General features: G+C 41.4%; 1 protein-coding gene across 1 annotated transcript; it reads right to left on the reverse strand.

The window, feature by feature from the left end:
- Positions 1-34350: 34350 nt before the first annotated feature.
- Positions 34351-116170, reverse strand: PIGG (phosphatidylinositol glycan anchor biosynthesis class G (EMM blood group)). Its single transcript, XM_081319388.1, has 13 exons — positions 115932-116170; positions 104317-104519; positions 103202-103411; positions 100338-100526; positions 99401-99545; positions 97802-98014; positions 93769-93986; positions 90711-90989; positions 80392-80849; positions 76098-76289; positions 67805-68114; positions 47759-47922; positions 34351-34925 (listed from the first exon to the last, which is right to left on the reverse strand). Exons 1-13 carry the CDS (start codon positions 116083-116085, stop codon positions 34709-34711), a joined length of 2952 nt encoding a protein of 983 aa, XP_081175514.1. The 5' UTR covers positions 116086-116170; the 3' UTR covers positions 34351-34708.
- Positions 116171-121896: the final 5726 nt, after the last annotated feature.

Genomic DNA, 121896 nt, shown 5'->3' on the forward strand with positions numbered 1-121896 from the left:
AGCAACCCACGTGTCCTTACAGGCATGGTCAAAAATACAGACAGCCTCACTGTTTAACATATGGAGCCCCCTTTGCTGGATTAATTCAGGGACGGGAAGCCATTGCCTCTTGCAATTTTGTTCCATCTTGTTTTCTGTGACTTTCTGGAGTATTAGATATGTTCGCCATCTTGAGTTGTTTGGCACAATATAAATAAAATAAATACATGAAACTCAACAATTCAAATTGAGTGACTGGTTAGCCATTAGGCAGAGGAACAAACACAGGAACTTGACCACACTAGGTTCTACATAGAATCTCTAATATCAACCCCCGATGCCTCACTGATTTATTAGGATCCAAATCCTTATTGCACACTGACTGGCATTTGCTATCAAGAACTTGGAGCCAAGGTCTGCAATTATTCTCCAGGATCCAAGAATGAGGACACTAGGCAGGAAGTAGGGACCAATAACATATGTTTGATCTCGCTTCTTTTGGAATAGTCAACTTGGTGGTTCCTGAAACTAGGTTCTGCAAGTCTCTTTCAACCCACTACAAATGTCTTCTCCCCATATCAAAATCCCCTGATTGCACTCCGACTTCCAATGTAATCTTAACATCCACAGAATGCCACTCGGATACCTAACTATTCAATCAATCAATCCAGCATATTAACTTTTCCACTACCTTCATACATCCACCCACAACTCTAGAGGGGGGGCCTTTCTATCAGGGCACACCCAAAGGTGCTTTCCCCCCCCCTCACGAGGCAACTGGACTTTCTTGTTTTTCTTTGAAGACGTTTCGCTTCTCATCCAAGAAGTTTCTTCAGCTATTACTAGAGGGTGGGGAATGGCAGGATTTATACTCCTTGCAGATAGCTGATCATTTGCATTCTTTTAGTGAGTCATTGAAGCCCCTGGAGGCTTATCTGTGTTTTCAGCCTCCAGGGGCTTCAACAACTCGCTAAAAGAATGCAAATGACCAGCTGACTAATTGGCTCCCATAGTAGCCACGATACAAAACCATCTTAGCAGCAGCAGCAGCAATAGTGGGCAAAGCACATTGCAAAGAGTATCCAGGTTTTCTCTCTGTTAAAAATGTTATTTGCACAGTCAGATACACTAAGTAGAGTCAACTTCTTTGCCTATTGATTTCCTGTAAGACTATTTGCACAAGATAAGAAGCAGGCAGCCCTGACTTTCCAACCAATTTTCTACTTTAGCAGCTTGAAAGCCATCAGCGACTGCTCCCTTCTGTATTTCTGGAGTAGAAGGTCAAATGTGAAGCTTAAGAGTTCTGCTCTGCTCTGCTTATTGTTTTATTATTTTAATATGTTCTGCTCTGCCTTGTAATTCTCACCCTCAGATGAAGGACAAGGGACTCGAGGAATTGCTTTGAAACCTTGCTCTTGATTTCAGCTTGGTCTTGTTCCTTTAGCTTATAATCATTAACTTGGTCTCAGCCTAACTGGGAAATATACCCTTAAAAAGTATGTTTCTGGCTTTTCCACTTTGATTTTTTTTAAAAAAAACTTTTTTCCCAGACTTCTCATGGGGAGATTTTCCTCAGATTCCCTAATGCAGGAACTTTAAGCCAAGATGTATAAATATTGTCAGATATGCTTACTACTTTTGTTTTCATATGGGCTCTGGAGCACTTGCTGAGAGGTGGAGGGAAGTGACAAACACCAGCCCTGTCATATTTGCCCTGTACAATCACTCTAGAATCCTTGCATCTGAAATCCAGAATGACAGAAACATTCTAGCTTTTGCTCTGGCCAACCATGGCCAACCTGGAATGGTCTGGCAAATTATCCAGAATGTACTGTATTTCTTCAGGTTTGAACAAAGCCACCTTTCCTTCCCTATGCACTTCTCTTAATAACAGCCTATTTATTAATTCCAGCCATTGACTTCTGCCACTTGCCAAGTGCAGAGTCGGCAAAGGGACAAGGCTGCTTTGTGTTCCAAAAGATTTGTTTAGACATATGCAAATGAGTGCAGGTTTTATCAATTAATTATACGCACATGATTAATCAGTTCCAACTTCTCTAATTGGATGGGAACTCCAATATTTAGCATTGTTTTCCCATTTCCCACTATGCAGGTTTGGGGAGGAGACTTCTAGAGGCACAGGTTGTCCTGAATCAATGTCCTTCTGCAGAGGACTTGTTTTGATTTGATTTCTTATGCTTTGTATTGCCTCCACTTGAACAAGAAAGACCAAGCAGATACCTGGGGAGGCTCTGCTAGGCTTTTGAAAGTATCAGCCTCTGGGCACAGCTGCAAAATTCATCCAGGAATCATCTTTCCCAGCTGTGGTCATGCTAGAAGACATTGACTGAGCCACAGGGGCAGATGCCATGTGCTGTAAGCATCTTAAAATGTCTCCGTGGAATGGAATAACACCTCTTTTTATTTATTTGTTTGAAGATTTATGATGCCTCTCAACTCAGACAGTGTGACTCTGAGCAGCATACAGCCTAAACACACAATAATAGTCATAAAAAATGAAGAAGCCAAAGTGCTCTGGAACTTTAGAATTCACACCGACAGGCATCTGCCACATAACACTCCAGACTTAACAATTCTTGACAACAAAGACAAAAAAAGTCTGGATAATAGACGTGGAAGTACCTGGAGACAGCAGACTAAAAGAGAAAGAACTGGACAAAATCTAAAGACTTGGACATAGAAATAGAACAACTGTGGCAAAATAAGGCAAAGGTAGTATGAATAGTCATAAGCCCTTGGGTCCAATCCCAAAACAACTGGAGCACCATCAGCATTGAGAAATTCACCATGAGTCAATTACAGAAGGCAGCTTTACTAGGAACAGCTTACATATTGCGACAATATCTGTAACGCCATCAAACATCCACCTCTGCCAGGCTTCCTTTCGATCGCAGCACTGGCAGACGTTTGGAGAGATCATTCCCTCCACCATCTGGTTTTCTCCCGTCAGGGGACCCTGAAAAGGGTCAAAAGTCGCCCTGTAGGGGCGTTGAGCATGAAGAGGACCCCTGAGTGATCAGGGAAGGGCAGCAGCCCTCCTGTTTGATCCCAGGCAGCTCTTCGAACTGACAGGGAAAAGATCAGCCATTTATGGCCCATCATTAAGCTGCTGACAGCCGAGGCCAAACTTACTAACAAGCACTTGAAAGCAACGTGAAGAAATTGGGTGAGATTTTATCTTCTCTACATCCCAAGTATTTTTCCTATTAAAAGCTTCTTGAAAATTTATTCCCTGCTGAGAAGAGAGGGAAGGGAATTTTTTTCCCCCACCCTCTAAAATGGCGGCGTTTGATTACTTAGAGGAAACAAAGGTTTGAAAAAAACAACTTAAGACAACTGGATATTTATTTTCTGTCTGGAACTTGGCAACCCAAAAAAATCCTATTCTTATTGGAATCTGTCATTTTGTTTTATTTGCAAAAAAGAACTTAAAATGGATAAGATTTTAGTCCGGGATTTGAAAAAGACTCTAAATTCTATTGGGGATATTTTGTGGCAAGCTTGGCACAACAGTTCTATTACTTCTGACAAAGAGACTTGTTTACAGCCCAGGTCTGACCTTGGTTTTATCTACAACAAACCTAGCTTTGATACAGCAGTTGGGCAGTGAAACTGGCTTCTAGGAACGGTGGAGGTGAACATTTACTGACTCTTCCTTAATAAATAGCCTCCACCAGAAAGATCATTTTTAACTACGTCAGAAATGGAGGACGATTTCCAGATTCGGGATATGTTTAAACCTATACTTGAAGCTATTCTTGCAAATATTGAGAAACTTAAAGCTAATTAGAAAGATAAAGGTGCCAGCTTACCTCCAGAAGTCGAAACCCTGATTGTAGCTAGAAAACTACTAACCCAAAAAACAACAGAAGTGGAACAAGTGAACACCAACGCAGAGGGCTCTACAGAACAACAAGCACAGTCTACTGAAAATCCAGATAATGACACAATAATTTCAAAACTGGAAATAACCTTTGACAAAAACCAGAAGAAGAAACCTGAGAAAGAAAAAGACCAGATCGAATTGAAGACAACTATACCAGAACAAACATGGGGATCTGGGAGATCAAGGTGATTTAATGATTATAAATGGGCCAGACGTCTTAGAAAATTAGCAACTAGATGGTCTCCTTTAATCCACATAATATACACAAGAATGAAGAGAGACCTATCTGATGATTTAAAAGCATTGATATGGAAACCTGGCTGGCAAAAGAAGAAAGCTAGAATTAGGTTGAAAAACTGGGGGCCCCTGATTTATTAGAGAGGAGCCTAAACTGTCAGTTAGTAGGATAAAGGGAGATTTTGAAATAAAAGGATATTCGAGTACTAGATTTAAAATAGTCAGAAAATAGTAAAAAACGGGATTAATTGGTTAAATATTGAAGTTTTAGATTAACAAGGGAAATTTAAATTAACTATAAGAAAATAGGTTTGAATTATTGATTAGTCCAGTGTATATACTGTAGATGATGGATCTGACCTAATAAAAGTTACTCTATTATTAAGGCGGTGATCTATTAGGATGGGAAGTAGAAAATGTTTATGGAATAGAATAAGAACATATTTAAGTTTTAATAGGTGTATTTTAGATATTATAATTTTTATGAAATGAGATAAAAGAAACTTGGGTTACCTGAAAGTTAAATACTATGGATATTAAAGGTTAAATTGGAATACTGTAATTAAAAATTAAAATTGGTAAAATTTTATGGCAGGACATTGATTGTCTATCGAGAACTATTAAGATATGTATAAGCAAAAAGAAAAAATGTATTTATAAATGTGATAATGAAATTTTTACTGAATTTTGATATAATTAGAAATTTATTAGCATAAATATGAAATAGCAAATGTTAAGGGAAACTGAGAAGAAATATTTGATGGTGTAACCTGAGATATTGACCAATGATTGAATTACTGATGTATTGTTTAACCCAATTACCACATTGCCTTCTAAAATGTTATTCTTAATCCTATAAAATCTAATAAAATCTTTTTTAAAAAACCATCCACCTCCGCCTATCCTGATTAGGTGAATAAAAATGCTAACTCCAATTTGAACATCTGGCTGACTATGCAGCGAACCAGAATAATAACAGCAACAACAAAGAACCAACATATAAATAGAAAAGCTAAAATGTAAAATGGCAATCAAGTACAGAACAGAGCAAACCACAGACTCCCACTGAAGTGATCCCTTAAGGCCTGGGGAAAGAGATAGGCCTTAAGGCTTTCCTAAAAGCAAAGAGAGTTGGGACTTTTGTAGATCGGGGGTGGGGGAATTGTTTAAGAAAGAAGGGGCAGGCACACACACAAAAAGTCACCCTTCCTAGTCTCATAAGATGACAAGAGCTAAAACAAGGAATCTGGAGCATGCTTTCTCTGTGAGAGAATGTGGAGTAGGCAGATGTCCATAGGAGAAGGCAGTCCCTCAAATAACTTGGTCCTACATTGGCATCTTCATTTGCACCCAGAAGCTTATCAGAAGCCAGCTCAGCTTGCAGAATACCGGTGTTATGTAAACCTAACAAAATGCACCCATAATTATCTGCACTGCTGCATTCTGGATCAACTGACATTTCTAGTTTCAGGGGCAGCCCCATGTAGAGCATGTTGCAATAGTCCAATTGGGAGGTGACCAAGGCAGGAGTACCCATGAACAGGACCAGGAATGGGCATAATTGGTGCATAATACACAGTGATATAAAGGTTTCTCTGGCCATATCTGCCACCTACTGATTGCATACCGAGTTTGAGCAGGAGAGTACCATCCCATCCAGAATCAAAGATGGACACTTTGCAACTCCCAGATCTGGAGGACCCAAAACCCAGAAGCACTTAATTTTACCAAGATTGAGCCGCAACCTGTTGATTGCAATTTCCAAATCTACAGGTTCCTTCGTGTGTGTGTGCACATGTATAAAAAGGCTGCATAGGTTCTTTGAGGCTGAAGGCCATTTTTTTAACTTCTAAAGGCCTGGTGGGGCAAGACAAAGAAGTGGGTAGGGGGGGTCCCAAAACCATGTTAGAATTAATTTAAGCTTGAGTTTATTATTAAGTGAATGAAATTCAGTTAATAGGAATTATTGTCAGTATGTACTATCAAGTTGTTGTCTCTTAGCAACCACATAGATATTCTTCGTGAATAAGATTACTTTCCAGGTATTTAATAATTTTCCCTTCCTGATACTTTACAAATGATGATTTGTTGATAATTTCTGAAAGTGAGGCTGGGAGGTATTACATGCACTCCCAGGTGTGATTTATGATCACTCACTTAAACACTCATAGCCCTGGTCAACATCTGGGGAATAATTAGGGACAGACTGAAATCACTTTCAATCAAACATTGAGGCATGACAGATTTTTTTTTGGAATACATAAAGTTACAGCAGAACTTTACTGGTTACAGTATATCAATCAAACCTTTATTATGGTCATAAAAAAAGAAAGGTGAGGTGCAAACAATTAATAATTTTAAATAATTTTATATTTTAAAAAATATAAAATGCACCAGGTTACAAACATTTGAAAAAGACTTATCTGTTTATAACATACACACACAAATCTAAAAAAAACCTATGAAAAGTGGAAAAACATTAATTAGCAAAGTACCGCTAAAAAATAATTGAAAGAAACCTCAGCTCAGATGCCTCAGTTCAAAGTGTCACTTAAACACAATGGGCTGCAAGATTAGAGTTAGTATACGATTTATATAAGGGAAATATAAAAGTTGGTATAAGATTAACTAAATCTGTTGTGTATTAATGTTTAAAGAAACACCTAAGCATTGTATACATTCACTACCAGTATGCATTTAAATTGTAACCGTTTTGGCGGGAGTCAATTATGGCGGGAGATTTAGGTTCAATCTGATTGGTTGGCTGTTTACTCAGAAAAGTATATAAAGAGTGCAAGTACCCCTAACCTGCCAGTACAGTCACTTCCCCCAATAAAGATCTGCCATGCTGTACTCATTGTCTCGGCGTCCTTCCTACTTCCCAGAACCCAATATATAATAGTGGCGACGAAGGTGGGGTCCTGCTTTACCATAAGAGCTGAAAGTCACTAGGGGACAGCAACACTTGCTGGTGGAAAGAGGCATCTTTCCCCCCCCCCCCACGACGATCAACTAGCCACCACACTAGCGGCCACATCGGTTGAGCAGGATTCACAGAAGCCGGATGCAGAGATGACACAGATTGGTCATCTCCGAGAATTCGACGTCCGTCACCCCGAACGGTGGGACTCTCACCTGGGAAAGGTCGAAAATTTCCTCCGGGCAAACCGGATCACAGAAGATGGCCTGAAAGCGGCGACCCTGCTCTGCATAAGTGGGCCCGCCATTTACGACTTGGCCGTAAGCCTGTGCTTGCCGACGCCGATCGGAACCGTCTCATTCCAAGACCTCTCTGAGAAGCTGAACGGGCATTTCAAGCCACAAATGGCTGAGCTGGCCTGGTGGTTCCAGTTCGTCCAGAGGGTCCAACTGCCGGGCGAATCGGCATCAGAGTTCATCGCGGCCTTGTGACAGGCCGCCCACCTCTGCAAGTTCACCAATCTGGACGAGAGGCTACGCGACCGGTTCGTTTTTGGCCTACGCAACAAGCACCTGCAACAGAAGTTGTTCACAAGGCCCAACGTAACCCTCCAAGATGCTCATGACGAGATCTTGGCCCACAAGGCGGCCGGCAGCATGGGGCAAGCAGTCCAGACACCTCAACCCAGCAGTCCAGGAGGATCCATCCACCTCGAAGACACTGCGTACGGTGGGAGTGGAGAAACAGAGGAGACCGGCATCAACCAGGTTCGGAGGAGGCCGGGGCAACGAGGAAGCCAGGAGAACCAGCAGAAGGCAATTCCCTTCCCGAAATGCGCAAGCTGCGGCGGAGATCACGGATAGACAAACTGCAAGTTCTGATCGGCCATGTGTAGGGCTTGCAGAAAATCAGGCCACATCGCAGCGGTCTGCCGTAGCCGTTTCCGAGAGGGCCTCCACGAGCTACAGCTGGAGGACGCATCGCAGAAGCCGACCAGCATTGGATTTTTTCAAAAGCCGGAGGGCCATCTGCCAAACCGGGGGCCAATGGCCACTTAAACCCAAAATTAAATTGGACATCCATTTACAGGGCATTCCTTGTAAGATGGAGCTTGACTTCGGCTCTGCAGTCATATCGTATGAGACTTTTAAACTTATTTGTGGCCAGAGCAAGCAGTGGGTCAAATTGAGCCCTCAAATATTATCCTCACCAATTTCCAAAATGCCTCAGTAAAAATCAAGGGGGAGGCCACCTTTTCAGTGTGTTTTAAAAAGTTCCAAGGGCACTTGGATATTATCGTGGTTGAGGACCGGAGAACCAGTCTAGTCAGGCTAGACTGGTTTGAGGCACTAGGCATAGGGATCTCAAGTATCTATAGGACCCAGGGTAGCAGCATCGAATCCGTCTGCAAAGAATTTGCAGATGTATTTGATAACAAGCTGGACAGGTACACTGGGCCCCCTATCTCTTTTAAACTAAACCCCAGCGTCCTCCCCATTAGGATTAAACCCCGGCGAGTCCCCTTCGCGCTTAAACACAAGATAGAAAGGGAGTTAGACAAACTAGTCAAACAGGGAGTCCTACAGCCAGTAGAAGGGGAGAGTGGGAGACCCCTATAGTCACCCCTCTCAAACCTAACGGGGAGGTCAGAATCTGCGCTGACTATAAATGTACACTAAATCGGGCCCTTAACCAGCACGCTTACCCGGTTCCAACGGTCAGCCATGTTCTCGCTTCCCTCCAAGGCGGCACCATCTTTGTGAAGCTGGATCTCGCGCAGGCGTACCAGCAGCTGCTGGTTACCAGGGAGACAGAAGAAGCGCAAACAATAGTAATACACAAGGGAGCCTTCAAGGTTAACCGTCTGCAGTTTGGTGTCAGTGTAGCACCAGGCATCTTCCAGGAGGTAATGGAGCGGACTCTCAAGGGCATTCAAGGGGTATGTCCTTATTTTGATGATGTCCTCATTGCAGGGGACATAGAGGAAGTATTGGCTGAAAGACTGGGGGCAGTGTTAAGCAGATTACGTGCTGCAGGTCTCAAATTAAAAAAGAACAAATGCAGCATTGGGGTGGCATCCACTGAGTTTTTGGGATTTAAAATAGATGCCAGTGGGATTCACCCTGCAGAATCCAAAGTGAGGGCAATTAAGATGGCCCCCACTCCCAAGAATAAGGCTGAACTGCAAGCCTTCCTTGGGCTGCTCAACTTCTACCATTCCTTCTTACCCCACAAGGCAGCAATAGCTGAGCCTTTGCACAGGCTCCTGGATAAGAAAGCTGCATGGAGCTGGACAAATGTCCATGAAAAAAGCTTCCAATCCTTAAAGGCCCTACTTTCAAGCAGGTCTACAGTCACCCACTTCATAGAAGCAAAGCCCATCTACATTGCTTGCGATGCTTCACCCTATGGAGTGGGCGCAGTACTGAGCCACCTGGAGGAAAACGGGAAACAGGTGCCCATTGCATACTACTCCAGAACCTTGTCAGGGGCAGAGAGGAACTACGCCCAGATAGAAGGAGGCCCTGGCAATAGTGGCTGGGGTCAAGAAATTCCACGACTACCTTTATGGTAGGGAATTTACTATATTCACAGATCATAAGCCTCTATTGGGGTTATTCACCACGGACAAACAAACCCCCCAAATTCTCTCCCCAAGGATGCTCAGGTGGTCCATATTCTTATCAGCATACACCTTTAAGCTGGTTCACAAACCAGGAAAAGAAATGGGCCATGTGGATGGATTAAATAGGCTATCCCTGACTAACACAGAACCTGATCTGGTGCCTGCTGCACAGATACTGACAATCCAAGAGCTACCGGAATGCCCTCTCCATGCTAGGGACATAGCAACTGAGACTGCATCAGATAAAATCCTGAGCAGGGTCCAGTCTTGGGTATTCACAGGGTGGCAAGATAAGAGTCCAGGTCCGGAATTCCAGCCTTATTTCATAAGAAGACATGAATTGTCTGCCCATAAGGGATGCCTGTTGTGGGGTGGTAGGGTCATCATACCAGACACACTGAGGGATAGAGTCCTGAAATCCTTACACAAGGGGCACCCTGGTATAGTGCGAATGAAGGCATTAGCTAGGAGTTACCTTTGGTGGCCAGGGCTAGATAAGGCAATAGAAGAGCAGGTACATGGGTGTTACATTTGTCAAAGGTCCAGACCTGAGATCCCCAAGCGCCTGTCCACAAATGGGAAGCCACACACACACACCCTGGTCCAGGGTCCACATAGACTACATGGGCCCATTCCAGGGACAGCTCTTCCTATTAGTGGTAGATAGCCATTCCAAATTGTTGGAAGTAGTGCCAGTCCCCAATATGACCACGGCCAGAACAATCCAAGTGCTCAGGGGGCTTTTTGCCACGCATGGTCTGCCTGATGTTTTGGTATCGGATAATGGGGCTCAATTTACCGCTGCTGAATTTCAGGCCTTAATGACAGCGAATTTGATTAGACACGTCACATCCGCACCCTTCCACCCGTCAACTAATGGACAAGCTGAACACATGGTGAGAACGACCAAGGATGCACTCAGGTGCATCATCGTCAGTGACTGGCATCACAGGTTGGCGGACTTCCTATTATCCCAACACACCACACCATGCACAGCAATGGGGAAGAGCCCGGCGGAACTCCGTTGGGGCAGACGCCTTATCACCAAACTGGACAGACTCCACCCCAACAGAGTGGCTTCTGAAGCTGCTGAACCCAAACCCCCAAGGGGACTACAACCTGGTGACTTGGTTTGGGCCAGGAACTACGGTCCGGGACATTTATGGATTCCAGGGGTGGTGGTTGACAAAACCGGGCCCCTATCTTACATAGTAGGGGTGGAGGGGGGTCGACAGTTTAGACAGCATATAGACCAGTTACGGAAAAAAGTCCCAGAATGGTCACTAAGTGACCTAGGGAAAAAATGCCCCTCGCTGAGTGCTCAGGCTGGCACGCAAGCTAGCTCACATCCCCCCTACCAGAGCCACCAACAAACAAATGAGTTCGAGCCTGAGGAGGACCACAATGGCAAAGAACTGCATCAGAAGATGCCTGATCATTCAGATCAGCAATCCTTCAGTGACCGCTGTGCTGACTCTCCCACAGGGTCTGACTCTGGGGTGGGCCTACCAGAGGCAGTCAGCCAGAGCCTCCCTACTGACTCTCCAGTTCAGGAGAACTTGGACTTCCAGGGTATGCCTAGCAAAACGTTAGATCAACAGGGGAGAGAACCCCTAAGGCGTTCATCACGGCCCCATAGGCCACCCACTTACCTCGCTGATTATATAGTTAATTAAGTGGAAGTGTAAATATGTTTGCATAAGTTATATTGTTTAATCCTTAAAAGGGGAAGGGGTGTTGTGTATTAACGTTTAAAGAAACACCTAAGCATTGTATACATTCACTACCAGTATGCATTTAAATTGTAACCGTTTTGGCAGGAGTCAATTATGGTGGGAGATTTAGGTTCAATCTGATTGGTTGGCTGTTTGCTCAGAAAAGTATATAAAGAGTGCAAGTACCCCTAACCTGCCAGTACAGTCACTTCCCCCAATAAAGATCTGCCACGCTGTACTCATTGTCTTGGCGTCCTTCCTGCTTCCCAGAACCCAATATATAATAAAATCTATCACAATATATTAGATATTTAGATTTAACTAAATTTATCACAAATGTATCACTCTTAACTGACAAGTTAAATATTCATCAAGGCTGGTTTGAGGTCATTATCTGCATATGTACATTTGTTCTTTCTCACATCCACAGATCCACACATCCACACTTAACACTGTCCATCTCAACTAGGCTGCCAATCATTAGCTAGAGGGATGGAAGCTGGCAAGGACCAAAAGCCCTTGCTTTGTTGATTCATAAGATTGGCAGCTATTCTTGCCTTGTTGTTTCACAATTCAGTTAGCTGTTGACGGGACTCAAGGACAAGAGAGAGTTTAATGTGTCCAGGCCCAACTTCCTTTCTCTGCTTTAGGTGACATTTGTTTCCTCAGCAACATGGTTCCTTCTTAACTACCTCCCCGAAGGGATGTTTTAGACAAGATTGCTGGCTTTTGTCCATTCTGCTTATGTGTCTGCTTCATCTTTAGCCATGGCAATTGCAGTCTAGTCTTGACAGAGCTGAAGCTCACATAGCCGTAGGGACTCTGGTTGTGCAGCCTGGTACATTGCATTTAAGAGATACTTTGAAAACAGGCATCTGAGCTGGGGTTTCTTTCCATTATTTTTTAGCGGTATTTTGCTAAAAGGGCTTATACAGACACATGAATATTCAGCTATTACTAATACTCGGCCACTTTCTCTGGAAGACTAGAATGGCCAGTTCAAGGGCATCAATTTAGCCTCTTTGTTCATCCAAGGGTGTCTGTGGAGAAGGAAGTGGCATAAACTCAAGATGGCAGCCATGACAGCAAGACCAAAGTCCTACCCACTTTTTTACATGTAACTGCTATCTTCCTTGCTACTTTACTCCTCACCGTTCACTTGCATCCCGGGAAACTCAGGATCCAAGTACAGATAGTCCTCAACTTACAACAGTTCATTTAGTGACCATTCAAAGTTACAACATCACTAAAAAAAAGGAACTTATCACCATTTTTTACCCTTATCACTGTTGCAGCATCCCCCATGGTCACATGATCAAAATTTAGATGCTTGGCAGCTGGTTCATATTTAGGATGGTTGCAGTGCCCTCCGGCAATGTGAAAAAAGTCATGATATGTTGTGACATGTCACGTGATACAACAAGTTTGACACCTGTGTTTTAAAGTTACTACTACTAAAGTTTTAGCATTGTAACAAAATAATATTGATACTGTATAGGGCTAAAACGTTAGTCTCTATTTTTGATACCAGCTGGGTTGAAACTCTGCATTATATAGCAAAACATTGTCAACATAGATACCTCGGATGGGCTAACGTACAGAATGCCAGGATCAATACACTTGAGGGAAATAAATTGGGGAAAATTGTGCCTGCTTCAGCTGCCCTGCTGTGGTCAAATGATTCTAATTTTCCTTGTTTCTTGACAGTTTCTTTGCCCCTTGTGCAATTCCTTGCTCCCAAGGAAGGAGGGGAGGCATTTATCTTTAGCTGGGAAGGGAAGGGAAGGGAAGGGAAGGGAAGGGAAGGGAAGGGAAGGGAAGGGAAGGGAAGGGAGGAAGGAAGGAAGGAAGGAAGGAAGGAAGGAAGGAAAGGAAGGAAGGAAGGAAGGAAGGAAGGAAGGAAGGAAGGAAGGAAGGAAGGAAGGAAGGAAGGAAGGAAGGAAGGAAGGAAGATTCTTGACACACGTTTCCAGCTTCTCAGAAGGAGATTCAATGGGAAAGTGATCAGGAAGTCATAAGTTGCTCCCACACTTCCACTGATTTTTTGCCCACCTGTGGTCATTCTCTTTCTATAGGTAAGGAAATATCTCTGAAACAATCTCAACAAATCACAGGTTGTCTAGCATTCTATTAAAACTGAGAAACTGGAACAATAGATGGTCCACACGTCTAGATTTAATTTGTTTTGTTTGGTGTTTCTAGATCACCCATCTCCCTCAAGGAGATATGTTAAAGGATTGAGCTAGTTTGATATTAACATCTTTGGATGTACTATTTTGGTTGTACTTTATCTTATCTTCTTGTTGTGTGTGTGTGATACAAATGAACATTGCTAAACATTCCTTCACCCTAGATGTATTTTTAACTATGTTCATTCTGGTTAGTTTGATCTACATTTTTCTTTATTTTCCTGCTTACATAGGTACACAGGTAAATAAAGAGGTTAGTTGTTTGAACCTTTTTTTTAAGAAAAAGCTCTCAGGGATTTGAAACATTGCAAACATGTCTCCAGTGTTCTCAGTCCATCCAAGCTGAGTTTCTAGGAGCAAATACCCATTTGACTTCAAATGGCGCCTAGGAAGAAGTATTTATGTAATCCGCTAATAAATTCATTACCAAAGTGTCATATTTCTCCTCTCATGGAGTGGGAGGGGAGCATTCAGGAGTAGAAGTAGGAGGCAAAGTCTCTAGACAGCACAAAAAGCCAACAAAATCCATTAAACAAGATTCTTCTTGCCATCATTGTTCCCTGATTAAACAACTTTAGACATCAACTGAGCAACTCGATTTGCATATTGCACTCTTTTTGCACTGTGGAAAAAAAAATTAAATTTTACATGATGAGCGTCTTTGGTAGTAGGCAGGTCAATTATTTCCAAAAATATGTATTACATTTCACACGTTGAGACAGAAAACAATTAAAAATGTAGCTTAAGCTCCTGTCTCATATCACTGTTACTGTCATCATCACCTATTCCCAAGCTCTTTTTCAAATCCTTGAGGAAGGCAAGGGAAAAAAAATCCTTTTGCTGCCTTTGTTGTGTGACTGTTCCAGCTGTTGGGGTGCTCTTTCCCCATATGTTAAGGGCATCCCTCAGCTACCCAAAGGTTGCCCAGGCTTATGTAAATAAGATATTGTGGCATTGCCCTTTAATTGGCAATTTATGGAACATATTGTTGTGCAGACAACGTTCATTATTTTTATTGAGGATATTCATGACATGCCATATCAACTGATATAAACAAGGAAATATCTACTTTTCTGCATCTGTGTTTCTACCATAATAATTCTATTTGACATTGAGAAAGCAGAATGAGATTTCTACTGCATGGCCAAACCACAAATTTATGATCCATATCAAGTCTGCCTCCACGCCTCCATTCATGTCAACAGGGACAATAAAATTGTAATGTTGCCATGTGATGGCACAGACTTTGAATTACTCTGGCACCACTAGATTGATTGATTTTATTAGTCTTTAGTGTTCTATTATGGTGAAATACCCAAAGTTAAACACTATTAACAATCAGAAGGGAATGTTTTCAAACACTTCGGCCATCTGGTAGCTCTGATTACATAGAGCAGTTTAAAACTTGGTCTTACCCATTTCTAGTGTGGGTTGATAATTTCAGAATTAATCAGAAATTTGTCATGCAGAATATATGACTGAGAAGTCATTTCAGTTCTTACAAAAAAAACCACCATTTTTTTTAAAAAAGCTATGTATCTTACCTTGAAGTATGTGGGAAAGAAGCTTATTAAAATGTCAGTCAGTAGAGACACAATTAACGAGAGGTTAAGTGGTTAGAAGTGGAACTTCAGCCTCATCTGTAGCTCATGTTGTTCTCATAAACAATATTGATTTGCACAAAGTATGACAGCATTCAAACATGCTCAATTTGCACACTGTGTATCAGTCCCAGCATATTGCCTTTCCTGGTGCACAATTTGCTTTTGAGGCATAATTTTAATTTATTTACATACAGCTGAGCAATAAGGACCAAATAGTTTCAAAAAAAATGTGCAAACTTTTGAATTCTCCAGAACTTTGCGTCAGGCTGGGGTTCTGGAGAATCTGAGCGCGCTGCTGTACATTTTGTTGTTTTACTTAGGCTCTCAAAAAAGATACCAACCAGCCGTGGACACTGAGGTATTTTATTCTTATGAACAGATACGTGTTTGTGTTCTTATTATGCACAAGAAGATGCACATATTTCTGATTAAGCACATGTTCTGTGCAGACTTAAAATCCGATGTTCATTCAACTCAGCTTTATAAAAAGACAGTTACAGTAATGGGCAGATTAATGGTGTTTGTCCTAAACATACAGCTTCCTAGGATTCCCATAAGCCTAGGAATATTCTTTTCTAAAGAAAGACTTCCCATTCTCAGTTGCTTATCTATTGGTATTCATGCTGCTGGAAACTGTATTGAGATGGTGGGTGGGTGGTGGATGCAGAAGCAAGCCAGCTCTTGTATTGTTGGCTATTGGTTACCTTTCCTTGCAAGGGATTACTTGGACGGCTAAAATAAGCAGTGGAAAAGCCAAGTGGATGCAGCTGGAACTTGCTAAACAAAGTCCTCTGTGTTTGTTTTCTTACTCAATTAGCTGAAAGAGAACTTGCCACAATAAGTTATTTCAAACATGGATCAATTCTTTAGTGGTGAGGTGGCCAAGGAATGAATGTGACTATTCCGTCGTTTGTTGTAACATGCTGTACAAATTCCCTATATTTCAAATCAATCCTAAGGGAAGGTATCAACAAGGAACTTTTCTGATAGGGGTTTTTTGGTCCCATATGAAGTGGGTGGAGAGGATTTTGTCTTTGAGCCAGCTAAATCTCTCTCTCACGCATCCAAATTCTTTACCCACAAATATGGGTGAACCATCTCAAAAAGCCATTTTTGCTCAATCTCAGAGAGACTTATATTCATGCTGGTGCGAAACAGAAGGCTCTCTCCTGCAAGCAGTCTACATTAATTCCCTGCTACGGATTAGGAGTAGGTGGCATACAAACAAATATATTAAAAAAAATAGGCTTGAGGTAGATTTTATAATCCTTTACAATTTTAAAATCAAGAACGACATAAAATCAGATTGAAGGTAGGTTATGGTCCAGCTTTGCTTTGCAGAAGAGAAACTTTTGAACTTCCAAAAAACTTCAAGAACAAAGCAGGGGAAGAGGAGGAAGCAAGGGAGAAAATGTTTAAGTGATATCTACATCAGATCTTGGAGTAATTTGCATCCATATACATTGATTCCTGCTGGGTGCAGAAGTACTGTATCATAGTGTCCAATATGGACTTTCCCAAATCTTATAGAGAATCAGCAACAAACCAAAAATTGTTGGTATGTCCCACCTCTCTATTTCTGAGTTACCGTACGTGTGCACTGCTTGCACTGCAGCTACAGAGGAGCAAGTTGGGATGACTCATCTAGCATCCTTTAGTAAAGGTTCCCCCGCACATGCGTGCTAGTCGTTTCCAACTCTAGGGGCCGGTGCTCATCTCCGTTTCAAAGCCCAAGAGCCAGCACTTGTCCGAGGACGTCTTCGTGGTCATGTGGCCGGCATGACTAGACGCCAAAGGCGCACGGAACGCTGTTACCTTCCCACTGGAGTGGTTCCTATTTTTCTACATGCATTTTTACGTGCTTTTGAACTGCTAGGTTGGCAGAAGCTGGGACGAGAAACAGGCACTCACTCTGTTACGTGGCACTCGGGATTCAACCCGCCAAACTGCCAACCTTCTGATCGACAAGCTCAGCATCCTAACCCACGGATACCCCTAGAGCAGGGATGTCAAACTGCTGGCCTGCAGGCTGGACCCGTCACGAGGAAACTGCGCCCACACCATTGCCAGCAATGGGGGAAAAGTTCCAATACGTCACGAATTTGACATGTCTAGAGTCATAGAAGATAGAATAATAGAATTGGAAGGGGCCTTGGGAGGTCTTCTAGTCCAAACCCCTGCCCTAGCAGGAGACTCTATACCATTTCATATAAATGGTTGTCTAGTCTCTTTTTGAAAGCATCCAGTGATGGAACACTCACAACCTCTGAAGGCAAGCTGTTCCATTGGTTGACTGTTCTCACCAGTAGGAAATTTCTCCTTAGTTCTAGGTTCTTTCTCTTCTTGGTTAGTTTCTGCCCATTGTTTCTCATCTTGTCTTTTGGTGCTTTGGAAAATAGTTTGACCACCTCATCTTTGTAGGATCCCCTCAAATATTGGAACACTGATACCATGTCTCCCCTAGTTCTTCTTTTCATTAGACTAAATATACTTGGTTCCTGTAACCATTCTTCGTAAGTTTTAACCTCCACCTCCCCAATTGTTCTTGTTCTTCTTCTCTGCACTCTTTCCAGAGTCTCAACATCTTTTTTATATTGTGGTGACCAGAAGTGGATGCAGTATTCTAAATGTGGCCCAAGTCAGGGGCCACATTGTTTTAACACTCACGTGGTTTCTTCCAACCCATGTCTTCAGAACAACCAGGACTAGGCCACAGAGTGTTTTCTCCCAGGCTTTTTTCCAACAGATATTGCAGCAAAAATCAACACCCTGTGTGTGCTTGTGTATTTTAATTCTTAAAATGTTTGGCTATTTACAGAAGCCTTAAAAGAAGATTAAAGACATCCTGCACACTGAAAGTTCAGGCACTGCCAGTTGGTGTGTAGAATACACCACATGGTCTTTCCAAGCTGCATAAAATAGAATGAAGAATGAAGAAAGAGAGAAGGGAGAAGCAATTGAGCTTCCAGCAAAGCAGCAGGGCCTTTGCTTATGAGACTACACATCTAAAAATAGCCAATCCCAGCAATGGACTTCTGATGAGGAGTGACTTAGATCTGGGTCAAAGGAAGTGACTGGCAGCCTCAGCACAGTCACAAAGAATGCAGTGTGGATGGCACCCCCTTTCTCGATGAAGTTCGTTCTTGCATTCACCTCTTGCTCCCTTTTTTTTTTGCTCATTCTGCGCCCCATTCAAGTCCCTCCTTATTCTCATCCAATCCTTGCTTTCAGAGACATCATGCAAAGGTCTAGCTCTCCAGAAAAGGTCTTGATGCTAGGAGGCATGGAAGAGAAGATGAGGATGGCCTGCAGCAAGGTGGTTGGATCCAGTTACGATGGCAAGAGATGGACCATTGGAAGACTTGAAGGACCAGGTTAGGGACAGATTGTGTGATCACTAAGAGCCAACACTGAATTGATGGCATTGGTCAATCTTTCAACACCGAACAGACCTCCCTCGTGCCACTTCAGAAGTCCAGCAGTTTGATTCCCATCTGTGAATATGTGTCTATGTGAGCGTGCGTGCATGTGTATGTATGTTATATATAAATCTAGGATCCCTTTATGATTTTTTTTGCTGACATTAGGACTGAAATGTTAATGATGGATGGATTGGCATATGGATAAGAGATTGGAAAGAAATAGATTCCTTCCCAGAAACCAGCTCTTTTGAAAGGGAGAGAAACTCCTCTGTCGGGCTGCAGAGAGAGGTCAAATTCTGAAAATCAAGAGTTGTATTCCTGCAGCCTGCTAGAAGAGTTCCCCTCCATGCCTACAAGGGAGGAAGACTCCTCCAGCAAGCTGCAGAAACAGAGGTCAGATCCTGAAGATTCCTGCAGCCCTTCGGAGGAGTTCCTTCCACACAAAGAGGGGAGCTGAACTCAGCAGGCAGCTCTTTCACTCAGTCCAGTTAATGACCTGGGAGACTGCTTAACAATGAACTTAGCAACGGAGCAGGGGGATTGCAATGGTTGAGCAAAGCAATCATGTTCCTGTTCCGGTCTCAGTTGTGGTCATAAGTCAAGGACTTCCTGTAGTTTGTGTTTTCTTTTACTACTATTATTAAAACTTTCAAAAAAAAATATTTTAAAGCAAAAGAAGAGGGCTTTGATTATAAAAAAAAGACGACTGATTGATGGAGTGAATGAACGAGTGAGTGAGTGAGTGAATGAATGAATGAATGGAATTGGGCCTGGCCTCCTCTATCACTACAACGGCATATCCCTAGAGATGCAGATAGACCTCAGGCTGCTAGGATTTCAGAAAAACATTAAGAATGGCCTATTCCTGGCCTTTGAGTAAATGATATACAGTAAATTCTGCTAGGAAAGAGTGGCTACAATAATTCCTGCTGTTGGCTGAATGCTCTCTCTCTCTCTCTCTCTCTCTCTCTCTCTCTCTCTCTCTCTCTCTCTCTCTCTCTCTCTCTCTCTCTCTCTCTGTGTGTGTGTGTGTGTGTGTGTGTGTGTGTGTGTGTGTGTTCATCTTTTTTATCCTTTTATTTTTTTATAAATAACTCAAGGGGGTGAACGTATGTAATATTCCTTCCTCCTCCTATTTTCCCCACTCTAAGTTGAGTTGGGCTGAAAAAAAGAGAGACTGGATTTTATGCCCATCTGGCTTTTATGCTAAGCCTGAACTAGAACTCAAAATGTTTCCTGGTTTCTAGCCTAAACCATTAGACCTAACTAGTTTTCCGTCTTAAAGAAAAACCAACAAAATATTTTCTATTTTAAAAAATGCATTAAAGATATAGAATTTTAAGTTGCTCAAGGTCCTTTTTAACTGAACTGGCATATTCCTCGGCAAACAATGATTAGGGGCAGGAAACTGTGCTTTGTAACCCTCCTGCCTTTAAAGACTTTATAGATTTGTGATGAAACTGGTGGGACCTCCATCAAGAGCAATCATGTTTGGAGAGTTGGCCCTTTTCTTGAGGGCTGCTAACAAACAGAAATGATTTTCTATTATCAAAATCCTTCTGGTGGAAAAATATACCAAGCTGTCAAGATTTCTCTATATATCAGGGGTGGGGAACTATGGCTCAGGAATTCTGGGAGTTGAAGTTCACAGATTGTAAAAGGGCCATTGTTCCCCATCCCTGTTCTACATGAAGGGGCTGTTTAATCCTTACATCCAGTAAAATATCTGCCCTGAAAACAGGGTTCAAACATGGGATTCTGGGTAATGAACCTCAGTGGCATCGACTGAGCATATTGAAGTAGGATAAATGATGAGGTGGATTTTTAATTGACAGAGCAATCCATTTCTAGGTATAATCCTAAAAGCATGACTCAGTATTAATTTGAAAGATATCCACACCCATCTTTGAGAGATGTGAAAGGAAATGAAATATGGGTTAAAGTCTAGGTATTTGCACTGCGAGTATTTCAAAACAAGCAAGTTGTATTTTTCCCCCTCCCTTTCAGAGGCAGAACAGGCCAGGAAAACACATGCACATAAAGGCCTCCTGATTGCACAACACAGAGAAGAAAATTAGCAATTAAAAGCAATTACATTATAGTGTGAAGCTAAAGGAGGTTTCAGTAAGAGCAATTTGGCAATTTCCATATCAGTTCATGGCATTCATTAAGACTTTAAAAATGCCTTTTCAGAAAAGCTCAAGAGACCCTAATGATTCAGCCTCATTCTAACAATCACCATCAAGAAGGTGTGACTGTACCATTATTAGCAAACTAAAATTAACACAGAGGTCCCGAGGTCTACCGTGGCATTAGAAAGATGGTTCATTATCATATTCCAGTAACCCATCAATGATACAGGGGAAGGTTCTAGATCTGCTGGTTGTAAAGACATTTTTGATTTTGTACTTCCATGCATACACTTAATGGTGGCTACCAACAACAAAGTTAGGGGCCAAGCAGTGGTATTTGCAGGGACTGAACTACATGTCAGTTATTCGCCATCTGCCATTTATCATACTATGAAATGATGACTTGAATGTGGGAATGACCTGGCATAGATTTTAACATCATGGAGGGAATGTTCCTATCACCCAACATCATGTCAATTGTAATACTGATCAATACACTCAGATGTAACTTACCAATAATGAGGACTCAAACAGTCTATGTCTATGGAGTTTCTGAATCATCCAGGTCATGGTTGTCCCAAAGGTGCTTTTTCAAGAGGCAACTGGACTCTCTTGTTGTTGTTTTTTTGAAGACATTTCACTTCTCTATAGCTGAAGAAGCTTCTTGGATAAGGAGCAAAATATCTTCAAGGAAAAAACAAGAAAGTCCAGTTGCCTCTTGAAAAAGCACCTTCAGGAGGACTTGAACAGTGTAAATACAATTTTGGCTGGCAAGTAATAACTTCAACTTGCAAGACAAATTCAGCTTCATTTAGTGAATTATTGTATGCTATGCCTGTGGTTATTATAGCATTACATTTATCTAGTATACATTGCCATTATGTACCATTATAATCACCATAACGGCAGTCTGGACAAGAAATTGTGAAACAACAGAAACAGAGATTTTGAAAGCTGCCTATGTGGGAATGTAGTACACAGGGAAAAGAGATAGCAGAGTTTGGAATATCTGGTAGGCAGGAAGAGAGCAAAGGTGGATCCCCTCCTAGCTATTCAGATTATTTATATCTTGTAGTTCTCCAGACAGTTGCTTTAGTCCAGCAATAAAGTGCTGCTAGAAGTAACTGCACATGTTCTTGGTTCTATGGGCCTCACATTACTTTCTGGAAAACTTTTCTGAGGTAAATGCTACCTTGGAGAAGTGAAACTGGCTGTTCCAGAACCGCTTAAGATGTGTATTAATTTCACACATTTTCATGCACGTGCGGATATATACACAAACAAACTACTTTGGGTTTCTTTATTGTATTGAAATAAAGGGCAAAATATAAATCTAATCAATAATAAACAATAAATCTTCTTTAATGTACAGGGATCTTGCAGGCTAGCAAATCGAACAAACAAATTTTCTTTTTACCCTACCTTTGTTTCTTGATGTTAGAATGTATAGCTAATTGAAAGTAGGCTTAAGTGATTTTTTTTTACAGAGTACATAATAAATTGGTGGACTTTCAAGCAATCACATGATGGGTGACAGGCATTAAGAGAGAGGTGCAGACAACAATCAAGAGATGCCACTGGGGATAGGAAGGAATATAACCAGTCATAACAACAGACTAGAAATAGAAATAAGGCACTCCCAATTAATTGAATTTATATTGATACAGTACAGAGAGGAAAAAGACTTCAATAACCCGCATATATATATAACATGCATAAATATGAAAATGCTAAATATAATTTGGCACAGTATTAGAACTACCAAGCTTTCAATCCAATATGGATATCAACTTACATAAGGTAAGCCCGTCACTATGGAGATACGTCAATGGTGAAAATCCTAATGTTCACCAATTAGTATCAAGTAATACTCACAAGACAGCAGAGAAAAATAAATACAGGAAGTTCTCAACTTACAATTCGTTTATTGACTGTTTGGAGTGACAACAGCACTGAAAAAAGTGACTTATGACCATTTTTCAGACTTACGACACTTCCAGCACCCCTATGGTCATGTGATCAAAATTCAGACATTTGGCAACTGACTCATATTTATGACGGCTGCAGTGTCCCAGGGTCATGTGATCACCTTTTGTGACCTTCTGACAAGCAAGGTCAATGGGGAAGCCAGATTCACTTAGCAATCATGTGATTCACTGCAGTTGTTCAACTGTGGCAAGATGATGGGGCAAAGCTCACCAACTGTCTTGCTTAGCAACATAAATTTTGCTAATCAATCATGGTCGTAAGTTAAGGATTATCTGTATTCCTCATAACAAATCAGGAGGTAATGAATACTGTAAAGCTGAAAAATTTTGTTGGTGGTGACACTAGAATCTAAGTCTTTAAGATTATAAAGCAGGGGTGTCAAACTCGATTTCATTGAGGGCCACATCAGCATTGCGGTTGCCCTCAGGGGGCCGGGTGGGTATGGCCAGGGTGGGCGTGGCCTACTGGGTGGGCATGGCTAGAGTGCATATGGCCTACTGGGTGGGCATGGCCAGCTCTACATCGTTCGCATCAAGGGTGCCTATGGGGGCCTGGGCAGAAGTGGGACAGATCTGAGGGTCTCTGGCAGGAGGAGGGTCTCTGGGCCAGGGCCAAGGCAGTGGGGGCCGTTCCCTCACTCTTTCCAGGATGGCTTCATGGGCCGCATGAAACCACTTCGCGGGCCGCATCCGGCCCCCGCGCCTTGTGTTTGACATGTCTGTTATAAAGACTCAGTAAAAAACATTGGCCAACCTGATACTGTATTGAGAAAGAGACCTTTACACAAACTCACAGCCAGCGCAAGATTTAACTCTGAAGGGAAAAAAGTAATTGTCAGACAGCATGGATGATCTTGGTGCACATATAAAAATACTGTATGTACAACATTTATACATTAGGTGGATTCTTTTTTTTCTAAACTTGAGGTACAGTGAGTGAAGTCATCCATGAGATAACTTTAAAATTAATCATACATTGTACTCACAACTATTTTTTTGTATGAATATTAGTAATCCACAGCACATTAGTACACCAGGGTTTTATCAGAACTTACCCAGTATGCCATCTGCACTGTTGTTATTGAGCAACAGTATACAGTATTCGCACCGAGTTGGGCTTAGTTTCTATTAATCTTGTGTATGTAATATAGTATTTGAGAATTTGTGTTCACATTTTTCAATCCAGCCTTCTGTAGCTGTTCATCAGCACAGTAGCCTGTTCTTTCAGATAATTTCTATCCCTTTTTTTAATAGTCTAGGAGAATTTCTACTCCCTGGTTTATATTGTAGGATGGATTTTATGTGCATCACTTAGAAGAACTGCAGATGAAGGGCCAAATAAGGTTCTTCCACATCCCGTTAACTGCCTTTCTTCTTCTTTACTTAAATCCTCCACTCCATTTATTCCACAAATTCTCTTCTGCTTGATTAAGTCTGAGCTATGACTGCAGAATTTCTGTTGGCGTACATCTCCTTGGCTACCTCCTTCGTTGTGAATGGTCTCCAGCTCTTGAGATCTCATCACTTCAGTCCTTTCATGAGATTAACCAATATTGGAAAAAGTATATGTTCCAATAAGCTTGGTTTTTTTATTTGGCCCTTGTCAGTCTAAACAAGTAACAACCACCTGGCCAACCATTTTGGCCTCAGAAACTAAGCAGGGTCAGAGCTGGTAAATATTTACATGAGAAGCCTTCAAGAAATAACAGGATGGTGGACTACATTTAGAAACTGAAAAGACATCCTGGAAGGAGGCAAGGCAAGCCAGGTCTGTATTGTTGCCAAGGAAAATATTTGGCTATCTTCTTTAAGTGCCCAGGGACTGTGAATGATTGAAAGGAGATTTTTTCCCCCTTTTAGATCCTGGAAAAATGAGAGGCTTCCAGATTTTCTGTGACTAAAAAGCAAGATACATTTCTGTGAAATGAGAGGTGACCAAGATCCAAGTTAATAAGAAATTTTATTTAAACAGAACAAATTTTCCCAAGAAACCATAAAATTGCCCAGCAAAAGAAAATATAAATTAGAGAGAACTAAGTTGGGGAAATCTTTGTAGCAGTCCCCTTCCTTCCAAAATGAAAGACAAAACTCTAAGGAAAGCTCACTCTCAGCGATGACAGCACAGACATCCACAACCCCTCCGCTGAATCACAATTTAGGACAGGCAGGAGAAAGGGACGGTTCACACAATTTATTTTCTCCAGCTCCAGCCATGGCGGCAGCAGCAAGCCAGAGGCCCAGAAGCATCTCACCCAAACTATTTCTTCTGCTCTCCTACTTGAGTTTAAATTTAGAAAGCAGGGTTCATTTCTCTCCCCCCCCCCCCACTTCTTTTCAGAAGACACCCCACCTCCCACCTCCCAACTTTAAAATCTTTCTCTGGCACACCCGTTCCAGACTGCAAAAATCCTGAAGACCACTGACTTAACTTGTTCATGTGACAAGCTGGCATGGGAATGGAGGTACAGCAGTGCCAGTGGCTTCATTATGACACAGCTGGGAAAGGTCCAAGCCAAAAAAGCTTGCAGAATTTGAATGGAAAAACAAAAACTTATGCAGACTTCATTCCTGCTTGCGTTTCTTAGTTATGGCTCAGCTGTATCAAAATCACTTACTGGTTAAAAACTTCCTGTAGATCAAAATAGGAAACCATGGATTGATGTTGTGAGTTTGCAGTCATTAAAATAATGCATCTACTCTGGGGTCCCCAACCCCCAGTCTATGGCCCATTCGGAACCAGGCCACACAAACAGTGGGCGAGTGTTTGCAGCTCCACTTGTATGAGTGGTGGGTGCACACGCTCTTGTGCAAAACTCTATTTGTGCAAGTAGCAGGCACCTGCTGCTTGAGTGGAACCATTCCCTCTGTCCCCCTCCCCACTGCTGCCACCACCAGGCCACAAAGCCAGAAAGCTGACTGAGGAATTCTGGGAGTTGAAGTCCACAAGTCTTAAAGCAGTCAAGTTTGGAGACCCCGATCTACACTATGCAGATTGTGATAAAAGCCATTTGTCTGCTTTTCCAACCTCCATAACAGAACAGACCAAACCATTTCTGCACCTCTAGGCTAACTTTGGTAACTAAACTATAGTTTTATTTTAGGTCATTTTACGATTTTTAATAGGATCAAGACAAAAAAAACCTCCACAATTAGTAAGGGAGGTCTTTGTCTGTGCTGAAATAAAATTGTTAGGCATATGATGATAGCCTACATATTGGGTTGGAAATATATAAGCCATGATGATGTTGTAACTTTAAGAAGGTAATTGATCCATGGACGTGTGAGGTTGCTCATGGCCATAAGAGGGAGCTAGAAACATAGATTCTCTCTCTCACTGGATCTCTCTGAATATCTGAATTTGCTGATCGCTCTATTATTGATTTTTTGCTCTGTATCTGCATAACTGTGTTTTTGACCTCTGGACTGGTAAGAAGACTTTGTATTAGGATTTGTACTTGGACTGTTATTTTTGTGTATGACCTGGACTGATTATTTTGACTGTGCATTTTTGATTTTACACCACCTTAAAGTAAACTACTTTCTATTTTCACAACTCAGCGTATCTTGTGGTTACTGTGATCTTTTACTGCTCTCAATACCCTTCCTTGTCTGTGCAACTCCTTGGTAGCACAAGGAGACCTCTGCACAACAATACCTAACACTGGTTATGGGACCAGGCCTGTACTGAGAGTAAGTACACACAGTAACATAGCTGAATTTGTGTTAGCTATTTGGTGTAAAATGGCACAAGAACAGTTGTCAGGCATCTCCTGGATAACCCGGTTGGATGGGACAAACTATGTTTCCTGGTCCACAAAATGTTGCTTGCTTTTGCGCAAGGAAGGACTATGGACTGTAGTTAACAACCCACCAGATACTACTGCTTGGGATCCAGATGACGAGGACGATGCAAAGAAGATAGACAACTTTTTAAAGGAAACAATGAGAAAGCTCTTTGCATTATTGGACTAACACTGAATGACCAGCAGCTTGTCCATATTCGTGGTGAGGAGTCTGCTGCTAAGTGTTGGAACATTTTGCGAAGGCTTTATGTTTGAGACAGTGTGGGTGCACATATACACCTTACACGCAAGCTGTTTAGAATTTGTCTGCAAAAGAATGGAGATATGTTGACCCATTTGAACTACATGAAGGCAACTTTTCAAGAGCTTCATGAAAAGGAGCTGATTTTTTTGGAGTTGCATCAGGTCTACATTATTTTGTCCTCTTTGGATGAAAGTTATGACGAGTATGTTTCTTCTTTGGAAGTCCTAACCAGAGAGGAACTGACTTTGACTAAGAAAAACTAAAATGAATAGAAGCTGTTTCAGTGAAGAGTCATGATTATTATAGTACTTAACGTTTGTCTTCTATAGGAAAAAAAATTCTTCTCCTGGCCAAAGAGAAATACAGTTATGGTTACTTTTAATATAACCAAAAGAAATTTTTTAAATTTTTAAATTTTAATCCCATTTATATCCCGCCCTTCTCCGAAGACTCAGGGCGGCTTACAATTTAAGCACAAACCAATGTGCTTAGCAATAGCCTTCATTCTATGTATATGCCTGCTTATTAGGGCTTTTGGGGCCCCCCAAGCGGCATTATTACAAAGTCAGCTTATTGCCCCCAACAATCTGGGTCCTTCAGGATGGTTTTGTCAGCACCGCTTCAGGATGGTTTTGTCATGCCCATAGCCAAGACATGAAATGAGCTTGCCAAGGAAAACAGGGGGGGAAAAATCAAAGACTAATTTCTGGAGTTCATTGGGAGTCTAGCAGCAAGAATATTCATTCCACTGTAAAACCTCAGTCCCTGATTAGAAATTAAGTACGGCAAAATTCTTCCTGGCCAGTAATTTCAGTCTCTGCGCCGCTGGTGATCCACCACTGTAAAGAAAGCACACACGGCTGCTGTGATGAAAGTGTGTATTCCCTCATAGAGAGGTTTTGGTGAAAAGACGCTCCAGATAAAGAGATGGTATCGGAGTCCCGTGATCAGAATAATATATACTGCAACTGGGATGGAACGCAACAGGGCATAACAGAAACAGCCATGCCCAATCGCTGCAGGATTACTGTAGTATTTAAGAAAAAAAGAGCACAAAACACAATTTGTTTACATTTTAGTCCTGTGGTAAATTTTATATTCCATTTAAAAAGTATGGTTGAAAACAAAATATGAAACCACATCTTAGATTACTGCAATGCGTTATACGTAGGGCTGCCCTTGAAGAGTAGTCGGAAACCATTGACAGCCTTAATGTCCATGGATATGGCTACTTAAATTTTTAAATTTAAATTGCAAAGCTTTTATCTATTTGGCAAAACTGTTTATGTTTATTTCCCAGGTAATATAAAAAAATGTCTCATTCCAGCCATATTTGTGTGTGCAAATATTATTGATTTCTACAATCTCAAATGCAGGGGATTATTGTTAATATTCAAAACAAGTAGCTGGCTACTTTCCTTCATTCAAATTACCTGCAATACTGCAAGGTGTGGCAAGCATCTCAAAAATATTAAGTTTCCAGATCCAACTGGAAACTTATGCAACTGTTGCCACTTAGTAAAATTATGTTAACAAGATAGGAGTTGCTTAGCCGAAAGCTTCAGATTAGGTGGGATCTCCTAGGTTTTCTGGCCTAGTATTACTTTAAAAAGGTAAAGGTAAAGGCTCCCCTGCACATGCGTGCTAGTCGTTTCCAACTCTAGGGTCCGGTGCTCATCTCCATTTCAAAGCCGAAGAGCCAGCGCTTGTCTGAGAACGTTTCCGTGGTCATGTGGCCGGCATGACTAGATGCCAAACGCGCACAGAACGCTGTTACCGTCCCTATTTTTCTACTTGCATTTTTACATGCTTTCGAACTGCTAGGTTGACAGAAGCTGGGACGAGTAACAGGTGCTCACTCTGTTACGCAGCACTCAGGATTGGACCTGCCAAACTGCCGATCTTCTGATCGAGAAGCTCAGCGTCCTAACCCACTGAACCACCGCGTCCCTAAAGTATTACTTTAGCCTTGGGTAATTTTGTTGTGTTTCTGCACCACGGTATTTTGACTCTTCTGTCACTGTTAAAGCAGAATTTCATATCTTCAGAGGCTCATTGTAACCCTGCGTGAGTCAGTGTTCTAGGCTTACTTCCCTCCTATCAGGAATCATACATGAATAAAAATCTGCTGGAGGCACACAGTCTTTAAAATGTAGTGTTGTTTTTTTTTTTTAAAAAGGGGGGAGTAGGGGAAAATAACCCAACTGTATTTGCCAGAGACACATTATTTGTTTGTCACTGCTTACCGTTCCAATCATTTTCAATAACACGTAAACAATCAAATGCTTTCGGAGCAGTTTTAAACAATGAAACATACAGCTGCAAATACACAGATGCTTCGAAAATCATTGTTAGCCCTTTTGTATAGCTTTTAATTCTATCTTTGGAGAAAGGCATAAAAAGATTCTCTAAATCATAACTGCTTAGAGCATTTACTTTCCAAAGCACACCCCAAGCATTAAGTCTTATACATTTCTCTTGAACATGAAAGAATCCCAAATAAATAGTGTGTTAATTTGGACATGATTTGAGAGTGCAATCAGTATGCTATTTAAACTTAGCCTTCCTCTCACATACACATAAAATCAAGCATGAACCGGGATGATTCTAACTATAAGTGCGGGATGGATGTCCTTGTGATGTCTCACTCCCTGCAACTAGGATCACAATATCAGTACTGAGCAAACTGCGCAGTTCAACCCTTAAGCAAAAAATTCAAGCTTGGTTCGGATCAGCTTGTATCACTGGCATTGCTGAAGAAATTAGCATTTAGAGAGGCTTAAAAAACATCCTTGAATCAAGCTTGACTTCTGTGAGTATATCTATGAGGTTTTCTTGGCAAAATTACAGAAGTGTCTTTCCATCTTTTCCCTGGATGTTCTTATTTTATACTTTCCGCTGTTCCAACAGCCCTGGAATTCTCAAGTAGTTCTCCATCCAAAACTAACCAGGTTTGAGCCTGCTTAACTTCCCAAATCAGCCATATTCATCTATACATAAATTTGTAAACATGAAGAATACCAATATCAAGAATACTCTGGAGATAACAAGTTACCATAAACTGCATATAAATATAATTCTTTAAAAAAAAACAAAAAAAACCCTGGACATTGTAATTCTTATTTTACACAAAGCTTGTTATCAGCTACAGGTGTACTGACATTTTTTGACAGGAAGGCAATAACATATAATAATATAACATTTTCATTCCAAGTTTCAACTATAAAAATAATGAAATTAGGTGCTTTTTCCTACAAAACTTTCCATTAATGCTCATAAGAAATTTCATACACAATTTTATATATGACAGCAGTCATGCCTTGATAGACCTCTTTCAGATTCTTGGACTGCTGTTTTTGAGGAAAAATATAATCAAAGCAAATTACAGGCAACTATTTAAGTTACATTCATACAACTGCTATGGGTATATTACATATATATAATCACTAGTTCTGAACAGCTTGTAAAACTGTGGGCTGAGAGAGAGAGAAAGAGAGAGGAGACACACATGCAGGCACCTGGTTTGGGGAAAATAATATTTTAAGATGCATTGCACAACTTCCACCCCCCTCAAGTCTGGGATCTGCTCTTAGGGTTGGAAACATGATTCTGCATAGCCCTCAGCCTGAAACAGGGATCTGGCTTTGGAACACACAGCTTCCTTCCCTCAAGCCAGATCCCGGCTTTGAATATCAAACATTATCATTTCCACCATCTTTCCTATGCTAAATCCTGGATTATGGGGAGACATTATAGGTATGATTTCAAAATGAGTGTCGGAAAGCAAAAGTTAAAGGAGGAAGCGTATAAAACACCACCTCCAATCCCACTGCAAATGTCTTCATATATGAATACTTTGTTGAAACAAATACAGGTTGATTTACAATCATTTGTTCAGCAATTACGATGGAGCTGGGGGAAAAAATGGACTTATGACTAGTGCCCAAAGTTACAGCCCTTGAAAAGCTCCACAGTAAACGTGATAAAAATTCAGGTACTTGGCAGCCTGCCTGCACTTACAATCACTGGGGCAATGCAACTTCACCCTCATATCTCCCCCTTCCTCCACAGGAGCATTCATGGGTGCCAGCACCCCAGGCCACTACTTGAGCCCCAGCACCATCACTGAGAGATGTTGCCTCAAGCCCCACACGGTGGTCACCCCAATGTCATTGCACAAAGCCTGTATTCCGAAGGGTCTGCCACACCCAATGGACGTGTGGTGTGTGTGTGTGTGTGTGTGTGTGTGTGTGTGTGTGTGTGTGTGTGTCCAGCAAGTGAATGGAGATGACGGGACCCTCTTTCTCCTCCCGCCCCCTTTTCCTAAGAAACTGACCTCGTTCCTCTGCTTTTTTGGATGCATTCTCAGAGGGGGAGGGAAAAGAGACTCAATAAAAGTTGTTCACACCCCCATTTTCATGATTTTTCAGAAAGCCTCTGGAATAGCCATTCTGGAAACTGAGTGCCCGTTCTCATGAGATATGGGGTACATCCGGTGGCAGCTGCCTGAAACAGCTGAAGGCCCCAGGATTCGACTTGTTCCAGGGGCTCCTCTGATTTTCAACTGCACTGTAGCAAGCTCCCCAACTTGCACTGTAGCCCACAGAGGGCCTCCAGCATCCCCTACACTCCTTACCTGGGACTCCCTGCACTTAATGACCCATGATCCTGAGTTAACAATGGCAACCTGGAGTGCTGGGATTATGGTCATTAAGAGAAGCAGCCATGTGAGCTCTCACTTTATGACCACATCGGTCAATCTCAATTGTGGCTGTAAATGGAGGACTACCTGCACAGAGGTAGTCCTTGACTTACTGCCATGCATTTAGTGACTATGAAGAGGTTACAATGGCACTGGAAAAAGTGATTCACAACTGGTTTTCACACTTATGACCGTAGCAACATCCCCATGGTCAGGTCGTCAACATTTGGGGGATTGGCAAGTGGCCTGGATTTATTTTTATTTATTTATTTTATTTTTATTACATTTATATCCCGCCCTTCTCCGAAGACTCAGGGCGGCTTACAAGCTTAGCAGTAGCCTTCATTCTATGTATATGCCTGCTTGTTAGGGCTTTCACACACACCCCAAGCGGCATTATTACAAAGTCAGCTTATTGCCCCCAACAATCTGGGTCCTCATTTTACCTACCTCAGAAGGATGGAAGGCTGAGTCAACCTTGAGCCTGGTGGGATGCGAACCTGCACTAATTGCAGGCAGCTGGTGTTACTTAAGGAGGCATTAGCCCACTGCTCCACCAAGGCTTTAATTTATGACTGTCCTGCCATCATGTGATCACCATTTGCAACCTTCCCAGCCGACAAGCAAAGTCAATAGAAGCCAAATTCACTTAACAATTGCATGATTTGCTTAACAACTGCAGAGATTCACTTAACAACTGTGACAAAGTCGCAAAATGAGACACAACTCACTTAACAGTTGACTTGCTTAGCAGTGGAAACCTTGGGCTCAATTCATGGTTATAAGTCAAAAACTCCCTCTGATCCCCAAAGGTGCGAATCAATTTCGGAATCTTTTTCGCTTTGAGTTTTGGGCTCCCACTTAACCAAAAGGAAAGCAATCAGAATACGCTCTTTCATAGGTTTTGAAAGCTTCGCTGCTCAGCTTTGGGGGGGAAATAATGAATAAGGATATGAATACTTACAAAAGAAAGGATTAATATTTAGGAAATGAGAAATCAGGAAGGCTAGTAAATAAAATGACAACATGCCACTCTGGCAAAAGATAAAAATTTCACCTTTAAAATCATAAAGGTTTGAAAGGCTTCCATTCAGCAAGAACAAGAGCAGTACCAAGAACTGAACACAAGAGCGAGAGCTTCAGAGACATTCCTGTTCTAACATTCATAGCCACATTGATCTGGGTGATGCAAGGGCCCGTCTCCACTCCAGTTATTTATTTTATTTATTTTTATTTTTATTACATTTATATCCCGCCCTTCTCCGAAGACTCAGGGCGGCTTACAAGCTTAGCAGTAGCCTTCATTCTCTGTATATGCCTGCTTGTTAGGGCTTTCACACACCCCCAAGCGGCATTAGGAGTTAGGAGTGAGCTGTGATCTTGTCCCTCTCTACTGACTATTTTAACCGTGCTGAACTAAGTGTCAGCACGGAGTGATACAGGTAGTCCTCAACCTACGATCACAAGCGGCTCCAAAATTTACGTTTTTGTTAAGAGAGACATTTGTTGAGTGAATTTTGCCCCATTTTATGACCTTTCTTGCCACAATTGTTAATTGAATCAAAGCAGTTGTGAAGTTAGTAACACGGTTGTTAAGTGAAGCTGGTTTACCCATTGACTTTGCTTGCCAGAAGGTTGCAAAAGCAGATCATTATGATCCCGGGAAATTGGAATCACCATAAATATGACTCAGTTGCCAACTGTCTGAATTTTGATCATGTAATAACAACAACAATAATGATAATAATGATGATGATGTTAGAAGGGACCTTGGAGGTCATCTAGTCCAACCCCCTGCTCAGGCAGGAAACCCTATACCATTTCAGACAAGTGGCTTTTCAGTCTCTTCTTAAAAACTTCCAGTGTTGGAGCATTTACCACTTCTGGAGGCAGGTTGTTCCACTGGTTAGTTGGTTCTGTCAGGAAATTTCTCCTTAGTTCTAGGTTGCTTCTCTCCTTGACTAGTTTCCATCCGTTGCTTCTTGTCCTGCCTCCAGGTGCTTTGGAGAATAGCTTGACTCCCTCTTCTTTGTGGCAGCCCCTGAGATATTGGAAGACTGCTATCATGTCCCCCCTCGCTCTTCTCTTCCTTCTCTTCATGTGACCACGAGGAGGCTGCCAATGGTCGTAAGTGTGAGAAATGGTCATAAGTCACTTCTTTCAGTGATGCTGTACCTTGTAACAGTCACTAAAATAACTGTTGTAAGTCGAGTTGAGTGGTGCACTAGGAGCAGGAAGACCCAGGTTTAGTTCTTGCTTAGACATGAAAGCTTGCTGGTTGATTTTGAACCTAATCCTAACCCTCCTGGTCCTAAGCATGGCCCGGCTCTACAACAACCTGGAGTGATAAACAGCAGCTCTTACTGCAGGGGTGTCAAACTCAATTTCATTGAGGGCCGCATCAGCATTGCGGTTGCCCTCAGGGGGCCGGGTGGGTATGGCCAGGGTGGGCGTGGCCTACTGGGTGGGCGTGGCTAGAGTGCGTATGGCCTACTGGGTGGGCGTGGCCAGCTCTACATCGTTCGCATCAAGGGTGCCTATGGGGACCTGGGCTGGAGTGGGACAGATCTGAGGGTCTCTGGCAGGAGGAGGGTCTCTGGGCCAGGGCCAAGGCAGTGGGGGCCATTCCCTCACTCTTTCCAGGATGGCTTCACGGGCCGCATGAAACCACTTCGCGGGCCGCATCCGGCCCCTGCGCCTTGTGTTTGACATGTCTGTCTTACTGCATTGATAGCTTCGCTGGAACTAGGCAAAGCACAATGCAAACACAAGCGGACCCTGTAATTATGTAGGATTAACACTAAGAACCACAAGACATTTATTCATACTGAAGAGGTCAGTATAGGTTTTTAATTGTAGTTAAACCTAATTACATTCCAGCATACTCCAATGTTTGCCCTGCTTCAGGTCCCAGTATAAGGATTCCAAATTTAGAAAGGCACTAGATCTGACACTGGAAGGGGAAGCAGGAGATTGTACAACATTCATATAACAAAGCTAATCCGGCCATTCTCTCTCCCAGCCACCTACACTTCAAGCACCGCTTCAGGATGGTTTTGTCATGCCCGTAGCCAAGACATGAAATGAGCTTGCCAAGGAAAACAGGGGGGGGGGGGGGGAAATCAAAGACTAATTTCTGGAGTTCATTGGGAGTCTAGCAGCAAGAATATTCATTCCACTGTAAAACCTCAGTCCCTGATTAGAAATTAAGTACGGCAAAATTCTTCCTGGCCAGTAATTTCAGTCTCTGCGCCGCTGGTGATCCACCACTGTAAAGAAAGCACACACGGCTGCTGTGATGAAAGTGTGTATTCCCTCATAGAGAAGTTTTGGTGAAAAGACGCTCCAGATAAAGAGATGGTATCGGAGTCCCGTGATCAGAATAATATATACTGCAACTGGGATGGAACGCAACAGGGCATAACAGAAACAGCCATGCCCAATCGCTGCGGGATTCCTGTAGTATTTAAGAAAAAAAGAGCACAAAACACAATTTGTTTACATTTTAGGCCCGTGGTAAATTTTATATTCCATTTAAAAAGTATGGTTGAAAAGAAAACAAAATATGAAACCACATCTTAGATTACTGCAATGCGTTATACGTAGGGCTGCCCTTGAAGAGTAGTCGGAAACCATTGACAGCCTTAATGCCCATGGATATGGCTACTTACAGGGCAGTACTTTCTATACACTGTGGTCCATCAGTACTGTCACGCGTATCAACCAATCAAAGATAAAGATACGTTACACCAGGGGTGTCAAACTCAATTTCATTGAGGGGCACATCAGCATTGCAGTTGCCCTTGGTGGGCCGGGTGGGTGTGGCCAGGGTGGGCGTGGCATCAAGGGTGGGCATGGCATCAAGGGTGCCAATGGGAGCCTGGGAAGGAGTGGGACAGATCTGAGGGTCTCTGGCAGAAGAAGATGGGACTGAGGCAAGTACCAAGGCATGGTCCACTGGAGGAGCCTCACTGTTCCTCTCTGGCCTTGGGGGAGGGGGTTTGGACAGTGGCATGGAGGTCAAATGCCCAGCCCAGCCGTCAAGAACCCATGGCACTAAGCCCAGCTCCACTTCCCCAAGGTGGCACCCAGCTGCACTTACCTCCTCCTCAAGGCTGCTGCTGCTGTGCTTCCTCTCCTTAGCCAGGTTGCTCATGATGGGTACGAGGGCAAAGTCAAGAGGGAGGCCCACTCCCTCTCCATGTGAGGAGACCTGGCTTTGTATCCAAAGCTTCCTTAGCAATAGGATCGGAGACCCCCCAGGATAGGCCAGGAGGAGGGGGCAAGGGGATGGTGAAAGGGCAGCAGGGCAGGACTAAGGCAGGACTTCCCTCAGACCCTCCTTCTCCCTCCCTCCCTCCCTCCCTCCCTCCCTCCCTCCCTTCCTTCCTTCCTTCCTTCCTTCCTTGAACAGATTGGTAGGAATATATTTGAGATGAGGGAGGGAGAAAAACAGGCAAGAAACACAGCTGGGGAAGTGTCATCCTTCATGAGGAATGAAGAAATGCACCATCGCCTGGAAGTGGCCAGCACATGGCCCTCGCCTACTTCACATATCCGGCTTGGTGGGCTGTGGGGGAGGGGATGCCATGAGCAGCATGAGAGTCGATGTTACCTGCACAATGCTGCCCAGCCCCCAGCCTGCCCAGTTTTGGCAGGCAGTGGGGCGCTGAGCTGAGTGCCATGAATCTGAAGAGAAGCGCAATGCTGCCCAGGCCCTAGCCTGCCCAAAGTAGGCAGGGTCATATGCTGGCCACTTCCAGGCGATGGTGCATTTCTTCATTCCTCACAAAAGGTGATACCTCCCTAGCGTGTGCCCAGGGGGCAGTGCCGACGCAGCATGGGCCAGTCCCTCACTGTTTCCAGATGGCCTTGTGGAGCTAAGACTGAATGCATTTCAGCATAGATGACCACCACAAAATTGTAGATTGGCTTCTGGCTGGCCTGGGCCGGGGCCAAGGCAGCGGGAGCCGTTCCCTCACTGTTTACAGGATGGCTTCGCGGGCCACATGGAACCACTTCGCGGGCCGGATCTGGCTCCCGGGCCTTGTGTTTGACATGTCTGCGTTACACTGACCATGATTCCTGACGACTCCATTCATAAAGTATTCCTGGCAGTATTACAAAAGCAGTTTGCTACAACCTTCTTCCAAAATGTCCCCCCCCCCAACTTCTCCATTTTGCAAACAATCTTTGAATTCCAAGTCCATCTCCTGTCTGAGTAGTAACTTGGGCCAACCATGGTTAGTCATTATGACAGCTAAAGTCAGCTTCGTGCTACTAGGTAGTATTTTAGGATTAGATGGGGGATTTGAGACCAGATCTTTCCTGACCCCAGGAAAGACAAGCACTTGTGTCACACTGCCTCTGAAAACAATTGGTAGCACTGAACAGGCGTAGTCCATATATAAAACTCCTGCAAGGTTTGGTTTTTTCCTTTTATAAAAGTACCTTATTTCTTGTACAGTGCTTGCACCATTTTAAGACAGCGATGGCAGAGAAATCCTAGTAATAAATATTGTTTGGTTGATCTTCCAGCTATCCTTATGGCAAGACTAGGTAAGGATTTATTTCTTAATGGCTTGACGCCTAGATACAACAGATAGCCATTCATCTGTGACAAATGACCCTCCGCACAGCAGAGTGAAGCAAACGCCTCCTAACACTTTTCACACAAACAGACAAATTAAGGAGGCAGAAGTATTGCCGTGATCTCTGAGAAGACTGGCTGAAGGCTGTCTCAGGCTTAGGATAATCTGGGGGAAGCAATTACATCAGAAAGCAATCATACAGATCAGGAGTCTCCAACGTTTCCCATTCGGTGGACCAGTGGAGGGAAGGGAGGGAGGATGATTCCCTGCGAGCGGCAGGCTCGCATGCATGTGCAGTTCCATTTGCGCAAGTGGAGCCGCAAACGCACACCTGCACACTCGCCACTTGCGCAGCCCGGTTCTGATATCAGGCATGGGGCCCCATGATATATAGATTTTAAAATTAATTTTGAAAACTGTAAATGAAGAAAACTATCGATGTTTGGAATGTGACACTTTATGGCAATGGCTTCTTTGATGCACCCCATCCTTTTTTTATTTATATTTTTAAAGTCTATTCACAACAGGACTCCCCAACACACACACACACACACGCCCCCCCCCGGGGCCGTGAGCCATTCAGAACCGGGACATGGAAGCAGCAGGTGAGCACATATGCGTGCACGCATCTGCACTTGCACAAGCAACGGGCAAGAACATGCACGGATCTTTCATTTGCGTGAGTGGAGTGCACGCTCACCTGCTTACATAAATGGAGATGCACATACGCTTGCCCACCATTCGCACGGTACCACCTTCTCTCCTCCCCGGCTGGTCAGCAAAGCCGAAAAGGTGAGGAACTCTGATCTACAGAATTAACAGTGCTGTGTACACCTCCAGGTTTTGTCTTAGCCTTTCCCCTCTTCGGGTGGTCTTGGTCTTGGACTGAACACTCCTTCCAATATATTTTGCTATACCAACCAGACCATTTTTAGGCATGGTGTAAGGCAAGTTAATGTTCATGAAATCATTTTGATTATTTGTATAAAAAAAGTCAGATGCACATTTTCCCCATGCACCTAAGCCCTCTAAATAAAGCAGCACTGGAATTTAAACTTGGTGGAGCAGTGGGCTAATGCCTCCTTAAGTAACACCAGCTGCCTGCAATTAGTGCAGGTTCGAGTCCCACCAGGCTCAAGGTTGACTCAGCCTTCCATCCTTCCGAGGTAGGTAAAATGAGGACCCAGATTGTTGGGGGCAATAAGCTGACTTTGTAATAATGCCGCTGGGGGGGGGGGGCGAAAGCCCTAATAAGCAGGCATATGCATAGAATGAAGGCTATTGCTAAGCACATTGATTTGTGCTTTAGATTGTAAGCCGCCCTGAGTCTTCGGAGAAGGGCGGGATATAAATGGGATTTTAAAAAAAACAAAACAAAACTGGAAGGCTAGGGTGAATAGCGTTATTCTGCATATACCACATACCACCGGGGAGATTTTGTGCAAGATTACCAGATAAGATTTTTAATTAATACTCAAGATTAAATTGGGCAAGTCAAAAATGACCATGAAAACTTCAAGAAGGTTATGACAGCAAAACCCCTCAATAGAATTGGCAAAGATGCATCCATCCTATTTCATTAATGAAGGCTAAACTCATCAGGATCTTGACCACCAAAACTGGCACAAAGCTTTCTCTATTCAGCTTCCACTATTTGGTTCTTCACTGTGCTCTGGTCTGCTGCTACCAACTGGCTCTTCAAGAGTTGAGAACATGTAAGCTATTCACACTCTTCCCTCATGTTGATCCTGCTCTCCCATCAATATACTCAAAAGGAGGAACAGTTAACAGAAACAATGACTTCAGCCCTTCAATTCCCATAAACGTTTGTAGAGCAGGGGTCTTCAAAGTTGGCACTTTGATGACTTGTGGACTTCAACTCCCAGAATTTCTCAGCCAGGCACACTGGCTGAGGAATTCTGGGAGTTGAAGTCCACAAGTCATAAAAGGGCAAAGTTTGAAGACCCCTGCTATAGAGCTTGTAGAACTTGTAGTAGCTTGTTTGTAGAGTCACCATTTTGTTGTTGTTAGCTGCGAAGTCGTGTCCGACTCATCGCGACCCTATGGACAACCTTCCTCCAGGCCTTCCTGTCTTCTACCATCTTCTGGAGTCCATTTAAGCTCACGCCTACTGCTTCAGTGACTCCATCCAGCCACCTCATTCTCTGTCGTCCCCTTCTTCTATTGCCCTCGATCTTTCCCAGCATTAGGCTCTTCTCCAGTGAGTCCTTCCTTCTCATTAGGTGGCCAAAGTATTTGAGTTTTAGCTTCAGGATCTGGCCTTCTAAAGAGCAGTCAGGATTGATCTCCTCTAGGACTGACCGGTTTGATCGCCTTGCAGTCCAAGGGACTCGCAGGATTCTTCTCCAGCACCATAGTTCAAAGGCCTCAATTCTTTGGCGCTCAGCCTTTCTTATGGTCCAACTTTCACTGCCATACATTGCAACTGGGAAGACCATAGCCTTGACTATACGCACTTTTGTTGACAGGGTGATGTCTCTGCTTTTTAGTGTGCTGTCTAGATTTGCCATGGCTTTCCTTCCCAGGAGCAAGCGTCTTTTAATTTCTTGGCTACAGTCCCCATCTGCAGTGATCTTGGAGCCCAGGAAAAAAAAAATCTGTCACTACCTCCATTTCTTCCCCATCTATTTGCCAGGAATTGAGAGGGCCAGATGCCATGATCTTGGTTTTCTTAATGTTAAGTTTCAACCCAAGTTTTGCACTCTCCTTCTTCACCCGCAACAAGAGGCTCTTTAGTTCTTCTTCACTTTCTGCCATTAGAGTGGTATCATCTGCGTATCTTAGGTTGTTGATATTTCTTCCAGCAATCTTAATTCCAACTTTTGATTCATCTAGCCCTGCCTTTCTCACGATGTGTTCTGCATATAAGTTAAATAGGCAGGACGACAGTATACAGCCTTGCCGGACTCCTTTCCCAATTTTGAACCAATCAGTGGTTCCGTGTCCAGTTCGCACTGTTGCTTCTTGACCCGCATATAGGTTTCTCAAGAGAGAAATAAGATGGTCTGGTACTCCCATCTCTTTAAGAACTTGCCACAGTTTGTTATGATCCACACAATCAAAGGCTTTAGCATAGTCAATGAAGCAGAAGTAGATGTTTTTCTGGAACTCCCTAGCTTTCTCCATGATCCAGCATATGTTAGCAATTTGATCTCTAGTTCCTCTGCCTCTTCGAAATCCTGCCTGTACTTCTGGTAGTTCTCGATCCACATACTGCTGAAGTCTAGCTTGTAGGATTTTAAGCATGACTTTACTAGCATGAGAAATGAGTGCAATGGTGCGATAGTTTGAACATTCTTTGGCACTGCCTTTCTTTGGAATTGGAATGTAAACTGATCTTTTCCAATCCTGTGGCCACTGTTGAGTTTTCCAAATTTGCTGGCAAATTGAGTGTAGCACTTTTACTGCATTGTCTTTTAAGATTTTGAATAGCTCAGCTGGAATACTGTCACTTCCACTAGCTTTGTTGTTGCTCAGCTTTTCTAAGGCCCACTTCACTTCACATTCTAGGATGTCTGGCTCGAGGTCAGTGACCACCTCATTGTGATTATCTGGGACGTTAAGCTCATTCTTGTATAGTTCTTCTGTGTAATTTTGCCACCTCTTCTTAATCTCTTCTGCCTCTGTTAGGTCTCTGCCATTTTGGTCCTTTATCATGCCCATTTTTGCATGGAATGTTCCCTTCATCTCTCCAATTTTCTTGAAAAGATCTCTGGTCCTCCCTATTCTATTGTTTTCTTCTATTTCTTTGCACTGTTCATTTAAGAAGGCATTCTTATCTCTTCTAGCTATTCTCTGGAATTCTGCATTCAATTGGGCATATCTATGTTTTTCTCCCTTGCCTTTCGCTTTCCTCCTTTCCTCAGCTATTTGCAAAGCTTCCTCAGACAGCCATTTTGCTTTCTTGCATTTCTTTTTCTTTGGGATGGTTTTGGTTGCTACCTGTTGTACAATGTCGCGAACCTCTGTCCATAGTTCTTCAGGCACTCTGTCTATCAGATCTAATTCCTTAAATCTATTTGTCACCTCTACTGTATATTCAACAGGGATATGATTTAATTCATACCTGAGTGGCCTAGTGCTTTTCCCTACTTTCTTCAGTTTAAGCCTAAACTTTGCAAGGAGAAGCTCATGGTCTGAGCCACAGTCAGCTCCTGGTCTTGTTTTTACCGACTGTATAGAGCTTCTCCATCTTTGGCTGCAGAGCATATAGTCAATCTGATTTCTGTGTTGACCATCTGGTGATGTCCATGTGTAGAGCCGTCTCTTGGGTTGTTGGAAAAGAGTGTTTGCTATGACCATCGTATTCTCTTGACAAAATTCTATCAGCCTGTGCCCTGCTTCATTTTGTACTCCAAGGCCAAACTTGCCTGTTATTCCAATTATCTTTTGGCTTCCTACTTTAGCATTCCAATCTCCCATGATGATAAGGACATCATTTTTTGGTGTTACTTCTATAAGGTGCTGTAGGGCTTCATAGAACCGGTCAATTTCATCCTCTTCAGCACTGGTGGTTGGGGCATAGACTTGGACTACTGTGATATTGAATGGTTTCCCTTGGATTCGAACTGAGATCATTCTGTCATTTTGAGGATTGTATCCCAGTATTGATTTTCCTACTCTTTTATTGACTATGAAGGCTACTCCATTTGTTCTGAGGGATTCTTGCCCGCAGTAGTATACCTGATGGTCATCTGAATTAAATTCACCCATTCCTGTCCATTTTAGTTCGCTGATACCTAAGATGTCGATGTTCAGTCTTGTCATCTCTTGTTTGACCACGTCCAGCTTTCCTTGATTCATGGATCTTACATTCCAGAGTCACCATTTTACCAGCTACAAAACACACTAGGATGTCCATTCAGATTGCACTAGAATTAATACACGTGTCATCTAGCCCAAAGGCTTCTGAATATAGATGCATGTTACAAACTGGACAGCAGAGCATGGATTTAGACAACCTTGAAAATTATTTATATTTGTCAAATTTAGACCAGAATCCTATTTTCTCACCCTTCATACCTAGAGGACAGGTTAAGTGTTAGACAATAATGAGAAATATATTCCCAGGTTCTTTAAAACATTTTGTTAGCCACTTTTATAGCTACAACTCTAAAAAGTGTATCAGAAATGGATGCCTTTTATTGTCTCAGTTCTCAGAATAACAGTCAACATCTCTCTCCCAAGTGCCTGGTATGGGGTGGAATAGGAAAAGAGAGAGAGAGAGAGGTGGGATCTGCTGCAATTTGATACCTGAAATGCAGCCTTTTCAATACTGTATTCAAGTTTCCTCCCGTGACAATTTTAGCCTATTGCTGAACCTAAGTTAGCTAATGAGATCCTGGACATGCTCATCTATATGAGAAGCACTGACACCATCATGAATAAATATTTTGTGATTCTATGGTGGTGACTGCTATGGGGACTGTGACACCACAGCTTCTGCATCCTGGCAGGGCATTCATACGCAGGCTTTGCAGCTGAAAATGGAATTGCACGCTGCCCAGAAAACAGCTTATTAAATTTAACAAAAGGCTGGAGGAGGGGAGGGGGGAGAATGCTGCAGGTTTTGTAATGCAAAACAGCATTAGCACATAGGCAATCTTTCTGATGCACAGTAGGCGTCCCATACATCTGCAAAGATGAAATACCAAAGGGTTTTGGTAAACCAAATCACGTGTGGCTAGATGTACAAGCCATGAGATTTTAAAGGAACCATATGAAGAGGAAAAAGGTGCTGTAAGCCTAAAATAAAAATTATTTCCTATCAGCCATAAAGTGAAAATAATCTTCTTCTTCTTCTTCTTCTTCTTCTTCTTCTTCTTCTTCTTCTTCTTCTTCTTCTTCTTCTTCTTCTTCTACTACTACTACTACTTGTTGTCAGGTATAATAAGAAAAAAAAGGAACCATTATGATCTGCAGTAATTCAAGTGAAATCTTACGCTCTTATTTTCTGAAAGTAGAAAATAAAAAAAAACTATTCGATGTAGCTAGTGTGGTAGTAGGCTGAACTGTGAACCAGAAAGCCTGCAAAATAATATAGTTTCTCCTCTGGGCAACTCATTCACTTTGTGCAATACGGAGAGAAGAATGACTAATACAAGGGGTTGTTTACAACCCCTGCAGCATGCCAGCAACTGGTCCACATAAACAAGCCCCATCTGCAGGATGCCGGCAGCACACAAAACCACACCCCATCCGGTCTGCGGAAAAACCTCTCTCCACGGAATCGGTCCCTGGTGCTCAAAAGATTGGGGACCTCCGATTTACAAGGTTCTCCAAGGCTCTTTCGTGCGTAAAAATTGTACCAATTCTGGACCCTCACCATTGGTTTGGGGAAAATCTTTAACAGCCGAGTCAATTTCCAGTTCAGCTACTACTCCAGAGGCAACCATTTCATCTATATTCCAGTGTTTTGTCCAGAGCTATGAAATAGTGGATAGTGTCCCATTAATGGGAACTCGCCCTGATTTGCTTCACCTACCCATATAGGCAAGGCTCTGTTCTCCTATCCTCTTTGCTGGTGGATCTGAGGAGTTTTGCCTTTTCGTTTCCTCGTACTGAGACAAAAACAAAAAAGGGAGGATTTCTGCAGGCTCCATTAGTCAGCTCGAGAGAACTGGGGCGGGGGGGGCATGTTGGCTAAACTCTTGACATCAGTGGTGAGGGCACCCATGGAGCAGCATGAGTACAACTCCAAAGGGTTTGGAGATTTAAAATGCTGCGGGTGTGGAAGTGTCCTACACATTTCGGTCTGGATTGTAGCCTGGATCTGAAAAAAAGTTGCCCTGGTGGTTGCCATGAGGAATGACCTGTTCCAAGCAAAAGGGGAAAGATAGCCCTGTACCTTCTCTAGGATTTTTGAACAGCATTCAACATGATCCAGCGTTTGTACAGGGAATTTATTTATTATTTAATTATGTTTCAGGGGGATTCCAACTCCCCAACAACTTTGGATAGCTTACAGTTAAAAAGAGAATTTAGAACAGCATATAGCAAAGAAAACAAATATGACCGCTAGAAGACCAACTCCATAATATGAAAAGACCAAAATAGAATTCTAAACCAGCCTCCTAACCTAAAACCTGGGAGAACAAACAGGTCTTTAACCATTTGCAAATATCTGTCAATCTAATCTAATCTAATCTAATTTAACCTAATCTAATCCCAATCCAATAACCTATTGAATGGGAGTAAAACAGATCTAGGTGGGGCTATCATTCCACAGCCAGGGGCTATCACCAAGAAACCACATTTTCTGCACCTAAGAAGATGTTATTGCTCAATTTGATCTCCAGAAAGCAGCAATAGTAATAGCAATAGCACTTGGACTTATGTACCACTTCATAATGCTTTACAGAACTAAGTGGTTTGCAGAATCAGCTTATTGCCCTGAGCAATCTGGGCCCTCATTTTACCAACCTCAGATGGATGGAAGACAATCTAGAGTCAACCTTGAGCCAGTCGGGATTGAACTCCTGGCAGTGGGCAGAGTCAGCCTGCAATACTGCACTCTAACCACTGAGCCACTACAGCCCTGATTGTAGGGAACAATCAGTTGCTTCTCCCTGTCCATTTTTAATAGTTTAATAGTTCCTTCAGTCAGGAAATGTGGTTCTACAGATGGCCTAGCACCAGGCCATAAAGAGTTTAACACCAACACTTTAAACTGCACTCAAAAGCTACTGGCAACCAATGTAGAGCTTACTTTACACCTTAGAGATATTATGCTCTTAGTGATAACTGCTGGCAAGCACCTGGTTCACTACCAGCTGATGCCTCAGATGGTTTTTAAAGGCAGCCCCATGTGAAGAGCATTGCAGTAGTCAAGATAGATGGCAGTGAAAACATGAATCTCTATTGCAAAATCTTCTCATTCAAGAAAAAGCACAGGTGACACACCAGGTAAAGCTGGGCAAAGTACTACTTCTTTAGTAGTACACTTTATAGAATGTCTTCCCAGAAAGACCTGCCCAATAGTGTGATTACCATCATTTAGGCATCAAACATAATAATAATAATAATAATAATAATAATAATAATAATTTTATTTGTATACCGCCCTTCTCCCGAAGGACTCAGGGCGGTGAACAGGGCAAACATATAAAAGTACAAAAATACAAAAATTAAAAAAGAATTAAACGAGATGCCCAAGTTACAACAATAGATTAAAATACATTTAAAACAACAATAAAATCCAAACCCATCCCCCATCAGGCCAGGCCGGCTTGTTCGAACAAATAAGTCTTCAGATCGCGTCGGACGGAGCGAAGGTCGGGCGCCATCCGGAGCTCAACCGGCAAATGATTCCATAAATCCAGGGTGCCCACAGAGAAGGACCTCCCCCTGGGGGCCACCAGACGACATTCTCTGACCGGTGGCACCCTGAGGAGGCCCTCTCTGTGGGAACGCACAGGGCGGAGGGAAGTTGACGCCGGCAGCAGGTGATCCCTAAGGTACTCCGGACCCATGCCATGTAGGGCCTTGAAAACCATTACCAGAACCTTGAATCTCACCTGGAAGACAACTGGGAGCCAATGCAGCTCACGGAGCAGAGGTGTAACATGGGAGTATTGGGAGACTCCCAACACAACTCTCGCGGCTGCATTCTGTACCAGTTGGAGCATCCGAGTGGTCCTCAAGGGCAGCCCCATGTAGAGAGCATTGCAGTAGTCTAAACGAGAGGTCACGAGCGCATGAGTGACCGTACGCAGGGCATCCCGGTCTAGATAGGGCCGCAACTGGCACACCAGGCGAACCTGGGCAAAGGCCCCCCTAGTCACAGTTATTATGTGCCTACAGTGGGTCAGATTTTTCAGAACTGCTAGTTTTTTAAAAATATTACATAATGCTTTCTTTGTTACTTATTTGGATTCGTGTTTTTTTAATAAAATTTCCTTTAGAACCTTTATTGCTTCCGACTAATTTGATAGCTGCACTGGAAATATAAATTTATGCTGAAAGTGCATGTATAAATTATGTAAATAAGTTCCCTTTCTACTCAAATGGAAATCTCAATAAATACAGTAAATGCTGCTGAATACAGTTAGTTAGAAAAGTAGGTGTAAGATTGCACTGCAGTCGTGCCACATGCTGTGCAGAGGAACATCATTATCTTCACCTAAATAGGGCTGCTACTGTACTACTTTAAGAGCAAAGATATAAATATTTAAAAATGCAGATGTACACACCGCTTATGTTCATCACAGTCCCTGTTCTCAGGCTGAAATAAAACCAATCTCTTTTTTCTCTTGCTATAACCAATTTTTATTTGGTTTATATGCACACCTTTTCCCTTCCCCAAATAAAAGAACTTAAAGCAAAAGATTTTGATGAGAAAGCTTTGACATCAGCAATCAATATTATCAAACTTAAGAGTCAGCTGTAAATCTTTCGTATCTGTATCTATCTGAACCGAATGTGAAAAATTATAGCTGCTGCCGCTGCAGGAACTCCATTCCCCACTACTTTTCCAGAGGAAAGCTGGCAAGGGAATAGAATAGCTAACGGCCCCTGTGCTTGAAGGACCTTGGCAAATTTATATATAGTTTTAAAATATTACCAGATTCCTGCTGTCCTCTATTGAGTCCCCCTCCTTTGCCATCAGCTAGATACTTGGTATACTAAGACAGGGGCCTGAGAGAACATTTCAAGGAAGACAAGAATATTCCCCTGCCAACCAATTTTCTTCTACACGAATTCCTATTTCCTGAAATCATTTTATCCCTAAGAGTCTTTCCTGAACAGATTCTTTAAAAAAAGAAAAGAAAAGAAATCAATGGGCAGTCTTCCTGTTTACTGCCAATTCTTCTCCCCAAGCCAGTGATTTATTTTATTGAACAAGTTTGTATAGCTGCCCAACTCACCACAAAACGACTCTTGTGACTTATTATCTCGTCCAAAATGAGGTTGAGATCAGGCATGTAACAACCTGTCTTTTTAAGACACCTCTTACTTGGCTAGCTCCCAGCAACATGGACCAGCTAACTCTCAGCGTTCAGAAATGGTATGATTTAATATATGGGTCTATTTACTGTATAAGCCAGACATGTCAAACACAAGGCCCGGGGGCCGGATCCGGCCCGCAAAGTGGTTTCATGTAGCCCGAAAAGCCATCCTGGAAAGAGTGAGGGAACGGCCCCCACTGCCTTGGCCCTGGCCCAGAGACCCTCCTTCTGCCAGAGACCCTCAGATCTGTCCCACTCCTGCCCAGGCCCCCATAGGCACCCTTGATGCGAACGATGTAGAGCTGGCCATGCCCACCCAGTAGGCCATATGCACTCTAGCCATGCCCACCCAGTAGGCCACGCCCACCCTGGCCACGCCCACCCTGCCCCCTGAGGGCAACCGCAATGCTGATGCGGCCCTCAATGAAATTGAGTTTGACACCTCTGGTATAAGCCATCTATAAGCCCTTGAACTATTAGCCTTTTGGAAGATGGTGAAGACCTGGCTCATATCACACTAGGGCAGTAGTGAGCCCAGCAAATGTAAGAGCATGGAGAGTCTATGTGATGTTGCGGTACTGCACCTGGGATACGCAATGTTGTCATGGGGTTGGTAAGTTTTATTCATTCTGCTTTTATTTAATATTACTGAGAGCCATCTAAGGATTACCTTGCTTAAGCTAGGCGGCTGTATGAATAAAATAAATAAAATGATGGTATAAAAAGTTTACCTGTCCACTTCAGAACTCAAATAACACAACAAATGAATGGCCCATAGCAAGGGGCCCGAGTATGTTGCAAGTGCAGTAAGAAAAATGGCAGGAATTTCTACATAGTCGTTTAGTCCAACAAAGCCAGCTGAAACATCCACAGAAGCAATGCCATTTGAATTACCCTGGAAGAGAAAGGAGACAGTGAACAAAAGAGAATCAATCAATATACTGTAGAATTCAACAGCCCAGTAAGGTAAAAGCATCTACGAGAAGGGAAAAGGGCAGGAAAATATTAACATGAAAACTCAATCAGGCCCTAATTCCGATTAAAAACTTCAACCACAGGGACTCTATTTGAATTTATATAGTTATTTTCTTTAACCCCCTGACCTCCAGAGGCACCTGTAACAAAGACTGTTTGGAGGGAGTGAATTACAGTAGGCGAAAGACTTATTCCTATTAGTTTATATACAAGGAAAGGCAAAATCCAATTGAACCATTAAAAAAGCCAATGAAGAGCTCAGGTACTAAGAATCAGATGATTTAATACAAGTAACAATAAACTAGGTCTAAAGAGGAAGAAATCAACAAATAAACTTTTCCATTCAACTCTTCTGGATGAGCTAAACCAGGGCTAGGCAACCTTGGCTCTTTTATGATTTGTGGACTTCAACTCCCAGAATTCCTGAGCCAGCCATCCTAGCTCAGGAATTCTGGGAGTTGAAGTCCACGAGTCATAAAAGAGCCAAGGTTGCCTAGCCCTGAGCTAAACAGTGAGCCCGTAAGAGACCTATTAATTCAGACTGCCAGGCTTAATGCAGAAGGCAGCACAGCAAATATACAATATGCAGCACCGTCTTAACTGCCTCACTGGGGTGCTGGAAACCTTGAGATCAAATGTTAAAAAAAAAATTCTTTAGAAGCAAGGATGGCAGACGGTTAAGTCTAAACATTGAGAAAGTTATTTTATACAAAGAGGAAGTTATTAAAGGAGCGAGATGTTAAAACTGATCAACAGAAGCCACTATTATAAGAAGTAGTAATTTACTTTTATTTTTCTGGTCAAGGCTCTGTCAAAACCCAGGATCATCAAGAACTGTGATGACACACCACAATCATATAAGGCTGCAATTATCATGTAGGATTATGTGGGCCAACGTTCCTTCTAGAAAGATTAATTTCAGCCAGCACTTTGATTTGCAAGACCTCATATGATCCTCTAAGGAAAGGAAAAGGTAGGTTCCAAAAGTAGAAGTCAATTTGATGCATTCTGGGGAATGCAAAGCATAATTCTTAAGATTTGAATTCAATAAGCTAAAAGGGTCTTGTATAATTGTTGAGGTAATATCCACAGGACATTAAGATTCACCTCATAATCTCGCATGATTTTATTGCAGCCAGAACAAAATTATTGCCACCAAAATATGCATTAGAGCTCAACAATTATATATTTTCGTTGTTTCTTCCTAGCTATAAGATGATTAGAAAAAAACCCTATAATTTTAAAATTTAAAAATGATATGCATGTATCATTAGTATGGATGCCGTTTATAGGCCAATTGTAAGAGCAGGTAGCATACCTTTTATTAGAGACATTGTTATTCCGATACTTGACCTATTAATTATTATTTTTTTGCTACAAAATGCTGCCAAGAACCCACCTTCAAAGCATTACCCCTAGTCTCGAAAAAGTTGCCCACCCCAGAGTTATGGATTCAATAAACAGCAGTTCGGGGCTATTAAGAGAATTTGGCTCCAAACTATCTTGATGTTACATCTATCTCAATCTTTATTTCTATTTGCCTTGCACTGGCTCACACATGAAAGATGATAGGTAAAGACACAAAGGAGAATCTTAAGGATGATTCCGCAACTGTTCATGCTTAGTACTGTAGGATGGCAGAGGAAACTACGAAAATAATCCCTCAATCGTTAGCTCACTCTCTGTGGAAAATCAGCCATCAACAAAGACAGAGAACAATATTAGATATCAACGATTTTTTAAAATTATTATTATTTTAAGGGAAGAAATTCTGTTCAATATTCAACAAAAGCCAATATTATATATTTTAGGCATTTTGTTTTATTTAAAGACTGGCAAAGTTTAAATTGGAAGAAGGAAATTTTAGGTCTCCATTTGATTTCACAGAAAAGCTTGAGGGTAAATTATATGCTGTTCAGATATTACATTTTAAATATTAAAGCCATACCACGCCAATTCCATTTCCAGGAACATATACCGGCCTTCAACACTATAAACTGAGGAACACACACAAATCTTGTCTTCAGAAAAGATAAACTACCAGGACAGGACCAGCTGTCACAGAAAATCGATCTGCTATACCGCCACTAGTGTCTTCGATCACAGTGGGCCTAAGTGGACAGATGCTGTCTTTAATGCATTGTATTAAAGGCAGGACGTTAATTTTTAATGAAGAAACAGTTCTGTTATCAGTAGAACTAGGAAAAATGCCTACGCACACGACATTCTGGTAAAACACCCTTCTATTTTTCTCCCTGTTACTTTGGAGAACTATATCACCCCCAAGGGTATGGCCTCCGTGCTTACCTGAATTGTATACACACATACAGAAACTCACACAGAGAGTCTCACAGCTTGACAGTTAAGACAGTACAAAACCTCTTGTGAGCCTTTTAAGAATAATGCACCCCTTTCTTTGCAAGACACCAGCTTATGATAACTGTCTGTGTCACAGTTTTGCCTTCATGGAGAAATAAAGTACAAGCCACAACACCTACAGCATAAACAGGGCAGCTGTGTGTCTTGAGGAAAGCCCCGAGAGCTGATGCTTTTCACACATCATTTTCTAGCTACAATTGAGAAAGGACTTGATAACATACATACAGTACATATCTGTGTACACATATTCGCCTTCAGGGTGAAAGATACTAAGAAATAGCAAGCCAAAGAAATTAAAGATACAAGATAAGAAAAAACAAAATACATCTAAAGCTAGCCCAAAGGTGTTTTTCCAAAAGGCAGTTTTGTTTTAGGGGGGGGGGGGTTGAAAATGTTTTGCTTCTCATCCAAAAAGCTTCTTTAGTCACCAAAGCAGCTTCTTGGATGAGAAAGTCATATGTTTTCAAAGAGCCTTGGTGGAGCAGTGGGCTAATGCCTCAAGTAACACCAGCTGCCTGCAATTATTGCAGGTTCGAGTCCCACCAGGCTCAAGGTTGACTCAGCCTTCCATCCTTCCGAGGTAGGTAAAATGAGGACCCAGATTGTCGGGGGCAATAAGCTGACTTTGTAATAATGCCGCTTGGGGGGGGGGCGAAAGCCCTAATAAGCAGGCATATACAGAGAATGAAGGTTATTGCTAAGCACATTGGTTTGTGCTTAAAATTGTAAGCCGCCCTGAGTCTTCGAAGGGCGGGATATAAATGGGATTAAAAAAAAAAAGAAACAAACCAAGAACATCCAATTGCCTTTTAGAAAAGCACCTTTGGGACAAACAAGACCTGGTGATTGAGAATCTCCATAGTCATTTCTAAAGCCAAGTCACACCAAGACCATTTGCACATGGTTCCAGAGTTTTCTCTTCTTCCACCATATTCATACAGCATTTCAGCATCATCCTTTGTTAAGCTTACATCTCTCTTTCTCAGGAAATTATCGCCTCCGTGGTATCAGAACTTTCCAATATTTCCATTATTTTCGACTCTCATTTTTTCTTTATATATTTTGTTTTAAATTCAACTCTCCTATGATCAAACCTCATGAATTTATTTGACGCTGCTCACTTAGCTTTTTGTTCGGCTCACTCATTCATCCTTAATCCTATCCATCCTTTTCCCCCCCCCCCCGTTTGCAGTAAGCATTCTGCTAATAAACACAAATACATCTATCTATCCTAGTTTTTTTGCTCTTTTTTGTATGTAATTTAAAATCCTTCACTCTACTTCTGTGTAAGCATAACTACATTGATGTTTGAAACATTAAATTTCAGATCCTCCTCACTGCAGTATACTGTGGTGATGTTACCCCCCCATACAAATGTATCAAATCTCCAAGATCTGTTCCCCACCTACCCCCACCCCCAAAATTATGGACTGCTAAAGGTACCTTTGTAAGAAAACATTCACGACAAACTGAATTGATCCTGAATGAAACAGGGGAAAAGGCTCACTCAGGAATCTAAGGTCCGGTAAACCGAATTCACTGACCATGTCTCAAAGATAGTGCTGCAAGTATGCTGATCCAGTAGGGAGGGATAAATAATGTCACACGTATGGATTGATCTAAATATTCTTATATCATGCTGTAATTTCCACTACGTCTGCCTCTTTCTTTTGTTTGCCTTTGCAATGTGAGATGCTAAACATATACAAGTCCAGGTCCTGTTGTTGCTGATGGCTGCTCCGTAAAGTGCCAAAAGCTTTGTTGGGAGTCCAGTATGCGCTGTGTTATTGATTGCAAGGAGATAAAATTATCTTGAATCTTCAAAATGATTTCATTGCTCTGAGTGAGCCAGGTTTCGGCTACGGTAGTGGGGTGCCGTGACCCGGATCAGGAGCCTGAGACGAGAGGTGGCCAATCACTCACAATCTGCTCCTGCCGCTTTGCAGGCTTGTCGTTTCGCCTCCCTTTTGCTTCTCCAATTCCGGAACCCATTTAAAGGTTCGCTTGGAGGAATTTTGATTTGGTCAGGGAAGTTTTTACTTTGGGAGATCCCTGCACAGTAAGGCTTCCAGTGATTAAAAGCACTACACGAGGCTCTGAGGGTGTGCGATGCACTGCTGAGGAGAGCCCACTGAAGGTGGGAATGGATCCCAGACAATCTCTGCTGGAGATGAGAAATACGGGTTGAACTGGACTGGTCATTATGAGGAAAGAAGGGTGAGTGACTTGCACTTCAAAGTCTAATCCTGTTACCTGACTTCGAAGCGGAGTGAATATTAGACAGGACCGTGAGGGATTTCTTTATAATGTTTTGGGTTTGTATATATGTTTTGGGTTTGTACATATTTGCTTATGTACATTAGTTGCATATTTGCTGAAGGAAATGGGTGATCCGCAGATTGTGACATCTTAACAAAGACACAGCCCCAGAGATGATTTAGGATGCAAGTAAAGCTTTCGTGATATTTTATACAACATAACAGTAAACTATCCAATTTAAAAAGTCGAGAGAAAATACAAGCTCTTTGGGATGAGGTAAAAAGAAAAAAAATTAGAGAAGCTTCCAGTTTTACCCAACAAAGTAAGCTTCTACAGTGACCACTGTCTTTGTTAACAATAAGCAAAATGGAAATAAAAATGAATTATGCAAACCAAAAAAAGAGTCTGCAAACAAACCACTGAAATAGCTGACATATAAATTACAAAAAAAAGTTAATATTAAAATTACAAGATGAAAATAATGTAAAAACACATAATGTAAACATGCAAAAATGTTTTATCAATATTACTCTAATAATTTATACAAAGGACAAGAAATTTCCCTGGAGAAAATGGTGAATATTTAAAGAAACAAAATTTACCAAAGGCTAGAGAGACATAAAATCAGACCATAAAGTCTGTGAAGTTAGAAAAAAAGACTAAAACAGAAAAGATGCCTGGATCAGGAGATTTACAGCTTCTTATTACAAATGTTTTGAGAATGAACTCTTACAACCTTTACAAAATATGATGAATTCTATTTCACCCAGGAGAAAGAAGCTGGACAGCTGGAAAGAAGCTAATGTAGCATTAATACTTAAAGAGGGCCCAGATCTGATTTCTATAAACTATTGACTATTACTGAATAATGATTACAAGTTGTTTCCAGTGGTTTTGGCTGGTAGGTTGAAAATACTTTTGAAGAACTTATTCATTAAGATCAATGGGGTGTTTTACCTAAAACAAGGTTGAGGGTTAATACTAGAAATGTGTCAGACAGTTTGGAATATTTCTAGCAACATAATGAAAAACAAGCTACATTGATTTCCTTAGATGCAGAGGCAGCCTTTGACAATTTGAACTGTTTAAAATTTTGGAAAGAATATTATTAAATGGGTCAGCCTGACAGACTCAAGCCTCGGACCCTATCCAACAAGATGCAGTCCAGTGTCAAGAAAACTAAGGTCCTGCTGACTTCCGGTGGCGACGCGGCGCCGAAGACAGCCGTTTTCGGGCTGTCCGCTCCGCAGCTGTGTTTATCCACCGAAAACAGCGCCGATCAGCTGTTTAGGTGGATTTGAAGCCTCCTCCTCGGGAGAAGAGGAGGGGGTGAGACCCCAGGTAGGGGATGAGCTCTCTGGGGCCGCCTGAGCTGAAAGTTTGGGCGGCTGAAGGATTGAGCCCCCCCGAAGCCTGGGTTGCTCCGAGCTGCTCAGCATCTCTGCTCCGGGATTTTTGGAGCAGAGCCAGGCGTCAGCGACCACTCCTGCCAGAAGGAAAGACTTTTGAGTAATAAGGAGCAGGCAGAGCGGTACAGGAGGTCAAGGTGAAGTGGATTTTTATTTTTACTCCCTAGCTCAATGGACTTTATAGCTTTAAAGTGAAAGTACGCAACAAGTGAAAGTGGGGAAAGATGGCGGCTAAATCTTCCTCTAAAGTTCTTCGGAGTGCGGGAACTTCCCCGGTGCAACAGACATCGTTGCAAACTTTGCTTCCTCCTGCACCTCCTGTGGCATTGACGCTTAAGGACTTACAAGATGCCTTTGCAAAGCAATCCCAGGTAATGTCAGAAATGATGGATGATAAGATGGCAAAGCTGGAGGAGAAACTGGAGAAATTGGAGGAGAGGATGGAAGAGAAGTTTAGTGCAATGAGGGTAGACATTTTGTTTACAATTGAAAGCGTGGCTGAATGTGTGCAACGTTTGGATGAAAAAGTGGAGGATCTTAGTCAAAAGAACTCTATATTAGAAGTAAAGGTACTGGAGAATGAAAATTTAAGGGATAAAATGGACGGAGAATTGAGCCTTGTCCAGTACCATCAGATGCAGTATGCTATTAGAATCAGGGGCTTAAAAGAGAATCCTAAAGAAGACTTAAAGCAGCTGATTTCTGAGGCTTTGGAAGCAGTATTGGGTCAGCCAGCTTCTGAAATAGAGGGAAGCATGGATAAAATTTTTTGTGTAAATTCATGGATTGCAAGGTAGAGGAAGCTACCTAGAGATGTGGTGGTCTATTTTACAAAGAGAGCAACTAGAGATGAAGTTATTCAAGCTGCTTATGATACTAAAGTTGTGGTTGCTGAGCAAGAAGTCCTGGTTCTAAAAGAGATTCCTCCAAAGATTTTAAGAAGAAGGAAAGATTTTGCATTTCTTGCACAGGAACTTAAGCAACGTGATATCAAGTTTAGATGGGAGATTCCAGTCGGCTTGGTGGTGATGCACGAAGGTAAAAGATATCGTCTGGTTACCGTGACTCAGGCGCGTGATTTCTACAGCAATGTTTTAAAAGCAACCCCTCTATCACTCTTGGAAGCTGCAAAGGGATCTGGAGAGGGAAAATTTCAAGATGCTGAAGGGGGACAGACAGAGGAGAACGGTGCTGGAGGGGATCAAATTACAGCTTCATCGGCTGCTGCTGGAGAGCAGAGGTTGACGCGTGCCGCTTTAAGACGAGCAAGACAAGTACAAGAGCAAGACCAGCAGAAGTTTATGGAACTTTCAAAGCGTACTTACAGTGAAGCTGTGGGAGGAGCGCGGCCTAAAGAAGTTACAGGGGCCATTGAAGATGTGCTCCAAAAGCTTCGGGACGCCAAGCATGGCGACTAAATTTCTAACCTGGAATGTCAATGGATTAAACTCACCACAGAAGAGAAAGAAAGTTTTTCAATATTTAAAACAATTTAAGACTGATGTTATATGTTTGCAAGAAATGCATATTAGGGTTATGGACCAAAAGTATTTATCGAACTCAAGGTTGGGCACGCAATTTGTTGCCTCCACGATGAATAAGAAAAATGGAGTGGTTGTCTACATTAAAAGTACTCTAACAGCGGAACTAATTGAAGTAGATAAGCAAGGAAGATATGTTATGATAGATTTGCTGTTAGAAGGTAAAAAAACGCTTCTAGTTGGACTGCCTTCTTAAATGAACAGTGCAAAGAAATAGAAGAAAACAATAGAATAGGGAGGACCAGAGATCTTTTCAAGAAAATTGGAGAAATGAAGGGAACGTTTAATGCAAAAATGGGCATGATAAAGGACCAAAATGGCAGGGACCTAACAGAGGCAGAAGAGATTAAGAAGAGATGGCAAAATTACACAGAAGAACTATACAAGAATGAGCTTAACGTCCCTGATAATCACAATGAGGTGGTCACTGACCTCGAGCCAGACATCCTAGAATGTGAAGTGAAGTGGGCCTTAGAAAAACTGAGCAACAACAAAGCTAGTGGAAGTGACAGTATTCCAGCTGAGCTATTCAAAATCTTAAAAGACAATGCAGTAAAAGTGCTACACTCAATTTGCCAGCAAATTTGGAAAACTCAACAGTGGCCACAGGATTGGAAAAGATCAGTTTACATTCCAATTCCAAAGAAAGGCAGTGCCAAAGAATGTTCAAACTATCGCACCATTGCACTCATTTCTCATGCTAGTAAAGTCATGCTTAAAATCCTACAAGCTAGACTTCAGCAGTATGTGGATCGAGAACTACCAGAAGTACAGGCAGGATTTCGAAGAGGCAGAGGAACTAGAGATCAAATTGCCAACATACGCTGGATCATGGAGAAAGCTAGGGAGTTCCAGAAAAACATCTACTTCTGCTTCATTGACTATGCTAAAGCCTTTGATTGTGTGGATCACAACAAACTGTGGCAAGTTCTTAAAGAGATGGGAGTACCAGACCATCTTATTTGTCTCTTGAGAAACCTATATGCGGGTCAAGAAGCAACAGTGAGAACTGGACACGGAACCACTGATTGGTTCAAAATTGGGAAAGGAGTCCGGCAAGGCTGTATACTGTCGCCCTGCCTATTTAACTTATATGCAGAGCACATCATGAGAAAGGCAGGGCTAGATGAATCAAAAGTTGGAATTAAGATTGCCGGAAGAAATATCAACAACCTAAGATACGCAGATGATACCACTCTAATGGCAGAAAGTGAAGAAGAACTAAAGAGCCTCTTGTTGCAGGTGAAGAAGGAGAGTGCAAAACTTGGGTTGAAACTTAACATTAAGAAAACCAAGATCATGGCATCTGGCCCTCTCAATTCCTGGCAAATAGATGGGGAAGAAATGGAGGTAGTGACAGATTTTATTTTCCTGGGCTCCAAGATCACTGCAGACGGGGACTGTAGCCAAGAAATTAAAAGACGCTTGCTCCTGGGGAGGAAAGCCATGGCAAATCTAGACAGCACACTAAAAAGCAGAGACATCACCCTGTCAACAAAAGTGCGTATAGTCAAGGCTATGGTCTTTCCAGTTGCAATGTATGGCAGTGAAAGTTGGACCATAAGAAAGGCTGAGCGCCAAAGAATTGAGGCCTTTGAACTGTGGTGCTGGAGAAGACTCCTGCGAGTCCCTTGGACTGCAAGGCGATCAAACCGGTCAGTCCTAGAGGAGATCAATCCTGACTGCTCTTTAGAAGGCCAGATCCTGAAGCTAAAACTCAAGTACTTTGGCCACCTAATGAGAAGGAAGGACTCACTGGAGAAGAGCCTAATGCTGGGAAAGATCGAGGGCAATAGAAGAAGGGGACGACAGAGAATGAGGTGGCTGGATGGAGTCACTGAAGCAGTAGGCGCGAGCTTAAATGGACTCCAGAAGATGGTAGAGGACAGGAAGGCCTGGAGGAATGTTGTCCATAGGGTCGCGATGGGTCGGACACGACTTCGCAGCTAACAACAACAAGTTGGACTGTATGCTCCTAATCAACAACAAGCTGATTTTTTTAGTTCACTTCACACAAAGGTTACCCAATTGGATTACAAATCGTTTATTTTTATGGGGGACTGGAATGGTGTTTTGGACGTACAGATGGATAAGGCTGGTTCTTTTAAGCGTGTTCCGAGTCATGCCAGATTGCCTAAATCTTTTTTTGAAATGAAGGACGATTTGGAACTGCGAGATATTTGGCGTGACACACATCTACACGAAAAGGATTATACTTTTTTTTCTGACAGACATCAATCTTTTTCCAGGATTGATTTTATTTTGCTGACTAATGATTTTTTTTTCTAGGATTAAGAAGGTAAAGATCTGTGCAAGAACTATTTCTGACCATAGTCCAGTTTGGTTAGAGATCAATAAGGACAATAGGGATAGGCGCTTGTGGCGCGTAAATGAGAATTTGTTTAGAAATCAGAGAAATGTGGAAGAATGTAAACAGCAGATGAAGGATTTCTTTGAAATTAATATGAATAAGGATACCTCTATGGACATGGTATGGGATGCTAGCAAGGCCTACATGAGAGGGGTGTTGATATATATGAATAATAAATGCAGACATACTTTGGAAGTTAGAAGGAAAGAACTGGAGAATGAAATTAGGGAAAAAGAAAAGGCCCTAATCGTGAATCCATTGAATGTGAAGACCAAGGAGGTTATTAATCTATTAAGAGGACAATTTGATAAGTTGATGGCTGATCAAGTGGCAACCAATTTACGGTTTGCTAGGCATAATACTTTTTGCAATGCTAATAAGCCAGGTAGATGGCTAGCTTACAGACTAAGGAAAAAGCAAAGGGCTTCTAATATAGATAAAATTGAATATAAGGGAAAGGTTGTGTTCCAACAGGATCTTATTAAGGAAGCTTTTGTGGATTTTTATTCTAAATTATATGCTAAGGAGAAGATTAATGAAAAAGACATTGATGTATATTTGGAGAATGCTAGCATCCCGGTTCTTACGCAAGCACAAAAGGAGGAGATTAATCAATTGATAACAGAAGAAGAAATTCTTATAGCAATTAAGGAATTGAAGGTGGATAAAGCGCCAGGTACGGATGGTCTGACTGCGGCTTATTACAAAAATTTACAATTGGAGTTGATAAAGCCGTTAAAGGAACTGTTCCAGACAATTCAGAGAGGGGGAAAGGTGCCTCCGTCTTGGAGAACTGCTTTTATCTCTTTGATTCCGAAGGAAGATCAAGATGCTACTCAAGTAAAAAACTATAGACCGATATCACTTTTAAATACAGATTACAAGATATTTGCTAAGGTGTTGGCTAACAGATTGATGAGGGTTCTGCAACAGGTGATTCATGGGGATCAAACTGGGTTTATTAGTGGTAGGCAAATGAAAAATAATGTGAGGCATATAGTTGATGTGATAGAGTTTTTGGAAAGGAACAACCAGATCCCTGCGGCGCTAATTTTTCTAGATGCTGAAAAAGCTTTTGATCAATTGAATTGGCAATTTCTGATGAAAGTTTTAGATAAAATGAATTTTGGGGATAAATTTTTGCAACCAATTAGGGCATTATATCAAAAACAAACTGCCCGAATAATAGTTAACAATAGTTTGACTGAAGCATGTAATATTGAGAAGGGCACAAGGCAAGGGTGTCCGTTATCGCCTTTATTATTTGTGTTAACATTGGAGATATTATTGGTAAAAATACGGAATTTGGAAAGAATTAAGGGTATACAAATTAGAGATCAGGATTATAGATTGAGAGCGTTTGCAGATGATCTGGTTGTTACGGTGACCCAGCCGGAGAACTCTGTTGTGGACCTGATGGAGATAATAATGCAATATGGGAAGGTTTCTGGATTTAAAGTTAATGCACAAACAAAATCTAAGGGCCACGACTTGTTATTTGGCTGGCATGCATATTTGTTGTATGATAAGAAGGTAGATAATGTATTTAAAGTGCATATTTTAAGACAGGCATTGTTGAGAGTTTGGAAGAAGAGATTCAAGGTACTAGTCATGGTGTTTAAAGCCCTACATGGCAGGGGTCCGGAGTACCTCAGGGAACACCTGCTGCCGGCGTCAACTTCCCTCCGCCCTGTGCGTTCCCACAGAGAGGGCCTCCTCAGGGTGCCACCGGTCAGAGAATGTAGATTGGTGGCCCCCAGGGGGAGGTCTTTCTCTGTGGGCGCCCCGGAGCTATGGAACCAGTTACCGGTTGAGCTCCGGACGGCGCCCGATCTTCGCTCCTTTCGCCGCGATCTGAAAACATACCTGTTCGAACAAGCCGGCCTGGCCTGAGGGGGGATTGGTGGGGTTTTTACTATCACTTTATTGGGGTTTTATTAATGTATTTATTGTTGGGCATGTATTTAATTACTTTTTAATTTTTGTAGCTTTGTGTTTTATTCTTGCCCTGTACACCGCCCTGAGTCCTTCGGGAGAAGGGCGGTATACAAATATTAATAAATTAAATTAAATTAAAGTATAGACATAAGTTAGACTGCAAGATGCCGTTGTGGGCAATTCCAAAACACGCAATAGAAAACATAAATGTTGGTTTCAAACATGATGTGACTACGTATAAGGAGATTTTAAGCTTGGAAAGAAGTGTCTGGTGTTTAAAGCCGTATAACCTCTTGCGAGATGAGAAGATTGTTCAAACTTGGTTTCAATATACTCAGTTACGGGCCAGGTGGAAAGAAGATCAGAAAACTGGTTTTGCAATGACTGACGAAAATTTGATAAAGCAAATTAGAAATCAGGGTCCAGCACATATCAAACGAATATATCTTGCATTGATAGAAATTGACTCAGAAACAGAACTTGTTAAAGATTGTATGATAAAATGGGCCCAGAATATCCAAGAAGTTATTACAATGGACACGTGGGAAAAGATCTGGGTGAGGAACGTAAAATTTACACAAGCTCAAAACCTAAGAGAGAACTTTTATAAAATGTTTTATAGATGGCATTTAGATCCTAAAAAGCTTGCAAGTATGTATCCGAATTATCAGCCAAAATGCTGGAGGTGTGGTGGCGAAGATGCAACATATTTTCATATATGGTGGACCTGCAAAAAGGTTAAGGCTTTTTGGATAAAAATTTGGTGGAATATACAGAAGATCTTCAAGCAAAGGATAAAGTTTTGTCCGCAATTGTTTTTGTTGGGTATAATTACAGATGCTACTGTTGTGGACACTAAGTTGATGTTGAATTTAATTACAGCAGCAAGACTTTTAATAGGTCAATATTGGAAGAAGGAGGAACTGCCGACTATAGAAGAATGGACTTTAAAGGTTTCTGACCTGGCGGAAATGGCAAAGATCTCGGCTTATTTGAAAGATCATTCGCAAGAACGTTATATTATGGAGTGGAAAAAATGGATTGAATATATCCAGAACAAATATGGGACTAAAAAGTTTCATTTAGCATTTGAATAAGTCTTCCTTTCTTTTTTCTTTTTTTTTCTTTTTATATGTAATATTAGTATTGCTTGTAGTTATCTTATCTGAGCTAGAGAGTGATAGATTTAAGAATTTATTGTTGGTAGCATATGGATGTTTATGATTGTTCTTTGTTTTTATACCTTGTACTTAGCTCTGGGAAGTCGGGGGGGGAGGGGGTAAGGGGGGGAGGGGTAGGGAGGGATAGGGAGGGGTGGGGGGAGGGGGGGATTGTTAAAGATAAAATGTATTCTAAAACTTTTCAATAAAAAAAAAAGAAAACTAAGGTCCTCCATCTGGGTAGGAAAAATTAGATGCATTGGTACAGGATAGGCAGTTCCTGGCTTCACAGTAGTTCCCAAGAGAGCAATCTAGATGTACTGGTGCACCACCACTTAAGCATGAGTCAGCAGTGTGCTGCGGGTACCAAAAAAGCCAATGCTGTCCTAGACTGCATTAAGAGAGGAAGAGCATCAAAATCATCGGCAGTGATAGTATTTGCTCTGACAGGCACCAGTGAGGCCACATTTGGAATAATAATAATAATAATAATAATAATAATAATAATAATAACAACAACAACAACAACAACAACAACAGTAACAACAACAATAACGAGAAGGAGAAGGAGAAGAGAAGAAGAAGAAGAAGAAGAAGAGAAGAAGAAAAGAAGAAGAAGAAGAAGAAGAAGAAGAAGAAGAAGAAGAAGAAGAAGAAGAAGAAGAAGAAGAAGAAGAAGAAGAAGAAGAAGAGGTTGTTGCTGTTGTTGTTGGAAGGGACCTTGGAGGTCATTTAGTCCAACCCCCTGCTCAGGCAGGAAACCCTATATCATCTCAGGCAAATGGCTGTCCAGTCTCTTCTTAAAAACGTCCAGTGTTGGAGCATTCACCACTTCTGGAGGCAGGTTGTTCCACTGGTATATTGTTCTAACTGTCAGGAAGTTTCTCCTTAGTTCTAGGTTGCTTCTCTCCTTGACTAGTTTCCATCCATTGCTTCTTGTCCTGCTTTCAGGTGCTTTGGAGAATAGCTTGACTCCCTCTTCTTTGTGGCAGCCCCTGAGATATTGGAACACTGCTATCATGTCACCCCTCCTCACCCTTCTCTTCGTTAAAACTACACATACCCAATTCCAGCAACCGTTCCCTATATGTTTTAGCCTCCAGTCCCCCAATCATCTTTGTTGCTCTTCTCTGTACCCTTTCTAGAGTCTCGACATCTTTTTTACTATATTCAGTTCTGGTCACCCCAAAACAGAAAAGATGTTGAAGCCCTAGAAAGAGTGCACAGAAGAACAACAAAGATTTTAAAGGGATCTGGAGGCTAAATCCCATGAAGAAAAGCTAAATGAGCTAGATATATTTAACACAACAAACAGAAGATTGAGGGGAGATAGAATCCAATCTTCCAATACTTGAAGGGATGCCATAGGAAAGAGGGGCTGATTCATTCTCTATAACATCTGAGGGTAGGACAAGAAGATCATCAAAGGGAAATACAACCTGGAAATCAGGAACAATTCCCTAGCAGTAAGAACTATTAAGCAATGAACAGCTTGCTTCCAGAATAGAAGGACAGCCATTTGTTTGAGATGGGATGAGGACTCCTGTATTGGTCAGGGGGATGGACTAGAAGCCTCCAAGTTCCCTTCTAGCTCTATGATTCTATGATCATTTTACAACTCACAGAAAGCAAATTGTTAATGGAGAATTAACAAAACCCTGTCAAGATACAAAAAGGGACAAGACAAAGATACCCTTTTGTCTCCACTCTTGTTGGTATTAATACCAACAAGAGAGAGAATTGCAAGATGGAATAAAGATTAAAAGAGGAAATTTATAAAGTAAGAGCATTTGCTGAACATGAATTTGAAGAGATATTAATGGAGGATTAAAATTATTTTGTATGCTAGAAGATTTTAAAATTAATAATCAGAAGAAAAAATGTTAACAAAAGTAATGAAATCAAAGGGTCAAATAGAACTGATGAAGAAAACTGGTTTTAAGATTGAGGAAAAAAATAAAATACTTGCTTAACACTACAACATTTATAAGGGACACGGTGGCTCAGTGGGTTAGGACGCTGAGCTTGTCGATCAGAAAATCGGCAGTTTGGCAGGTCGAATCCCGAGTGCCGCGTAACAGACTGAGCGCCTGTTACTCGTCCTAGCTTCTGCCAACCTAGCAGTTTGAAAACACGTAAAAATGCAAGTAGAAAAATAGGGACCACTACGGTGGGAAGGTAACAGCGTTCCGTGCACCTTTGGCGTCTAGTCATGCCGGCCACATGACCACGGAGACGTCCTCGGACAAGCGCTGGCTCTTCGGCTTTGAAACGGAGATGAGCCCCGCCCCCTAGAGTCGGAAACGACTAGCACACATGTGCAGGGGAACCTTTACCTTTTACAACATTTATGAATTTTATGTTATTTCAAAACAAGTATTCTAAGGCATGGAATAACATTAAAAAGGACAAGCTAAGATGGGAGAAACTACAATTGTCACTTTTGAGGAGGATCTCTGTGATAAAAAATTAATGTTTTGCCTAGAATTATGTTTTTGTTTCACACAATACCTGTTTTGACAACTGGTATATCATTTAATTAATGGCAAAAAAGGGGTATCTAAATTTCTACGGCAAGAGAAAAAGCCATGAGTTAAAAATATGTTACAAAGTACAAAGGAAAGAGGAGAACTGGGTCTACCTGATCTGAAATTGTATTTTGCAGCTCATTGTTTGGTTTGGAGGAAAGAATGGCAATTGCTGAGAAATAAAAGACATTTACAGTTAGAAAAACATGACCTGAGATTTGGGCGGCATGGACACTTGTGGTGCAATAAAGTCAAAGTTAATGTAGATTTCAAAAATCACTGTATTAGACATTGAGGATATGGAAAGATACAAATCCAGACTGTGCCTGAAAATATCTTTTTGACACTCAGCATAAGAAGCATTTTATAGACAAGAAATAATAAAGATACATAGAGAGAGCAATGAAGAAACATTGTTATGTGGCTGAAAAGACTGAAATACATGTACATTATGTTACAATCTTAGAGAGATGATTGGTGAAGATGACAAAACTTGCTGAAATGACTAAACTGTCTTGTTTGATTACAGAAAATCCAATATCTACATTTACTGATGCCTGGAAACTCCTTATGGACGTTTTTGCTTAAAAAAGAAAAAAAAATGAACTTGTGATTTATGCTCATGATGATTAGATAGGATAGATTACAGAGAGTCGTGATGTAACCCTAGAGAGAAGTCAAAAAATAATATTGTACTTATATCTACCTTAAAGAAGATGGGAAAACACTTCTTTATATATTCTTCTATCTACATTTCTTCTTTCTTTACCTACACCTCTTCATTTTCCTTTGCACTTTTAGCTTTTTCTTTTACCTCTTTTTTTTCCTTTTCCTTTTTGGTTCTCTTTTCATTTGTATGCTTATTGTTACACTTCCAATTTTTTTTTATTTTTTTATTCCATTTATATCCCGCCCTTCTCCGAAGACTCAGGGCGGCTTACAAGCTTAGCAGTAGCCTTCATTCTATGTATATGCCTGCTTATTAGGGCTTTCATACACCCCCCAAGCGGCATTATTGCAAAGTCAGCTTAATTGCCCCCAACAATCTGGGTCCTTTTAAAAAATCTCATGTAGAAAATACTACACAAAAACATTTCAAATACAATTATGTCAGATTACATTGCAGAAGATCTGTAACCAATCTCGGTGGATTTGTATGCACCCAAGTTCTTCTATGTTAAGAAGACTCGTTGTGGACGCCTTGCCGGAGAGCCTTTCAAAATCAATACCAGAAGCTATTTGTCATAGCAGGAAAGCCACTGCTAGATTATCATAAAGTGGAACCCTTGACATTAATATTCTGATCATAAACAAGAATCCTTTTTGCCAAAATTTCCCTGCACGTAGGAGGCAATAAGCCTGACAGAAAGCTTCATGCTAAGCACTGAAGTTTTATGAAGCTAGAACTCGATATAAAGGAATTACAGATTGCAGCATGTCGATGGTAGCAAAATAAGTGAAGAATTACAGAACTACAGGCTCAGAAGAGACTAACGTGCACACTAATTGGGCTATTAGCCACACCATTTTTCTCCTCTTCTTTGCCATCCATATTTCTTTCCTTTAACCTACATTAGGTTGGTATGTGCCATATAACTTTAACACTCTAGATTTTTATCTCTGAAGTGCAGAAAATAGGAAGGAAAAGATATAAGCAATGCTTTTTAATTAGCTAGATGTGTTCATTCATCTTCACCTCTAAAGAGACACTTATTTGTCACCAAAACACGTCTGGTTCATTAGCTAAGTACCCCAAGGAAAGATGTGGAGAAGTCAGTAATAGATTAGGTTATTAAATACCATATGAAAACATACATCTGTATGGATTAATGTATCAAATAAAAGGCATTGATAGCTGGAGGCAGAGACACAAAATATAGTAGTTTAAAATTGTTTGGTTCCTTTTATTTCTAGACAAAAGCTGCTAAGGGTAACGGAGACTGACAATATTCTGAAAACATAACTCCTAAATTTAAAACTGTACTACAAGAGTGTGACAGCATTATTTTTTTTCTAAATCTGTCAGTTTATTCTGAAATATCACTGCAATCCAATCATAAATGAAGAGAATTATGTTTTAAATACATGCAGCTAATATAACATATAAAGAGATTACTTCATTTAATGGGGAGGTAGACAGTATAAAATTGTGTTTTAGTTTTAAAATATTCCAAAGTTCAACATTTTCTAATCCAGAAAAGGATTATCTTCATTTTAGGATTTCCTAATGCAAACATTTCTTAAATTCTTATAGATTGAAAATAAATTAGTAACATTTGGCCAATTTAAGGGCCAAGCCTTTTTTTTAATGCTTCAAAAGCAGTTCTTGCCTAAAATCAAAGGGCTGATATAGTGCTACACTGATCATCCAATAATTTATATCTGCAGCCTGTCTTCAGTCTTCATTTAGATATAAATTTGGACAATTGGGAAATTAAATATAAACAGAGTATGTGGAAAGGCACTAGGAGAAATAATAATTTCAACTTCAAGACAAAAGCTTTTTTAAATAGCACAAAAGCAATAGGCAATGGATTGTCTTTCCAGCCTCTTTTAGTTAGAGCATCACTTAGACCAGATTTTTCCATGCCTTAATTATTTCTCAGATTACTACAATATAATCCATGTCCTTGAAAGGGCATTTAAAAGTTACATCCTGAAGGAAAATATAGCACTCAAAGTGGTTTTTCTGATGTAAAACAATAAATAACCAATTTTTATATACCACCACCAATTCATTGGTGGTTTACAATAGAAAGAGCCTTAAAATTAAAAAAATCAAGTTAAAAGCCAGAATATTAACAATGAATTAAAGGGAACAACTATTAAGGGACTGTCAAAAAAGATGCATTTTCAAGACGTTTTTTTTTTAAAAAAAGCAAAGAAAACAATTATGCTGCTCAGTTCAACAAGGGATGCACCCGAAAATGTTGGAGCAGCTAATGTGAAAACTGTTCTAAGTTGCCATGAGACACATCTGTGACAATAACAGGTGAACTTTCTTACTAGGCCTCAGTGAGTGATAGGAGGAATCAGAGACCGTTCTCAAAATCCAAGGAACCTATGGCTTTAAAGGCAATTAACAATACTCTGTATCTCAGATGAAAGAAACTGGCACCAGGATAAAATGCCATTTTTTGCTTGTTTCTTTTTCCCCCCCTAGAATCTGGCCTGGCTGCAAAATTCTGTATAACTGACATTTCTGGACTACATACAAAAACAGCCCTCAGAAGCACATTTCAGTCATTAGCTCAGAGATTATCCATATAGGTGCTGCAGTTTCAAAATCATTTTCTTTCAAGAACTGTTGGTTTCTCAAGTGAACCTGATTTTTTAAAAAATGCTTTGTCTGTTTCCTTAGTTTAGGAAACAAAAGAGAGGTCTACATTTCATTTTCTACACCTCCGTAGAAGGACTGTGATCTCATCCCAAACAGGTAAATCTGTTATTTCTCTGAACAATGACCCTCAAATTAATTAATTTATTAAATTTATAAAACTGCCCATCTCACTGTCTGAGGTAACTCTAGTTAGCTTACAATATAGTAAAAAATCAAGACATTAAAACAATTATAAATATTAAAAATGGGTTGAAACTGTAAAAGAGTAAATACACACTACAGACTACAGAAATGAATATTTTTGCCCTATGGGTGTTCAGCTTTCATTTAAAATTCTTCCATGCCTTATAGACCACTAAATCAGTCTTACACCAACTACTTTGGCTTTAATTGGTTCCTGGGTACAATTTAAAGGGCTGCATATTTTAAACACGGCCTTTCCCAATAAAAAATTATCTACAATGTTTTATCTTCATCAAAGGCTTTATTTTATTTAAAATGTTTGGAGTACAAGACATTTGTGAAACTCCATTCCAGATTAGTTAAAGGAAGAAAGCAGTATCTGAAGCTTCGTGGTCTACATGCTTTTGTCTGGGAGAATAGACAGGATATAAAAATGACTTGAAATAAACTACAACTATTAGAGGTAATAAAACATATTGGCAAAAGTATCGAAATGGGAAGAGAATGTTGTATCAGATGATCTACTACTTTTTATTCAACTCTTTTCTCCAAAATAAGTGCTGTGATAATATTAGCTGCTAACAAAGATCAAAAGTGTTATCATCAGCATCTGAACTGATATTAGAAACTAGCTCCTTAATTTGCTTATATACCACTGCATGTTCTTTCTAAAGATTTGCAATTCTTGGCTTACCTGGAAAAAGAAAAATGCTTGTCCAAACCAATAATGCATGATAGTAACTTGAGCAGCATCAAACTCCAGTGGCTTCCAGATGTAGTTTCTCATCATGGTTTGAATGAATAGGCACAAGACCAAAACTGGTAAGTTATGAGGTCTGAACAAGAGAGCTGATAGCAGAACCAGCCCACTGTAGATTTCCCATAAACCTGTAAACTTGATCTTGGTATCCGTTGAAAAAAATAGAGATTTGAATAAATCTTTTGTGCCTGTGAAGATGATGCCAAGAACAAAGATGTAAACAAAACGTGCTTCAATTATGCCCCTAAAAAGAGACAATAAAAAAGACATAATGAAATCAACTTCTGACAATTCAAACATTTGTTTCTGGACATAATTTGCTAGAATGCAGAGAAAGCATTAGCTCAAAACAAGTAGTGGCCATGTGCCATTACTGACGGTAAAACTCATCATGATCACATTATGCATCCCAACAAACAGAATTATACAATAATTTAAATGAAACAGAGTGATCCGGGCAGGAAAGTATCTTAAACCAGCATTCTGAAAAGAATAAGATTAATGCCATACATATTTATCTGAAACGAATGCAGTTAAAGCTTACTGTGCTATACTGTAAACTTAGCCAAAAAATACACAGCACTGTCAAATAAATATGTATGAAATTAGTTTCAGAAAGCGGATCGATACTTGAAAGCTCTGCTGGATTTCTCTCAGGAATAGTGGGGGGGGGGGAAGTCTGTCAATTCAAAAGGTTTAAAAAGTAAAATATGAATCATTCTTAAGCATGCCACCACAACATCTGCCTTCACAACATTAATGTTCTATCAGATACATATATTAAACTAATATGTGTATATTCAAAATCCCAATCCAGAAAATAAAACATCATCTATACAGTTTAGCACATGAATGTGCTTAGGTGGGGAACAGGTGAGGATTTGAACTGGGGATTTTCTGTCCCAAAGCTCAGATTCAGACTCTTAGTTACTTTAACATCTTCTAAAACAGGCATGTCAAACTCGCAACGTCACATGACATCGCGTGACGTATCAGAACTTTTTCCCCATTGCCGGCAATGGGGTGGGCATGGTTTCGTTGTGACGTGTCCGGCCCGTGGGCCAGCAGTTTGACACCCCTGCTCTAAAACAAAGTTTTTTTCCCACAGCAAAAAATGGGTAGGTCACTCCCTATATGAAACTGTTCCCATCATAGCTATAGAGTTGTTCCCACTGCGACATAATTTAACACAGTTTAATGGTCCACTTGAATGCATATTTACTGAGGAAAAATTTCTACTGAACTCAACAGAACTTATTTCCAAATAAATACTTCAGTCAGCTGCAAGGCATCAAGAGCATGAGGGCTTATAATCATAAATCTGAACTAATCCTCTCTGTTACACACAATTTGGGGTTCTTAAAAGCCATAAAAACCACGTAATCCATAAAACCATACAGTATTAATAATAATTAATCCTACCACTTTCGGGATTTAAATAAGCCATTGTTAACAACAGTATTTTGCAGCCCAAGAGTTTCTATAATTCTTCAGAGTTAACCCCCAATATGCGAAATAGAATAACATCATCACCCAAAAGCATCTTTAACTACAAGTGACTGATTGAAGCCATTCGGGATGCAAATATATAAGTAAAAGAAATTTTACATCTGAGGAGCCCAGTTTATTCGTGTATGCTACTATCTCCCCAATAAAGAGCAAAAAGATTACAAAAGTTCTTCATTTCCCCCATTCAGTAATTTTCTCTGGAAAGCCCATTCTATAAGAGTATGGACTTATAAATCAATCAAAAGTCCCAATAGATTCCTTCAAATGCCTCAAGAGGGGTCAAAAATAAAAGGAGAATGTGGTAGACTAATTCCCTTTATTCACTGGCCCTTGACAGAATGGAGACTTTGCATGCAACAAGGATGCATCAAAGACTTGAGTTGGAAACATCAATCCTGAATGAAAGAACAACACAATATACACAACTGATTGCTCCCAAAATCTTGGCAAGAAATATTAAGAACTCCAAAACAAAACAAAAAAACCCCAAACCTGCTAAATTCTTTTTTTTAATTGAAAAGTTTTACAATACATTTTTAAATACAAAAAACTCCCTCCTCCCCCTCCCCTCTCCCCAACCCTCCCCTCCCCTCCCCTCCCCTCCCCGACTTCCCAGAGCTGAATACAGGGTATAGTGATACAAACATAAGCTAGAATATGCTAACAACAAAAATAAGACAATAAATTCTATTGCACTTTAACTCTCCATAGTCATAATTATATTACTAACAGATAACAAATAACTAATAATACATCATATAAAACCACTACTTATTCAAATGCTAAATGAAACTTTTTACTCCCATATTTATTCTGAATATATTCAATCTATCTTCTCCATTCCACAATATATCTCTGTTGCGATTGTTCTTTCAAATATGCTGAAATCTTTGCCATTTCCGCCAAGTTAGAAACTTTTAAAGTCCATTCTTCTATAGTCGGCAGTTCCTCCTTCTTCCAATATTGCGCTACTAAAAGTCTTGCTGCCGTAATTAGATTCAACATCAACTTAGTGTCTATAACAGTAGTATCTGTAATAATACCCAATAAAAACAACTGCGGAGAAAACTTTATCCTTTTTTTAAATATCAATTTTAAATGTTCTGGAAAATCCTAAGACTTTCTTCTCTGCTGTATCTTCCCTACCATGATAAGAAGCAAGACAGAACTTACGGTAAGTGAATAAATAAAAACAAATGGCTATTTTTACTTCCAAATGTTTTTCTATCGCCAGCTTACATCAATATTCTGCCTCTGCATACTGTTTTTCATCACGATATTTTTTCTTCTTAAATCAATGGTTTTATACTCATATAGATATTTTAATAGATGCCACTAATCAGGAACAGTGTTAATAGTAGATTTCCTGCATTAAAGTTAATTCAGTGAAGAATTTAAAGACAGAATCGCTGCAAGAAAAATAGTCTTGGACAAATCCATCAAACATCAATCAACACTTAAAAGCGGATCTCCAATCCATTATTTTTTTTCTTTTCATGCGCAACCCTAATAAAATAATTAACTGCCCTAAATCTCATCAGCTTCAAACTGACAGTCTGCCTAGAGATCACCATAATTGCTTATGGCATAAGCTCTTATTGAATTAGAGTCACCTTCATTAAGTGGAAGAAATAGATTTTAGTAAATCTTAATGACTTAATCTCAGATGCTGTTAAAACTTGAAATCATTATCATCATCCTTTCCTTATCTACATCTTTATCTTAATCCATCACTTTTAAACAGAACTATTGGGATTTCATTTTAAAATTCAGAGCTGGGGAGTGGGGGGCTGGGGCGGGGGGGAATGGGAAGTAAAACTCTGTACAACTACTCCTGCGGCCAACGTTATATGATTGTTGCAGTCCATGTCCATGTGTGTCCCAAGTATACATTTACTCATTAAGTACATTTAAAGGGAATCTTGCAGTGAAGCATATGTTACATGAAAATGTTATGACCTGAAAGTTAACAGATTTGTTACAGGCCAATAGTGGCCTGTACAAGAGTTGGCACCGTGAGTTTTCTAATCTTGGGCTTCTCGTTAACCAATCTAGTTGCCAACAATAATAAATAATCTTCCAAATGGAACACAGTGACCCAACAACATGCTTTTTTATCCTGACGGGTGGTGATTTTCTAAGATCATAAGGAAATATCTTAAAATTTCAACAGTCCGAAATATACTGTATGTATATGCATTTTTTAAGAAGAAAACTTAGAAATTACCCCTTAATCAAAGAACAGGAGTTTAAATGACTCACAGTACTCAAAAACTAAAAGTGGAGTGGTTCTTGAGATTTGATTATGTTGCATGGGAATACCTGGGATGAGACCTCGGATCCTACCTGAACTGTCCTAGGGAAATCTGTGTATATAGTATACAGCTGTCAGAATAGTTAAACACCAGGAGGCCTCCCGCAGGTCGCATCTTTTAAAAGTATAGAGTGACAGTAATTTTCCAATTTTCCTTTCTTGTTAAGTGCTGCTTTATCCATTTACAATGCAGCAGGTCCACTGATGGAACAGGCATCGTTAAAAATTATGAACCAATCACAAACATGGTGCACCTCTCACATTCTTTCTGTACAACCTCCCGTTTGGGCGACAGCCACTGGAGCAAAACTATGCCAGCTTTGCATATCAAGCAAGGATTAGAAAGAAAAAAGATTTGCTATTTGAATTTCATTACAGTGCTTTACAAAGCACAGGCTTTGAGAAAAGTATTATTCAGGCTGACGCCATAAATCAAGCAGCCATAAATTACAATTTGAGGATAAATAACTACTCTATTTTCATTCTAGAAAGGTACTAGGAATCTAACCCCAGTGCTATGCTCAAGAACACTTCTAGCTTGAAATCACAAATAGTTGCATACTTTACTGATCAAAGCAACCACTCTGATGAACTTTAAGAAGGCATATTACTAACAGGCCACAAACCTTAAACTACATGCAGCTATGAATGTACAGGAAGTGGTAATATTATGCTAGCAGTTATAAGGAAGAGTCACATTCCAAGATGCTTTTATAAATATCAACAGATATCGTGTTTCCTCGAAAGTAAGACCCGGTCTTACTTTCTTTTGTGCTCTGAAGTAAACACTAGGATTTACTTTTGGGGAGGGCTTAATTTTTGCTGGTACCGGTAGACCGCGAGCGCGTGGGGGTGGGGCAAGGCCTGTGCATGGGGTGGAGAAGCAACACAGCGGCGAGAGTGTGGTGGCAGACCAGGTATGGTACCAGGGTGAAGATGGAATTGATTGACCTTTCCCTCCCACCACAAACTTATTTCGTTTCCCTGCACATGATGGCAGTGGATCATGAAGAAGAAACGACACGGGGCTGGGAGTCAGGTAAAGAAAGGGATGGGTGCTGATGGCAGGACACCCGCCCTCTTCACCACCCTCCCTCCGAGCCTCCAGCGCTCCACCTGCCGCTTCGTTCAGCCTGGCCACCCCCTCAGCACCCTTCCCACCGCCGCCCAGCACAATCAGCCCGGGGCTGCAGGGGTTGGCCTGGCATGGGAAGGGCATGTGTGCCCTGCCCGGCCGCTTCAACACCCTCCCTTCCCAAGCCTCCGGTGCTCCACCTGCCATCTCAGCGCCCTTTCTGCCACCGCCCAGCAAGGCCACCCCAGGGCTGTGCTCAGAGCCTCCAGGAGCTTCAGGGATCTGTATGTGCCTTTTTCACACCACTGTTTTTGCCGCCGCATCTGTATGCGGGTTTGCCTTGCTGTTTTTGGCGGTGTTTGGGGGGATGGTCTATCCCATTCACAGCGTGGCCACCGTCCAATCACCATGCCGCCTCTCAAGAGGGTAGTGCCAGCTGCCAATGTAGCGGCGGGGAAGGCAGAAGGCAATCCCGCCCACCAAATTAGCCTGGCCTGGGGGGAGGGGGAAACCAAGCAGTGTGAAAAGCAGCACTCAGAGCCTCCAGAAGCTGCAGGGATCCAGGCATGCCCTTTGAAGTCGTCCTCCTGCAATGCACAGCCTCACCCTGTAAGCAATCCGAGTTGCCCAGGGTCAGGTTGCCCGTTCCAGGAGGCTCATCCCGCATGTGCAGCAGAGCTGGATGATGGGAACGGGTCATGCCTACCGCTGTTCTGTACCAGCCTGCTACCGGCCCTGCAGCAAAAGCAGGGACAACCCCTTTACAAACGGCAAGAGGCTGGAATAAAGCCTGCCAAATTTATTCACATAAAACAGAGCAAGACAAGACACCAACCATGAAACAGGAGCTAAGAAACAGGAACTATCCAAGCGGTTGCCTTCAGCAAACCAGCCCTCCCACACATTCCCCTTAAATACAGTTCAGGGCGTGGCCTCTCTCTGCCTCCTTCCGAGGTGCCCCATTGCCTTCCTCTGTTTACTCCTGATTGACTGCCTCCTGCGTCGGGCGTCCTTGAACAGGGCCAGCTGTGGGTCATCTTCATCCACGCTGTCAGGCTCACATAGCTGGGTCTGCGTCGTGACCAGATGAGAGGGGCCTGGCTGGGGGCTCTCATCAAGCTGTCCAATCCCCTCAGCAAGCTCTTCAACACCCCCCTCCTCCTCCTCCGAGTCGTCCGACCCAACTGCCGAACCCACAGGCTGACCCTGAATCACAACAACCGCAACGGCCAACCTGACCTCAGGCAAGCTGGATGCTTCATCTGTGAGGAGCCTGGTCTAAGCTTTCCTGAAGCTGATGGGAACTACGTATCATCACCTCTTGCAACGGCCAACCTGACCTCGGGCAAGCTGGATTGCTTCAGCTGCGAGGAGCCTATCCTAAGATTTCCTGAAGCTGATGGGAACTGCGGCGCGCCACAGCTGGACAATTCAGCCGAGCTGCAAAATTAACTCACAGCAGTGGCACCGGCACAGGTAAGGTGGGGGGGGGAGCACACGATCCAGCCTGCCAAAAAAACTACAGTGGACAGGGATAAGTAGGGCTTACTTTTTGGTGTAGGGCTTATATTAACCCGAACACCCCAAAATAAGCTAGGTCTTATTTTATGGCTAGGTCGTATTTTCAGGGAAATATGGTATTAATTCCTACCAATCATTTCTTACAGAACAGTTAGCTGTAAACTCATGAAAAATTTAGGAAAATGTTTTCCCAAACTTTTTTTCCCAGCTATACCTACCATTGCCCTCTAACATTTAATTAGTTGCCTATAACAGATAACAAATAATCTGTGGGTATTTGCACATGTTTAAAGGCAGAATAATCTAGTTACTTTTTTCATATGGGCCCCCTTCTAATCTGGTTTTTCTCCTGTGGGCCTCCTATCCAGGTCCCATTATTGGATATGAACATGGGACAGTAATTGTGGGGGTTTTTTGGCATTCAAGGGACAGTATTTACAATACTGTATAATAGAACTGGTGCTGCAGAACCTGAGGATAAATGATAGAAGAATGTTGCTGACTTGATCAAGTAACTTCTCAAAAATATTTAGCCACTGGTGGGAACGGCATGCTTGAATTGATCCATGAGGTTAATCGCAATTTTAGCTGCTCTATGCAGCATTCCCTGCCTTCCATGACTAAATGGGGGAAGAATTTATTATATTAATTTGAAGATGGTGGATAGGCAGCAAAGGCTGTAAAGAGCTCCTCCAAACGCAAAAGTTTTTTTAAAAATTTTAAATTTTTATTATATTAATTTATAGTGCAATCTTGTAGTGTTGTTTGGATTGGAGGGATTATAATAAGAAAATGAAATAAAGGGAGTATTAAAGTAGAAGTGGAGAGTTTGTACCTTGTAACTGAACTGGAATGGGATGATCTCACTAAGGTGACGTAAGTTCTTGTCATGTTAGGCGCAAACAACCAGACCCATAGGTGAATAGTATTTTCTCATCAGGAGAATTTAAGATGCAGCACTTATAGTATAAAACCTACCTTTTAGAACAGGGCTGTCAAACTGCCGGCCCGCAGGCTGGTTGCATCATATGGAGGCAGCGCCCAGCCCAGCTCCGGCAATAAAAAAAAAGTTGCGATACATCATGACATGTCACGTGATGTGGTGAGTTTGACACCCATGCTTTGGAACAGTGGTGTCAAACTGCTGGCCCGCAGGCCGGACGCATCATCTGGAAACCACGCCCACCCCATTGCCGGCAATGGCAAAACAGTGGCGATACGTCTCACAACATCACGTGATGTTGCGAGTTTGACATGTCTGCTTTAGAACGTTCCCCACACATTCTCTCTGGGAATAGAATCTAAAAATTTCTACCATGCCACTCTGGAGATGTTTGATCTCTATCCAGATCCTATGCAGCCCACAGGAATGACACAACAAAAAATGTATTGCTAGCCAAGAAAGAAAAGGCTTCATATTTGGTTTTGTGAGCCACCCAGAGGCAAGTATCCAAATCCATTAAATGAATAAATAATTGCAGCAGCATAAGAAATCTCTCAGGCTTGCCTAAAATAAACTGCTAAAATGGGGGAAACCTGAGTTACCCAGAAACAGAATGACTGTTCTGTTGTAATATGCAAAACAAATTGCTAAGATCAAAACTCTCTAATTTTAAGCGTGCGTCTTTTGCATCGACACCTCACTGGCAGATTCCAGGGTTCTTGTCAAAACAGTGTAAACCACTCAGACCTAAAATCTGCCCACAACTCTTAGAAAACACGTGCACAAACCCACATAGTACTTATTTGTGATATTTCTTAGACCTCAAGGTGTTAAGTACATTTACATAGCTTGCTAATGAACTTACTTTGAAATATCTTTTCTGTCTCGTTGCCATGGAAATTCCACATTTCCTATCGCTGCCCGGTAACTGTACACTCCCAAGAGTCCAAACGCCATTGCTATTTTCGAAACCAAAGAACATCTTCGATGAACAAGTACAAGGATCATAACTAGAGACACTGATGCCAGAAGAGAAAGTTCAGCTTTGTGTTCAGAGCTGTAAGACCAACAACAAATTCAATTAAATCTTTTTTTATATAAGGTTCACTTACAAGTTTTATTTTTCTCTTTCTTAGCAAGCGTCGATTCATTCGCTGATCAGAAAACCAGTAGACTTTTCTCACCACATCAGCTTTTGTAAAGTCTTTAGGCAGCATTTATTCTGCACCAAAATATCAGACATTTGACAATCCCATTCAAGGCATTTGTGTTGCCTCTTTCTAGAACCTTCATATTCTTCATAAAGTCATTTGACTGAACGATGTGAGGATTTCATTTGCCTTTTGCAAAAGTCATTAGCTCAGCGGTCTTTCAAGCTTCTCATTTTCAGTGAGCACTTTCCACATTGCTTTTGACTCTCGGGAGCCTACAGGGTCTATAATTAGAATACTTCCTTTCAAAACCTACCAAAGAATTGGGACCCAGGTCCTTCATCCAGTTGCTCATATTGCTGGAATTGGGTATGTCTAGTTTAATGAAGAGAAGGATGAAGGGTGACATGATAGCAATTCCAATATCTCAGGGGTTGCCACAAAGAAGAGGGATTCTCAAGCTATTCTCCAAAGCACCTGAAGGCAGGACAAGAGGCAACGGATAGAAACTAATCAAGGAGAGAAGCAACCTAGAACTAAGGATAAATTTCCTGACAGAACAATTTATCAGTGGAACAACCTGCCTCCAGAACTTGTGAATGCTCCAACACTGGAAGTTTTTAGGAAGAAATTGTACAGCCATTTGTCTGAAATGGTATAGGGCAGGGGTGTCAAACTGCCGGCCCGCGGGCTGGAGCGTCACGGAGAAACTGCGCCCATCCCATTTTCGGCAATGGGAAAAAGTTCCGATACGTCGCGCGATGTCACGTGACATCGCGAGTTTGACATGCCTGGTATAGGGTTTCCTGCCTAGGAGGGGGTTGGACTAGAAGACCTCCAAGGTCCCTTCCAACTCTGTTATTCTATTCTGTTCTGTTCTGTTCTGTTCAGATTGGCTTTGTGGGGCACCTTCATTAAAGTTAATTGGATGATAACTTCAGGAAGCTTTCTCAACTGTGGGCCAACACTTGTTGAATTCTCCCAGTTACATACAGTGCTCTGTTTTAAGTGCTAGGCAGAGTTTAAATAGATTTGAAATCGCTGATATACCTTTATTTCTGCTAGCAAGTTATACTTGTTATAATAATCACCTTTATAATTCTGGGGGGGAAATGCACACTTTCCCATTCTGGGAAAAATATTAAAGAGGAAATTGGGACAAAAATCTTTTACCCTAAGTAGATCAGCAATATGGAATCAACTGCATTGGGTAAAGGATTATGGGGCATATTGTGGGATGCACAATGCCCAGACTCATGATACTATACCACTGTGGTCCAGTAAAATACTAAAGGTATGGCTGCAGTTTCAGGTGGCTGAAGAAGATTCATAAACGGCAGAGAAACTGTCTTTCAAGAAACTTTCCCCACCTTCTTGGATCTCACTTGAGGAACCTCTGACAAAGGGAAAATACCACTGCATTCTCAGATGGTAACTGTATTGATGTGGAAGAGCTCTGCAGAAATAATTTCCCCAAAAATCTTTGATGAAAGTTTAGTGTAAAGAAAGGGAAATATCTTTCTAGCTATAAAACTGGTTTGTTTACTGATCCCTGATATATACCGTGTTTCCTCCAAAATAAGACCAGATCTTATATTAATTTTTGGTCCAAAAAATGTAATACGGCTTATTTTCCAGTTTGGTCTTATTTGGGGGAAAATATGGTACTAAATGCATCTCCCTGATGATCTTATCTAGGGCTTATTTTTGGAGCAGGGCTTATATTATGAGCATCTGGAAAAATCATGCTAGGGCTTATTTCTTTTTTGGGTCTTATTTTTGCAGAAATACGGTACTGGGACCAGAAAAAGGAGACCGGGGAGTACTTTCTTTGGCAGACCTTGTCAGAAAATTTAGTAGGCATTTCAATAGAACCATTCTCCTGAAGCCATTGCATCAATCTTTTCTTCTAGGTGGCAATCAGATCGTGCAACTTCCTGCTTCTCAGAAAAAACATTATTTTCTTAACAAGCCTAAACCTGATAACACAATCCTGTGTTTTTTAGGATTCCGTATGTAACACAACTGGAGATCAGCTTAACATTGCTCCCAGCTTCCAGAAAAATCGCACATTTAACTGTTTTTTGGGGGGGGGGAGGGTTAGGGTTTGTCTATTCAAAAAAAAAAGTGCCTTTCAAGGCATTATAGCTGCCAAGATGTGTGATCAATACCTGATAAAATCTAGGAAGACAGTTTCAGCTCCTGGCTCCTTTCAATAAGCATCAGCAATGCAAACAGAGCAAAACAATGCAGAAGGAATCTTTAAAAGGCAGTTTATAAAAAGCAACATAATTTAGCCTTTTTGCGTCACAGCAGTTGGGTTGCCTTGGTGCTTAGTTCTCGTTTTATTTTTAGCACAGTGCACACACCGCTTTGAGTCATTGGGGTTCTAGCAATACCTCTCCCCTCTCCCCCCCCCACACACACACATTGCAAGGCCTGCAGAAACACACACTTATCAAGCCATTGGTGGGTTTCCACATACGGCTAGCAGCATACTCAATTTAGTAAGTCAGGTGTGCTCTAAAAAGCACGCTGTGCCACCAGAACAAACGTGCTGCTGAAACATTCTGGTTAAGGAGCTGGAATGTTGTGTCACACTCACACATCCCTGCAGCTTTGCTCTGTGGTGAAAGAAACATAATCAGGCAGAAAAGGAAGCTTTAGCGAGAGATGCAAAGATTAATTTGTTCACGTTATCAGACTAAGAAATGAAAAAAATAAGTTTAAGTTGATCCTGACCCAAACCCCCAATTCAACTACTTCTCCTCCACAGATATTCTTTTAGCACCTGCTGGTAAGACAGAAATAGTAGGAAAAGAAAGGGAGAGGCCAGAATAACCTCATGCATTGAGTGCTTCCTTCCTCTTTCAAAAGAAAAATCTGCCTGCACTTCAGCCTCAGAACAAGCGACACAATGTACTAGCTAATTCCCATGGTGCTGGGGGTGATGGGTTTGGGTGATGGGCATTTTAGTCTGACCCATATCTAGAAGGCATTCAGTTGGGGAAAGCTAAATTCATTTTAAGTCACTGCTCAGCTGGATGGTTATCATCCTCTGCTGATGGTTTTTCCCCTCCCTTCAGATACTCAATAACCCAAAACACAGTGCAGAGAAGCAGAAAGGGAGAAGGGGGTGGGGGCAACGGATACAATATTCATATGTGCAAATCTTGTTCGAGATTTTCAGGCTAAAGCAGAATGTCACATAAATAAATAAATCTTATTTTTTATTTAAGAAACAAGGGAAGAAATATACCCAAGCACAATATGATTAATATATCTTGCAAATATTTTTTTAAAAAAACCTTTTAACCAGAGAATTAAGAACTCTGCTAGCCATATCTTGTAGTTAAAGTTACTAAAAGTTTAAAGACATGTTTCTCTTCTGACTTAGTTGAAGGATTTCTACAGCTTGCTATCAGAGTAACTACTGATTTTTTTGTTAAATCATTATACCATATCATTGAGAGAGAGAGAGAGGGAGGGAGGGAGGGAGGGAGGGAGGGAGGGAGGGAGGGAGGGAGAGAGAGAGAGAGAGAGAGAGAGAGAGAGAGAGAGAGAGAGAGAGAGAGAGAGAGAGAGAGAGAGAGAGAGAGAGAGAGAGAGAGAGAGAGAGAGAGAGAGAGAGAGAGAGAGAGAGATAAGATATACTGAGGGGTTTTTCTCTGTATCCCACCAGTGGAGTGATGCAAGTAATATTTATTTATTAAATGTAAATGGCCACCCACCGCATAAAACAGGGACTCTGGGCCATCTACAACAAAGCTAAAACTCAATTAATATATATGACAATTATTATTTAAAACATTTTAACATGTTTAAAAGTACAAGGGTAAAAGAGCTCAAATATTAGGCAAGGAGCAAATGTCAATATCAAGGGAGCCTCTTCAGTATCACACCAGTCCTCGGGGGTCCCCAGATCTGATGGGACAATCGGTTTTTGAGGCACGATATACTTATGTACTAGACCTTAAGCAATCTACGTTACAAAAATCAAATAGGCACCTTGTCAGCCAATGTCCAAAATCTGGTCTATGCGCCCACTGGACTCCAGTTTGATTCAATGAACGAAGCACTCTACAGATGATAAGGATGAGCCAGGGAGTTGCTAAAGCCATCCACTTCTCAAAGTTATTTATGCTTAGAGGGTTGGCCCCTCTGCCCATCTTCAGATCATCCTCTATTATTTCAATATCACTTCTGTAGTGGGAAGGAGTCTCTTCCATTTCTTCTGCCTTTGCCTTGCCCGTTGTGAGGATCTGCAGATCACCATCCTTTGTCAAGAAATAATGTCTACAGATTTCTTGGCAGAGGGCAAGGCAAAGGGTATTGATCAGGAAATACCAGGTTTGGTGTTCTTCTTCAATAAAGCTGCTAGCACCCAAACTTGAAATATGGCCAATGGTGCCTGCCAGGATCAGCACATCTAATTCAGACCAGCTGGAAGGAGCAGCAGCTGGATTCTGCAAAGAGGGGGGAAAAAAAGCATATCGTGGATATAATTTGGAAGAATCCAACATATCATTAGAATCGGCAACATATAGCTTCTTCAGCGACAACTGTACTTTTGTTATATTTTATGTAAATCCTCTTCAATCCTGATCTAAAGCAAGTTTAATTCAGCGCTGCTGCACATGCTCTTTCAAGGACTGGGATACAGCCTCCTGCAATAACTTATGAAACATTTTTTTAAGGCAGATTAGTTTTACATCGGGATAAAAAACAAATCACATGAAAATGAAACGAGCAAACTTTGACCAATCAGCAATTCTAAAAAAAAAAAAAAGATATAAGTAAGGATCTCTTCTTGCCTCTCCGCTTTCCAATATGTTTGGATACTTGAGGGAAAAAACTACAGCACTCCCATGAAGGGATGGGTACGCTGCTGAAATTGAGAAACAAAGTGGACATCCCAAAGGTGCTTTTCCAAAAGGCAACTGGACTTCCTTCATTTTTTTTTCCTTGAAAATGTTTCATTTCTCATCCTAGAAGCTTCTTTAGTTCTGAAGAAGCAGCTTCTTGGATGTGAAGTGAAATAGTTTCAAGGGGAAAAAAAAAACAAGACAATCCAGCTGCCTTTTGGCAAAGCACCTTTGGGACCATAATGACCTGGATGATTGAGAATCTCCGTAAGACAACAAAAGTGGACAATTTTTACGGCGCAGTATTTTGTCTGAGGTTGGATGTTTGGGGATATCTTAAGGCTAAAAGCAAAATATTTTCATTTCCACTCTTAACCTCAAGTCCCTAAGCTGAGCAAACAAACAATAGGCTGAAAATTCTCAGGACCTTCCAATACCATTGCCATATCCCTGGAAAGCTAGGACAATAAGGCGCAACTCCAACCCCAGAAAAAGTTGATCACCTTGATGTAGTTTAATACCAACCATAAAAAGAACGGTGATGTGCAGATTATCTTGTCCCTCCTGAAACTATGGCTTTATTTCAGACAAAAGTGTCACGCAAAGTTGCCCCAAGAAATAGATATTTTATATGTTAATCACTCTACAGCATCAAGCACACTGATTTAAAGAAAACTAACCCCTTCAAAAAAAATCCTTGGCACAGGATCTTCAACAAATTGAAATACACTTTGTTGCACAAAAAAACATGACGATTTAGGTAAAATGCAATCAAGTAAAGGAAAAATGCAATCACTTAAGTTACAAGCAATTGCATCTGTAGAATAATGTTTCAAAATGTAAAGATAATCAGAGAAGATCCAGAAAAGAGTACTTTGTCAATTCAAACGCCAGCATTATTCCATAGAAGATCAGGCAGCCCATTTCATGAAGATTGAATTATATCAAGGCACCTTGATGTAGATATTGAAAACTGAAACTTTGGAGGATAAACCAATCAGGTGCTAGTCACCCAGAGGCATTAAACTACAACCACAACTGGAGTGGCTAAAGTGGCATAGGATGAGGCAGGAGGGAAATAAAGGCAAAGCAGGATGCTTACACAGGTTATACATGAGACTGAAAACAAGTTCCTTATCAAACAACAATCATATGGCGTCAAAAACTCATTGTATTTTTTGAGACTTTCCGAGATAGCTGGAAACCTTTGAATGAGTTCAGCAATCACTCCCTCAGTTTTGTCTTTAACATTTGTTTCCAAAATGGCTTCTTTGAGTTCTCTAATGAAGTATCTGAGATGCAGGAATGCTTTGATCCTCATCTTAAGTCCTGATATCAAACTCACAACTCGAGCCCATTAATTCTTTTGTACAATGTTTGGTCTGTTTGTCCTATGCAGAATCCACAACAGCACCTCTGGCAGATCGTGGCACATATCACATTAGAGGAAGGACATGTGAAGGCGCCTCTAATTTTGCGTGTAAAGTTGTTAGGCCTCTGATAGTGCTGTTGATGTAAATGTTGGGAAAGCATAGCCATCTTGGCTTGGTTCCCACGTTAGAATTGTTGTCTGTTGTTGCTTATGAGAATCTGCTTCAAGTTGAGTTGGTAGTCTGTGTTCAAGTATTGAGCTGCCACCCAATCCTAAGAAAGCACTGTGTCTTTATCTAGTATGGGCTGTAGCTTCTTCATAATATTTTTTGTGAGCTATAGTCTGTAAGTGACAGTCGTGTTCTTTTGTTGTGCTTCTATGATCTGTCTTTTAATAGGTTCCCCTCTGGAAAGTGATCTAGCTCTAATTTTCTAATGATCTTGTGAATCAGCAATTTAGATTCCTGAATTGCCTGGTTTAATCTCACAGTTGAGTATCTGTGTCAAGTGGGATAGAACAAATGCATTTGTAGCCTAGAGTCTGCCCATATATGGCAGATTTGATGGTATGTCCTGGATGGAAGTTGGAAGCATGTAGATATGCAAGGTGATCTGTAGATATTGTGGCCTCAGAGCTAGCCTCCAAGATGTTGGTGGATCGTGTCTCACAGGTACCATGCCTAATGAGTCAACAGCCAGTGATTCCAATACCAATACCTGCTCAGGCTCCTCCTCAGCCAGCCCTAATCCTTCTTTAGCCAACACTGGTGCCAAGAAGACAGGAAAACATCCCCGGACCGAGAATCCTACACCCCAGCAAAGTAAGTGCCTCACAAGCAAGTTGCAAGATGCTGACTCTACAAGCAAAATCAATGCCTTATTACTGGCAACTGCTGGGTAGAGAAATGCTCTCATGAGGATTCATTTCCACGGGTCCAGATGCTAAAAGTCTCATCAATGAATCCCAAAGAAAGGGGGATTTTCAAGAGCTAAGAATTCAGGAAATGTTTCAAGTGACTCATGAAGATATTTGCATATTTATGGAACTATGTTTGTATCCATGGCAGTGCCACTGATTTGCAGGTATGTTATTGCCAATAGTAACTAAATTATGGATGAATACAAAGTCATGCAGTCTGTGGTACGGCCTATTATGCTGAGATCACTGATGGTATCTTGATGGCTTGAAGCCCATGTTTATGAAGGATGGGGGTATATTGTGCCATATCTGTGATGGGTACAATGGTATTGTTAAGAAGATTGCCAATAGACTTCAATCTTCTTAGGAAGCCTGTGGTATCTCCTATGCAGCTGGCAGCATTTGCTGAATAAATTCTCAGTACAGAATTCATGAAATCCAATATTCCAAGCCATGATATTCCAAAGTTTGAAGGATCGCATGTATGGCATAGTTTGTGCATCTTGGGAAGTAGGTGCGAGATGCTTAGTCAATGCTCCAGGTGTGTCTCCATGTAGATAAGGTCTTCTATCACTGGTCACTGCAGTATAACATATTGCTATGTCCAACCGATTAATTCTATTGTTATATACACCCACAACTATCTAGAGCCGTGGTGGCGAACCTATGGCATGGGTGACACAGGTGGCACAAAGAACCCTCTCTGTGGGCACATGCGCCGTTGCCCCAGTCCCAGGCCTTCAGCTGGGTTTCATAAAACCTTTTCGCTTTAGGCCTCCGCCGTGTGCAAAAAAAAAGGTTCAATCAATCAATCAATTTCAACTTTTTGCAGGGAAAAAAATCTTGCAAAGTTGGAATTGATTGATTGAACTTTTTAGTCCCACCCAGTCTGCCGTTACCACCACAGCCATGCCCACCCAATGGGCCACACCCACCCAATGGGCCATGCCCACCCGGCACCCGATGATACATAAGTGGGTTTGGGTTGCAGTTTGGGCACTCAGTCTCTAAAAGGTTTGCCATCACTGATCTAGAGAAACCAGTTCATAATTTCTAATATACACCAATGCAAGTTTGTTTGTTCGTTGCTAGTCAATGAACTCTTGAGGGATGCGGCAAAAGAAACACTATTTAAGAGGTTCCTCAGAATCAGCAAAGCAGAAATCATTTGTATATCTTTTTCTGCCACTTTGATTCTTATTAGCAACTTGTGCCCACATTTGGAGAATTTTTGCTTTTCCCAAACCCTTTTAAAAAAGATCTGCAAGTGATAGCTAAAACCTTACATTTTCTTTGTCGGTACTTTTTTTTTTACAAATTTTATTGATTTTCTAATATTACATTCACATATTTGAAAAGCAACGTAGTGGCTGAGTAGTAGTAATTCAATTACATACAGATGTCATTAGTACAAATTTCAGATTGCTACCATAAACATTTCCTCTCTTTTTCCCTTCATATATACTGTCTATTTGTAAATTAAAAGACAAGTTTTATCCTATCAATCACATAGAAAATAAATTTCTTACATATATCCATAGTTTTTAGTTTACGCATATTCTAGTTATTTTAACATACAATCTTTTAGACATTCAATGACATAATCAATTTTTCAGTTTCAATTTCCACTAACATTTAAATTTTACGTTTGATATTTATCATTCCCAAAAATTTTAATATACTCCCAATTCATCTATCACCATTCTTCACAAAATCTAATATTCAAAATACACATCCCGTCTACTTAACTTCTCACCCTCTATATCAACAAATTAAGGATACAATATATCCTTCCTTTTTGCTAGTTTTCAGTTTTTGGTTTTTTTAATAATCAAAATTTCTTTTTATTTCAATACTTAACACTTCCTCTCTCTTCCTCTTTGTGTCTGCTATTTCTTGCTTAAAGTAATAATTTTCATTTTTAACATTCCATATAGACCTATTTTAAGGGACGCGGTGGCTCAGTGGGTTAGGACGCTGAGTTTGTCGATCAGAAGGTTGGCAGTTTGGCGGGTCGAATCCCGAGTGCCGCGTAACAGAGTGAGCGCCTGTTACTCGTCCCAGCTTCTGCCAACCTAGCAGTTTGAAAGCACGTAAAAATGCAAGTAGAAAAATAGGGACCACTACGGTGGGAAGGTAACAGCGTTCCGTGCGCCTTTGGCGTCTAGTCATGCCGGCCACATGACCACGGAGATGTCCTCGGACAAGCGCTGGCTCTTCGGCTTTGAAACGGAGATGAGCACCGGCCCCTAGAGTCGGAAACGACTAGCACGCATGTGCGGGGGAACCTTTACCTTTACCTTTTATAGACCTATTTTACTTTCAACAATAGGTTTTTAGCTCATCTACATTATTCACCTTTACATGACCTTTATGCACAAATCAATATTCAAATTAGCTATTAGTATTTATACTGCTAAATTTTAATGACCAAAAAATTTTCTTTATCTCAGTTCATAACAATGTCTTATATTCAACATACACATCTTATCTATTTAAGTACATTCTATTTTAGATTTCAATAAAATGGTCAAAACTCCATTCTTCTTGAGTCTTATGCTAGCTTTTTTCCTTTGCCAAATCTTCTTCCATGTCCTTGTTTTTGGGTCATCGAACCAATCTCCTTGTAATATCATGTATATTAATTGATATTGGCAAAACCATCCGGTCACCATTTTTTTAAGAGGACTTGTAGGTCTAGTGGGTCGTCTCTTTATTCTTCCATATCGACGTGGTTGTTCTGAATTGTTTATCTTCTCATCCAACTGTTCTTTTTCTAGATCCTCTAGTTCCTTCTGAGTTGTATAAGAAACCTTTTCCTTTTCCCAAGTTGTCGATGTCTTTTCTGGATTTTCAAATATCAATATTTGTTGAATAGTAGATTCTTCTGTCATAGTATTTGAATATTTCATTTTTTCTATTGTATTTTGCATGGATGATTCTTTAGTTGTGGTCATAGTTTGAGCTTTCATATCTGGGCTGTCTTCTTGTTCCTTCCCATAGCCTCTTAGTATTTCATTGGTTGTGGTAAGAATTTGAATTAGTGTTTTCAACATATAGAGAGTTTGTTGATCTTCATCTATAAGGAAATTTTGTTCCTGGTCTTCTTCCATATTGATATTTTAAACTAAAGGCTTTACGCTTAGAAAATCCAAGAGAGAGATTTTTTTTCTCTAGGTAGAGAACACAAAGCCTTTCACAGCTGTTGTTTCAAAGTTCTCAAGGTTATGTATCTTATCTATTTCCCTGGGCAGTCAGCCAGACCCTTTTAAAGTTTCCCTTTGAGTCCCAAAGTTATTTCAATCTTTTCAGTTTTTCTTTTTCTTTTTATAAGAAAAAAACCAGATTTCCAACAGAAGTAAATAATGAAAAATAAAAAATAAAAAATCTTTCAGTCCACATCCTTTGAGAAGTAAGGTTCCAATTGGGATTCAGTTACTTTTTCAATGTTTAAAATGCCCCTGGGTATTTAGTCGCCACTCTTTCTGGAGGGAAGGCTGAAATCCCCCTTCCCTCACCGCAGGGGGGAGAATGCTTAGCAGCTTAAGGAGGTACAGAAAGTAATTAAGAGTGGAAAAGAGGTAGATCTCACCCAGTCTCTTCCACGCTGCTTTAAACGTTGCCTGGTGGAAAATGTGACTTTGGTTGTTCACAGCCTAGGGATGAGCCATAATGGCCGGTCCTTTCGTCCACCGGTTTGGAGGGATCTCCAGGTCTAACAGGAGAGTTGTGGCTCTCCCGCAATCCAGCGAGTGCCCCTCCTTGCTGGTCGCCTCTTCGGGGCGACTTTTGGCCCTTTTCAGGGGCCCCCAGCAATGCGAAACTGGATGGGGGAGAGATAGCAAGTCTCCCAGCCGTCCACAGCAGCTGCGTGGCAAACCGGAAGCTCTCTTCGTCGGTACTTCTAAATACACCCCCAAATGATCTAAAAGGGAGGATAGTTGAACTTTTGATTATGTATGGGGCAGGTGATTTAACTGCTATGGTGCCATATGCTAGCCAACACACACACACAGAGAAGTTAAAGTATTGCATGAGTTAACAAAAAGAACCCCTCATCTAGTTGAAAGGGGAAAAAATATATTATTCTATATTTACTTACTAATACATAAATGCATTTTAGAATAAAAGCTATTTTTAAAAATTGCTCTTTGCTCCATTTCACATTAATTCTAAGTATAGTTTATATGACACCTGCCTAGTTTTTATGCCTTTTCCCACTTAGATAAGAACTGGTGAAAAGCAGGCTCAAAATTTAAGGTCTTGTATTTCTTTTTCCTTCTTATTACAGTTTCTGTAATATACTGCTTTTATATGAAATTATCACCGAGGCAGTTTGCCATAAACTGCTTGTTAAAACAGCACCTTTCATCCAGTTAAACTACAATCTGAAAAATGCCGCTTCAAAACTTATTATTGCTCCATTATAAAATCGGATAACATGGATTAGTGGAAGAAATAGTTTTCATGCAGTGATTTTTTTTTTCCAAAGATTAAAAGATGCCCCTTGAAGCTCTGTGCAGCAGTCTCACCAGCAGTATCCTGAAACTAATCTTCTTGAACAATACACATAGGCTTGGATAATTTAATCATTAAAATTAACCACATCTTACCCTTTAGGCAGCAAGCTTTCCTAGCTGTAACAAATCCAAGGTTCAAAATTAGGAAGTGCAGAATATTTTTAATTTCCTCCAGACTGCAACCTCATTCACAAACAGACATGTCCAAGCAATTGTTAAATTTATGCAGGCCAATAAGCAGGATTTGTCAATGCACAAATTCAGCTTAGGATGTAAGAATCACCAAACAGCCATCCTGAATTTACAATGTATAGTATCTTGGCTCAAGGTTCATTCAGCCTTCCATCCTTCCGAGGTCGGTAAAATGAGGACCTAGATCAGGGGTAGGCAACCTTGGCTCTTTTATGACTCGTGGACTTCAACTCCCAGAATTCCTGAGCCGGCATGGCTCAGCATGGAAACCTCTCCCTGTCCCCTCAGCATGGCTGGCTCAGGAATTCTGGGAGTTGAAGTCCACGAGTCATAAAAGAGCCAAGGTTGCCTACCCCTGACCTAGATTGTTGGGCGCAATATACTAACTCTGTAAACCGTTTAGAGAGGGCTGTAAAGCACTGTGAAGTGGTATATGAGTCTAACTGCTATTGCTATATACTACATCGGGAATATATCTAGAACTGGACATTATAGGACTCTGAAAGAGAAGGCGGCAATACAGGTAATCTTTGACTTACGAGCACAATTGAGCCCAAAATTTATGTTGCTAAGTGAAACATTTAAGTGACTTTTGCCCCACTTTACAACCTTTCTTGCCACAGTTGTTAAGTGAACCATTGCAATTAAGTTAGTAATGCGGTTATGTGAATCTGGCTTCCCCACTGACCTTGCTTGACAGAAGCTCACAAAACTTGATCACATGACTCCGGGACCTGGCAACAGTTATAAGTATGAACCAGTTGCCAAGCATCCAAATTTTGATCACGTGAGCAAGGGGGTGCTTGCAATGGTCATAAGCGTGGAAAATGGTCATAAGTTACTTTTTTCAGTGCCTTTGTAACCTTGAATGATCACTAAATGAACTATTGTAAGTCAAGGACTACATGTACACAAGGGCTTTCCTAGATTGGATGAATGTTTTGTGTAATTCAGAATGGTCCTTTGATGTTCTTACTTTAACAAACTATGCCTCAACAATCACGGCAGCACACCAGAATGCCAAGGAAGAATATAGAACATACTGGAAAAGAATGAGTGAATTACAAAATGGATACAAGCATGCTTTCTAAACAAGCCTTCACATTAGATCTTAAGGCTAAGACTTTACTCAAATAATGGAAGTAACTTTAGAACTTAACTCACCTTTGAATCCTTACTTGAAACCTATACTTTCACAGAAATAACTTGGTATGACATCTTACTTATCCAACAACATAACAATTCTATCTTCAAAATTATTTTGCCACCTTCTTCAAAGAGACCAACCGCTCTGAGACATACAGTAATTGTAGGGAATTCCAAAATAATGTTTGCAACATTACTGGGATTGGATTCACACAAATCATATTAACAGCAAGCCCATTAAATGAAGCAACTCATTAAAATAAGAGAAATTTAGTCGGGAATTCATGCACAATTGATTTCAGAAGTTCTGTTCTAATTTACTACATTGTATAGTCTGCCCCGATAGGAAAATCAAGAAGTACACAAACAGTTCAAAATGTAATCAATTGAACACACTTGGCTTTCCTTGTTTTTGTAGCAACCTGCCAATCACCTCTGCAAGATGGCTAAGGAGATCTTTCCTTGATGATTACTAAAAGAGTTATATTATTGAGGCTGTAAGCAGGGTTGACATTTTATACATAATATGCAGGTATTCTGTCATACATTAATTAATAAAGGGTCACAGATTATAGAGGAATCAATGTACAATTCAGATCAGATTTATAAAAGAATTGCAGAGGAAGCCCTGGCTGTTTTTATCTTGAATGTATAAATGGCAATTAACATTTCACCACTGAGAAAGAATGCCTACTATCCAGAACTGCAGATTGACTGATGAGGTCACAGAACACGAGGATTATGTGCAAAAATATTTTTTTAAGGAAAAAGGTAACTACAATTAGATTGTATGGCTCAATATTCATGGTCTAATTGCTAGTGTTTGTCCCACAATTTAGAGAGAAGTCAAACTACTTGTGATTCTGCAACAGATTGATCTGGACTGTTCACATGCACTGGAACTATTTATATTGCAATCTGAAGCGGGGGGGGGGAGTTAACTTAGACCTTGCCCTATTTCTTTGTTCAAATTTTCTCCAGCTACTTTGTGAGAGAAAAGATAGGGGTACCTGTGTTATTTATGAAGGCATAAGGGAAAATGAAAAAAGGCATTGTGACTGAAAGAAATCAAAAGGAAGGCACAAGGAAAAAGGAACCGCATGTGGATAGCAAATACAACTTAGCAATAGCACCTAGAATTATATACCGCTTCACAGTGCTTTACAGCCTTCTCTTAAGTGGTTTACAGTGCCAGCCTATTGCCCTCAACAATCTGGGTCTTCATTTTACTGACTTCATTTTACTGATCCTCCCTGGAAAAACAGATGCGCAACTGGTAAGAAATTATATTACATTCCAGTATTTTTTTTTTACCTTCAATGGTTGTCTTGAATTTATAACCCGTGCTTCCAGAAGAGAAATTATGACCCAAAAAAGCCCCGAAGCCAGCATGATAATTCCAGCTGCCATTAGCCAGGGAATGCTGCAAAAATAGCATAAGCTTTCTGTGGAGGTGCACACGACTACATGAATGGCACTCCATACGAGGCACATCAAGTAGAACATCAGAGAACACGAGGAAGAGTGAGGCATCTCAAATTCAGCTCTGCTGCTCAGGGCTTTTGGAAGGCTCAGTAAGAGTAAGAACAGCACCTAGGTCGGGGGGGGGGAGGAAGAGGAAACACAGTCAAAATCTAGTCTACAACTCAACAAGGGGCAGATATTACACACTATCACATATTACAGGTGGGGTGCAGCATACCTCAGTCATTTCCCTAACCATCCAATAAATCAAACGGACCTATTCACATGTAACACTGTATATTGTTAAGCTTTATACATTCTTCTATAGCAGTGATGGCGAACCTTTTAGAGACCGAGTGCCCCAAAACCGGCCCCACCCTGCCCCCCACCCCGCCCCCAAAAGGCCACCCACTGCCTCCACAGCCCACCAATCACCCAGGTGGCCTAGCAGCGCCATGGCGGCCACGCCCTCCACCTATGCCCCTAATCATCTTCATGCAACGGAGCATGAGGGCGGAGTCTTGTCCCCGGTGCCCGGCTACCATGTCCTTGGCTGTGCTGCTTCACGTGGGCTGCACCTGGGGGCGACTCTCCTCCGGGGGGCTGCTGGTGAAGAGGGGGCCGTGGGGGGAGGTGGGGCTGGGGTGACGGTGTGCATGCCCATAGAGAGAGCTCTGAGTGCCCCCTCTGGCACCCGTGCCATAGGTTCACCACCACTGCTCTATAGTATCTTGCAACTAAACTATAAGCAAATACAGGTAGTCCTCATCTTAAAACCACAATTGAGCCCAATATTTCTGCTGCTAAGCGAGACAGTTAAGTGGATTTTGCCCTGTTTTACGACCTTTCTTGCCACAGTTAAGTAAATCACTGCACTTGTCAAGTTAGTTACATGGTTGTTAAGTGAATCTGGCTTCCCCATTGACTTTGCTTGTCAGAAGATCACAAACGACGATCATATGACCCCAGGACACTGCCATCGTCACAAATATGAATCAGTTGCGAGGTGTCTGAATTTTGATCACATGACCATGAGGATGCTGCAACATTGGGCGTCCTCCTGGATTCACGGCTCAATTTTGAAGATCACATAGGAGCCGTGACCAGGGGGGCTTTTGCACAGGTTCGCCTGGTGCGCCAGTTGCGTCCCTATCTGGACCGAGACGCCCTACGCACAGTTACTCATGCGCTTGTGACCTCCCGTTTGGACTACTGTAACACTCTCTACATGGGGCTGCCCTTGAAGACCACTCGGAGGCTTCAACTGGTGCAGAATGCGGCCGCGCGAGTTGTAATGGGGGTTTCCCGATACTCCCATGTAACACCTCTACTCCGCGAGCTGCATTGGCTTCCGGTTGCCCTCCGGGTGAAATTCAAGGTGCTGGTTATTACCTATAAAGCCCTACATGGCCTGGGTCCGGGGTACTTGAGGGAACACCTGCTGCCGGCTTCAAACGCCCTTCGCCCAGTGCGCTCCCACAGGGAGGGTCTGCTCAGGGTTCCGCCGGTAAGAGATTGCCGGCGGGTGACACCCAGGGATAGGGCCTTCTCAGTGGGAGCGCCTGCCCTCTGGAACCAGCTGCCGGTGGAGCTGAGGACTGCCCCCGACCTCCGATCATTCCGCCGGGGCCTGAAGACCTGGCTCTTTGAGCTCTCGGGCCCAGGCTGAGGAGAAAATTATTTTAATTGGGGTTTTTAATAGTACAGGGTTAATTTAATATTTTTTAACTTGGCTTTTAACTTTTGTATGTTTGATTTTTAATTCCCTGTAAACCGCCCTGAGTCCTCAGGGAAAGGGCGGTATATAAATGCAATAAAATAAAATAAATAAATAAATTTGTTAAGTATGAAAAATGGCCATACGTCACTTTCCCCCCCCATGCTTTTGTAACTTGGAATGGTCACTAAATGAACTGTTTTAAAGTTGAGGACTACTTGTATGTGACTTTGGTATGGCAGTGGACACACACGTACATGTGGCATGGGGTGGGGGGGCAGATTACCTTTCACTACCACACTGGAAATATCTAGATGGAAGTCAGTGTCAATTATACCTTCATCTACATGGACAGGTCAATTATGGCAGCTAGTACCTTGTCCTTTGGTGGTTGTGAGTTTCTGGATACTGAACCTTGCCTTTTTTGTGGTCCCTGTTGCTGTTTCTCTCTCTCTCTTTCTGCCTCCCTCCCTCCCTCCCTCCCTCTCTCTCTCCTTCTGTACGATTATACAGAATAATGTCTTTTCTCATACCTCCTTGTGAAACCTGGTACTGTTTGAACTGTAAGTACAATGTATGCTTGTTCCTATCTAGGTAGCTCAATTCATTAAGAGGGGGAATTGACTCAACAAGGGAGGAAAAAAGGAGAAAAAATGAAGATAAAAAAGAGAGATCAGACCAGTTACTGTAAAAGTAACAATCCCAAGACCATCCGATAACTTCTACTCTTTACTATGCCTTTTGTTGCATCATATATCACACAGACAAAAAGTATCTACAACAACTACTGGGAACTACTTGGGATAAAATGTCCCAATCTGAGTCTAATCAGAGAGCCTTGTGTCAAGTTGAATTTGGCTCGGAATGTAAATACCGTGAAACTGTGCAAATCAAGTAACAGGCTCAATATGCTGCTTTATAAAGTAAGGCTTTTGTATCCCCACAATAGATCCACACAATTGCCATCCTCCAACTCTTCTGCAAATCTCCGAAAAACTGGCTCTGCTTTCGGGCCTAGGGTTAGGGTTATGGTGGCTGGGAATCATGTGGCTTTTCTTTTGAGACGCTGGGTTCTTTTCTTTCATTTTACTTTTCCCTAGTTTGGGCAACAGGGGCCTCTTAGAGATGTTGAGAGTTGGGTGGCTTTTAAGACCAATAAATAATAAATTTCAAAAAAAAATCAGTCCATACCTCCAGAATAATCATCGTTCCTGTTATCATTGAATAGATGTCATACTGGGCCACTTGCTTGCTTAAAGAAGAGCTCAGGATCTTGAGAGCTTCCAAATACTGTTTTATAATTTTTTTGCTCAAATTCATGACAACTTGTGTACTACTGCCCTCCAGATAGTATTGAATCCAATTCCCATGAGCTTTTTCTGCCTTCACAAACATTTCAAATCCAGGATCTAATAATAAGAGATGAGAATGTAAATAGAACATTATATTTTAATACAGAGTTTAAACTAAAGCCTGCCCCATAATGTTTAACGAGTTGTTTTTCTCAATTTATGGCTAGTGGAATGAACAACAGTGGACTAGATCACCCAGAGCCCCAAATACTTATTCAGGGTTAGGGTTAGGCTACCTTTCCAGGTAGGCTTTACTTACCAATGGTAATTGGGACTGATGTGGTCACAAAGTGCAATGGTAGGGGTTTGCTGACTTACAATGAGAGTTTCAGCAGTCCTAGTTGTCGTTTTTTAGGTGAATCTCGCATGTTCACAGTGTCCCATTATCAGGTGATCACCATTTGCAACCTTCTGCTGTCTGTCTCACTGGCTTTGTTTGTTGAAAGCCAGCACCGAAGGTTGCAAATGGCAATTACGTAATTGTGGGACATTGCAATGTCATAACTGTGAGGGATAAACAAGCACCTGAAACTATTACCGTAAAACCACAAGACAACCCAGAACTATGGATCTGAAATCTATCCAGCAGACCTCTGATGACGAAAAGACCATCCTCACACACGGCCTCAATGTCAACCACAAAGATGTTGACCCCATCAAATACCTCGCCAATCTCGCACCCATTCTAAAAACGCGCCACCAGGACCATGAAACACAAGAAGACATCAGACAAAGAATCATCTCCAACATCCAACACAACAGACAAAATGAAACACTCGGCTAAAAGGAGAAGAGAACACTAAAGACATTGAAACAAGACAAAAGCATCATCATCCTACTGGCAGACAAAGGCAGACTGACGGTAATAATGGACAAAACTGACTACATCCGCAAAGCCGAAAACCGTCTAAATGACGCCAACCAAATAATCCACAAAGATCTGACAGAACAGCTAAAGAACAAAATAAAAGACACCCTAAGAAAAATGGAAAAAGAAAAACAGCTAACATTACTAGAGAGAAAGCAAAGGCAACCACAAGACTCCTCCATACCCAGGTTCTACAGACTCCCAAAATACACAAGAATGGGATTCCCCTTACGTCCAATTCTGTCTCTACCTGGAACACTGATGTACAAACTAGCAAAAAACTCTGCAGAGGAAACTCAGACACCTGGTCAATGACTCAACCCACTCAATAAACTCCCCAGAACAATTTCTCCAAAGCACACCAAGATTAACAAGGAAGAAATCATGGTCTCCAACGTCACTGCTCTCTTCACCGTGATTGACATCGACCTGGCTAAACAAACCATACACCACCCACTCGCTAAAAACCATACCCACAAAGATAATGCCATCACAGAACACTCTATGTCCACTGAAACCATCATGAAACTTCTGGATCTATGCCTCAACATATACTTCAAGTTCAAAGGAAAAATCTATAAGCAAGTACAAGGTACCCCAATGGAATCACATCATCCATATCAGGCCTAATAGCAGAAGCAATCATGCAATGACTCAGATCCACAGCTCTACTCACTATCGAACCAAAATTCTGGAAACTCTGTCGGTGACACCTTTGTCACCACCAAACACTCCCAAATTGAAGAAACACACCACCTACTCAATAACATATTCCCTGGGATCAAATTCACACGCAAAGAGGAAACAGACAACAGACTCCCATTCCTCAACATTGACATAAGAAGACTGGACAGTGGAGAACTGCCATCTACTGCAAACCCCCACACAAAGACCAGATCCTCAACTTTGCAAGCAACCAACCCACCACACACAAAAGAGGCTGTGTCCAGACCCTCTTTAGAAGGTCCAGAACACACTGCAGTACCACAACACTACAAAAAGTGGAAGACAAATGGCTGCTTGACATCATTCTCCATAACAGCTACCCAAACAATTTCGTATTCTGACATACAGCATCCAAACCACAACACACCCACAGCCAACCACCACGGAAAAACTAAGCCTACCATACACAAAAGGGGTGTCAGAAATGACAGCCAGAATTCTTCAACCATTAGGAAAAGCAACAGCGCACAAACCACAGCCACACTCCATCAGAGTTATCCAGAACCAGAGACAAGATACACAAGGATGAAAGAAACAAAGCAATTACAAAATTATCTGTAATTATCTGCAACCAATTCTACGTAGGTCAAACATTATCAATTGAAACCAGAATCCACGAACACCAGCTGGCAGTCAAACGCCACGATCCCAAATCCTTAATCTCTACCCACACCGACACTAGCAGCAACACAAAAATCATCAGCCACGCTACCACCAGCCACGCTTCTGAGTTCATTGAAGTCGGGCACTCCACAAGCAATTCCATCAACAGACACAATGACCTACAACCAGCCTATGAACTCCTCAGAATCCAAATCAACCACACAGCCAACCAGAGACAGCCCCGACCCTCAACCAACCCATGCAAGCCCCCCCACCAGTACTTCACCTCCCAATAACCCTCACCTGATATAACCTCCCTCTCACAAGACTCACACTTCACACACGCACACCTGACCCATCACAAGAACTACTGACCACACAAAGCCCTTATAAACAGAAGAGCACTGACATCCCCTAAACACCACTAAAGATGTTACCTAGCGTGGTAACGAAACGTTCGGAAACCAACCCACAAGCTCGGAGAAACAAACCTTCCCGCTCAAGCCCCAGATTGCAATTATGTGATCCCAAGGACACCGCGATGACTACAGTGTCATAAATCCTCTGGTTTAACACTGTTGAACAATGAACAATTATTGAATAAGTGAACGTTAAGTGGGGACTAACTATACCACATAATTTTGCGTGACAAAGGAATTACTAAATGCTAAAAAAACTGCAGAACTACATTGGGTGCAAATCCATACAATGATAAAAAATATACTGCAGCTCAACATTACAATAAAGCTAGAATTATTCCCGCCGGGTCTTATTGATATGGAATTAGAAAAAAATAGGAAATTGACATTTATATTATAATCATGGGGAGATTATTGTATTCAAAAAGTCAGAAAAGCAATTAAATACTGAGGAGTGAAAGATTGGATTATAAAATTAATTGAACCTGCAGCTTGCTCAAAGGGAAAAAAAAACCTGACAGAAAATCTTTTTTTGAAAGATTGAAAGCTTATATGGACTTTTTGCTGAAAGGACTGAATTGATGATTCTAGGATTTGAGAATTCCCAAGGCACAAAGAAGATAGCGAAATCATTAAGAGGATAATTACTCACTAAAGAGAATGGTAGAAGGCAATAATTTTACATTTTTTTTCTTTTTTTTTATTCCTTTCATTTTTCTATTTTTGTTTGTTTGTTGCTTTTGCTACAATTTTCTGGTTACTGCTTAGGGATGGCATATTGTAAACCTGAGTCATACTGGGTACATTCACACTTTTGCAACTAAACACGACAGCTTCACGTAAATTGAAAACAAAGTCGCTCTTCATAAGGAAGACACATTAACTACGTGTCTGCTGTATTTATGACTAATGTTGACAGGAGGTTTTTATCTCCCAGCTGAATTTGTGTTGTTTTTTTCAAATTATGGTAAGTGTAGAAATAATGTTATACCTTCAGGTTTACATTACAGATACAAATCATATCTTCGGTGTGCTGTCTTATCCTAGAAGCATGACTTAAAAGGTTTCACTGATATTTAAGATCAACATCTAATTAGCTATAAAGCCAATTCTTACTTTTCTTTTGTTTTTCTCCCCCCCACCGCTTTCATTCATTTATAAGCAAGCTGCTTCTTAATTTTCAGAACATAATATATGACGGTTCGTGGGAGAAAATAAAAACATCCTAATTACCAGAACATAATGAACTTACTTGCCTTTCTGATACGTAGGGACATTCTCTTGAAGAAGTTTACCAAGTTGGAAACCATTCAAATGCAAGTACCGTAGCTGTTCTCTAGCTGCCTTCCACTCTATCACAGGGGAGAGAAGCTTCCCAACGCTGTTTCTTGAAATTGGCAAGCCAAGTCCTAATGCTAAGGTGACAGCTATATCAGTCTGTTGGATAAGTTCCGGATGTCTTCGGGGACCTAAAGGGAGGAAGAAAATATTAAGGCTTATCTATTCCTCATTCCCCAAAATATAATTTCGTGACCAGAAGAGATGCTGTCCCTTAAGCATTTTTTTTCTCTTTTCTGTACTGCATCCAAAGTTACAGCTGTTTCTCCTCATTATTTTTTTCATAGGAAGATTCAGCAAGTATTCATAGGACCTCAAGGACTCTCAAACTCTCGCCTGCTACCTTTAGGCTACTTCACATAGGTTTCTAAAGTAACTGAACTGATGACATAAGCAGGTGCCTATTGGGAAACCAGAAGGCATTCAGGGTGCTTACTTCTTTTAAAACATACTGTACATACATACATACACACACACACATATGTATGTATGTATGTATGTATGTATGTATGTATGTAAAGGGACGCGGTGGCTCAGTGGGTTAGGACGCTGAGCTTGTCGATCAGAAGGTCGGCAGTTTGGCGGGTCGAATCCCGAGTGCCGCGTAACAGAGTGAGTGCCTGTTACTCGTCCCAGCTTCTGCCAACATAGCAGTTCGAAAGCACATAAAAATGCAAGTAGAAAAATAGGGACCACTATGGTGGGAAGATAACAGCGTTCCGTGCACCTTTCGCGTCTAGTCATGCCGGCCACATGACCACGGAGACGTCCTCAGACAAGTGCTGGCTCTTCGGCTTTGAAACGGAGATGAGCACCGGCCCCTAGAGTCGGAAACGACTAGCACGCATGTGCGCGGGAACCTTTACCTTTACATTATGTCTTTCAGTTCTTTTGAGAAAGAACTGACTAACTTAGCTTTAATAATGTCACTGCATGGTATGCTATACTTTGCACACCACTTTCTGCCTTTAGCTGTAAAAACAGGCAGATCTGCTTTGCATTAAAATATTAATATACTGATTACTTCTGGGGTTATTAAAAGCCCATTTAGCAGATACATTAAGTCACTTGCAATTTCTCCGGATAAAAATACCTCCGGTCAAATTTTCACCACACAACCTGTTTGTGGAATATAGTACTTCTGATTATTTGGAACTACATAGAATATTGAATTTTTTAAAAAAATCCCATCACAGAAAAGGGACAAGGCTTTTGAGATAAATGTGTCTTCAACATTTAGTTGTTTTTTTAAAAAAACACAAACAAACGAGAAAATGGATTTTTATGGAGTTATGGAAGATTCTACCATGTAAACCAGGGGTCCCCAACCTTGGCAACTTTAAGACTTGTGGATTTCAACTCCCAGAATTCTGGGAGTTGAAGTCCACAAGTCTTAAAGTTGCCAAGTTTGGGGACCCTTGATGTTACCCACCACCACCCTTGCAATCTGAAATGGTATAGCCAGACATTTCTTTATTCAACCTAACATGCTAGTAAGAGAGAAACTCGGTTCTTACCACCTGTCCTTTGAAAAGCAGAGCTGACGAAAAGCAAGGGGGTGCGAATTTCACTTTCTGAGGAACCACCATGATTTCCTGTCTCAGACATGCCATGGTCACCACAAACAACAAGTAAATTGGGCAAAGTTCCTTTCTCCAGTTCCTGAATATGAAGAAATCTTCAAAGTTTTAATGGAACAGTTTAACATTTTATTATCAAATCTGCTTCTTCATCTCCCAGATTTGAGCCAAAAAGATTAGGATTCTGAAGAACGATTGCCACACTCCCAAGTAAAGTGATAAAAGCTACCACAGCAACCTCCCCCAATCCTTGTTAGGAATATATTATTAGGATTTCACTCAGCACTATTTATTTAAATAAGTAACGGGATCCCACTTGGCTAGTACTTTCACAACCTTTAGGCTGGCTAAGCAGAATGCATCTCACACATACCAAGCGTCTACATACAAATATCCATTCAAAAATAGGCTTATGTAGATTCCTTGCATTATATGCATTAATATTACATCAATAGAAAACCTAAGTGCCAATTAGGTCCCCAAAGTTTCCTACATTTCCATTTTTTTTCCTGACTACAAATGAAATATTCAAATTGTTCCTAATTTTGTTCTGCTAAAATAAAGCCAATGTGCAATAATCCAACAGAAATTTCAGAGCTTTAAAATAAAATATTGTTTCCATCTCCTGCACATCTTATGGCCGATGTATTCAAAAGAGCAACCTTAACATATTTCATTTAGTCTACAATTCCAAGTGCCCGGGACTAAAAACTGGAAATGTGCCCCAATAAACCACAATATGAGACTTGGTCTCAAGTGATCATTTACTTGGTCAGGCCGTAAGATAAAATGCATCTGTAGATTGAAGTTGGAAAGTTCAGATCTTCTTCCCGCTTTCATGATCAAATGCATCTTCAAAACTTAAACCTCTCACCTTGGAAAGCAGAGACTTATGAATCTTTGAGATAATGTTATCCATTTCAGAAAGCTTTGGTCCTATCAAAGGACTGTTTGGTCCAGCCAGATGACCAATATGATCCAATCCTAAATAATGAAGAATGAGTATATCCCAGTCTTCTCTTTTCAGTACTTTATTCAAATGTCTAGTAACATTGTTGTCAACCTTAGTGAGAAAGAAAAGCAGAGATATATTAAGCCAGCAGCTATTTTGCTCATACGGTGTTCAGAATTAATTAACAGATCTTCTAATTGTAAATTTTCTGATGGAAGGGAGTATGTACAATGTAATGTTTTCCTGCTTAGCTCAAAGCTTCCTGCAACATTAAGGGAGCAAGTTAAGAGAGACGGCTAGGCTGAATATCTCTTCACAGCAAACCATTCAAACATGCTGCCTTTCAATTATCATTCTTGAAGGTTCCAGTTGCCTGAAATCAGAACAATCTGCAACCTGTGAGTTTAGGATGCTAATCCTCATGGTATTAATTCGATACTAGCTTGAATAGATTTTACAGATTATACTATGTCAAGCACAGACTCCCTTTGGCCAGTGAGATGGAGGGCATGGAAATTTAATAAATATAATAGATTATATCACATCAATTACATTTAAAAAGTGAGTCCAAGTGGCAAGCAGTATGTCACATGCTTTGGAGACAAAAAGCCAAAGGTTACTAATCTAGCATTACCAGTGACAAGAATATAAATGAATAAACATTACAATAAATGTTACTGACTTGGTTGCAGCAGACAAGAAAGCCAGGCCTCCTCATTGGCTCAGCTGGGGCCAGAAGCCATTTGCTTTCCTTTGCCTCCCAGAATAAATTCTACAGTGACTTCCCATTGGAACAATGTGAAATATTAGAACCAAAATGAAAGTCTGAATACTTATTGGGATACTAAATTAGGAAAAGCTGAAAAAGGAAGGTGGTGTGTTGGATATGTTCGCTTCCCTGAGTTATTTGTAAAAATAATACAGGTGGTCCTACGACCACAATTAACCAGACTTTCTGTTGCTAAGCAAGATAGTGATTAAGTGAATCTCCCCCACCCTTCTTGTCAAAGTTGTAAAGTGAATCACTGCTGTTGTTAAGTTAGTAATACAGTTGTTAAGTGAATCTGGCTCCCCCACTGATTTTGCTTGTCAGGAGGTGGCAAAAGGTGATCACATGACACACACACCCTCAGGACACTGCCACCGTCATAAATATAAACCAAGCATCTGAATTTTGATCACATGACCATGGGGATGCTTCAATGGTCGTGTGAAAAACAGTTGCAAGTCACTTTTTTCAGTGCCGCTGTAACTTTGAATAGTCACTGAACGAATGGTTGTAAGTTGAGGACTCTCTGTAAAGGCAGGAAACGAACGAACAAACAAACAAACCACCTTGCTTCTTTTGGAGAACAACCACCATAGGCAATTCTACTAAGTAAATTATAAAAGAGTTGGGGAAAGACCTGGGCCTGGTCAACTCTCAGTCAAAATAAAGAAGAACAATGATATATACAGTATTATATTGTCTATATAAAGTTCCAGGAAAATTGCCCATCTTGGTGGCTCTTTGACAAGTCTATTAACATCACATTTGGAACTAGGAGAGGCAACTTTTAAAAAAATTGTTTTAATTGAACTATAATTAACAAAACCTTTTAGGTAACTAAGCTAACATAAATCCAAGACACAGAGAAAAAATACATGGAACATACAAACCAATCTACTAAAATGTAAACAAGCAGGTAGTATACATGCACTAATTTACCATATATGCAAAATATTACCATATTACAATCTATCGTTATTGAGGTAAACTATAAAATCCATTCAAATTTGATAAAATAGTAGTTCCTGCCTCTGTCTCATTATTTTGACTGTATTTTTTTTCTAATATAGCAATTGAAGAGATATTTTTAATCTCATCACAAGTATTATCTACTTTCCCAAAGTTGGGCATTTATTATCTTAGTTGCTAAAATTAGATAGAAACTAAGCTCCTTATTTTTTAAGCTTGAGGTTTGGTCCTGTAAATAAATAAATAAATAAATAAGCCTAACCCTGGGAGCATTCAATTCTTTGTTCAGTGACACTTATCTCCTTAAAAAGTTTACAAAGTGAATAGCTTTATTGCATGACCACCACCAATAAAAAATAACTTTTTTTACTCCTTCTAAAATTTGGAAGAATAATTTATATACGTGTGTGTGTGTGTGTGTGTGCGAATCTAACTGAAGCCAAGCACCAGCAATATATAATCTTCCACTTCAGTTTTCACACTGAGTCTGAGGTGAATCTACTCACTTTGAACAATTTCTACCAATGTATCCCCTGTATAGATTTACCAAGAACAGATTCATAAGCTTTCTTTAAAGCATGGGATGAATGTCCTATTTCCATTTGCAGTAATATCCTATTAAATTTTTCTCTTTGGTTTGTTCTAAGTAGTTAAGTATTAAATTCTCAAATTTGGCAAGAGGCCGTATGTCCACATACATGGCTCCAACATTCTATTAACCATAGTGTTCAGCACCCTATTGCTAATCTCTAATTTAGAGTTTATGATAGTGGGGAAGATAGTGATTTATTATTGTGACAATTTAAAAAACCTGAGACTTTTTAAAAAGATATATATTTTATGTGACCTGTCTAACCTATGTAACTAGGTGAGATGAACATTTTGTAAAATAAAAGAAATAATGGTTCTAGAAATAACCAACGTATGACATTTTACAAAAATACATACATCTGACCAGCAGGTTATATAATAAAATGTTTGCATCAATGGGGATATGCACAGAAGTACACATATATATTCTTATAGCCACTCCCAGACAGTGACTTACCTCAGTGTAGTCTGAGACAAAAAAAGATGTTGTCCCATCATATTCAACAAAATGCTTTGGAAACAGCCTAATCCATGTATCATCACCATAGAATATTATTCTTTTCCCAGCAGCTTTGGCCTGCCATATTAAGTTGTCTTCCATCAAGGCTGGAGAGTTAAGGTTCATGATTATATCAATGAAACCTGGGATGCTACCAGTCATAAGTGCCTGCAAAGGTTTCCACCAAAATGAAAGGAGAGATGGTTCAAGCATTAGATGTGGTTTCAACAGAACTAAAAACTGACATTGGACAAGGACCCACTTCTGCATGTGCATACATATATATTGCAGATAGTCAACACCTTTAAGCAAATAGCTACCCTTAATTCAGTATAGATGGCAGGACTACAAGTACTGAATTCAGGACTATGGTATTGAATGTAATGCCCTTAGTGGGTAACTTGAGTACTCCAAGAAGCTGGTGATTTTTTTTCTCACTGTTTCACTCACCTCAAATATCATACCAGAACATACCATCACAATCTTAGAAAAAAACTCATTGGAGCAACACTAAAACCATCGGCATTGCTACCACCAGCCACACTTGTGAGTTCATCAAAGCCTGGCACTCCACAAGCAATTCCATCAACAGACACATCGACCTACAAGCAGCCTACAAAACCCTCAGAATCCAAATCAACCGCACAGCCAATCAGAGATAGCACTGACCCTCAACCAACCCACGCAAGTCCCCCTCCCACCAGCAGTTCACCTCCCAATGACCCTGATCTGATGTAACCTCTCCATCACAAGACCCATCACAAGCCTCTCACTCAGGACTCACACCTGACCCATCACAAGACCCACACCCACACCTGAAGCCCTTACTGACACTGACATCACCTAAACTCCGCTGAAGATGTTACCTAGCCTGGTAATGAAACATTCAGAAACCAATCCACAAGCGCAGAGAACAAACCTTCATCCTCAAAAATACTCATGTTGTCAAAAAGATCATATTTCTGCAATAAGCATTAAGCATACTGCTTTATGAAATGTATGGTGTATAGATTGAGCAGAAGACAACTTATCACTCGTCAAGAAATATTTATTTCTAAGATACCAGAACTTACTTTAATTCGAGGCATAGTGACCGTAGGCGCCTTGGCTTCTGCTATAAAAGCATGCGTTGTGCCCTTTTCCACCAGCTCTGTTGTATATGGCATGAATTTTAAACCTTTTGAACCAAAAACAAAGTCATCTCTCAAGGCATCAATCAACACTATGACTACTTTGTTAAAAACAGGTGAAATCTTGGTCCAGTTTGATGTCAAGTCTAAAAAAAGAAAAAACAACAACAACACATGAGACAGTATTCTAAGCCAATACTTAGTCTTCACGCATACTAGCTTCAATGTCCCATATTTTCTACAAATATCTTTAAAGGCAGGAATCAACAAGCCATAACTGATGGTCACAATTTTCATTCTGACAGCTGTAATTTGTCTCTTGTTTCCCATATTTTTTATTACTGTTAATTATGTCAATATTGGTTTCTGAACACCTAAAATCACATGAGAAAAACAAGAGAGAAAAATGTGGCAAGTGGGGAAAAGAATAAGGAAGCTAGTGAACTGTGAACAAGTTATTGTAGAAACTCAGTACGTGATCCATAAATAACATCTGCAGTTTTCTTCCTTATTTGTTGGCAGGAAGCTGCTGTTTCAGCCTCTCTGGACCTTCTAGAACTAGGGTCCCAACCCCCGGTCCATGGACCAGTACCAGGCCGCGGCATGCCAGCAACCGGGCCACACAAACAAGCAAAGCCCTATCCGCAGTATACAGGCAGCACACAAAACCACACCTCCGGTCTACGGAAAAACCTCTCTCCATGGAACCGGCCCCTAGTGCTCAAAAGGTTGGGGACCTCTGTTCTAGAAGTTGCATGGGAGGGCTCTGCTGTCATGGGAACTCTGGAGCCTCAGAAAATTGTGCAAGAATGCTCCTGTGATTTTTTTTTTCAGAGGCTGCACGAGAGTCAGACTTTCTTCTAACTTCCAGAGGGTCCAGAGGCCTGACGGGTCACCAAGAATGTTATGTCACATCACCAGTAACGCCTCTGCCATAGATTTGCCATCACTGCACTAGATACATGATCAGATGACTGTCTAGCCCAGGAGTAGGCAACCTCGGCTCTTTTATGACTCATGAACTTCAACTCCCAGAATTCCTGAGCCAGCTTGGTTGCCTACCCCTGGTCTAGCCTCTTCTTCCTGAGGCTTTATTTTTTTAGAATTTTAATTCCATTTATATCCCGCCCTTCTCTGAAGACTCAGGGCGGCTTACAAGCTTAGCAGTAGACTTCATTCTATGTATATGCCTGCTTATTAGGGCTTTCACACACACACACCCCAAGCGGCATTATTACAAAGTCAGCTTAATTGCCCCCAACAATCTGGGTCCTCATTTTACCTACCTCGGAAGGATGGAAGGCTGAGTCAACCTTGAGCCTGGTGGGATGCGAACCTGCACTAATTGCAGGCAGCTGGTGTTACTTAAGGAGGCATTAGCCCACTGCTCCACCAAGGCTACTAGGAACTAATATTTAACAACAATTTATAGAGACCATGAAAAGAAAAATGAGTTTCATAGGTCATACATACAGAATAGAATTTTTGGTATTTACTATCAAAGTCTGATCTTCACAACCCAGGTATGTGGAAATGTGTCATGCTCTAACAAGGAAATTTCTGAGGGCCTCCCAAAAACAGGTGCTGATGTTCACCGTGCTGGAAAAGGCTACAAACTATTTCCAAAGAGTTTAGACTCTACCAAACTCTACTGTCGAGCAGATTGTGTACAAAAGGCGGCAATTCAACACTATTGTTACTCTATTCAGGAGTGATTGAGCAACCAAGATCACACCAAGAGCGAGGGGTGTAATACTCTGGGAGTCTTAAAAGAATTTCCAGGATAATGTCTAAGACTAAAATCCTCTCTTGCATTGATGAATGCCTGTGTTCATGACACCACCACCAGGAACATTGAACAACATAATGTGCGTGGCAGGGTTGCAAGGAGAAAGACATTTCTCTCCCAAAAAAGAACATTGCTGCCCATCTACAGTTTGTGAAAGACCACATAGATAACCCAGAATTTTATTGGAAGAATGTTCTGTAGATAGATGAGATCATAATAGAAATTGTCAGCCTGAATGAAAAGTGTTCACAAAAAGGTAAAACACTGCATTCCAGCATAAGAATTATTCCCTCAGCAAAATGTGACAGCGGCAATATCCATGGTTTGGGCTTGCTCTGTCCTTCTGGACAAAGACAGCGTGCCATCATTGAATGTAACGATGAATTCTGAATTGTGCCACTAAATTCCACAAGAAAATGTCAGGGTATCTATCAAGCTCAAAAGAAAATGGGTGGTGCAGCTCGAGGGCAAACCAAAAATGCCTAACAAAATGATTAAAGCAAAAGGAAGTTAACATTTTGAAATGGCAAGTCCAAGTCCTGACCTAAGTCCTAAGGGAATTTTGTGAAAGGACCTAAAGTGAGCAATTTATGTGAGAAAGCCCAACAATATCTCTCAGTTGAATATCTAGTTTTAGGACATGTGGAGAACAGGTCATGTTTTAGGTCATATATATGCAGAAATATTGAAAATTCAAAAGAGCTCACAAACTTTTAAGCATTGCTGTATGTGAATTTTGTCATTTAGTAGTGAGGACTACTAAGATTTACCTAAATGGCAAGGAAAACTATATATCACAACAATCCAGAGGTTTTTTCCCCCCTAGATCAGGGGTGTCAAACTGCCAGCCCACGGGCCGGATGCATCACAAGGAAACCCCAAGATAACCGCGCCCACCCCATTGCCGGCAATGGGGAAAAAGCTCCGATACATCGCACGACATCATGTGACATTGGAGTTTGACATGTCTGCCCTAGATGGTTAATATGCAGTTTTTGAGTGAAAAGGAACAAAAAGCCAGAATTATCTGTCCAAGATTCTGTTATTTATTGACATGAGAAATTAAAATATTACCAATTCAGTAATTAATTCAGTCAAGGCTAAACACTTTGATTAAATGTTTTCTTACTTATTTTACTCTGAATCCCAAAGTCTCTTGAGGCAGAACTAGCATATCTTTGACCGTAGCACTGGGAACATGTTGAAATCATACTATTATTATTAGAGGTTTATTCTCAGGGGCATTTTAAATATTTACATTCTTCGACAGCTGCTGAAGCTTCGTCATCTTAATTGGAATTGTTGTTGATATGCAGTAGCCCTGGAAAGATGTTAAGCTCCCACCTGATCCAGCCCCAGAGGACACACAGCATAGGTAAATCTTAAAAGCAAGCAAGATGTGATTAAGCTTAAAAGCAAGCAAGAAACAGCAAATGCATCCAACTGTTTATTTCCATTGCCTCTTGTAAGATATAGTAATAAGGAAAGGGGCCCTCTATCTAAAAGATGCTACCACCTTGCTTTTGTTCTTGCCTTTCCCCACTTAATCTGAGAGGCATGCAAAGCCAGGGGAAAATATACAAGTAAGAGATAGCTATTGCTCTGTAAAAGCTGCAGAGTATTCTGGGTAGCATAGTGATGATCCAGGCTTTTAAAGAGAATACAATATAAGGGACAGGAAATCCCTAGCATTAGCAAGACAGTAGTCCATTAGACAGGAAAGTTAAGAGTTATTTCTTTCTCCAGAACATGTCAAATTTTGGGGAACAGTTTTAGCTTCCCAAAAAACCTGGTCTGACTTACCACTTCTTCTATTAAGTAGATTGCAATTTACAATTGAAGGAATCCTTACCAAATCTGTATCTGATACAAAAGTTAGGAAGGGTGGCTATTATTACCCCCCCCCGTAGATCGGGCTCGCAACTTGGGGGTCCTCCTAGATTCACAGCTCTCCTTAGAAGACCATATAGGAGCTGTGACTAGGGGGGCCTTCGCCCAGGTTCGCCTGGTGCGCAAGTTGCGGCCCTATCTAGACCGGGATGCCTTGCGTACAGTCACTCATGCGCTCGTGACCTCTCGTTTGGACTACTGCAACACCCTCTACATGGGGCTGCCCTTGAGGACCACTCGGAGGCTTCAGCTGGTGCAGAATGCAGCCGCGCGAGTAGTGTTGGGGGTCTCCCGATACTCCCATGTTTCACCTCTGCTCCGCGAGCTGCATTGGCTGCCAGTTGCCCTCCGGGTGAGATTCAAGGTGCTGGTAATGACCTTTAAAGCCCTACATGGCATGGGTCCGGATTACCTACGGCAGCACCTGCTGCCAGCGTCAACTTCCCTCCGCCCAGTGCGCTCCCAGAGAGAGGGCCTCCTCAGGGTGCCTCCGATCAGAGAATGTCGATTGGTGGCCCCCAGGGGGAGGGCGTTCTCTGTGGGCGCGCCAGACCTATGGAACCGCTTGCCAGTTGAGCTCCGGACGGCCCCCGACCTTCGCTCCTTCCAACGCGATCTAAAAACTTATTTATTTGAACAATCCGGCCTGGTCTGATGGGGTTGGGGTTTGGATTTGGTTTTAACATTTTTTAATCATTGTTTTATATTGGGCATAATTATTTAATTCTTTTTAACTTTTGTATGTATATTTTGATATTTATTGCCCTGTACACCGCCCTGAGTCCTTCGGGAGAAGGGCGGTATAAAAATTTAATAAATATAAATATATAAATATAATACTTGGGACAGGGGAAAATTAATTAGGCTACATCAGTAGGCAAAAAATGTGTAGAATGAAATGTAACAGGAAGAAACATAAAGTCATGCATCTAGGTAAGAAAAAGGAAGGAAATGTGTACAGTATGAAGAAAATCCGACTCAAAAAGCAGCATGTGTGAGAAGAACTTCAATGTACTACTACGAGGTCAACATGTCCCAACAGAGACATGCAGAGAAGGCCAATGACCTCTTGAATGGCATCAAGAGAAGCATGGTGTCTGGATCACAGGAATTATCCCACCCTACTCTGCCTCATTTAGAGTACTACATTCAGTTCTGCACAGTTCAGTTTTAAAAAAGACACTGATAAACTAGAGGAAGTTCAGAGAAGACCTACCAAGATAGTGAAATGACTGGTAATCAAGGAATAGTTAAATGAAATAGGTTTAGTTTGAAGATTCAGAAAGAACATAGTAGCTGTCTTTAGATCTGAACAGAAATCACAATGTAGAGATTCAGACTTACTACCACTTGCTACAGAGGGTAAGTCTAGAACAGGGCTTTTCAACCAGTGGTACGGGTACCACCTGTGGTACACTGGCACCTGGCAGGTGGTACGCGACCATCCTAGAAAAGTGGTAGTGGGGGAGGGGAATAAGCTGAACCAGTGGCAGCACCGCACAAGCCTGAGCGAGAGACGGCTGGAGCTGCAGGGCTGTCAGGGCTCAGCGGAAGCACCAGGATCAGCGCCAGGCTCCAGCTGGAGCTCGGCGCTGATCCTGGCGCTTCTGCTGAGCCCAGAAGAAGCGCCGATCAGCTGGAATGTTGCAGTATCTCCAGGGTCTTGTGATTTACATTGAGATGCTTGGCAACTGATTCATATTTATGACGGTCACAGTGTCCCAGGGTCATGTGAACTGACCAAAACCTGCTGCAACCACCCAGTTCTAGAGGGGGGGGGGAAATAAAAACCAAACACCCCCCACCCCACCCCCGCTGCCAATCCTCAAGAGAAATGCTCACAACAATGAAAACCTCAGACAGGAGGAAGAGCGCTGCCGGGCAGGCAGGCAGGTGTCTTGCTGGGCTGTGGCTTGGGGGGCACTTTTTTCAGTGCCATTGTAACTTCGAACAGTCACTAAGCAAACTGTTGTAAGTCGAGGACTACCTGTACTTCATCACTTCCCCGCCCCCCCTTTTTCTTTTTGGTCATCAAGTTTTTGACACTTTGCTAGGCAACTGGTGGTACTCAAGATTTTGTCATATCCTAAAAGTGGTACAATGGGTGAAAAGGTTGAAAAGCCCTGGTCTAGAACTAAAGGAATGAAACTTCAAGAATGTAGATACAGATCAGACATTAGAAGACATTTTTATAAGTAAAAGCTGTCAGTCAGTGAAAGAGGTTAATGCAGAGTGATTTCTTCCCCTTCACTAGAGGTTTTCAAAGATAGACTGGATAGGTTTCTAGCGGGGATAGTGTAGTGATTTATGGAAAATACAGAGTTGGACTCGATGACTTCAACTCTGAAATTCTACTGTATGCCACCAACATGAAAAGTTATTTTCCAAAAAAAATCAATTTATTTCTGGACCAATTGATTTGGCACCTACTGCCCATTTTCTCCATTGTTTTAGGTGGATTCTTGAACCATTAGCAATTTTTGTTAGGAAATATTGAGATATCAATTTTGTATTGGGAAATTCTGAATATAATTTATTTTTATCTCTGATATTTTGACATCAAATCATTGACTCAAGACACCTAGTGTGTTTCAATGACTGAAGGTGGATTAGAACCTGAATGTCCCCCAACACAACATCTTTACCATTGCATAACAATCATAATAGTAAAGTTGGAAGGGACCTTGGAGGTCATCCAGTCCAACCCCCTGCTCAGGCATGAAACCCTATACCATCTCAGGCAAATGGCTGTCCAATCTCTTCTTTAAAACTTCCAGTGTTGGAGCATTCACAGCTTCTGGAGGCAGGTTGTTCCACTGGTTAATTGTTCTAACTGTCAGGAAGTTTCTCCTTAGTTCTAGGTTGCTTCTCTCCTTGATTAGTTTCCATGCGTTGCTTCTTGTCCTGCCTTTGGGTGCTTTGGAGAATAGCTTGACTCCCTCTTCTTTGTGGCAGCCCCTGATATATTGGAACACTGCTATCATGTCACCCCTAGTCCTTCTCTTCATTAAACTAGACATATCCAATTCCAGCAGCCGTTCCTTATATGTTTTAGCCTCCAGTCCCCTAATCATCTTTGTTGCTCTTCTCTGTACTCTTTCCAGAGTCTCAACATCTTTTTTACATCGTGGTGACCAAAACTGGATGCAGAATTCCAAGTGTGGCCTTACCAAGGCATTGTAAAGTGGTATTAATACTTCACATGATCTTGATTTTATCCCTCTGTTAATGCAGCCTAGCATTGCGTTGGCTTTTTTGGCAGCTGCAGCACACTGCTGGCTCATATTGAAGTGATTGTCCACTAGGACTCTGAGATCCCTCTCACAGTTACTACTATTGAGCAAGGTACCACTTATACTATACCTGTGCATTTGATTTTTCCTGCCTAAATGTAGAACCTTACTTTTTTCACCACTGAGTTCCATTTTGTTAGATAGCTCCCAGTGTTCAAGTCTGTCCAGATACTCCTGTATCTTAAGCCTGTCTTCTGGAGTGTTGGCTATTCCTGCCAGCTTGGTGTCGTCTGCAAATTTGATGAGTTCCCCATCTATCCCCTCGTCCAAATCATTGATGATGATGATGAAGAGCACTGGGCACAGAACAGAGCCCTGGGGCACCCCACTACACGCTTCCCTCCATGTAGATGCGGTTCCATTGAGGACCACACTCTGAGTACGGCCGGTCAGCCAGCTACGAATCCATCTGGTGGTGATGCTGTCTAACCCACATTTTTCTATCTTATTAAGTAGTAGTGATCTACTTTATCAAATACCTCACTGAAGTCCAAGTAAATTATATCCACAGCATTCCTCTGATCCACTAATTTTGTCACTTGGTCAAAGAATGCAATAAGATTTGCCTGGCATGATCTGTTTTTGACAAACCCATGTTGGCTTTTAGTAATGATTTTGTTTGTCTCTAGGTGCTTGCTGATTCATTGTTTGATATCTTTTCCAGAATCTTCCCAGGTATTGAGGTCAGGCTGATAGGTCTGTAATTTCCTGGATTCATGTTTTTCCTTTTTTGAAGATGGGAACTACATCAGCTCTTTTCCAGTCCTCTGGTAGTTCCCCAGTGCTCCAGGATCTTTGAAAGATATAGTTCAGCGGTTCTGAGATGACATCTGTCAGTTCCTTGAGAACTTTTGGGTGTAATCCATCTGGTCCTAGTGATTTGAACTCGTCTAGGCTGGACAGGTGCTCTTTTCTTAAAAGGTTTCATTTAAAAAACAAATATACAGTAATTGAACATAATGGTATATAGTACAATATGCCACTTGGTAATATAGGAGTGACCAACAAATTTACAGACTCAGCAACCAATTATTTTCCTAAAGTGTAAAGATAAAAAAATGAATCAATGAATAAAGAATTTGAGGTGATCCAGTATAATTTAAAAAGTTGCATGGTTATTTTCCTTGCATATCAGGACAAAATATTTCAAACAACCACAACAATTAATGACATTCCTAATGAATTCCTAATGATTTCCCAATAGTTATCTGTTTGGCCATTTCTTTTTGATGAAAATTAATCTGAGTTAAAGTTGATAAATTGCTTTCTGTGATATAATATTAATAATAATCATATATATGTGACGCTTTAGTGTACCTGGGTGCTACTGCTATTTTTTTTAAACTCTGTAAATACGATTGAACTGACTGGTGTTCCATAAACGCCCTTTGAATAAATACGGTTCTAAACAAAGCCTTAGTACAGGTACTGAAGAGTATATATTCAGACTATTTCAAACAAAACTGCCCTTTTATTAAAAATGATAATTATAGAAACTTCCAAGCTAATGAATACAATTATAATCGAAATCTTTAAATTAAGCTTTCTCCACTAGTGACTTAAATTAACTACACCCTGCAGCAGATAACACTGATTAGTTTTAGACTGGCTTCTGAGGGGCCTATATGGCTGCAACCGCATTCAGCAGCCTAATGGATATCTTTGCTGGAAATCAAAACAGGAAGTTTGAATTAGCAACATTTTATCTCTTTGCAGATTTTTCAATACTTACATGGGTAGTCCTCAACTTACAACAATTCATTTAGTGACCATTCAAAGTTACAACGGCACTGAAAAAAGTGACTTATTGACCGTTTTTCACACTTATGACCATTGCAGCATCCCCAGGGTCATGTTAGCAACTGATTCAAATTTATGACTGTTGCAGTGTCCCACAGTCATGTGGTCACCTTTTGCGACAAGCAAAGTCAATGGGGAAGCTAGATTCACTTAACAACCATGCTACTAACTTAACAACTGCAGTGATTCAATTAATAACTGTGGCAAGAAAGGTCATAAACTGGGACAAAATTCACTTAACTGTCTTGCGTAGCAACAGAAATTTTGGGCTCAATTGTGGTTGTAAGTTGAGGGCTACCTGTATATAATCACAGACAGAAATTACCAGAAGATATTAAACTGGATTCCATCAGTAAACTAATAACATATAAATGTATTCCTCGGGGACATTTTTGTAATAATGTCTATCTACAGTCAGTAATGGTTTACAGCAGGGGTCCCCAACCTCCGGTTCATGGACTGGCACCAGGCCACGCCATGCTAGAAACTGGGCCCTGCAAACAAGCTAAGCCGAAACCACAAGATGCAGACAGCACACGAAACCACGCCCCCTCCAATCCACGGAAAAACCTCTCTCCATGGAATAGGTCCCTGGTACCCAAAAGGTTGGGGGCTACTGGTTTACAGGGAGGAGAGTTTAAAACAGAATATGGTCAAGACAAACATGGCTACAGATAGTCCAATTTTAGTGATCTCATTTAATGATTGGTCGCAGGTAAGACAAGGATGAAAAAAGTAACTTTATGACTAATCCTCACATTTATGATTTTTCAAGTCTGTAAAGGAAAGCTGAAATAAAATCATAAGCATAGTTGTGATGTCACTTTACAACCGCTTTGCTCAATGACCAAATCGCTGGTTCCAAATGTAATCACTAAATAAGGACCAACCATACATTTCCAGAAAGGTAATAGATCTCCGCATTTTAAACTACGTCATACTTTCTCAAAAAGACAAAGTATGTAGTTCAAGGTCACCTGAAACTACACCTGGACCAAATTCTCCAGATCCCCAGACAGAGGAAATGGCCGTCAGCCCTGTTCACCATCACTTTGGAGAGACAATTTTCCTTTTCCCCAAGGAAAGTAAATAATGATAATATCAACATTCGAGTCGCTACTGTAATATGTTCTACAAAACCTGTTTTGGCATCTAGATCAGAATTTCTGTTGGTACAATATTCAACAGCTTAGCTAGTCTTAGAATTCACACAGTATACACATACTAAAAACATCACTTTGACTGCCATATAGTTTCTACTGAAATCAAAATGCTAGTTATTAATATTCAAGGCCTCTATGGATTTTGTTCAGGTTACTTGCAAGAACCTCCATGAGGTTCAGTTACATTTGTTACAGGTTCGTCTTTGTGGCGATCCAGGTTCAAGCCACTGGGTTGAGGAGTGGCCCTTCTAATGCCTTTTCAAGCAAGACTTTCACTGTTGATTTTTAGCACCACAGGCTTTCATTTCCATTTTACTATTTTTACTTTAAAATATGGCACAATCTGGATAGTTGTGTTGTGATTCCTCACCAGCCAGTGGAACCAACAGCTGAGTCTGAGGATCAGATGAGGAGGAAGGGCCTGGAGTGACATTAGAGTCAAAGGAAGGCTCTGAGGAGCTCCAAGACTTACAGTCAGACAAGGAGCCTGGCCCCTCTACTCACGCTCAGGCTGAGACACAGCTGTGCTGATGAAGAACAGTTGGGACAAATCCAGGATGCGTGAAAGCGCAGGCAAGAGAAGTGAGTAGGATAGAGGAATGCAATGGGGTGGCTCCAAAGGCAAAGGAGAAGGCATTAGGAAGCCACGCCTTGGTTGAATTATAAAAGGGAAGGTGTGGGAGGTGCTGGTTGCCGAAAGCAAACGTTCACGTTGAGGATCGAGTTTCTGTAGACTGTGTTTCTTTGCCTTGGACACTGGCTCAGGTCTGTGAGAATAAAAGGGATTGGTTTTTTCTAGCAGTTCCTGCCTGTTTCTTGGAAGAGGGGTTTCTCCTTGTGAGCATAACAAGGACTCACGTAGACTGGGACAGAACAAGTTGGCAGTACAATAAGCTAACCAAATAGGCCACTTGCTGCTCCCTTACCTCCTCTCCCTAGTCTGAATAGCTTTTGGGGTCCAATCTCCATCACTGGCGTAACTCACATTGGGATTATAAATCCTAGCCCTACTGTTTCTTCTTTCTCACTTTGGCCCTAATCCTGCCCATGTTGTTGCCAAAAGAAGGAAGGCATTCTGTCAAGGAAAAGGGCAGACCACCCAACTCTTTCTTCTGGCAAAAGCCATCATTTGTCCAACTGTTTACTTCACCTGCCAGGCAGGCAGGTTCCTGATGCCTCTTCCTCTCTGAGCAGCATAGCAACCAAGGCTCAAGGTCCAACAAACACTGCTACCTGCAAGAGTTGGCGAGGAGGGAGAGGTTGCTCCCTGCAAGTGCAAATGCCTCAACTCCCGGCAAAGCTGGGCACCTTTCTGAATTGCTGGAGCTGGCCCCGAATAGATCACCGCCCTTCCGCTAAACACCCACAGAGAGAAGTCAAACAGGTAAGGCAAAGCGACTGGAGTATCTCACTCGCCCTCTGCCTTGCTTGGCAGGCTGCAGGTGTGTGTGTGTGTGTGTGTGTGGCGGGGGGGGGCGATATGCCATGGAGAGAAGCGGGAAAAACGATTTTTCTTCCACCCAACTTTGAAAAGAGGCCTGCCTATCTCCTCGGGGCAACCCCGCCCACACCTTTCCTGGCGCGATCCCAGGGAAACACACGAGCGATGGAGAGACGCTGTACCTGTCTGAGGGGGCTCTGGCGGCACCTGGCCGAAAGTCCCGCTCCGAAGCTGCGATCGGACTGCCACCGGGAAGAAGCCTCTCAGGAAAAGCCCCACGCCCAAGGCCTGCACCAACAGGCAGAAAGAAGCAAAGACGCCGGAGCGCAGCCGCATCCTTCAACTCCAGCGCAGGCAGGCAGGTGAATGCGGAAGGAAGGTAAGCAGGAGAGGGACACACCTGCGCAGCAGCAGCAGCAGCGGCGGCGGCAGCAGCTCCCTCCGGCGGGCCAAGCAGGCGGCAAATAAGGATGGAATTGAAAAGCCAGGCAATCATAATAGGCCCAAACGCCCAACGTGCACAACTGATTGGTCAGCGATTGACCAATCCGCGGGAACTAGCTACTTGAGAACTACGCCGAGGAAAGAAAGCTTTGAAAAAAGGAAGCGTGAGCGGACTACATCTCCCAGAAAGCCTTTGCGGCATCGCCTTGGCGATCGATGGAAGCCAGTCAAGTCTCATAGACTTGAAAGACTATTTGAAACAGAGAAATACTGTGGAGTAAATATGGGACTAAAAAGTATTATCCAGCATTTGAATAATTATTGATGTGATATTTATACTGCTTGGAGTTAATTTATAAGAGTTAAAGTACGATAGTTTTAATAGTTTATGATTGTTTGCATAAGGTAGATTATGATTGTTTGTGTTCTTATACCCGGTACTCAGCTCTGGAAAGTCGGGGAGGGAGGAGGGGGAAGGGAGGGAGGGGTTGGGGAGGGTTGGGGAGTGGGTGGGGAGGGTTGGGAAGAGGGGAGGGGGTTGGGAGGGGTTTTGTTTTGTTTTGTTTTGTTAAAGATAAAATGTATTGTAAAACTTTTCAATAAAAAAAGTCTCATAGAAACCATCAATTTCCAGGTGTAGGTCCTATAGTTGAATATTTATAGGTAGCGTTACAGTTACTTAGGTATTCCACATGCTCTTCCTTTGTGATTTGTTTTCGGCGGAAAATAGGAAGCTCGTGCGGAGCAGTGATTATGAAATGGAATAAGTAAAATGGATTAAGACCAAGGTTTAGAGTTTAGCATAAAGACGTTTATAGAGTGGAAAAAATAAAGAATAATTCTGTATGTACTTACAGCTGCAGATCAAAGTCAAGATTTCCTTATTATAATTTTTGGGTAAATATTTGTTTCGGATTTGTAATTATTGTTAGTGTTTCTAAAGCAGTCTTTCTTAACTTTGGCAACTTTAAAACACATGGACTCTCAGAATTCTCCAGGCAACATGGCTGGGGGGGGGGGTTTCTAGGAGCTGAAGTTCACGTTTGCCAAGGTTGAAAAACATTGATCTAAAAGTGAATTGCGTGATATTCTTTCTGTTCCAATATTTGTAGGGAAATAGTTTTAAACTTAACATTAAGAAAACCAAGATCATGGCATCTGGCCCTCTCAATTCCTGGCAAATAGATGGGGAAGAAATGGAGGTAGTGACAGATTTTATTTTCCTGGGCTCCAAGATCACTGCAGACGGGGACTGTAGCCAAGAAATTAAAAGACGCTTGCTCCTGGGGAGGAAAGCCATGGCAAATCTAGACAGCACACTAAAAAGCAGAGACATCACCCTGTCAACAAAAGTGCGTATAGTCAAGGCTATGGTCTTCCCAGTTGCAATGTATGGCAGTGAAAGTTGGACTATAAAAAAGGCTGAGCGCCAAAGAATTGAGGCCTTTGAACTGTGGTGCTGGAGAAGACTCCTGCGAGTCCCTTGGACTGCAAGGCGATCAAACCGGTCAGTCCTAGAGGAGATCAATCCTGACTGCTCTTTAGAAGGCCAGATTCTGAAGCTAAAACTCAAGTACTTTGGCCACCTAATGAGAAGGAAGGACTCACTGGAGAAGAGCCTAATGCTGGGAAAGATCGAGGGCAATAGAAGAAGGGGACGACAGAGAATGAGGTGGCTGGATGGAGTCACTGAAGCAGTAGGCGCGAGCTTAAATGGACTCCAGAAGATGGTAGAGGACAGGAAGGCCTGGAGGAATGTTGTCCATAGGGTCGCGATGGGTCGGACACGACTTCGCAGCTAACAACAACAAGTTTTATTTTTTATCTTTATTTTGGGGGCAAAATAATATGGCATGTTTACATGTGGGACAAAATCTGGAGGTTTATAGCTGTTTCTGGTATTGGTATTTTAACAATTTTGCATGCTTTGTATTTGTAAAAAGTTTACATTTGTGTAGCAAGTATTTCAATTTTTTCAGAGTTTTCTCTCACCCACTTTATCCTTGGGTTCTAGATTTCATCTAATTTGCTATGTCTGCGTGACATACCAAAATTTAAAGTAGCAATACATTTAGTCCTGGACAATGATCATAGTGGAGCCATACAGTTACGGTTGCAAACAGTGACAACCATAAAGAGGGACAGCCTTGCTTTATGAAATCCCCACCCTTTGCTGTACCTGATGCCAACATTAAATGAATTTGCAGGTCATTAAAAAAATATGAGTTACCTCCTTGGTGGGAGAGATCCTGGAAGACCCACCATTCAGCTGAGTCCAGAAAGAAACCAGACAGCAAAAAGCTGGGAAGAGCCCAGGTAGATTAGGGGAAAGTGCCGTGTTCCAAAACCAGAGACAAGCCTTAGTGTGCTTATGGTCTCGGCCTCTGCCTCGATCAGCTGGCTGCCAAGAGACTGCAAACCTCTCCTGGCACTTACTAGCTTTGGGGAAGTCAGCCCTTTGTATGGAAAGGTGGCAGCTTCAGGACAAACTTCCCAAAACCTTTCCCTTGCTTAACCCCCTCCCTCCCCCAGAAAGGGAGAAGGAGGGATAGACTTGTTAATCTTTCTGCCACCCCCCTCCCTATGTACTGAAACTAAATTCGTAGTCTCTGCCCTCCGATCTCAATCTCTTTTGAATTAGCACATTTTTTTAGCAAATTTAATTGGCTAAATTTACTGCACGCCTGGAAAGAAGGTGACCCAATCTGTAAGTTTCTTACCTTGATGAGTCACTGTCAGGCTCAAAATAGAGGAAAGGAAGGAAGCAAGCAAAGAAAATCCTAAAGGCAGTTAGGCAGGCAGCAAAAAGCTTGGAAACCTTGGGAAAGCTTTTTACTGCCTGACTGTCTGCCTTTAGGACCCAGCTTCTGCTGTGGCTCTTTGGTGCAAGTTTGTGCTGCCCCGTTTTCTTTAAAACTGAACTTTTGCTTCAGCTCTTCAAGGCAAACAAGCTGCAGAAAGATTTTCAGGAATAGCTATCTATCTTGTGAACATCAAATGGCATCACAGCCCATCCCAGCTTTACGAAAAACAGAAAGTGAATTCAGTAGAATTTGGATCTAAAAAATTAGAAAAGTTACTTTTTAGGATATCTGCAATAATATTTGGAGGGGTTTTCAATCAATCGGAATAGAACTGGAAGGGACCTTGGAGGTCTTCTAGTCCAACCTCCTGCTCAAGCAAGAGACCCTATCCATGGGTGTCAAACTCACCATGTCATGTGACGTATCACAACATATCGTGGGCTGGCAGTTTGACACCCCTGCCCTATACCATTTCAGACGAGTGACTGTTCAGTCTCTTCTTAAAAACCTCCAGAGATGAAGCACCCACAACATCTGAAGGCAAGCAGTTCCACTGGTTAATTGTTCTCACTCTTAGGAAGTTTCTCCTTAATTCCAGGTTGCTTCTCTCCTTGATTAGTTTCCATACATTATTTCTTGTCTTGCCTTCTGGTGATTTGAAAAATAAGTACCCCCTCTCCTTTGTGGCAGCCTCTCAAATACTGGAATACTTCTTTTTTTTTTTTGCTCTTATATTCGGCTTGCTTGGTGACCGGGAATGGAAAGGCAATTCATAAGGGAATAACTATAAGGTTACCTGTTGAATTTTGGCAAATACAGTCATGGCCGAAATTGTTGGCACCCCAGAAATCTTTCCAGAAAATCAAGTATTTCTCACAGAAAAGTATTGCAGGAACACATGTTTTGCTATACACAGGTTTATTCCCTTTGTGTGTATTGGAACACAACAAAAAAAGGGAGGAAAAAAGCAAATTGTACATAATGTCAAACAAAACTCCAAAAATGGGCCGGACAAAATTATTGGCACCCTTTCAAAATTGTGGGTAAACAAGATTGTTTCAAGCATGTGATGCTCCTTTAAATTCACCTGGGGCAAGTAACAGGTGTGGGCAATATAAAAATCACACCTGAAAGCAGATAAAAAGGAGAGAAGTTCACTTAGTCTGCATTGTGTGTCTGTGTGTGCCACACGAAGCATGGACAACAGAAAGAGGGGAAGAGAACTGTCTGAGGACTTGAGAACCAAAATTGTGGACAAATATCAACAATCTCAAGGTTACAAGTCCATCTCCAGAGATCTAGATTTGCCTTTGTCCACAGTGTGCAACATTATCAAGAAGTTTGCAACCCATGGCACTGTAGCGAATCTCCCTGGTCGTGGACAGAAGAGAAAAATTGATGAAAGGTTGCAACGCAGGATAGTCCAGATGGTGGATAAGCAGTCCCAAACAAGTTCCAAAGGAATGCAAGCTGTCCTGCAGGCTCAGGGAGCATCAGTGTCAGCGCAAACTATCCGTCGACATTTAAATGAAATGAAACGCTATGGCAGGAGACCCAGGAGGACCCCATTGCTGACACAGAGACATAAAAAAGCAAGATTACAGTTTGCCAAAATGTACTTGAGTAAGCCAAAATCCTTCTGGGAAAACGTCTTGTGGACAGATGAGAACAAGATAGAGCTTTTTGGTAAAGCACATCATTCTACTGTTTACCGAAAACGAAATGAGGCCTACAAAGAAAAGAACACAGTACCTACAGTGAAATGTGGTGGAGGTTCAATGATGTTTTGGGATTGTTTTGCTGCCTCTGGCACTGGGTGCCTTGAATGTGTGCAAGGCATCATGAAATCTGAGGATTACCAAAGGATTTTCGGTCGCACTGTAGAGCCCAGTGTCAGAAAGCTGGGTTTGCGTCCGAGATCTTGGGTCTTCCAGCAGGACAATGACCTCAAACATACGTCAAAAAGCACCCAGAAATGGATGGCAAGAAAGCACTGGAGAGTTCTGAAGTGGCCAGCAATGAGTCCAGATCTGAATCCCATTGAACACCTGTGGAGAGATGTTAAAATTGCTGTTGGGAAAAGGCACCCTTCCAATAAGAGAGACCTGGAGCAGTTTGCAAAGGAAGAGTGGTCCAAAATTCTGGGTGAGAGGTGTAAGAAGCTTATTGATGGTTATAGGAAGCGACTGATTTCAGTTATTTTTTCCAAAGGGTGTGCAACCAAATATTAAGTTAAGGGTGCCAATAATTTTGTCCGGCCCATTTTTGGAGTTTTGTTTGACATTATGTCCAATTTGCTTTTTTCCTCCCTTTTTTGTTGTGTTCCAATACACACAAAGGGAATAAACCTGTGTATAGCAAAACATGTGTTCCTGCAATACTTTTCGGTGAGAAATACTTGATTTTCTGGAAAAATTTCTGGGGTGCCAACAATTTCGGCCATGACTGTAGATATAGTATATAATACCAAACCAGACTTTTTCTGGGTAGCTCTTGATGCAAACACTCTGCTGTCTGATGCTTTATAAGAGGTTTTATGGTGGGCTAAAGATAGATTATTGACTACAAAGAATTGGCTGATCACTGAGATACAAAAAGAAAATGGTATAATCTTACGCATGTTCTCAGTACCAAATAGTTTCTGGCATATGCATTATGAAGTTTCACTTTTGCTTTAGCATCTATTCTTGCCTTTGTCTCCTAAATTTTTTCAGCTTGCTTAGAGCTAATATGTCTGAGTTGCCTCTACGTTTAAGACCACTAGAAGGCAGCAAAGAGTTAAACATTTTTCTTGTTACCATCTAGTTGGCCTTCAGATATGATATGATATGATATAATACACCAACTTCCTAAATGGTAGGGCTAGCAGGGTCAAGTAAGCTGTATTATGCCTATGATT

Source organism: Vipera berus (assembly GCF_964194415.1).
Source record: "Vipera berus genome assembly, chromosome: 2".
Taxonomy (NCBI): Eukaryota; Metazoa; Chordata; class Lepidosauria; order Squamata; family Viperidae; genus Vipera; species Vipera berus.

Excerpts from the sequence above, each read along its gene's own strand:
- PIGG (XM_081319388.1), bottom strand. The coding sequence starts at position 116,085 with ATGCGGCTGCGCTCCGGCGTCTTTGCTTCTTTCTGCCTGTTGGTGCAG. Across the intron at positions 103,412-104,316 it reads TCACTATGCCTCGAATTAAA|GCACTTATGACTGGTAGCAT; the intron begins GTAAGTTCTGGT and ends AAACCTTTGCAG. Across the intron at positions 80,850-90,710 it reads ATTCAAGACAACCATTGAAG|AATCCAGCTGCTGCTCCTTC; the intron begins GTAAAAAAAAAA and ends CCCTCTTTGCAG.